This window comes from Mercenaria mercenaria, chromosome 6 (genome assembly GCF_021730395.1).
Source record: "Mercenaria mercenaria strain notata chromosome 6, MADL_Memer_1, whole genome shotgun sequence".
In the NCBI taxonomy this organism is placed as follows: domain Eukaryota; kingdom Metazoa; phylum Mollusca; class Bivalvia; order Venerida; family Veneridae; genus Mercenaria; species Mercenaria mercenaria.
This window is the reverse complement of record NC_069366.1, coordinates 64,567,702-64,711,880: the sequence shown is the minus strand read 5'-3', so window position 1 is coordinate 64,711,880 and position 144,179 is coordinate 64,567,702. Positions and strand designations below refer to the sequence as shown.

General features: G+C 35.8%; 3 protein-coding genes across 5 annotated transcripts; 1 reads left to right on the top strand and 2 right to left on the bottom strand.

Moving 5' to 3' along the window:
- Window positions 1-26,626: 26,626 nt before the first annotated feature.
- On the bottom strand, window positions 26,627-93,945 carry LOC123550396 (zinc finger protein 341-like). 3 transcript variants are annotated; one of them, XM_053546161.1, is made up of 14 exons: window positions 93,843-93,935; window positions 90,527-90,550; window positions 87,872-87,955; window positions 85,965-86,167; window positions 82,593-82,742; window positions 47,987-48,260; window positions 47,169-47,310; window positions 41,226-41,319; window positions 38,563-38,691; window positions 33,702-33,884; window positions 32,489-32,685; window positions 31,577-31,737; window positions 30,884-31,084; window positions 26,627-28,012 (listed from the first exon to the last, which is right to left on the bottom strand). In XM_053546161.1, exons 1-14 carry the CDS (start codon window positions 93,871-93,873, stop codon window positions 26,886-26,888), a joined length of 3,000 nt encoding a protein of 999 aa, XP_053402136.1. In that variant the 5' UTR covers window positions 93,874-93,935; the 3' UTR covers window positions 26,627-26,885. The 3 variants fall into 3 exon arrangements, with proteins under 3 accessions (XP_053402136.1, XP_053402137.1, XP_053402138.1); XM_053546162.1 differs by lacking the exon at window positions 90,527-90,550 and having other exon boundaries at window positions 93,843-93,945; XM_053546163.1 differs by lacking the exons at window positions 90,527-90,550; window positions 93,843-93,935 and adding an exon at window positions 93,629-93,663.
- On the top strand, window positions 68,182-79,726 carry LOC128557805 (uncharacterized). Its single transcript, XM_053546164.1, has 2 exons — window positions 68,182-68,268; window positions 77,875-79,726. The coding sequence occupies exon 2, from the start codon at window positions 77,876-77,878 to the stop codon at window positions 79,349-79,351; it is 1,476 nt and encodes a 491-aa protein (XP_053402139.1). The 5' UTR covers window positions 68,182-68,268; window position 77,875; the 3' UTR covers window positions 79,352-79,726.
- A 5,438-nt stretch (window positions 93,946-99,383) lies between the features above and the next one.
- On the bottom strand, window positions 99,384-135,664 carry LOC123548572 (serine/threonine-protein kinase Nek11-like). The gene is made up of 14 exons (XM_053546156.1): window positions 134,757-135,664; window positions 132,615-132,780; window positions 130,122-130,270; window positions 125,479-125,640; window positions 123,327-123,476; window positions 119,088-119,166; window positions 118,665-118,750; window positions 117,952-118,080; window positions 114,513-114,588; window positions 113,980-114,094; window positions 113,365-113,568; window positions 109,376-109,624; window positions 108,569-108,653; window positions 99,384-106,649 (listed from the first exon to the last, which is right to left on the bottom strand). Exons 1-14 carry the CDS (start codon window positions 134,903-134,905, stop codon window positions 106,448-106,450), a joined length of 2,001 nt encoding a protein of 666 aa, XP_053402131.1. The 5' UTR covers window positions 134,906-135,664; the 3' UTR covers window positions 99,384-106,447.
- Window positions 135,665-144,179: the final 8,515 nt, after the last annotated feature.

The window sequence follows — 144,179 nt, the reverse complement described above, 5'->3', positions numbered from 1 at the left end:
GTTGGTAATAAACTGACATCACTGTTGCGGGATGACAAGTCGGGCGAATAGTTTGTGGTCGAAACATCATGTATGTTTGTTACATAGAAAGTGCACGCTGCAACCAAAAAGCAGAAGCACACTGCGCCAAGCGTGGAGCGGTTTCTGAAAAAGAATTATAAATGATGAACTTGATTGATTTTCTAAACAAAGTAAGACATAGAATATTCAAAATATTTCCAGCAAAACAAAACATCAAAAGAGTTCAAGATTTGTCTGGAACGGTAAAGCATGCCCAATATCGGGTAGACTTGAAGGTTTCATTATCTCTTATCAGTGAATAGTCTCAGTCACAAGCTAGATATGGTTGCGCTCTGTAGTTCCATTTTATTTATATGTTTTAACCGATTAAATAATTTAAAAAGTTCCTTGTGTTAGCTGGCTAGGTTCAACCCAGCGCAGCTTTGCACAAATTGTAATACCAATTTAACACAATTTAATATAACACACTTTACAGTTTGCCAGCAGTACGGGTGCATTACACAGAGTAACACACGAGGGTCTGTGTACAAAATCCCGCGTTGACACTTAACAAAAATTAAATGAACTTTTACCCTGTTAAATATCTAAAATAGACTGGCTACCCAATCAATTTGAACAGTGCAACTTCTTATTCAAAGGTGTATTCACTGAAAATTTACTGACTGAATAGTGAACAGTGCAGACTATGATCAGCCTGGCATGAGCAAGGCCAGCAGGCTAAAGGTTAATTTGTTTCGAGTCGACGTTTCTTTTAGCTGTACAAACATGCTGTTTGGTTACATTTTACTAAAATCTGAAGAAAATTGTTACAAATGCCATTTTCAAGCCGTTCATAACGCTGTAAGAATTTTTAAAATCGGACTAATATTGAAAAAGAAGTTTTTAGATTTAGGAAAAAAATATTAGTGTATTTATGACGAAATTTACATTCTTTATTTAGCAAATAATCTTTTCATGTTTTATGAGCGTAAGATGCAAAACAAAGTAATTTGTTTCTTTACAGATGGAAAAAGTAGAGAATTGTTTTACAGAAATAAGTACATACAGATCAAAAATTTGATGAACCCGCCATTTTTGGTTTGGGTTGCCATGGAAGCAAAATGGCCGCCATATTGATAAAATATTGAAATGCACATAACTTTCTCATTTTAGAGCCGAATTTGAAAATTCTTTCACTTCTTTAAATAATTTAAGTTATCATATGCCTAAATTAATTCTATCATAAATAAAGCTTGCATTTCACAAGGAAATACGGACAGGCTTTTAATTAATGACAAGATCAGGAATCTCATACCAGAATACTGAAAGTTATCAAAACGAAAGTTTTATACCATCCATTAAAAAAAGGCATGCCAAAATTACCAATTTGCACTGTTTGAGCAGTCTGAAATTTTGTTTGTTTGTTTTGGGTTTAACGCCGTTTTTCAACTGTATTTCAGTTATGTAACGGCGGGCAGTAAGCCTAACCAGTGTTCCTGGATTCTGTACCAGTACAAACCTGTTCTCCGCAAATAACTGCCAACTTCCCCACATGAATCAGAGGTGGGGGACTAATGATTTCAGACACAATGTCGTCTATCAAATAGTCACGGAGAACATACGCCCCATCCGATGATCGAACTCACGACCGCGCGATCCGTAGACCGACGCTCTACCGAACAGTCTGAAATGGTCCCGCTGCAGGAACAATGTCCAATTTTATTGCATTTTTCAATTTAATAGCCCCTACTGAACCACAGGATATAAACGAAATGGGGGCCCATCCAGCTCGTTTTTTTTCTTTTCTTTTTCATAAGATAGCAAAAATGTTCCTGAGTATCAATCAACAAGCATGGACCCCGTCTGTGATTTGAATTTCCCGCGCCAAGGTGACTCATCGATTCATACAAAGCTAGCAGCAGTTAGTTTTACAACTGACATCAGAATTTTACATGTATCGGCTGCTTAAATTTTCTAAAGAATTAACAATCATTATCTCTCACTTTAATTTACAGACATCCAAAATCACGAAGTTCTAACTATTAAAAATATTGAAGGAGCGTAAATTCGAAGTGACCCTGCTACCTGAATGTAAATGTGCATGCAAATTGTCTGGATGCATTTTCATAGAGCAAAATGTTTGTCCAAATTAAGAAAAACTGATGAAAACAGAAATAACATGAGAAATGAAAGTAAGGAGTATAAAAAACACTTAAACAGGATTTTGTGATTTTCAAAAATAAGAATATTGATTAACTGAGAAAAATAAAAAGAGCTGATCCCAAACAATACTGGATAGTTCTGAACGGAAAAAAAGAAAACTAATGTAAGTGCTAATTTAAATGATTTGTATAACTATTTTAAAAACTTAAATTGTGATGACAATATTGATGACATATATTATGATACAAACACTCAGGTTGAAAAAATAGATGAAGAACTAAGCAAAGATATAACTATACAGGAATTAGAAAATCCTGTAAAATCACTGAATAATGGGAAAGCCAGTGGTTCAGACGATATTCTAAATGAAAATATAAAAAAAATTCGTTCCATATCATGAAAGATTCATTTGTGAAACTCTTTAAGATTATCTTCAAACATGGTATTATCCCAAAAACTTGGACAATAGGAGTTATTAACCCGATACATAAAAATAAAGGAGACGTTATAGACCCATCAAATTAAAGACCTATTATACTGTTAAGTTGTTTGCGCGAATTATTTACTGCACTATTTAACATACGTTTACAGAAATATACACTTGACTTGGATATTATAAATATGTACCAATCTGGATTTAAAAAAGGTTATTCAACTATTGATAATATGAATATTTTAAACACTTTAATCGATCTGTTAAGTAGTCGAAAAAAGAATTTTTTCTATGCCTTTGTGGATCTGAACTGTGCCTTTGACACAGTATCGAGAGCAGGTCTCTGGAGAAAAATGTTAGCCTGTAATATTAATGGAAAATTTTTAAAAGTGGTGAAAAACATATATGCCAATGCAAAGTCCTGTATTGGGAAAAAATCCAGTTTTTACTCTTACTCAGTCGGAGTTCATCAAAGCGAAAATTTGTCGCCTAATCTCTTTTCTTTGTATTTGAATGATTTGCATGATTTTTTGTAAGTAGTGGTAAAGTTGAAGGTATTGAATGTATGTCAAACCAACTTTATGATAATGTATTGGACTTTTTAGAACTTTCTGTATTCTTTATGCAGATGATACTGTAATTGTCTCATAATCAGAAAGGGATTTACAAAATGCTTTAAACACATACGCAGATTATTGCAACGAATTGAAACTAAAACGAGAAAGTTATGTCCGGTGTAGAGTGAGATTCGTCAGTCCCGTAATAGCGAGCGTAGCTCGCGAGCAATTGCGCGAAGCGCAATTGCGAGCGCGTAGCTCGCCTTACGGCAATGTGTAGGCGAATATAACAAAGGTGTGCCGAATGGGGCAAAGTGATGTAGCTGAAAAATTTTCCTCTCGTCTGGGCGCCGCCATTTTGGGTGCCGCCATTTTGTTCTACTTCCGTCAAAGTCGGGAAAATTGTTTGTTTTTTTTTTAAATTTTATATTTGAGTTACAATCTCTATGTTCATTAGGTGTCTTTATTTTTTAAAAAGTTATGTTATGGAAATAATTTCAATTTTGCTTTTATTTTACAAAGTGCGTGTCCCTAGACGACAGGGGCTCACAGGAAATGCTTTGTTGGCAGTGAATACAGAACTTCATTTGATTGCTGAATATTATCCATCACTCAAAAATAATGCAAGAAAGATTTCCAGTTGGTAGAAAAAAATATGATTTTCTTTTAAAAGATCAAGCATTGGCCAGAAAATGGGATAGAATATCATAAAAAAGCATAAAGCAATAAGAACGCCACAAACAGGTAATGACGTCACCGTGACACCGGCTTTCCATAAATTTTGCAACGTATGATATTCGCTGTTACAGGTATAATGACACTAAATTTTTGTTTCTTTTCAAGTGAATAGGTTCTCGGAATTGTTTTAAGCAGTGAATAGTTTCTTTGCCGTTTAAGCTACGCTCGCTCAGAGGCTTTGCCTTTTTCATATTAGCGAGCTCGAAGGGCCTGCTCGAGAATCGAGCTTTACGGTAACGCAAGTATACTTCCACACTTGGTGATGGATTTGAAAAGTTTCGTCGGAAGTTCTTAAAAAGCGCACCCTAACGGATAGGTGCTCACAGGAAGTACTTCTTTCCGGAGTGAATACAGAACTTCATTCAATTGCTAAAAAATATTCATCACTTAACAATAATGAAAGAATGCTTTCCAGTTGTTTGAAAAAAAATATAATTTTCATTTAAAAGATCAAGCATCGGCCAGAAAATGGTAAAAATGTCATTAATAAGCAGAAAGAAACGGGAACGCGGTAATGACGTCACCGTGATACCGGCTTCCCATAATTTTTGCAACGTATGATATTCACTGTTATAGGTATGGTGACACTAAATGTAGACTTTTTCAAGTGAATGGGTTCTCCTGAATTCTTTTGAGTAGGGAATAGTTTCTGTGTGACAAATAAATGATGCATGTTATTTTTAGCTAAATCCGATTTCTTTGAGCTCGCTTTGAGGCTTTGCCTTATTTCATATTAGCGAGCTCGAGAATCGAGCTTTACGGTAACGCAAGTATACTTCCACACTTGGTGATGGATTTGAAAAGTTTCGTCGAAAGTTCTTAAAAAGCGCACCCTAACGGATAGGTGCTCACAGGAAGTACTTCTTTCCGGAGTGAATACAGAACTTCATTCAATTGCTAAAAAATATTCATCACTTAACAATAATGAAAGAATGTTTTCCAGTTGTTTGAAAAAAAATATTATTTTCATTTAAAAGATCAAGCATCGGCCAGAAAATGGAAAAAATGTCATTAATAAGCAGAAAGAAAACGGGAACGCGGTAATGACGTCACCGTGACACCGGCTTCCCATAATTTTTGCAACGTATGATATTCACTGTTACAGGTATGGTGACACTAAATGTAGACTTTTTCAAGTGAATGGGTTCTCCTGAATTCTTGTGAGTAGGGGATAGTTTCTTTGTGACAAATAAATGATGCATGTTATTTTTAGCTAAATCCGATTTCTTTGAGCTCGCTTTGAGGCTTTGCCTTATTTCATATTAGCGAGCTCGAAGAGCAGGCCCAAAGGGCCTGCTCGAAAATCGAGCTTTACGGTAACGCAAGTATACTTCCACACTTGGTGATGGATTTGAAAAGTTTCGTCGGAAGTTCTTAAAAAGCGCACCCTAACGGATAGGTGCTCACAGGAAGTACTTCTTTCCGGAGTGAATACAGAACTTCATTCAATTGCTAAAAAATATTCATCACTTAACAATAATGAAAGAATGTTTTCCAGTTGTTTGAAAAAAAAAATATTATTTTCATTTAAAAGATCAAGCATCGGCCAGAAAATGGTAAAAATGTCATTAATAAGCAGAAAGAAACGGGAACGAGGTAATGACGTCACCGTGACACCGGCTTCCCATAATTTTTGCAACGTATGATATTCACTGTTACAGGTATCGTGACACTAAATGTAGACTTTTTCAAGTGCATAGGTTCTCCTGAATTCTTGTGAGTAGGAAATAGTCTTTGTGACAAATAAATGATGCATAATATTTTAGCTAAATCCGATTTCTTTCAGCTCGCTTTGAGGCTTTGCCTTATTTCATATTATCCGTCAGTGCACATGCGCACAATATTGTTTACTTCCGGTGTGAAAAGTGTAAGACAGGGCTCTAAAATTTGGGGTCTTCTCAGCGAATTAGGTAACTTGAAAGTGTGCTGTAAAGAAATAGTATCAGCGTTTCAGAGGCGAATCGATTACTGGCCGATTAAATGTTTGTTTTCACTGCCGACATGAAAAAACAATATTACGTATTTCTTTAAAAGAGCACCTCAGTAACGCGCAGTTTACGTTTGTATTTGAGATGACAAGCAGACTCTATACTACAGGGCCAGATTTATTCATTTGATAATTTTTTTTTGCCTGATATTTACTCGCCCAACCTCGGTAACTCGTGGTGAATAAACTGATCGGTTACCCTCGGAATTAAGTTGCATGTCTACCTTACATATACTTTTAAAAGTATTATACAACCCGTCTTATGTGACCTTTTCTCGTTAATCTCCTGAATTTTAATCTCAAACTGTCTATACTTCCTTATGGGCGTTTGTAAAACACGTCCCAGGGTCATGTGAACGACGCATCAAATAGTTATGGTGAACAGTTGGGTTACGGTCCTTCAATATCTCTCGATGTATGATAAAGTTAAGGTTGTATGTGTGTTCTAATGGTCCTGCTTGACTAAATCTAGGGTCGTTAAGGTCAAAAGGTCAAGATCGGATGAGCGACTAAGTTCCATCATGACGCTCTTTGAAATGATATTGTCCATTCGTCATAAAATATTCTTTTTGTAAATCATGAGATTATTATAAATACCGTTTTGCGTTGGATGTGTACATATCCATCGCATTTTGGTACTACATTTTTGTAAACTACCAAAATGCGTTGAGAGTAACGCATTTTGGTAGTGACTACAAAAATGCGTTGCTATTACTTTGACTTGCAACAGCGGGCCAATACGTAAGATATCAGAGAACTGATTTCGCTCTTTCGACTTTAGCTTGGTACTCGAACAAAAAAAAAACATCAGTTTGAAACTTTTGACTTGATCCAGAATGGATATAAGTTAAATGTAACTAATAGAAAAAAATAAAAAAGGTGGTACTGTTACGACCACTTGTAGAAACACGATCAGTATGCGAAGGGTAACTCACGGTACTGTTCGAAGCTTTGAATATGGTATTTGGAAACTCGTTTTCAGAAATTTGACCACACACGTAGTGGATGTATATAGACCCCAGGCTCTATTGACTGGTACCCAGTTCGTTGTTGAATTCTTTGATTTCACCGAAAACATTTCACAACATTATGACAACTTACTTATAATGGGTGATTTCAATTTGCATATTAATGATGATAACAGTTCTATTACAAACTTCAATGACTCCCTAGTAGCAAGGGCCTGGAACAACATCTTGATTTCAGTACCCATACAGGAGGAAATAGCTTGGATCTAGTCATAACGGTGTCACTTTAATGGTGTTCAAGTAGAAAAATGTGAGCCTGGACCATTTTTATCCGATCTCTGCGTTGTTAAGGTGTCCTTAGATGTATCAGTAAGAAGCTTCAAAAATTTGAATGAATCAGAATTTTCCAGCGACTTAATTGCAATAAACGTTGATTTACAGAATATCAGCGTGTTTCTGATTGGGTTTGAATCGGAAATAGAGGATGTCCTGAGTAAGCACGCTCCCATAAAAGAGAAAACTTAAATTCAGAGAGCACCCAAACCATAGTTCAATAAAACTTTGCAACATCTAATACAATGCAATACAATGCAATGAAATATTTGTTTATTTGTAATACAAAGATTCCGGCCCAAAATACAATCAATATGGCATTACTTATTGTACAACGTATTGACATTATAGTTAAACTGTATTCTTTAACATTGTAGATATACTATTTTGAATATACCAACACAGATTTTAGAGTATGGAATGAATTTACCAGTTTTATCATATTACGAATGTAAAATCAAAAATTCAAAGACTATTCTTTGTAGACTGTTAACATATCTTAAGGATTATGACAAAAATGTGTTGAATGTCTGAGTAAGACCTTTAACAGTTGATATATATGTATACTAAGTACATCTAGAAACGCAAAATTTGGTCTACAGTCAATATTTTTTTAAACTGATAATTAACAAGAAAACTGCACCTTCTTGATTTCTTTTTCGGTTTTGGTATTTGGCTGATGCTCAGGTTTCTACACGATTTAGTTTCATTCTTGTTTCATCGCAATAGTCACTGACGGCATTAATCTGATGCTGAAGTTTTAAAACTGTCTCTGCAACCGTGGACATGTCTTATACGCCGAATATGCTACCGAATATGCAGACAATGGTTCATAATCAAGTCCCTCAACAATCAAAACATGTAACAAATGAAGAATTAATGGAATTCATGAAGTCCAGTTTTGACGCTGTAAACTCTAGGTTGAATAAATTGGAACTTGTGGAAAGGAAAGTGTCGGAATTAGATTCGAAAATAAATAAACTTTGGTCTGAACTCGATGAGCGCGTCGTTAGAAACAGGGAAAAGATAGACATGTTAGAGGCAACTGTTGATGACCATGATTTCAACTTAGAAAAAAGGCAACAGGAATTGAGAAATTTACAGAAAGATAATAAGGAACTTAAGGACATGGTATCAAATATGCAAGCAAGATCAATGAGACATAATTTGATAATTGGCGGGATAAAAGAGGATCAAGACGAGACCAATGAACAAACACTTATGAAAGTTGTTAAGTGTCTGAAAGAAGATTACAAAATACCTGATGAAGATATCAAATCACTTAACATTGAGAGAGCCCATCGCATTGGTTATAGCACCAGAGGCAATCCCAAGAAAATAATTGTGGCATTTGAAAAATTCACCATGAAGCAGCTCGTGAAATCGTTTAAGAACAATGTTGATAGCGCAGCTACTGGTCTATTCATGCATGATCAGTATCCGGCGGATGTGGTGGCACAAAGAAATAGGTTGGTCCCGATAATGAAGAAAGCTAGGCAAGATAAGAAAACCGCGTACATCAGATATGATAAATTAATCATCGACGGTAAGGTGTATACGGACGGTGAATACGGCAATGCCGAGTAGCACATTCCCGGGAGTGACATAAAAATCGCCGTATGGAATGTTAATGGCTTTACTTCGCAGAAAAAGCAAGATGATGACTTTTGTCGGTTAATTTCAAAGTACGATGTTATTTGTCTTTTAGAATCTTGGTGTAATAAAGATAGTGAAATAGAATTTGAGGGTTACGAAGCATATAACTTTTACAGAAAATTTCAAAATAGAAATGCGCGTAGATGCAGTGGGGGCATAATTATATATATAAAAAGAAACATTTCACAAGGAATAACAATTATTGAAAATTGCTATGACACTATCTTGTGGTTAAAGTTAGATAGTGACTTTTTCAATACCGAAAATGATTTTTACGTATGTTTTACGTATATTTGGGGCAGTGAGTCTCCAGCATATAATGTTGCAAACGTAAATCTTTTCGAAATTTTAGAAAATGATATAAGTATGTATCAGGAGAAAGGCGTAGTCTTGGTCGCGGGTGATATGAACAGTAGGGTTGGTTTAAAACCTGACTATATATGTCTGATAGACTGAATTCAGTTATAGACGGTAGCGATTACATTCCTGACATCCCACTGGAGCGTTCTTCTTTGGACACTAATCATAATGCCCACGGAATTCAACTGCTTGATCTATGTAAAGCAATTAATTTGACTATTTGTAACGGGCGTTTTATAAACACTCATTCATTCACATACTGCAGCTATAACAGTAACTCCGTTATAGATTACCTATTATGTAAACAGACCGATTATAGATTTATAAGATCTTTTGAAATATCAGATTTTAACATATTTTCTGATCATGCATTGTTGACCTTCAGTATACCAGTGTTTGATCGGCGCGCGCGCTCAGGTGCAAGAATGTACTATAGAAACTATCAGGTGGGATCCTTAGAAAGTGTTAGAATATAGAAGGGGTTTAATTTCAAAATTGCCAGATTTCAATGGTTTATTTGTAAGTCATGCTATTCTTGATAATGTGGCAGTGAATGATTTAGTTTCGAATTTTGTGCAAATAATTAATGATGTTGCCAAGCCAATTTTCCGAAAAGAACTGAATGTAGGAAATCGTATGCCACAATTTACTGCAAGGAGCCCCTGGAAAAGTTCGGAATGGTTTGATGCGTCATGCCATGAAGCTAAACGTTTATATATTGAAGCTTTGCGAATTTTCAATGTAAATAAAAGTCACGTAAACAGGATAAATTTATTTACAAAAAAGCGAGACTATAAGAAACTAATAAACAGTAAACGTAAAAAGTACAAAATTAGAAAAATGAAAGAGATAGAAAGTTTAAAATCAAAAAAGCCTTGTGACTTTTGGAAATATTTTTCAAAAAGAAAACAACGTTAAGGAGACGCTGTGTCTTTAAATGATTTTTACGATTATTTCAAGAATTTATCGGAAGAAATAAATATTACATATGACAATGAAAGTGAAGACTTTTGTCGAGAACAGTTGTTGTCTGATGATCCAATATTCGATGAATTAGATGTTGTTATCACTGTGGATGAGGTGCGACAAGCAATTAAATCGTTGAAGCGTAGAAAGGCTGGCTCTACGGATGAACTTATAAATGAATACTTTTTAGAGGCTGGAGATATTCTAGCTTCACATCTTGTCGATCTATTTAACATTATATTTTCAAGCGGCCACTTTCCAAAATCATGGATGGAGGGAATAATAGTCCCAGTGTTTAAGAAAGTTGACGAATCTGATAAGAATAACTATAGAGGGATAACGTTAGTGAGCGTGATCGCAAAAGTGTTCACATCCATATTAAATACTAGAATGTCAAAATGGTGCTCTAAATATAACATAATATCTGATTCGCAATTTGGTTTTAAAAAGGGATATTCAACAACTGATGCCATCTTTAGCCTGTTCGGTTTAATTCAAAATTCCTTAAGTAATGGCAAACGTTTGTACGCAACCTTTATAGATATGAAAAAGTGTTTTGACAGTGTCTACCGAAATGCATTATGGTTTAAAATGTACAAACTAGGAATTAGTGGGAAAATGTTGCAAATAGTTAGATCTATGTATGAACATGTCCGTTGTCGAGTAAGACATTGTAATAAATACTCAGATTTTATGGAAACAATTGTAGGCTTAAAGCAGGGCGAGATTTGTTCACCGTTACTATGGTCTATGTTTATAGAAGACTTGGAACTATATATTGGGTCTAGACCCGGAAGTGGTTTAAATTTTGATGATGTTACTCTTATAATGTTTCTTTACGCAGATGATATGGTTCTTTTCTCAAATGATGTTGATGATTTACAACAAAGCCTTAATGACTTGTGTATATATTGTAACCGTTGGGGTTTACAAGTGAATACGGATAAAACAAAAGTGATGGTTTTCAGACGTCGTGGAAGAGTTCGTAATAATGAAGTGTGGTCATATGATGGTAAAAACTCGAAATAGTTGACAGTTTTAATTATTTAGGTGTGGTATTTGATTCTTATGGTAATTTTAACTCAAATATGCAGATGCTTGTTGGGAAATCGTTGAAAGCTATGAACACTTTATTCTGTAATACTAGAGAATTTAATTTTACACCTAAGACGATGTGTAGCCTATTTGATTCTTTTGTAACATCTATTTTAAATTATTCCTCAGAAGTGTGGGGATATACTAAATGTAAAGACATCGAAAGAATACATTTAAAATTTTGCAAAAAGTTGTTGAATGTAAAAATCTCTACAAGTAATGTTGGAATTTATGGGGAACTAGGTCGCTTTCCATTGTATATAAATAGATTTGTTCGTATAGTTAAATATTGGTTTAAACTTATCAATACTGACAACATTGTTTTACAAAATGTGTATTTTATGTTAAAAAATGATCTGCTTAGTGGCAAGATAAACTGGTTATCTAATGTTAAAGATATGCTTACTACAAACGGTTTTGGTTATGTATGGGATAATCCATATAATGTTACCGTAAATGTATTTATTTCTGACTTTAAACAGCGTCTTGTTGATAGTTTTATACAGAACTGGAAACATGGGGTGAATCAAAATAGTGTTCTATTTGTGTATAAATATGTTAAAGAAAATTTTGGTTATGAGGAATACTTAAGTGTTGTGCAAAATTGACTATATAGACAATTATTAACAAAGTTTAGGCTTTGTGCTCATAGACTTCGTATTGAGACAGGTAGATATGGTCGGTATAGAATTGACAGATCTGAAAGAACTTGTGAAGTATGTGGAAGTAATGACATAGAAGACGAATATCATTTTATAATTGTGTGTCCGAAATATAAAGCAATCAGAAAGCGTTATATTGCTAAATATTATTTTCAGCACCATAGTATGCAAAAATTTATACATCTGATCTCATCAACTAACGCATAAGTGCTAAATAAACTGGCATGTTATATACATTGTGCCTTGAAAATTAGAGACAATTTCTTAAATGATAGAACATGGAATATTTATTAATGCTTTGAAGCTTTGTAATTTATGAACTGTTACTCTCGTTTTGAATGTTTATTTTTTGAATGTGTAGATACTTATTTGTTGTATAGTTTGACCTTATATATTTGATATATTGTATGTTTAGATGAGGAGCTTTCAGCTCAAGTCTTGAATAAAATCTTCTTCTTCTTCTTCTTCTTCTTATTACAAAGAAACTCTCGTGCGAAAGTACTTCTGAAGTCACTCTGTTTTGAACTTAAGAAAACATTGTAACTGGTATAACTCTCTTTTCTATTGTCAAAGGATTAAGTTTCTAATACCCATATCTTAAACGACAAAGTGAAATGTTTTTATCACGTTCTATTTAGATTAAAATTTCAACAAATATGTATGCTATTATTGTCCGTAAGTATTGACCTGGCACTCATTAATCTTCGCCAACATTTTCGGGTGTTTTCGTTAATTAACACAATATTTGTATCCTGATATATTCTATATAACTAAAGTAACATATATAGAGTTAACCAGTGACACGGTGGCGTAGAGGTAAGCTGTCTGACTTCCACGCACGTTACCAGGGGTACGAAATCACTTATATCATTTCTTAAGAAATTTAATGTATTGTAATGTTTTAGATACCAGCTTTATTTTTACATTATTTTATGTGTCATATTTCATGAATTTTAATTGTTTTGTCTGGTAGTATTTTTTTCTGGAATGCTGGTGACAGGTAATTTGTCTTTTATCTCAGATTGAACAATTTTATTCCACTTTTTTACAATGGGTAAATATGATTACTGTTAATAAATGAACCATAAATATCACGATACCGTTGCTCAAATAAGTAGTAAGTCTGCTTATAAAATTTGGGGACAAAAAAAAGATATGGTCAGACGTAGGACTCGAACCCACAACCCTGATATTGGCAGATAAACGCTTTGTCCACACAGCTACCTGCACATGCGACAATATATCAATTAAGAATTGTATATGTAATAGTTATATCGCTATTTATGTTCGGAAACCGAAAATTAATTTACAGAAACATACGGTATTTTCATGAGTGCCAGGTCAATACTTACGGACAATAGCAGAAATTTTAAACATGAATCTTTTAAGAAAAAATGTCCGTGGCTGTATGCCGTTCAATCTATTTTAATTAAGTGCGGTTTTAATAATATATGGGATCAACAAACATTCACAAATAGCAGATGGCTTAAAATGGCAGTTAAATACAAACTAAAGGATTTATTTATAAATGCATGGTACTCGTTAATTGAAAATTCTAACAATAGCACATTCTATAGATAATTCAAAATTTCGTTTGGTCTAGAAAAATATTTATCCAGCACCCCAGTCTTTACTGCATTCTATCATAAAATTTCGCACGAGAAGCCATAGGTTACCTGTAGAAACAGGAAATTGGACAATATTACCATTAAACCAAAGAACATGCAACAACTGTGAAAATAAGTTAGGAGACGAGTTTCATTATCTTTTCGAGTGTAACCTGTTTTCCAATGAACGAAAAAAAATTATCAAACCATATTTCTTCAGAAATCCGAATGTATTTAAATTGGAACAAGTTATAAATACTGGAAACAAAAAAGAGTTTTTAAAACTGTGCAAATTTATTAAAATAATATTGTCACAGATAAGATAAATGATATTTTGTTTTTTCATCTACGTACTTATACATTTTGTGACTCTCCAATGCCCGAATGGGGGCGTCATTTAATTATTATATTGTACTGGCATATTTAATCTAGATATGAATTAGTTTATTGTCATTATTTGGTATTATTTATTATATTACTGCGTGCATGTATGATTTTATTTGTATATAACGATGAACTGTAAATGTTCAAGTTAGATATAATAAAATGTCTGTTCTGTTCTGTTCTATGAAAGGCGTTTGTGTGAAAATTCATCTTATTTTGTTAGAATTGAACTGTATTATTATTTTCTTATGAGCCTCCAACATATTGTTAAAATCTCACCTCATTTATTCATGTTTTCATGAAATGAGTGAAATAAAAGGTTTTTGACTTGACTTTACTTGATATTCCACAACCGATTGTTCATACCCATAATATATATTGTTTTTCTATAAAGCTTATTTGCTCACATTTTATTGCAGAATACTATAATGTAAAAATAAGCACAGCCTCTGATGAAGAAAAAAACTATCAAAATATGTTCCATTCCGTGATCCTTAACACATCATACCCGGCCGAATTTTGTACTGCTTGCATTTCTTAGGGGATATCGAATTTTAAAAATCACACTATATTGTATGGGAATTACTTTACTTTTACCACTTCTGTGTGTTTTCTTTTTTATAGGCTATATTGCGTAAGTGTATAATCCTATATGCCGCAAGGTCTAGTTTTCCTAATCCGCGATTGTTCGATACTGTAGATCAAATATTTGTAGATCCACTATCCAATAATTGATCTCTAGTGTTGGTATACTGTACAGGTGAACGACAGGTAATGTCTGATGTAAATTTATGAAGAAAATTATCAGGACTTTCACTGGATGCAAGTGACTCAATCACTAAAGACACAGCAACATAAAAGCACACGCAGATGCAAAGAACTGTCATATCCATTATATCCATTTTTTAAGCACAATCTTATCACAAATAACAGCACTGGCAGTGAAAACCGCCGTGCAGTCTTACCGTCATTTGCACGCAGAAGAATAAGGTGCAGATGATATCCTTTGTGGTAATATTCCCAATTGAGTGAATATAATGAGATGCAGTTATTTAACTGCAATCTTCCCATTTCTGGCAGAAAAACAAGATTCATTTACATCAAAAGGAGGTAAAACAGTACTTTTTACAAGGAAAATATAGAAGAAGATGAAATTTAGGCAATACCCAGTATGCTAATAATTTACTATATATTTATGATTTTGGTAGATGTTGAAAACTGCATCCTACAAATCATCGTTTCAGTTGGTTTAAAATGTGAAAAGTGGAGGAGATTTTGTACCAGGAATAAAAAAGTAATACGAAATTCGTGAAAAATAACACATGGGTAATTTAAATCATCATCACTTTTTCTTTTATTTAAGACACATTTTGCCAAGTTTGACAGCTGTAATGTAGTTAGTAAGTTTACACAACCAGTGCAAAAACTTATTATGTCATACGACTTATTCTTAAATCAAGGCGCATGCTGAAACAAAATAATCCGATTCTGGTGCCCCACTGATTCAGGTTACTTTACGGTACCAAAATGGCGAAAATCAAAACGAATTTGTGATGAAGCTGGGAAATTGTCTAGGACAATAATTGAGCCGTGTCATGAGAAAACGAACATACTGGCTTTGCGACCAGCATGGATCCAGACCAGCCTGCGAATCCGCGCAGTCTGGTCAGGATCCATGCTGTTCGCTAACGGCTTCTCTAATTGCTATAGGCTTTGAAAGCGAACAGATGCGCAGGCTGGTCTGGATCCATGCTGGTCGCAAAACCACTATGTTGGTTTTCTCATGGCACGGCTTAATTTTATTGTATATCACACGCCGGAGTTGTTGATTGCTAAGGAGACCATTCTTACTGCGAAGGCAAATGCAAGTCAATGAGACCTGGTAAAATGATAAAAGAAATTGGACACTGGTCAGAAGTCTGAAATATTATATACCTGTACTACTATTGCAGGGGACCGTCAGTGTGCATCTAATTTATCTTTTAGCTAAACAATAGATCTATCGATAAAACTTTCTGTTTTCATACTGATGTACCCGCCCAGTGACAGTCAGAAATCGACGGTTGGGTGAAAGATCTAGACGAAGGTATTGGACCCCTTATAGTAATGTTTAAAAAATGGCATTTGCTTGGTATCTTCTTAAAGTTGGCCGTGTTTCGCACTATGTTGCAATTTTTAACAACTTTTACCGTGCCGTTTTTTTTCCATAAGTTTTGTATAACTTATGGTATTTCCGCAAGCACAAGTAGGGACAAATTTCAGAGATGGCCACTGTCCAAAACGTTTGCAGAGAATTCATTATACCATTAATTCTGATAAAAGAAACATCAACCTATTGGTAAACAATTATAAAACACAAAATGAAACTGTCAATATCCTTTTTTTTCCAGGGTGCCTCATGTAAACAGATTTAATGAGACAGAATTCTAACTCCAAAATCGAAAAATTAAGGTCGAATCCTGCGGTTCTGTTTTGAAGTTTGCTCACTTCATTTAAAACTAACCTTGGGGCAGAAGTAAAACCTAACTACATTTCTTCCACAATATGTAATCTAAAGAATGAAGGCAAAATAGAGAACTTTTACCGCATGTAACTCGGTATTTTAAAAGATGTCTAACTCTATCCCTTCTGTTTCAGATGTAAATTCACTTTGAACAGCGAAAAAGCGCCTATCAAATGAAAATTTTTCACTTTGTACAATAAATCAATAATAAGTCTTAAAAGAAGTAAAAACTTACTAGAAAAGTAGGTTTATTGTAGGAATTGAATACTCTTCAAAAAGGAAGTACTCCATTACGGGTCTAATACCTTAACAAATAAACAAACGTTATTTACGAAAGGGCAGAACTCTCTCGACATCACTTTACTTTAACAAGAAATCACATAAATGCAACTTATGCAGATAATTTTAATAAGTATATTAAGTTCATGAACTGCCAGAATTCCAAGAAGACCGGATCCTGCGTGTTAGAAAATGACGAAACAGACGCTTGAGGAGCTAGCTGGAAGTCCGGAACAAATGTTACTAAGGGCAAATACTGTGAGACCGCTAAAATACAAATAAATCAAAGAACATTTTGCGTCCGTGCCTTCATTGTCCGTACTCTTTATAATTGAAACCTCTCCAGAACGCACGTATTGTCAGATATTTCCGAAGATGACCATCATAAAATTTTGAAAATACTTGAGAAACTTGAATTGTTGAAAGATATGTTCAGAATCATAATGATCCTGTCATTTGATCTACGAAAACACTGTACATATAAAAATCATGTTGTTTAAAAAATATTTGTACTTGCTGACATACATGATGTGCATTATGATACTTAGGAACAATTTATAAACTTATAAGCTCGGAAAATATTTTAGTGTAAAAATATGAAAAATCAGAAATGAAATAAAAAAGATTTGTTTTCTTCAAATTCTTGTCGTTTATATAAAACAACAGTAACATGATTTTAAGAACATGTAAACGCTCAGTTTATTTCAAAGCGTCAAATGTAAAAAAGAAAACGGTGTTTTTCTGTCGTTACGCTAACAAGGGGCAGGACGTGAAGTGGATGCACACCTGGTTCAAGCGAGCGAAACGGTCGCAAACTTACAAAATTGCGGATATTTTCTGAAATCATCGCGTGTTCGCTTGCTTTTTTGTCAGGTAAGTGGGTTTCTACGGTACTTTGAACTCTATGAATATGTGCATGCATCAGTTCTATGTCTACGTCACACTCGGTTTTGCGTTTCAGGGTTGTAGATTTTAAATTCTCGAAGTTATTGAAGTTATAAAATGGTCATGTCTATGTTTTGAAATTTGAATTGTGTCGTTTCTTGCCGTTTTTAACACTCTAATGATTAAATTAGCCTGTTTTTGGACCCTTAAACGAGACAAAACAACTAATTGTGAAGAATTCTGTAAACGTTTGGCTCTGCATGTTTTTGGGATAGTGCTATACCCAAATAAATCTTGTTCAAGCTCTTTTTTGTTGCAAACTTGTACTTCAAGCAATTTCTGTTGCAAACTTTTTCTGAAAAAGTAGTGTCCAACTACATTTGTATCAGAGAATGTTTGTTGTGCAACTCGTGTACATTTCTTTTCTGTTTAGGGTCGTACATTTTTATAGCATCAAATAGCCCTTTGATGTTTTAATATAACTGTTGATAAAAAAAAACCTTATCATGTTTTCATGAAACCTGGTAGGATTAGGGTTAGTGTTCATACATAATTTTAACATCTTCCCTGTTTATAGATTCAGCTGTCTAGATTGCAAGCAGAAAACAAACTTTCGGAGACTATTGTGTATAGAAGCATTTTGTCTTTTGGATCTTGTCCATCTATACACACTATACAGGTGACGACTTTAACCTGCAGTTGTTTTCTTTCAGATTTTTTCAGGTCTAAATGCTATGATCAACAGACGCTATTATGACCCGAGAGCATGAACATGAATCTTCATTAGTTGAACAAACTACGCTAACACGTATATCAGAAATGACCGTTAGGTAAGTGTTACTGGTATCAAAGACAATTTATGAAATTTCGTAAGCCTATTCTTATTTTCTATTCCTTTTCTGAACCAACAATTTTAGCAACCTGAAGTCAGATACATTTTTGCGTAATATTATAGTATACACAAGCAATGTTGGTTACCAACCAGTAATGAAAAGTAAATTAATTGCAGTGCCATAATACAGAAGACATATAAGTATTGCTACAGAAATGAATGACAAGGACCAACATAAATGCCGTTTACTTGCAAAATTTATCTTGTTAGAAACAAAACAAAAGCGTCAAGTGAAACAGTGTATAATGTTGAATTTTCCATTCTTTATATTGTATATTGTTAATTTTGCACTTACATTGCAATATATTACACAAATTACCAGTGATACTTTTTATTGCAGAGATCACGAGTTTAACCGAGGGAAAGAAAGCATACCTAAGTATAGAACATTAAGAAAATTGAATGATATACCAAGGGGTGTTCGGCCAGTTAAGTCACTTTACAGAGTTGATGAGTCCACTAAGACTATATTTTGAGCGAACTCATAAATTAAAATACAGCGCAACAGTTACGCTGTATACAGTGGATTGAAATTGATAAACTATAACAAGAAAATGTTCGGCTGCGATTAAATCCGTCTTCTCTGAAAATAAACAAACATAATTATGATGTTTTCTGTTGATTGCCACCACAAATTTAAATGCCAAATCTACTGTTTTCAATTTTGCCTTAATAAAATTGCTTGTGTCCAAGATTACATCTTTTTGGATACCGTGCAACTTGGATTTTGACTTTTCCGAAGTTGTTTGTAGTATGTCTTTCTGTTTAAAACCATTCAATTTTCCAACCAGAAACTTTAAACGACAAAATTAAGCACGTGACAAAATGATTAGAATTACATTCATGTTTCAGCAGATGTTACACTGTAACATAGATGAGTTAAACATTTTATTTCAGTTTTACTCTCATTGTACATCGTCCATGTGTTTTAGTGTTAGTATTGAATTATTTATTGTTTTGATACACAGTAGTATGACTTATAAGATATTCAAAGACGACTATTTATGTTTCAGAAACAAAATATGAACTATGCCGCATGTCCGTAAAGGGGTATTTTACATGTATCTTATCACCAATATTGTTTCGTATTATGATCATGTTATATCGACACAAGATTGTGCAGGTGGATAAACAACTATTATAACTTCTAATGAGCTCAAAACATTTTGCATCATAATCATATCTTAAGACTGGGATATATTTTTGTACAATTTATCTAGAAATGTAGATCTAACATAAAGCGTACATTTATGTCATTATGTTATTATATCACTGTTGTATATAAATGTGTTGTGTTTTTTTTCTATCAAAACTACCTGTACTAATATTTTACGAAAAACAGTTTTTATGAACAAATCATATATCCTGGTAGTTTGTTGTTTCATGTGACGACAAATGCGTTGAATCAAAGACCGTGAACGGGGTTTCTTTTCGCAAATACCACATTCCAGAGGAGAATTCCCATCGCTGTCGCAGTCTTGCGTTTTTACCTGAAAAATAAATTGAACAAGGAAATACAATACTGTAGATTTCAGATCGATTGAAATTAAAAATAAGTTTGCTATATATTAGTTCGATTATAATATTTCTTTTATGTAAAATATCTTTAACAAATTTTCAGTCAATTATAAATACAGGTCAATGGAGATGGGAACTTAGAATTTGGACTAAAAATTCAGACGAGAACTTGTCAGATTATCCGGTTTGCATTAAGTAATTTCTTTGGCAAGTGCACACCATAGCAAAACCGGCTACATCGTATTATTTTACTGATCTTCCAAAATCACAAAAAGCTATAAATAAGTCTCTGTTTTGTGCCCAAAAGTCGTTATACGTGATCAGAAATAGAAATCTGATATTTCGCGCTATCTGTTGCAACTTAGAGGAAATTTATGATTTGCCTCTTCAACCAGTTGCACAATAAACATTCACTGAGAGATGACATTTTTTTAGAAAAAGTTTGCAACAGAAATTGCTTGAAGTACAAGTTTGCAACAAAAAAAGAGCTTGAACAAGATTTATTTGGGTATAGCACTATCCCGAAAACATGCAGAGCCAAACGTTTACAGAATTCTTCACAATTAGTTGTTTTGTCTCGTTTAAGGGTCCAAAAACAGGCTAGTTTAAACATTAGAGTGTTAATAACGGCAAGAAACGACACAATTCAAATTTCAAAACATGGACATGACCATTTTATAACTTCAATAACTTCGACAATTTAAAATCTACAACCCTGAAACGCAAAACCGAGTGTGACGTAGACATAGAACTGATGAATGCACATATTCATAGAGTTCAAAGTACCGTTGAAACCCACTTACCTGATAAAAAAGCAAGCGAACACGCGATGACTTCAGAAAATATCCGCCATTTTGTAAGTTTGCGACCGTTTCGCTCGCTTGAACCAAGTGTTCAACCACTTCACGTCCTGCCCCTTGGCTAAAAAATGTACAAATGTAACTCCAATTTAGGACGTCGCGTCTATATCATTGATGCACTATTCTTTTCTGTCGTGGATGTCTTACATGTACGAATGCTTCAAAATAAAATATATGAAAATACTCACACCAATATGTTTAGCTTCCACATATCATTGAATCGTTTTCATCCACGGAACAGTTGTTGTTAGTTTAGTTAGTTTATGGTTTAAAATTAATCTAAATTGTTAACAGATTTCATCTGTGTGTCGTTCTGTTACTATCAAACTAGGACTGGGATGATTACTGACTTTTTTTCAATAATCGGATCCGATCCGATTACCAAGTGAAACCAGTTTCAATTTAGCAAACTGCTAATCGCTCTCAAACAATAATAATCCCAATAAAATGTATGTTATTGCATGTATAAAACTATATCTTATGTTATATACATGAAGTAGAATAAGTTAACCGAATGTTGACATACATTTGTATATTATGGTATTGTACAATTTATTTGACCAGTCAAAACATGGACCCGTCTTTCATTATATTCTGTTCGAGCCGGGAACTTCTTCTTCTTCTTCTTCTTCTTCTTTGTCTTTATCCTCCCGTATGGAAGAACCGTGAATTCACGTGTCAATATCAATAATAATAATAAACTGTCCACAAAGTTCCCTGATTTTGGTTAAACCAACACCCAAGAATAAGCACATCCACCAAAATTGTACATGTATATTATTGCTTGTTAACATGTTTTGACAGGTCAATTAAATAGTACAATAACTATTGGATTAAGCGTTTGTTTGTTTGATATTACATATTTATGTAAAGCTATTGCTGAGTAGTCAACCATGGAAAAATGTTATAAAGATAATTAGACCACGATAATCCGTAAATAGCCAATCGCAAAGCAGACTTGTACCCGTCTATATTTCATATACAACAGTAGCGTTGTATATATATCGGGGTAAACTTGGGCAAAAAATGCGTGAATTTCCTGTCAGTTTACCATCTAACAATACAGGCTAACGCCGGAGTTAAATGACCTTGCAATATTCTCACCAGTTATCAATGGGATAAAAAATAAGACTGACTTGGAGGTAAATTCAGTTGACAACGTCTAAATATTAATATTGTAAAAATGACCCCATGTTATAAGATATTAATAAAAATGAATTACAATAAACTACATATTTGTAGTGTAGAACGTAATTTACACATTCACTGAAACGTTTCCAACAGTTGTAACTTTTTATGTTCACTTGTTATAAAAAAAGACATGTCAGCACAATCCTTACATTTGCAATCAACTGGATCCAGTTGTTCGAAACTTTAACAGGCGATTGAGTTAACGGTCGGTTGACTTTATCAGTAGATTTCGACAGTTTAGAAAACTTAGAAAATCAAATGCACTTGTTAAGGATTATAAACACTAAACCATCTTTACAGTAAAATTAAAACATCATACTAGTGTTTCCCGCCCACCAAGACTAGTATCATAAATAGAAATTTTACAGGCGGCTAGTTTAACAGCTTAATGAAGTGATCGTGGGTTCGAGCATCATTGGGGTCTCGACCATGACTTTTCATATGACCCAGTACTAGTTTTCATAGGAAACGGACTCGAGAGTGGTTACAATAAGCTTAAACAGTTAAAGCTTTCATCAAAATCGAGCTAAAACAAATTAGTATAAACTAAACTAAACTAAATTACAGTCCGTTAAAGTTTCGAACAACTTGGCCCAGTTAGAAATTAAAACAACTACATCATTCTTACAAGAAGGGCGCGATATAGTAAAAGGTATTCGTAGTCCTACGAGCATCTACGCACTAACTATATCCTGATAAACAAAGTAAAGAAATAAAAAAAGAACTAACTAACTAAATAAATAAATAAATAACCTGGCTATCTTCTTGAATCAACGAATCAACGTATCTGTCATCGTGTTTCGCCAACATGCAAACTCCTCACAAAAACTAATTGTTCAGCATGCAGTCCAATTTTGAGTATTTTTGAGAAATCCATATTTAACTGTTTAGCATTAATTTTGTGATTGCAAATGACTCAAAGTGTTAATGAACGTTAAATCTTAGTAAATCGAGTATTTGAATAAAACTGAATTTATACAAATAACCTGCATTCTTTCATATGCCCTACTGACAATTAAGCGCTAACGGTACAAAGATGATATTACTCTTATAAAAACACGTTAATCCTAATTTCTATAGAACGCGTGGGAGAGTTTTCAATAATTGCAGTTTTTATGTCACGTGGTCTAAGTCGGATAGACAACTCGTGCCGTTGTCTACGGGATATATACAACTCGCTTTGCTCGTTGTATATATCCCGTAGACAACGGCACTCGTTGTCTATCCTATACTAATAACCACCAATACTTGGACTATACATCATGTCATCCCAAACCATGTAAGAACGGTATAGCCCTATAAAATCAGATGATGACAAGTTCAAACATTCATTATCACAGCTTCGTGAATTCTTCGTTGACAGAGGTTACCCACATGATGTGTTAGACCGTGCCTTCCAAAAAGTAGTCAGTATATCTCAGCAAGAAGCTTTATGTGTACAGACTCAAGTTGGGGACAAAAATAGTGTAATTCCTTTTACTATTGTGTATGATCCAGCACTTCCACATATTGGTAACACTATTAATAAATACTGGAATATTTTGAATCTATCAAAAAGCTTTACAACTAAATCCGTTTATGAGAATTGTAAACCTGTTGTTGCCTATAAACGTCCTAAAAATTTACAAGACTATTTGATAAGTTCAGAGTTCAATAAGCAAAGTGATAAACTTTATCTCTCACAGAGATGTATAGTGGACGCAACTTGACCCCGATGGTTGACCTTTGCATTATAATACATAATGAGGCACAACCTATTATTGAAAAGGAGTGTACGTAAAACACGAGCTGCACGAGAAAGAGGAAATATAAATTTGTGTGAATATGATAAGTGTATTGGAAGGTTTTAAGTGATCAAATGTTAGTATATATACTTTGATACTGTATTGTATACAAACTCATTCCATATAAATATACACGGCTACCCTAAGCACCCTTGATTTCTATAATAAAATAATCGATATGAATAATCAGCCTAAGGTCAACCATCGCGGTCAAGTTGCGACTATTATATACCCCAGTCACACATACGGCGCGGATAGATACGTCTAGCTACGGATAGAAACGTAGTAATCCGTATCGATTCGTAACTGAGCCGTACCGTAACGTAGTAACCCGTATCAATCCGTACGGCTCAGGTACGGATTACTACGTTTCAGTCCGTAGCTCAACGTAGCTATCCGCGCCGTATGTGTGACTGTGGTATTAATGGTAGTCGATGTTCTCATTGTACCAATATCGAAACAGGTTCAGAATTTACCAGTCAAATGACTGGTCAAGCATGCAGTTTACATCATAACGTAAACTGTAAAAGTAAATGTGTAATATATTGGGTTATATAACATTACCTTAATAATAATAAACGCCTTTATGTAATAGTTATAGTATGTGTGAGAGTGTGTTACCAGGATATATCAGAGCTAGGGGTACATCGAGGGTATTTTTCTCTGCACATATCGTCGAGGCCGGTAGGCTGAGACAGATATGTGAAGAGAAAAATAACGAGATGTACCCCTAGCTCTGATATATCCTGGTAACACACGAGCACTACATATTTTAACTGTTTTATCGCATAGTTTATCATTAAAATTTATATATCATTTTCATTTAAATTTGTTTATTATTATTTTTACTATTTTGATTCACTTTCTGCGCCTCGCTGACTGAAACACTAAAACTTCTGTTTTAGAAAATGTGTTCCCCAGATAAAAGTACCCAACAAATTTCTGCACTGGTTTTAAATCTTTGCATTTCATTGGCCAGACATATTGTAAAACTTTGTTGTTTTGTTTGTAAAAAAATTACAAAGAAAAAGAAACATTTGAGAAATCTCAGAATTTCATGTATTTCTGAATTTGGCAATAACTATCAATTTTTTGAAATATTCTAGTTTATTTATTCTTTTACTTTATAAATGTAGGTGTTTGTGACAATTCTCTTCTCTGTGAACTGTAAATTGGAGCTAAAATCATCTTTTCTTTGAAAGGAAAAAATTATACTCCCTTGATAGGACCTCAATAGAGAAAAAGTGTTCCGATATATATCGGAACAGTTTTACTGTGCTGATATATATCGGAACACTTTTTTTTCTTATGAAACTCCATAGAGATTTCCGTGTTGATATATATCGCAACAGTTTTGTAAGATATCAGCACAGTTTTGTAGTAATAATGTGTGGTACTATGTATAACATGCTGCAAAGATCAAAGGAAAATTGCCGCACTATGCGATAAGTAGGATTTATTGATCTAAAATCTTGTTTTGATAGCATCTGTAGAAATTCATTATGGCTGAAAATGTATAAGAGTGGCATACAAGGAAAACGTTTGCCTATTATAAAGGATATGCATGATAAAGTAAAATCATGTGTAAGATGCTGTAATTCATATTCTGATTTTTTTTCCAGTAGGCATACAGACACTAAATAGAATCAAAGCCTTGAAATGTCTGATGGTTGCGGGTTTTTGGTAGATTTATTTTCTGTTTAAATGCCAGTCTATGAATATACATGAATGAGAAACAAATACAAATTTAATGTGTCTCATATCTAAGATGAACTCTGCATGACCCAGCTTGTGATGTAACTATGGGCTGGAATACCTTGTCATTGATAGATTTTAATAATCTAAGTGGTCAGTGTGAGTGGATACAGGTTGAATGAGAACTGCTTGTTAATTGATAATTCTTCCGCACTGTTCATGAATGGGACTATTTTGTGTAGCACATGATCATCCTTTGGATGTGATTCGGAATAAAATAAAGATGCTATGATTGTCAGAAATACACTTTAACTTTGGTAGCGGGATAAACCCGCAACCAAAAATGGCGCGAAAAAAAATGGCATAATGGCGGATACAAATAGTTCTCAGCTTTTTTGCTCTGTAGAGCTATTTTCCTTATTTTCTTTGCAATGTTTTTGCGAAAATCACATGACAGAAATATGCTTGACATGTAGGTAGCATTTTCATAATGAAATAACAACATTACAAAATTTTTCATGGAAACGTAGATCATACACCACCAGTATAATTTGGGGTCTCATTTTTTAGCTGATTTTGCAGTTTGTGTGTTTGACTGAAATTATTTTTCTTGCATCAAACATGACCCCACTTTTCTTTTGATTTTTAGTTAGCACTGACAATATTTTTCAAGAAAATGTAGGTTACAGAAATTTAAAATGGGTCCTGATGTGTGCTGCGGTCATTGGAATTAGGTCAATTTTATATAGAATAAAGAACAACAACTATTTATTGTGTTATAACCAGTATGCAATAGGCTTACTTCAAGGGGAGGTAATTTCGCCCATACTCTTTTCTTTCTTTGTAGAAGACCTTGAATTGTATTTGCAAGGCAATTTTAATTCGGGTTTATTGATTGATGACATTGTATTAATTCTATTACTTTTTGCCGATGATATGGCAATTATGGGTAAAACTCCGGAAGATTTGCAGAATAGCCTTGATTAATTACACACATACTGTATACAATCGGGATTAGAAGTTAATGTTATGAAAACTAAAATTGTTGTATTTAGGAAAAGGGGGCCTATTTTTGGTAGAGAAAGATGGTTTTACAATGACCAACCAACAGAAGTTGTAGATTGTTTTAATTATCTTGGTACATTGTTCAACTACACAGGGAGTTTTGTTTTAAACCAAAGAAGTATAAAAAACCAAGAACATTTGATTGGTAAAGCATTAAAAGCTTTAAATGTTTTATTATATAACTGTAAAGATTTTGATTTTAAACCAAAGTTATTATGTCCGCTGTTTGATTCTTTTCTAAGATGAAATGATTTTGTCATACTCTTCTATAGAGGATACAATAGATTTTAAGTTTATGACAATTTTACATATTTTCAGGTCCTAAAATTTCAACAGAAGAGTTAATAAGATGGTCTGGAGCATAGTTGACTAGTGTGCCATAAGTTTGTTCTGATGCATCACCATCATTGGTCACTTCCTGAGTGCATAGCATAGCTTCATCATTCGATACTGTCACAATATCTACAGGAATATCTATTACATTTGATTCTCCTACCCCTATATCTCCCAAATGGTCACCTTGGGATACAGTCAAGGTCATTGGTTGACCTTCAATGATTTGAATAGGATGAAAGGTTGTTGCCGATGACGATGGTGAAATTTGTAGACCTGGAACTGGAGTAGCAAACTGTATCTGACCCCCAATTTCTGAGGCAGGAATAAGTTGTGTCTGAATTTCCCCGCCATCTCCTCCATTTGTTGTCGTTAACTGCACGGTAACATAACGTTCAACCATTGACACTGGCACTAGAGTTGGAGATATTTTTACATAACATTCAGGTTTTGGTTTCTTCGAAACATTCATATTTTCAGATTCTTCAACAGCAACAGTATCTGAACCATCTGTAGTTCTATTTTCATCTTCATTTTCTTGTTCCTTTTCCACATTAGCAACATTCTCTTGTGTCTCTTCCAAAGTTTCTATGGGCTCTTCACTCGCATTATTTGAGTTTTCACCATTATCATTTTCTGTCTCAATTTCTGATTGTGAAACTGTTTCTTTATCACTTAATTCTTGTTTTTCTTTGTCTTTTGGTACAATCTCCAGCTTCTCTATCAAGAACGTTCCCTTACCATGTTCTAAATATATACTTTTAGACCCTTTATTATCACGATTGTCTGTTTTCATAACTTTCCGAGGTCTTCCAGGTTTTCTTTTAACTCTTCGAGGCTGGAATAATCTTTTCTTTTTCAACTGACCATTTGCGTCCTCACATTTATGTTCTTTAAACAGTTTTGGCCTGAAGAATCCTCGCTTGCACTTTTCACAGTTGTAGGGATAATCGTTTCTATGTCCCCTCATATGCTCGTTGTAATGAGGTTTGCGAGCAAAATCTTTACCACATATATCACAGGAGTACGGTTTCACAGAACTATGTGTTATCAAGTGCGCCTTTAATTTATCTGGTCTGCAAAATTCCTTTGTACAGCCTGAAATACAGACATATTTTCTTCTGTGAAACAAACACCCTTCTGTAAAGACATCAATTTTATTTCAAATAGGTTTTATTCATTATAAATTTAAAATTGATCTATTCAGGGAAACATCCTCTCTTCAAACACTATCAGAGGGCACAAACGTACAAGTAACTTTACTTTGTTAGAAGATTAAACAGAGTTATGAAACCTGTACAGTGCATGTAAGATCACAACAGTAAACATGTGACTGCATGAAGTTTCAATCAATACCAAGTTGTGGGTACCGAAACATCAGCTTACATGCATAATCTTATCCAAACTTTGTTGAACAAGGGGAGTAACTTAAAGAATATGCAAAACAGAGTTATGGAACTTGTGCATTGCATGTCAGATCACCAGTTAACAAACATGTGAAGTAGCTAACATATGAAAATTTAACCAAAAATTGTTCATTAAAAACTAGAAGACGCTTTTGTAAACAAGTGGGTCATGATGACCCTGGATCGCTCACCTGAGTAATATGAGCCACATGTTTCAAATTGCAAACTGATGCTAAAATATTAAGAAGGTAGATCAGTAGGTCACATTCATGGTTACTGAAAGTCAGTTTTAAGATCAGTAAGCAAAACTGTACATGTCATCCAAGTTTCAAGGCTGTATCTTAAAAAACAAGAAAGGTAAGTAGGTCAAGGTCAAAGTCATGCAATCCCTAATTACTTGGGGTCATCAGGTAATTATAATTAAACAGTCTAGGAAATATGATCTGACAATTTTTGAAGTATTTTTTCCTATATAACTTATAATTATAACAAGTGACCCCCAGGGCAGGGCCTCTTTTCACCCCAGGGGCATAATTTGAACAAACTTGTTAGAGATCCACCAGGCAATGAAACATACCAAATATCTAAGGCCTAGGCCTTGTACTTTCAAACAAGAAGATGTTTATTATTTTCTTCCTATATAAGTCTCTGTTTAACTTGGGACCCCCGGGGCGGGGCCATATTTGACCCTAGGGGGATAATTTGAACAATCTTGGTAGAGGACCACTAGATGATGCTACATACCAAATATCAAAGCCCTAGGCCGGCCATGTGGTTTTGTACAAGAAGATTTTCAAAGTTTTCCTTATATAAGTCTATATAAACTATGTGACCCCCAGGACGGGGCCATATTTGACCCTAGAGGGATAATTTGAATAATCTTGGTAGAGGACCACTAGATAATGCTACATACCAAATATCAAAGCCCTAGGCCATGTGGTTTTGTACAAGAAGATTTTCAAAGTTTTCCCTATATAAGTCTATATAAACCATGTGACCCCCGGGGCGGGGCCATATTTGACCCTAGGGGGATAATTTGAATATTTTTGGTAGAGGACCACTAGATGATGCTACACACCAGATATCAAATCCCTAGGCCCTGTGGTTTTGGACAAGAAGATTTTTAAAGTTTTTCCTTTCTGTTGCCATGGCAACCAGAGTTCTGCATGGAATTCAATTCTTTGAGTAATTTTGAAAGGGGGCCACCCAAGGATCATTCCTGTGAAGTTTGGTGTAATTCTGCCCTGTGGTTTTCAAGAAGAAGATTTTTTTAGAAATTGTTGACAGACGACGCACTACGCACGCCGGACATCAAGCGGTCACAATAGCTCACCTTGTCACTTTGTGACAGGTGAGCTAAAAAGCGCATGTCTCCCCCAGTGCATAGTCGTATAGGCAAGAAGTCTATAGGGGACAGGAGCGAAAGTCAAAGGGACACTGATGGTTGGCTGCAATAGGGATCATCTACTTGGCATGTCCAATTATACCACTAAGTTCCAACATTTTAGGCCCGGTGGTTCTCAAGTTATGAAATGGAAACAGTTTTCCATGTTCAGGCCCCTCTGACCTTGACCTTTAAAGAGAGGCCCATTAAAACAATAGGGGTCATCTACTCTGCATGTCCAATCATCCTATGAAGTTTAAACATTCTGGGTAAAGTGGTTCTCAAGTTATTGATCAGAAATGACTTTTCATGTTGAAGTCCCTGTGACCTTGACCTTTAACACAGTGACCCCAAAATCAATAGGGGTCATCTACTCTGCATGTCCAATCATCCTATTAAGTTTCAACATTCTGGGTCAAGTGGTTCTCATCTTATTGATTGGAAAGAGTTTTCTATGTTCAGCCCCCTGTGCCCTTGACCTGTGATGGAATGTCCCCAAAAACATTAGGGGTCATATACTCTGTAAGTCCTATCACCCTATGAAGTTTGAAGGTTCTAGGTCAAATGGTTTTCAAATTATATTGATGGAAAATGATTTCCATGTTCTCTCTGCTGTGACCTTGACCTTTTATAGAGTGGCCTTAAACCAGTAAGGGTCATCTACTCTGCTTGTCCAATCCTCCTACAAAGTTTCAACATTCTGGGTCAAGTGGTTTTCCATGTTCTGGCCTTTGTGACCTTGACCTTTAACAAAGTGACCCCAAAAACAATAGGGGTCATCTACTCTGCATGACCAATCATCCTATAGCCCCTGTGACCTTGACCTTTGATGGAGTGACCCCAAAAACAATAGGGGCCGTCTACTCCATAAGGCCTACCACCCTATGAAGTTTGACGGTTCTAGGTCAAATGGTTCTCCAGTTATTGACCGGAAATGAAGTGTGATGTACGTACGGATGGACGGACAGGGCAAAAACACCCAGTGGAGAGGGGCATACATGAATATATGTAAGTTTGTAAAAAGGCAAACCAGAGGTTTTGAACCCGTGGATAGCATGTCAGATCACAGTGAACAAGTGAAATATCAATTCATTCCCATAAGTGGTTACTCAGATATCAGCTTACATACATAACTGCAGAAATGGACAAACCACTGAGTGCAATAGCTGACTGACTTACCACAAACTGCTTTAAATGGACACTTGTACTTCACTTTAGCATCATGTATAAGATTATGTCTTTTCAGTTTATCTTTACGATTAAATGCAGCACCACAGGTCTCACACTCGTACGGTTTCTCTCCCGTGTGGATCAACATATGATTCTTGAGGTAGTGTTCTGTCTTTAAATTTTTCTGGCATACGCTACATTCATACTGGTCTGAAATAAAATATTTATTTTTTACTAGATTGAAGTGCTACATTCATGCTGGTCTGAAATATAAAATATTCATTTTTCATACTTGGGGAGCTATATTCATACCGGTCTGAAGTAAGAACTGTCCAGGCATATACTACATTCCTATTTGTCTGCAATATGAAGTGTTACGTTATTTGTATTTAAATTTTCTGAAAAAAGCTACATTCATATTGGTCTAAAATATGACCAGTTACATATTTTTCTGACAAACACAACATCCATTTTCTGATGCATGCTACAAGCATTCTGGTTAACTACTAAATAGGGAACATTGCCACTGGCCTGAAATATGTTGTTTTTTGAATTTTCTAACTTTTGTTGCATTCAAAATTTTTATTGGCGAGGCTTAAATGCCCAGTTATAAAAGGCAAGGGACCATAAGAGGCCATTGAGGCTCCCTTTTTACCAAAGACTGAAAGATTACTCATGTAAACAAAGAGACATGTATCTTACTTTCCGTTCCATGTGATGCAAGATGCTTCCTGAGGAATCGTTCACATGTAAAGTTTTTCTGACAATGAGGGCACGGGTATTCATGACTAGTTGTACTCATATGATGTTGTAGAGCCTCAGGCGTGGCATACTTGCTCATACACATTGTACACTGAAAATGCCTGAAAAACAAAGATTAGGCTACTAAAACCCTAGTAGCATTGTAACAAAGATATCCAGCATTGAACTGAACATTTATATGATACTTAACCATCAGGGAATGCATCTGGTATTGAAAGCGAATGGTAACTAAGTCACCACAGAAATGTGTCCAGTATTAAACTGAAAATTCAGACAATAATTAAATCACTGTAACATCAGAAAATTTTTTCAGGCATTTATTTTTGCAACATTTGTGAAAATGAATAATCAAACTATATGTGTGTCCATAGGACACAGGTGCCCCACCCCCACTCCTGCCACTGTACATGTTTTTATGACTCAAGACTGCCTCCCCGACCTCTTAAATTTTGGGGGCACAAAAAGTGCAATAACTTGCACAAACAGCGTTACATGTTTCACAAGATTGCCATATATCATGAATATTTTACCTCACAAATCAGCTCCAATTTAAAAAACTGCAAAAATTTAGCCTCATGAAAATATCTGATTTTACAATCAGTATAGATATTCATTATTTTTTTTTTCATTAATAAAAATGAATGCTTTTGAAAATAAATCTAGTAAATACAATCTCAGAATATCTTCATATTCTAAATGGCAAAAAGGTTCAAAATATTCATACCTGCAAACTTACCATGACAAAAAGATTTGCTACAATGAAAAAAGGCATTTTATGCCTTGAATGGGGACTTATTATATGAAAATGTCAAGTTATTGAATAATAAAAAGCCATTGCATACAGTTACTAACCATGGTCCTGACTTGCCAGGATTCTGGTACAGACTGTGAGAGTACTGGTGTATCCCTAGCTCGTACAACGTGGAGAATACTTTAGAACACTGATGACATCTGTATGTTATATCCTCGTTGTGTGTGGAAGTATGGTCTAAAAATGTCTCCATGTCCTGAAATGTCTGACCACACTCTGTGACCACACACTTATATACCTGAGAAGATTGATGAAAAACATGTCTAATATTAAATATTTGCTAACACATCCATTTATAGTCCAAATGGTTTCATTTGCTGAAACTATATACAGCCGTTGCATTCTAATTCGAATGAAATTTACTGACCCAAACAAATGAAATATTACCATTATGTTCATAATCCTTGAAATCTACTGACCCAAACAAATGTAACGTTACCATTGTGTTCATAATCCATGGAAAGCTTGCAGGTCAGAGACCACCAATTCAAAAAAGTACAGGGAACCTACTGGGAATGAGGTAAGTGTATACCTGGGAATAAGGTAATGTCTGTGCGTTCTGATTGGTCAGTCATGTAAACAAACCCAGGAAGTGATTATTTTTTCAAAATTGATAATTTTTCACTGCATTTACAGTATTTCATTATACATTTTGACAAAATTTGCTACATTTTATGTGTATTGAAAAAAAGTTTTATCGAACGAATTTCTCCCGCCATGTCAATGATGCAAACTGGGGGTCATCTCATTCACACGAAAATTACTTAAATAAAGTATCACTATTCATATGTTTTTCGTCCGATATTTTGGTAGAACTAAGATAGTTCTTGAAAAACTTGTAATTAGATATACATGTTTCGATGTATGGAAGGCCGTACATGCCATAATGTTACAATGTAAGTCTATGGGAAAACAATTGGTGGTCTCTAACCTGCGCTGTGAGAAGATGAGACATTACGCTGTTGCTATTCAAATAACTGCCCTTCATTATTTCTTTTCCTGGGAAGTTTACTTTAAAGTAATTTTCTATGCATTAGCTGAACTTAAATAAGAAGAATATGAGCTACAGAGCAACCTCTCCTATGCAAACAACAACTAGAAAGAATCATCTGTGTTATGATTTAAAGTTGTTGCTCTGTAGAGATCATTTTAATAAGAATTTGCTTTCATCAGAGAATTGTAAGTAAATATTATCATTGTAGAGGTGTTTATGGTTCAGATGTCACCAATAGAGATTTTACAATCAATATTTACCTGGAAGCTTTTATGTTTGACCATGTGTGACTTGAGTTGATAGTAAGACTTGAATTTCTCTGGACAGTATTGACACATGTAGGAATTATCTATGACGACTTTAAGTTTGTACTGCTCTTTCTTCAGTAGCTTTTTCTCCTTGTCAGCTTGTCGACCTTCCGGGCTCTCTGGTTCAACATCATTCTGCAATTTAATGAAAAAAATGCAAAAAAAAAACCTCTCTGGGGAAGATAGAAATGTGGTTGTTGCTCTGGAAAGTTTAACTTACTGAGAATTTCACCAAACCAAACAACAGAATATATGTGGTTGTAAGGAGGTTATGTTCCAAGAGGTGTTAACAGAAAGATTTTAAAGGTAATCAAGTGAATGAAATATTGTCATACAATACAAAGTCCCCTACTAGAAGGTACCTAATTTTCTCTAACATAATGATCTGATATCTGTCAATGATGTATAAACAATATTGTTCTGTATAAACAATCACTTGGATTAAAATTTGCATATACAAAAATCTACATTTATTGGAAAAAATGAAGGAAATCATCATATTAAAGGGAAGTAACTCTGAAGAAAATACACAATCTTTTTTTATTTGGTTCCATATGACACACAAGCTTATATAAAAATAATTTACCAGCTGAACAGAAAAACATAAATGTTAACTTTTGACCTTCAGGTGTGACCTTCACCTTTGCACTAGGGTCTGGGTATTGCACATGGAACATTGTCTCATTATGATGAACATTTGCCTCAATTAATACTAAAATCCCTTAATTGATGACAGACTTATGGACCTGATAGGAAAAAACAACATCCCATTGACCTTTGACCTCCGAGAGTGAGCTTGACCTTTGCGTTAGGGGTCTAAAATCTGTGCATAACACATCGTCTTATAATGGGGTACATTTTTGCCAAGTAATATTAAAATCCCTTCATAGATGGCAGAGTTATGGACTGGAAAGGAAACAAGGAGCTGCGTTCAATAAACGCTTGATGCCCCCGGTGGCATCCTTGTCGATACAAAGCAACCTAAGTCCAAAACGAGGTCAAGGTCAAACTGAGGTCAGGTAATGTTTGAAGATGAGGAATGGTCACAGGTTACATCTGTATTAGTATCAATTCATTCTTGTAAGCCGTATTGATGCTAGGCGAAACGGTCCCATTTGGTTAACCAAGAGATGGCCCATATAAAGCAACCTAAGTCCAAAATGAGTCGTCAAGGTCAAACTGAGGTCAGGTGATGTTTGAAGATGAGGAATGGTCACAGGTTACATCTGTGTTAGTATCAATCCATTCTTGTAAGCGGTATTGATGCTAGACGAAACGGGCCCATTTGGTTAACCAAGAGATGGCCCATATAAAGCAACCTAAGTCCAAAATTAGTCAAGGTCAAGGTCAAACTGAGGTCAGGTGATGTTTGAAGTTGAGGAATGGTCTCAGGTTACATCTGTATTAGTATCAATCCATTCTTGTAAGCCGTATTGATGCTAGACGAAAAGGGCAATTTGGTTAACCAAGAGATGGCCCATATAAAGCAACCTAAGTCCAAAATGAGGTCAAAGTCAAGGTCAAACTGAGGTCAGGTGATGTCTGAAGATGAGGAATGGTCACAGGTCACATCTGCATTAGTATCAAGTCATTCTAGTAAGGGGTATTGATGCTAGACGAAACGGTCCCATTTGGTTAACCTCGTACGGACGGACAGACAGGACGATCACTATATGCCTCCCGCATCAGTAGATGCCGGGGGCATAAAAAGACATGTTGACCTTTGACCTCATATCTGTGACCTTGACCTTTAAGTTAGGGATCTGGATTTGCGCATGACAAGTTGTCTTATCCTGAAGAACATTTGTGCCAAGTAATATTAAAATCCCTTGATGTATAACAGAGTTACGACCGAACACGAAATTGTTGACGGACAGACAGAAAAGGGCAATCCTATAGTCGCCCAAACTAGTTATCAACCAGTAGACGACTATTAACCTGCATTACTTAAATGCATTTTTGTTGAGACAATGTAGTTTAACACATATTAACACAATTTGACAATGTGGAAGCTGATGTCAATTCAGCTAAAAGCAAGAGCTGTCAATATTGGTGACAATGCCCCTGAAGTAGACCCAAGAATGCCACAGTTGTATTCGTAACATATCACATATCATTTTCTGACCTTGACCTAAGAGGCCTCGGTCATAAGTGTGACACATCTTCTCAATATGGTTAACATTTGTGTCAAATTATTTTCAAATCCCTTGGTAAATGGCAGAGTTATGGACCAGACAAGAAACACCTTTGACTTCTAAGTGTGACCTTGACCTTGGAGCTAGGGGTCTGGGTCTTGCACATGACACCTCATCTCATTATAGGGAACATTTATGCCAAGTAATTTCCAAATCCCTTCATCAATGGCAGAGTTATGGACTGGACAAGAAACAGACCATGTTAACCTTTGACCTCTAAGTGTGACCTTGACCTTGGAGCTTGGGGTCTGGGTCTTGTTCATCACAAGTTGTCTCATTATGGTGAACATTTATGCCAAGTAATTTCAAAATCCCTTAATGAATGGCAGAGTTATGGACCGGACACGAAACATTTCCTGTTAACCTTTGACTTGTAAGTGTGACCTTGACCTTGGAGCTAGGGGTCTGGGTATTGCACATGACACCTCATCTCATTATAGGGAACATTTATGCCAAGTAATTTCAAAATCCCTTCATCAATGACAGAGTTATGGACCAGACAAGAAACAGACCATGTAAACCTTTGACCTTAAACCCCCAACTAGGATATAAAAGCAGGAAGATGGCACTGGGGCAGGTTTCTACATAAAATATGCATGGTAAACATCAGAGAACCCTTTTTTGAAATCCTGAAAGAACTCCTGAATGAAATTAAAACATGCACATTTATACTTTGATATGTATCATTTGTATTGGTGCATTTAATTTTTTCAAAAAATGTCAAGAAAGTATAGTTTTAGATTTTTTTAAAATCTCAACTGTCAAAAATCTGAATTTCCCCGGAGGGGCTTAGAGGTTATAACCTCAGAGAGCAGAGAAATGTAAACAGAATAAGCATGTGGCTTTGTTTATCAACAAAAATACTGCAGCAGAAGATTATTCACAACATTCACAGTCACCTCTGTTTACCTGCTTTTTATCACCTTTGTGTTCATCTCAGAAAATGATTTACACTTATTATGTGCATGAAGTGAATAAATACTTATTATATAACTAGTACATGTAGTACATAAGTGTTTATTTACTGAAAATAAGTTGTAATTTCTGACTATTCTGTTTCCACAGTAACTATTTTCCATTTTCCCCACTCAATCCATTATTTTCAATTGAATTTGGGAATAATCTGGTATGAAAGTCCAGTTGCAAAGTGCCACAAACTTATCAGTAAATTTGATGCCATGAATGTGTATTGTTTTGACAGTCCTCCCTAATTGCCTATTATCTTGACTTTCTTGATAATACATTGACTGAAACAGGCCTCCAAAAATTCCGCCAAATTTTCATTTCATGTCTTGACACTGTGTTTCACAGTCCTAGTGTTACATTCATCTTGATTAATTTGGATTTAATTTAATAATTTGTCAAACGAAACAACATATCAACTGAGAATAAATTTTGCTTTGTTGACTGGAATGATAACACTGATAGGGAATCTACTTCCTATAGAACAATGTCTTATAAAAGAAATCCCACAAAACTTATCAAGTACCTGTGAAGAAAAGGAAATCTAGTGATTTTAAAGAAAATATTTACAAAAATTGGATTAATAACTTTTACAACTGAAAACAGCAAGTAAGTTGCATGCTCTTCTGTATTTTGAAAGATCGTCTGCTACAAGCTACCTGTGTTTACAATGGTTATTTTTAGCTACTGCTTCTGAGTAACAAAATGTAGCTCTTCCCACTATTTTCTGTCTGCCCCGGTAGGAAATGTTGGGGGTTTAAGTGTGACCTTGACCTTGGAGCTAGGGGTCTGGGTCTTGCTCATGACACGTTGTCTCATTATGGTGAACATTTAAGCCAATTAATTTCAAAATCCCTTAATGAATGGCAGAGTTATGGACCAGACATGAAACATACCCTGTTAACCTTTGACTTGTAAGTGTGACCTTGACCTTGGAGCTAGGGGCCTGGGTCTTGCGCATGACACGTCGTCTCATTATGGTAAACATTTATGCCAAGTTCTTTCAAAATCCCTTCATGGGTGGCAAAGTTATGGACCGGACATGAAACATACCCTGTTAACATTTGACCTCTATGACCTTGACCTTGGAGCTAGGGGTCTGGGTCTTGCGCATGATACTTCGTCTCATTATGGTGAACATTTATGCCAAGTTATTTCAAAATCCCTTCATGGATGGAAGAGTTACAGCCCGGACAAGAATTTACCGGAACCACGGATGCACGCACGGACGGACAGACAGTGCGATTTTAATATGCCCACCTTCGGGATATAAAAAGTTGCGAAAAAGTTTTGTCTTTGTTGAGTTTAAACTCACACAAACAATTTATGTCATAAGGCAAATTTTTCAGCTTCTGATGGTAGGGGAAGACCCCAGCTGCCTAGCTAAGCATTACTTAATCACGGGTGAAAACCTTGGTAGAACCACCTACTTCCAGTAAGCAAACCAGATGGTTTCGTCACATGAAAAATTCTACACCACAAGCAAGGTTTTAAACCCACATCAGTGAAGGGCAAGTGATCTGAATCCAGCTATCTTAACAACTCAGCCATGGAGGCCCCCCTTTGAATAAAGAGTTTCAAAACTGTAAGTAATTATTTCAACATTTTATAGTGTTTTATCAGAAATAATCATGCACACAGACTTTGCACCCAACCTCTGTTTGTTGCTCTGGTGTGTCACTTGTTTCTGCTGGGGAGGATTTCTCTGTTTCGTCTTCTACAGGAACTAACATAGCTGGAGGCTGCACCGGCAATGTGCTACCAGAAGGTCCTGATGGCCACACCTGTAACATATATGATATGTCAAATTTATAAACCTGAGTTATGTGATCTGTCTAAAAGCTCCATCACACCTCTAATTATAGTTACATTTTGCTTGCCAAATAAGCACAATAGGGAGAGCTTAAGAATTTCACACTACAGGTCAGAGGTTTGATCCACATGCAAGACAAATGTTTTTCTTGAAAATTTTACAGGAAAGTCTTCCCAAGTCATCCATCTTCAATCTCTTATTCAAGTGGAGAAGTTGCCAGTTACACTAAATCGAAAAGTTAGTACATGTCTTCCTTATAATTGGGAAAATATTCTAAACAAGAGCTGTTGGAGGACAGCAACGCTCGACTATTCAACAGCCTTGTCGACTGAATGAATACTAAAGTCGAAAAAGGGGCATAATTTAAAAAAAGCAAAATAGGGTTATAGAACCTACATAGTGCTTATCAGCTCATGACAGTGGACAAGTGTGTGAAGTTTCAATCCAATTTCCCATTAGAGGGGTACTGAGATAACCAGCTTACATATTAAGAATTTAACCCAAAAGTCCTAAGTTTTAAAAGGTGCATAATTTTGTAAAATGCAAAGTTGAGTTATTGACCCTTTGCACTGCATGTCACATCATGACAGTGAACAAGTGTGTGAAGTTTCAATCCTTTCCCGTTAGTGGATACTGAGATACCAGCTTACATACAAAACCTTAACCAAAAAATTCTAAGTCGAAAAAGGGGCATAATTTTGTAAAAAAGCAAAATAGAGTTATGGAACCTGCTTTGTGCATGTCAGATCATGACAGTGAACAAGTGTGTGAAGTTTCAATCCATTCCAATTAGTGAGTACTGAGATACCAGCTTACATACAAAACCTTAACCAAAAAATTCTAAGTCGAAAAAGGGGCATAATTTTGTAAAAAAGCAAAATAGAGTTATGGGACCTGTGCAATGTAAGTCAGTTTATCACAGTGAATAAGTGTGTGAAGTTTCAATCCATTCCCACAAGTGGTTACTGAGATACCAGCTTACATACAAAACCTTATCCAAAAATTTCTAAGTCGAAAAAGGGGCATAATTTTGTAAAAAAGCAAAATAGAGTTATGGGACCTGTGCAATGTAAGTCAGTTTATCACAGTGAATAAGTGCGTGAAGTTTCAATCCATTCCCACATGTGGTTGCTGAGATACCAGCTTACATACAAAACTTAACCAAATCGGGACGCGGACGTCGACGCATGGGCGAGTCCAATAGCTCTACTATTCTATAAATAGTCGAGCTAAAAATACAGTAAAATCACTTAATTTTAGGGGAACAAACTTTTGCTTTTTGTCAAAATTATTTCAAGGAGATATGAATTCTTGGACTTCCACTTTAACATTAAATGACTGGGATTTCCACTTGGTTCTCGGGATTGACTCAACCATGATGAAAGTAAGTTCCACACGAATATTAATGATTTTACAGCATTTAACATCATTCATTGAAAATGGAAAATATTTTGTGGTAAATCAAAGAAAAACAATTTCTTAATTAGTTAATAATTACAGTCAAATACCGTTACCTCGATATTCAAGGGACTGTAAAAATTGCATCGACGTATCCGAAGTTCGACGTAACAATATCGACTATCTGGGACTACTTTGTACTTGTATCGGACGTCTATATTGTCATTATACCCGATGTTTTTTGAAAAGTTTTGAAAAGGGAAAGAAATAATATAAAACGTAAATACTATTTTAATTTTACTGACAAATAAATTATCTTTATCAAACACATACATATAATTTTTTAATTTTTTAAAATATACATTTAAACATGAGCATTTTTATTCCTTCCCAAAACAAGTCTGAATGCAGCGGTAATGTTCCTAGTTGAGTAGTCATTTTGACTGTGCTTCGATAACGAAATCTGCCAGTTAAATACGCATATTGTTACTCAATCCTAAATGGCAGATTTTTACACCGTCAAACAGAAAATATTTCATCCAAATTAGTTGTTATATTGGAAAACAGCTTTCCTGCTTGCACGTTGTTTTATAAGACTAATTATTGGGAATTAAATGCAAACTTCCTGACATTTAAATTGGATTAAAGATTAAATAACAAACAAAACAAACACACAAACTAACTTGAATATGATTAATCCATCACCGGACAACAATAGGTTGATTTTCACACCTTACAAATAGCTGTGATATTGAAGAAACCTGGTGTAAAACAGTACAGGTAAGTCAACGGGACTGATAAATCTCATTGAGCTAAACAAAATATCGAGCTAATCATATCGAGGTAATGATAAATAATTACATTAAGATAAATAGGGAAAAATCGGGACCAACTCAAACACATCGTGCTAACCGGAGTATCGAGCTAACCGATATCGAGGTAATGATATTCAACTGTAGTATATTATCTATCAAATTTTGCTAAAACCAAAATAAACCCAAATGATTATTGCTAATCTAGTTACACAAGTGTGACTGTAAATAATAATCTTTTATACATATAACTGAAATAATGCTGAACCCAACCCACAAACACAACACAACTCACCTTATGTGTGGACATGTGTTTCTTCACATTGGATTTCTGTGCAAATGCTCGTCCACAAACAACACATTGAAATGGCTTTTCACCAGTGTGTGACCTGAAATAAACAAAATACTTTCTCAGTGCTCTACAAGCACTTTTTTCATGTTTCAAGCAAAAAAAATACTGAACCTAAAAATATGTCCACTGGACATGGGTGCATCCTCTTACATTCCAAAGAAGAGGTTGCACTGTATAATGTATATGCCAAAAACTCACACAGAAATACAGGCTAAAACATCTTTACATCACAGATGAAGCCTATGAGAAAGAATAACATTTATTTTGCCAGACAAAGAAAATGGAGTTTGAAACACAAAATATTTGGGATATAACTGAAGTATGATCAAAGACAACACCAGAACAAATATTGGCTGAGCACAAATAAAACATCTGGTTCAAGTCCGGTTTACCGAATGGTACTGTAGGTCAACTACCCTTAAAACTGTTTACAGCTGACACATGGTATGAAATGATAAAACTGGGGTAATTGGATGTTGATAGGGGAGCAGCCCCTACACCCCCACTTTTAGATATAAGCGCTATACATCAGCAACTAACAAAATATGTTCATCATTAACTTTTCATTATATGTAGGCTAATTATAAACATTGTACTAGAGATCAATCAATTACCAAAATAATAATCCTACTTTGAATTTACATTTACACCTGTATGACGAAAATTAAAAGGCAGAATGCAGTAACTGTATGGTTAACAAGAGGGCCATGGAGGCCCTGTATCGCTCACCTGACCTATTGACCTAAAGATAAACAAGATTAACATTCCGACCAAGTTTCAATTAGATATGGTCATAAATGTGGCCTCTAGCGTGTTAACTAGTTTTTCCTTTAATCTGACCTAGTGACCTAGTTTTTGACCCCACAAAAACCAGATTTAAACTTGGCCTAAAGATCATCAAGATTAACAGTCTGACCAAGTTTCAAAAAGATACAGTCATAACTGTGGCTTCTACAGTGTTAACAAGTTTTACTTTTTATTTGACCTGATGACCTAGTTTTTGACCCCACTTGACCCAGATTTAAAGTGGACCTAACGATCATCATGATTAACATTCTGACCAAGTTTTATGTCATCAAGATTAACATTCTCACCAAGTTTTATGAAGGTACAGTCATAAACGTGGCCTCTAGAGTGATAACAAGCTTTTCTTATGATTTGACCTGGTGACCTAGTTTTTGACCTTACCTGATACAGATTTAAACTTGACCTAAAGATCATCAAGATTAACATTCTGACCAAATTTCATTAAGATATAGTCATAAATGTGGCTTATAGAGTGTTAACTAGCTTTTAATTTGATTTGACCTGGTCACCTAGTTTTTTACCCCACATAGCCCTGATTCAAACTTGGCCTAAAGATCAACAAGATTAACATTCCGACTAAGTTTCATTAAGATATGGTCATAAATGTGACCTCTAAAGTGTTAAATAGCTTTACCTTTGATTTGACCTGGTGACCTAGTTTTTGACCCCACCTGCCCCAAATGTAAATTTGACCTAAAAATCATCAAGATCAACATTCTGTCCAAGTTTTATGAAGATACAGTCATAAATGTGGCCTCTAACAAGCTTTTCCTTTGATTTGAGCTGGTGACCTAGTTTTGTCCCCACCCAACCCAGATTCATAACTGACATAAAGATCATCAAGATTGACATTCTGACAAACTTTCATTAAGATACGTTCATAAATGTGGCTTATATAGTGTTAATCAGCTTTTCCTTTGATTTGACCTTGTGACCTAGTTTTGAACTTGACCTTAAGATCATCAAGGTAAACATTCTGACCAAGTTGCATGAAGATATAGTTATAAATGTGGCCTCTACAGTGTTAACAAGCTTTTCCTTTGATTTGACCTGGTGACCTAGTTTTTGACCCTATATAACCCAATATTGCACTTGTCCAAGATTTTATTGAGGGTAACATTCTAACCAAGTTTCATTAAGATTGGGCTAAAATTGTGACCTCTAGAGTGTCAACAAGCTTTTCCTTTGATTTGACCTGGTGACCTAGTTTTTGATCCCAGATGACCCAATATCAAACTCGTCCAAGATTTTATTGAGGGTAACATTCTGACCAAGGTTTATTAAGATTGGGCTAAAATTGTGACTTCTAGAGTGTTAACAGTCAAATTGTTGACACCGCCGGACGACTGACGCAGGATGCCGCCGGATGCAGGGCAATCACAAAAGCTCACCTTGAGCACTTCGTACTCAGGTTAGCTAAAAATTTAATGATAAGTCATTTCATTTAAATGCATTTTCATGGTAAATACTGAAGTTTTTTCTTGTTTTTTATATATGATGAGTGATATTGTATAAACAAGAGCCATGTTAGACATGGCCAATCCCCCCGCCGGGCATATTATAATTGAAGGCTAAAGTTCCTGGCAAGTTAGTGTCTGAAAGTATTCATTTTGGGAAAAGCTTTGAAAAACTGTTTAGTTGTGGTCCACATCAGGGGTTTTAAAGATGTGGAAGAAAGAATTATTCAGTGGTGAGGTGGTTTACTGCTAAATTTTATTAATTTTCATGAACAGTATAGCTGTATGATGTTTTTCTATATGGCTACTGTAAAAAGAAGGAATGGAAAGCTAACAGGGAACAAGAGTGCCAGACTGTCACAATATATGCCCGTCACAGCAAATTTCTTTACTCTAGCAGCTGTATTTGCAAATGGAATTTTAATTTTGTAGTAATCATTGTAAGTCTTTTGTTTTTCTAAGTCCACAAAAAAACTCCTTACTTGGTCTTGTTTTTTCCCTGTGGTCAATTATAACAAGAGGACCATGATGGTCCTGAATCGCTCACCTCTTCCCACATGACCCAGTTTTGAGTATGACTCCCTTTTTTCTATTATTTGACATAGTGACCTAGTTTTTGAGCTCATGTGACCCAGTTTTGAACTTGACCTAGATATTATCAAGATAAAAATTCTGACCAATTTTCATGAAGATCCATTGAAAAATATGGTCTCTAGAGAGGTCACAAGGTTTTTCTATTATTTGACCTATTGACCTAGTTTTTTAAGGCTCGTGACCCAGTTTCAAACCTGACCTAGATATCATCAAGGTGAACATTCTGACCAATTTTCATGCAGATCCATTCAAGGTATGGCCTCTAGAGAGGTCACAAGGTTTTTCTATTTCAAGACCTACTGACCTAGTTTTTGATCGCAGTTGACCCAGTTTCAAACTTGACCTAGATATCATCAAGATAAACATTCAGACCAATTTTCATACAGATCCATGAAAAATATGGCCTCTAGAGAGGTCACAACATTTTTCATTATTTGACCTACTGACCTACTTTTTGATGGCACGTGACCCACTTTCGAACTTGACCTAGATATCATCAAGATTAACATTCAGACCAATTTTCATACAGTTCCCATGAAAAATATGGCCTCTAGAGAGGTCACAAGGTTTTTCTATTATTTGACCTACTGACCTAGTTTTTGATGGCACGTGACCCACTTTCAAACTTGACCTAGATATCATCAAGATGAACATTCTGACCAATTTTCATGAAGGTCTCATGAAATATATGGCCTCTAGAGAGGTCACAAGGTTTTTCTATTTTTAGACCTACTGACCTAGTTTTTGATCGCACGTGACCCAGTTTCGAATCTGAACTAGATATCATCAAGATGAACATTCAGACCAACTTTCATACAGATCCCATGAAAAATACGGCCTTTAGAGAGGTCACAAGGTTTTTCTATTATTTGACCTACTGACCTAGTTTTTGAAGGCACATGACCCAGTTTCGAACTTGACCTAGATATCATCAAGGTGAACGTTCTGACCAATTTTCATGAAGATCTTGTGAAATATATGGCCTCTAGAGAGGTCACAAGATTTTTCTATTTTTAGACCTACTGACCTAGTTTTTGACCGCACGTGACCCAGTTTCAAACTTGACCTAGATATCATCAAGGTGAACATTCTGACCAATTTTCATGAAGATCTTGTGAAATATATGGCCTCTAGAGAGGTCACAAGGTTTTTCTATTTTTAGACCTACTGACCTAGTTTTTGATGGCACATGACCCAGTTTCGAACTTGACCTAGATATCATCAAGATGAACATTCTGACCAACTTTCATAAAGATCCCATGAAAAATGTGACCTCTAGAGTGGTCACAAGCAAAAGTTTACGGACGGACGGACGCACGGACGACGGACACCGCACGATCACAAAAGCTCACCTTGTCACTTTGTGACAGGTGAGCTAAAAATGTTACAACATAAGTTATTTATAGTAACAACTAATGGAAGTTAATCTTTAAAAAAAAAAAAAAAATTGTAAGTCCACACAAAAATCTTTACTAGGTAGAGATTGGTCAAAATACACCTCAAAATTGGATGTAGCATGCATGTTGTACTTCTGAAAAGTGGTCTCGATTTTTCCCTACGACTAGTAATGAAAAAGTTACAATAAAAGCTATTTAAAGTAACAACAAAGGGAAGTAATTCTAAAGAAGGGAACTGCGCATGACACTTCGTCTCATGATGGTGTATAACTGTGCCAAGTTACATCAAAATCCCTCCATGCATGAAGAAGAAATGCTTCAGACAAAGTCGTTCTTGTATCTGACCTTTGGCCTCTAAGTGTGACCTTGACCTTAGACCTAGGGACCTGGATCTTGTGCATGACACTCTGTCTTGTGGTGGTGAAAATTTGTGCCAATTTATATCAAAATCCCTCTATGCATGAAGAAGAAGTGCTCCGGACAAGGTTTTCATTCTTGTATCCTTTGACCTCTAAGTGTGACCTTGACCTTAGAACTAGGGACCTGGTTCCTGCGCATGACACTCCACCTCGTGGTGGTGAACATTTGTGCCAAGATATATCAAAATCCCTCCATGCATGAAAAAGATATGCTGCAGACAATTTTTTTTAAGAAAATATGATAAAGGGGAACAACTCAAAAGTAGGCAAGGTAGAGTTATTGTTCTTGCACACTGCATTTCCTCCCAATGTGTTCTATCAGTGTATGAAGTTTGAAGAAAATCCCTCCAGTACTTTTGGAGTTATGCTCCGGACAAAATTTTTAAAGAAAATATGATAAAGGGGAATAACTCAAAAAATAGGCAAGATAGAGTTATTGTTCTTGCACACTGCACTTCCTCCCAATGTGTTCTATCAGTGTATGAAGTTTGAAGAAAATCCCTCCAGTACTTTTGGAGTTATGCTCCGGACAAATGTTTTTAAGAAAATATGATAAAGGAGAATAACTCAAAAAATAGGCAAGGTAGAGTTATTGTTCTTGCACACTGCACTTCCTCCCAATGTGTTCTATCAGTGTATAAAGTTTGAAGAAAATCCCTCTAGTACTTTTGGAGTTATGCTCCGGACAAAGATCGTTGCGGACGCACGCACGCACGGAGAGCATTTCTAATATCCCCTTCGCCTTTAGCGGGGGGATAAATAACATTATATCTAAATTTCAGCTTAAATAGTAGAACTGAATTTATTTTATCAGTCTTAAAACATTTTGTGATATCATATAATACGCATATATTTGACAATTCTTTTGCATTGACATAAGTTTTTTCTGCAATAATCCAGTTATAATTGGGGATTAAATATTAATCAATGTAGAATACATAGAAATCAAATAAAAAGTTAATAACATGCTTGAAAATGATCAGATCAAGACTGGAGTATTTTATTCGGTCTTAAATTATATATATAAGCAATCAACGTTAATTTTTTAATTGTTTTTCATAATATGAAATATTAGGTACTATCTCTACTAATTAAGAGTTTTAACTTTCCAAACAAATGAAAAGGTTTGATGTGTTTCCAAGCTCACAATTGAATATATCTATAGGATTTGTTGACATGTACTGTATAATATTATTGGATTAGGAGACAAACCTAATATGCTGCTGTAGATCAAAATTCTTCATGAACACCTTTCCACAGTATGTACATACAAGTTTCTTCTTACCGTCGTCGGTATATCCCGAGTGGTCTGTCTCACCACCATTTAATGCTGAGGCCTGGGCAGACTTTCTGGCTGTAAACAAATCACACATATATATACAGCATTTCATAAAAGTTTTTTCTTTCCATAGGTCACTAAACAAAACATGACCTCCCCTTCATTCAATGCCTAAGACTTCCTAGCTGCTGTTAACAGACATCTGTATACTATAGTAAGGTCCATACTTATCTTATTCTTGTCATTTGCTTGGTCCATACAGTCATGCTAACATTCAATGTCAGAAGTTTTGAGTAATAACCATCTTTTCGATATCAAATTTTATTATTCATTTCGAATCTGAATAGGATATAAACTTTTTGGCCCAATCTTACCATCTGAATCTCTTTTCAAGTTTTCCAGCTTCAGAATGCAGCATTTTGTGCTTGTATATGATTTGATACTGATACCCAAATATACTGACAGGCCTGAATCTTAAAGTGCCCAAAATAAGATGTCATTAATGATTGTGCTTCATAATGAACTGTGTAAATATTGTGAACACATGGACTTTTTTTCAGGTAGACAGGATTAAAGGTATGGACCTGTAATGACAATTAGAAAAATTTTGTGCGATTATACATAAACTTGTATGCTACTGTTATAACTATGTTCTTTTTGGGTTTTTATAACAACAACCACAGAATGCCGGTATGGAGAATTCATAATCGTCATTGCAGATCAAATACCTTTAAACAACATACTAAGTTACCTGCTTTAGTAGGGCTAGGTTTGATGATGTGCATATTTTGAGGTTTCTCAGGCAATGCTGTGATTGAGAATACTGGTTGTAGTTGTTGTTGAGGTACTAGGGGTTGAAGGTTGTTCACCGAGGCAGTACTGGTGAAGGCAGACCCATTGGACGCTGACAGAGAGGTGGTGGGTTGTATGGCACTCAGGATGGTGACATTATTTGTTGCTCGTGGCGCCAGCTGTGTCACAGGTGACAGAAAGGAGCCATTGGTCTGTACTGTGTTCCCAGGTCCCTTGAAGAAAAAGGAAAAAATGTTCTCAATATATACAAGTATACTGGAAACAAGAGGGTCATGATAACCCTGGATCACTCACCTGAGTAATATGAGCTCAGTAGGTCACATTCATGGTCAATGAAAGTCAGTTTTAAGATCAGTGTCTTGTGTGCAGAACTATATACTACGTAATCCAAATTTCAAGGCTGTATCTTAAAAACATGAAAGTACGTCAGTAGGTCAAGGTCACAGTCAAGTGACCCCTAATTACTTGGGGGTCATCAGGTAATTATAACTAAACAATCTAGGAAATATGATCAGATTTTTTCCTATGTAACTCATAAAAACTAAGTGACCCAGGGGTGGGGCTTTATATGGAACCTGGGTCAAGATTTGAACAATCTTAGTAAAGAACCACTAGACAATGCCACATGTGAACTATCAAAGCTCTGTGCCCCTCAATTTCAGAGAAGAACATTTTCTTATTTTATTTTTTTTCCTATAGGACTCTAAGTTAATTCAAAGGACCATAGGGCGGGACAAATATTGACCCTGGGATCATAACAAAAATCTTTGTAAAAGTCCACTAGAAAATGCCACATAGTTATTGACGGCACGTGACCCAGTTTCAAACTTGACCTAGATATCATCAAGATGAACATTCTGACCAACTTTCATGAAGATCTTTTGAAAAATATGGCCTCTAGAGAGGTCACAAGGTTTTTCTATTTTTAGACCTACTGACCTAGTTTTTGACCGCACGTGGCCCAGTTTCGAACTTGACCTAGATATCATCAAGATGAACATTCTGACCAACTTTCATAAAGGTCCCATGAAAAATGTGACCTCTAGAGAGGTCACAAGCAAAAGTTTACGCACGGACGCACGGACGGACGACGGACGCTGCGCGATCACAAAAGCTCACACTGTCACTTTGTGACATGTGAGCTAAAAAAAGTTGGAAACTTTCATCGTTCTATGCCACCAAAATGCTTCAGAAACACCTTAAAATTGCTTATTAAGAAATCTGCTGTTTGATAATTTTATATATATATTTCTAAGTCATTTGCTCAAACACTGAAAGAGTATTTTGTACCAACCTGAGTTGTATAAATGCCCGCCACACCCTACCTCGTTGTAATTTGATTTAAGCGAAATCTAATATGGTGACCTATCAATTTTCTTTTTGTTTTAGATTAGGTAGACATAACCAAAGGTATGTGCAGAGTTTGACTAAATTCTATTATGTGAAACACGATAAAATAGCATAAGTACCAACTTAAAACTGACAAAAATATGCAAAAATAGCCTTTGGGTCTGCTGAACAAGTATTCCTTTCTTTACAAAATCATGTTCTTTTGATTTCTCTGAGCATGTTTCAAATAGATATATTGCTTTCCGTTATAAAAATGCTTAGATAATCAAATTTATGCTGATTATTGTACTTTACTGAAAGATATTTTAGGATTACAGAAATTTTGAAAAATGTTTAAAATAGCACCATATCTAGGGGCAATTAAATTGAAACAAAGCTGGTGACCTAGTATTTTTATTTCATTTTTCAATACATCATAACATGATCTTTTAATACAAAACATTTCATCAAAATCTATTATTGAGAAAAAAATTATGAAACTGTAGCGAGCGTCCTTAAGCCTCTGGTTCAGGTGAGCTAACAAATATATGAAGACCTGAAACTCCTGAAAGTATTAATATTCCTTTATCTACTTTAATATCTACAAATCATGATTGACCATTTGTGAAACTGTAAACCAAACAACAAATATTATTAAATAAATACAAACAAGAGCTGTCACTATTGGTGACAAATGCCCCTAAAGTAGGCCCAAGAATGCCACAGTTGTAAGCAAAAAAAAATCACATATCATTTTGTGACCTTGACCTTGACCTAAGAGGCCTGGGTTATAAGTGTGACACATCTTCTCAATATGGTTAACATTTCTGTCAAACTATTTTCAAATCCCTTGATAAATGGCAGAGTTATGGACCAAACAAGAAACACCTTTGACTTCTAAGTGTGACCTTGACTTGGATCTAGGGGTCTGGGTCTTGCGAATGACATCTCATCTCATTATAGGGAACATTTATGCCAAGTAATTTCAAAATCCCTTCATCAATGGCAGAGTTATGGACTGGACAAGAAACAGACCATGTTAACCTTTGACCTCTAAGTGTGACCTTGACCTTGGAGCTAGGGGTCTAGGTCTTGCTCATGACACGTCGTCTCATTATGAGGAACATTCAATCCCTTACTGAATGGCAAAATATATGGACTGGACACAAAACAAACCCTGTTAACATTGGACTTCTAAGTGTGACCTTGACCTTGGAGCTAGGGGTCTGGGTCTTGAGCATGACATATCGTCCCATTATGGTGAACATTTATGCCAAGTTGTCATAAAATCTCTTCATCAATGGCAGAGTTATGGACCGGACACGAAACAGACCATGTTAACCCTTGACCGTTAAGTGTAACCTTGACCTTGGAGCTAGGGGTCTGGGTCTTGCGCATGACAAGTCTTCTCAATATGGTGAACATTTATGCCAAGTTATTTCAAAATCCCTTTATGAATGGAAGAGTTACAGCCCGGACAAGAATTTACCGACACACACAGGGATGGACGGACAGATGGACAGTGTGATTTTAATATGCCCACCTCCGGGGCATAAAAAGCTCACTAACAAGAGTACAAACATGGAGATGATTATTAGGAAGTACCAGAGATAAAGTAATGGTTCTTAAGCTCTTTGCAATCTATAACTATAACATGTTTCTAACATTCTGATCAGTACTTGCAGAGTTACTGTCTGAACAAAAATGAAATAAAACTAGTGTTTTGTCTCCTTCCCCCTTAATTGTGTAAAGCATGCAAGAACAAGAGCTGTCACAGGAGATTGCGCGCTCGACTATTTCAATGCTGGATAGTGAGACAGGGCACATCTGTGGAAGCTGGAGCTGTCACTGGTGTGTTTAATGACTCTAATGGTGGATGTACATATTGCATAATAGCTCGAGTCTGTGTAAAAAATATTACGTTACAAGAGAGATGAAGATAAAGTTATCAAAACACTAAATAAGTATAATTCTTAGCAACAAGAGGACCATGATGATCCTGAATCGCTCACCTGTCTCCACATGACCCAATTTTCATGAAGATCCATTGAAAAATATGGCTTCCAGAGAGGTCACAAGGTTTTTCTATTATTATTACTTAGTTTTTGAAGGCACATAACCCAGTTTTGAACTTGACCTAGGTATTATCAAGGTGAACATTCTCACCAATTTTCATGAAGATCTCATGAAGAGTATGGCCTCTAGAGAGGTCACAAGGTTTTCTTATTTTTATACCTACTGACCTAGTTTTGACCACACGTGACCCAGTTTCAAATTTTATCTAGATATCATCAAGGTGAACATTCAGATCAATTTTCATGAAGATCCATTGAAAAATATGACCTCTAGAGTGGTCAAAAGGTTTTTCTATTTTTAGATCTACTGACCTAGTTTTTGACTGCAGTTGACCCAGTTTCGAACTTGACCTATCATCAAGATGAATATTCAGACCAACTTTCATACAGATCCCATGAAAAATATGGCCTTTAGAGAGGTCACAAGGTTTTTTTATTATTTGACCTACTGACCTAGTTTTTGACGGCACGTGACCCAGTTTCGAACTTGACCTAGATATCATCAAGGTGAACATTCTGACCAATTTTCATGACGATCCATTGAAAAGTATGGCCTCTAGAGGGGTCACAAGGTTTTTCTATTTTTAGACCTACTGACCTAGTTTTTGACGCAGTTGACCCAGTTTCGAACTTGACCTAGATATCATCAAAATGAACATTCAGACCAACTTTCATACAGATTCCATCAAAAATATGGCCTCTAGAGAGGTCAAAAGGTTTTTCTATTATTTGACCTACTGATCTAGTTTTTGACGGCACGTGACCCAGTTTCAAACATGACCTAGATATCATCAAGGTAAACATTCTTACCAATTTTCATGAAGATCCATTGAAAAGTATGGCCTCTAGAGAGGTCACAAGGTTTTTCTATTTTTAGCCCTACTGACCAAGTTTTCGATGGCACGTGACCCAGTTTCGAACCTGACCTAGATATCATCAAGATGAACATTCTGACCAACTTTCATAAAGATCCCATGAAAAATGTGACCTCTAGAGTGGTCACAAGCAAAAGTTTACGGACACCACGCACGGACGACGGACGCCACGCGATCACAAAAGCTCACATTGTCACTTTGTGACAGGTGAGCTAAAAAGGGGACATAATTCATAAAATATTGGTGCAAGAGTTATGCACCTTGTGTCATAAGATGTGGGGGATAATGTGGTACAACTACTTCAAGTTGGAATCAATCCATTTAGTAATTTTAACTAAGATATAGTGAAAATGCATCAAATTTAACCTTCTATTCTAAGTGAAAGGGGTCATAATTCATGAAAATTGGTGTGAGAGTTATAAATAACTGGATCTGAATTTATTTTATCAGTCATAAATCATTTTGTGATATCATACAATATGCATGTATCTGACAATTCTTTTGCACTGACATAAGTTTTTTTGGCAATAATCCAGTTATAATATTTTTCAATGGCTGGATAGGTAAGACTATCTGCAAGAGAGAGAACACAGATATTAAGTTAGAAGTTTCAGTAAATCATCAATAACATGCTTGAAAATGATCAGATCAAGACTTGAGTATTTTATTCGGTCTTAAATTAAATACATGTATATAAGCAATCAACGTTAATTTTTTAAATGTTTTTCATAATTTGAAATTTTAGGTACTATGTCTAAGTTATGCACCTTGTGTCATATGATGTGGGTGATAAGATTGAACAACTATTTTAAGTTTAAATCAAATCAATTTAGTAACTAGAAAATGCTTTTGTAAAAAAGCGCATGTCTCCCCCAATGCAAAGTCCTATAGGCAAGAAATCAATAGGGGTCAGGAGCGAAAGTCAAAGAGACACTGATGGTTGGCTGCAATAGGGATCATCTACTTGGCATGTCCAGTCATCCCGCTAAATTTCAACACTCGTGGCCTAGTGGTTCTCAAGTCACTGTTCAGGCTCCTGTGACCCTGACCTTTGATCAAGTGACCTCAAAATAAATAGGGGTCATGTACTCTGCATGTCCAATCATCCTATTAAGTTTCAACATTGTAGGTCAAGTGGTTCTCAAGTTATTTCCAAAAAATGATTTTACATGAACAGGCCACTGTGACCTTGACCTTTAATAGACTGACCCCAAAATCAATAGGGGTCATCTACTCTGCATGTTCAATCATCATATGAAGTTTCAACATTCTGGGTCAAGTGGTTCTCAAGTTATTGATCGGAACTGGTTATCAATGTTCAGGCCCCTGTGACCTTGACCTTTAACGGAGTGACCCCAAAAACAATAGGGGTCATTTACTCTGCATGAACAATCATCCTATGAAGTTTCAACATTCTGGGTTGAGAGGTTCTCAAGTTATTGATTGGAATTGTTTTCCATGTTCAGGCCCTGTGGCCTTGACCTTTAACAGAGTGACCCTAAAATCGTTAGGGTTCATCTACTCTGCATGACCAATCATCCTAAAAGTTTCATCATTCTGGGTCAAGTGGTTCTCAAGTTACTGACCGGAAATGGTTTTCAATGTGCGGGCCCCTGTGACCTTGACCTTTCACAGAGTGACCCCAAAATCGTTAGGGGTCATCTACTCTTTATGACCAATCATCCTATTAAGTTTCAACATTCTGGTCAAGTGGTTCTCTAGTTATTGACCAGAAATGGTTTTCAATGTTCAGGCCCCTGTGACCCTTGACCTTTGACGGAGTGATCCATAATCAATAAGGGTCATCTACTCTTTATAGACCAATTATCCTATCAAGTTTCAACATTCTGGGTCAGGTGGTTCTCTAGTTATTGATCGGAAATGTGTTTCAATGTTCAGGCCCCTGTGACCTTGACTTTGATGGAGTGACCCCAAAACAATAGGGGACATCTACTCTTCATGATCAATCATCCTATTAAGTTTCAACATTCTGGGTCAAGTGGTTCTCTAGTTATTGATCGGAAATGGTTTTCAATGTTCAGGCCCCTGTGACCTTGACCTTTGACAGAGTGACCCCAAAATCAATAGGGGTCATCTACTCTTCATGACCAATCATCCTATGAAGTTTCAACATTCTGGGTCAAGTGGTTCTCTAGTTATTGATCGGAAATGGTTTTCAATGTTCAGGCCCCTGTGACCTTGATCTTTGATGGAGTGACCCCAAAAACAATAGGGGTCGTCTACTCCAGCAGCCCTACAACCCTATGAAGTTTGAAGGTTCTAGGTCAAATGGTTCTCCAGTTATTGCTCGGAAATGAAGTGTGACGTACGGACGGACAGACGGACGGACGGAGGGACAGGGCAAAAACAATATGTCTCCTGGGGAGACATAATAACTAAGATAGAGTGATAGTGCACTAAACTGAAATTCTAATTAACAAGAGCTGTCCGTAAGACAGCACGCTTGACTTTTCTCAGTAATTGACTCAAAATTAGACTTAATTCGAGCTTTGCCAGTAAAAACTTTATAAAACTTTAAACAAACATTCTAAGTTAACAATAGAATGTCACAATATACGCCCGTCACAGCAAATTTCTTTACTCTAGCACCTGTATTTGCAAATGGAATTTTAATTTTGTGGTTGTTTAGTAATAACTAAGTGTTTTGTTTTCTAAGTCCACAAAAAATCTCCTTACCAGGTAGAAATACCTTAAAATACACCTAAAATTGGAAAGTAACATCTATGTTGTACCACAGAATAGTGGTCTTGGTTTTTCCCTACAGTCAATTATAAAAAAGTTACAATATAAGTTATTTATAGTAACAACTAAGGGAAGTTAATCTTAAAAAAAAAAAAAAAAAAAAAAAAAAATTGTAAGTCCTCACAAAAATCTTTACCAGGTAGAGACTGGTCAAAATACACCTCAGAATTGGATGTAGCATGCATGTTGTACTACAGAAAAGTGGTCTCGATTTTTCCCTATGACTAGTAATGAAAAGGTTACAATATAAGCTATTTATAGTAACAACAAAGGGAAGTAATTCTAAAGAAGGGAACTGCGCATAACACTTCGTCTCATGATGGTGTATAATTGTGTCAAGTTACATCAAAATCCCTCCATGCATGAAGAAGAAATGCTTCAGACAAAGTCATTCTTGTATCTGACCTTTGGCCTCTAAGTGTGACCTTGACCTTAGACCTAGGGACCTGGTTCTTGCGCATGACACTACGTCTCGTGGTGGTATACATTTGTGCCAAGTTATATCAAAATCCCTCTATGCATGAAGAAATGCTCCGGACAAGGTTTTCATTCTTGTATCCTTTGACCTCTTAGTGTGACCTTGACCTTAGACCTAGAGACCTGGTTCTTGCGCATGACACTCCGCCTCATGGTGGTGAACATTTGTGCCAAGTTATATCAAAATCCCTCTATGCATGAAGAAGAAATGCTCCGGACAAAGTTTTCATTCTTGTATCCTTTGACCTCTAAGTGTGACCTTGACCTTAGACCTAGGGACCTGATTCTTGCGCATGACACTCCTTCTCATGATGATGAACAATTGTGCCAACTTTCATCAAAATCCCTCTATGCATGAAGAAGATATGCTCCGGACAAAGTCATTCTTGAATTTGACCTTTGACCTCTAAGTGTGACCTTGACCTTAGACCTAGGGACCTGGTTCTTGCGCATGACACTCCATCTCATGATGGTGAACAACTGTGCCAAGTTTCATCAAAATCCCTTCATGCATGTAGAAGATATGCTCCGGACAAGGTCTGTGGACGCCGCCTGCCCACCCGCCAGGGGCGTTCCCATAATACGTCCCGTTTTTCAAACGGGCGTATAAAAAGGGGCATAACTCCATCCAAATTCAAATCAGAGTTATGGGGATTGTTTCTCCTGGTGTAGACTTTGATATAACTATTTTAAGTTTCAAGTCAATAGCTTTGATAGTAACAGAGATATTTGACTTATTCAAAAAACTTTAACCGAAAATTCTAAGTTAAAAGGGGCATAACTCATTCAAAATTCAAACCAGAGTTATGGAGATTGTTTTGTTTCTTCTAGTGTAGACTTTGATAATAAATAATTATTTTAAGTTTCAAATCAATAGCTTTGATAGTAACAGAGATATTGACTTTAACTTTAACCAAAAATTCTAAGTTAAAAAGCGGCATAACTCTGTTAAAAATAAAATGAGCGTTATAGAAATAGTTTCTCCTGGTGTAATCTTTAATAGTAAAAAAACTATTTTAAGTTTCAATTTGACTTCATCAAAAATTTTAACCAACGGCAATGCCGCGCTGACACCGACACCGAGGTGAGTGTAATAGCTCTATTTTTTCTTGGAAAAAAAAGCTAAAAAGGGGAGATAATTCATGAAATACTGGTGCAAGAGTTATGACCCTTGTGTAATATGATGTGAGTGATGATGTTGAACAACTATTTGAATCAAATCCATATAGTAATAACTAAGATATAGCGAAAATGCATCAAAATTAACCTTAAATTCTAAGTAAAAGGGAGCATAATTTATGAGAAATTGTGTCATATGATGTAGGTGATAAGGTGGAACAACTATTTTAAGTCTAAATCAAATCCATTTTGTATTAACTGAGAAAGAGTGATAGTGCAACAAAACCTTAACCTTAAATTCTAAGTAAAAGTGGGGGATAATTTATTAATATTGGTACCAGAGTTATGGACCTTTTGTCATATGATGTGGAACAACTGCTTTCAGTTTGAATCAAATCCATTTAGTAATAATTAAGATAGAAAGAAAGTGCTTCAAAACTTTAACCTGAAATTTAAAGTAAAAAGGGGGGATAATTCATGAAATATTGGTGTGAGAGATACATCCCTTGTACCATATGATGTGGGTGATGATGAGGAATAACTATGTTATGTTTGAAACAATTCCATCACATAATTATAGAGAGAGAAGAAGAAAAAAGAGAAAGTATAAAAAACTTTAACCAAGGTGGGGGCGCGGAAGGACACCAACGTGGGGTTGAGTAGGCTAGCTCTCCATATACTTTGTACAGTCGTGTTAAAATGAAGTGAAAACAAGACAGGCAGTAGAAATTGGATCCTGGAAAGATTTATCCATGTTGGAGACTAAAAAAGGCAGTTAATAAAGTTCAAAAGACAAGGGATGTTTTGATTTTAGAGAAAGTTGTTGATTTGCATGGACAGAATCAGAGATGGGTACAGGATTTGGTGTGTGTGTGTGTGTTGGGGAGGTTGAAAATGTTTGTAGTAGAGCAACTAGGGGGGGGGGGGGGGGGGGGGTAGGTGGGCATGCTCCCTCAGGATATTTTGAAAGAAATCGCTCCATCTGGTGCATTCTGGGCGTGCTGAGGTACTTTATTTGCTACTGAAAAAGATTAGGTTTTGTGACAAAATCAACCCATATAAAAGGGTATTTAACATAGAAATGGTAAAGAGTGTTATAGGAGCTTGTGCAGACTTTGTTGGAAATATATTGTGCTTTAGTGAGCGATAAGAAGTGCTTATTTTCTTTTTCCACCTTGAACAAAAGACAAATTAAGTATGCGAGGAAGAAAAAAATGCATTTTTACCCTGAACAAAAGACAAATTACCTATGTGAGCGTAGCAAGCAAGAAAAAATGCATATTTTATATTAAATTTTGTTCACCCAGAACTATAGACAAATTACCTATGTGAGCGTAGCAAGCAAGAACAAGAGCTGTCTGCATAGGATGACACATGCCCCCGAAGGCACTTTGAATGAATAGTTATGGCTGATGTTAGAGTTTAGGACCTTTGACCTACGGAGCTGGGTCTTGCGCGCGACACGTCATCTTACTGTGTCACACATTCATGCATAGTTATTTTAAAATCCATGCATGAATGACAAAGATATGGACCTGACATGCCCATCAATGCACTATCATGAAAAATGACCTTTAATGTCTAAGTTTGACCTTGACCTTTGAGCTACGGACCTGGGTCTTGCGTGTGACATGTCGTCTTACTGTGGTACACATTCATGCCAAGTTATTTGAAAATCCATCCATCAATGACAAAGATATGGACCGGACACGCCCATCAATGCACTATCCTTTAACGTCTAAGTGTGACCTTGACCTTTGAGCTACGAACCTGGGTCTTGCGCACGACACGTTGTCTTACTGTGGTACACATTCATGCCAAGTTATTTGAAAATCCATCCATCGATGACAAAGATATGGGCCGGACACGCCCATCAATGCACTATCCTTTAACGTCTAAGTGTGACCTTGACCTTTGAGCTACGGACCTGGGTCTTGCAAGCGACACGTCGTCTTACTGTGGTACACATTTATGCCACATTATTTGAAAATCCATCCATCGATGACAAAGATATGGGCCGGACACGCCCATCAATGCACTATCCTTTAACGTCTAAGTGTGACCTTGACCTTTGAGCTACGAACCTGGGTCTTGCGCGCGACACGTCGTCTTACTGTGGTACACATTTATGCCAAGTTATTTGAAAATCCATCCATCGATGACAAAGATATGGTCCAGACACGCCCATCAATGCACTATCCTTTAATGTCTATGTGTGACCTTGACCTTTGAGCTACGGACCTGGGTCTTGCGCATGACACGTCGTCTTACTGTGGTACACATTCATGCCAACTTATTTGAAAATCCATCCATCGATGACAAAGATATGGACCGGACATGAAAATTGCGGACAGACTGACAGACAGCTCAAAAACTATATGCCTCCCTTCGGGGGCATAAAAAATGCATATTTTATATTAAATTGTGTTCACCCAGAACTAAAGATTACTGATACGAGCATAGCGAGTGAGAAAAAAATGCATATATTATATTTTTATATATATATATATATATATATATATTATATTTTCCACCTTGAACAGAAGATAAACTAGAAAAGCTCATGTCTCCCCCAATGCAAAGTCCTACAGGCAAGAAGTCAATAGGGGTCAGGAGCGAAAGTCAAAGAGGCACTGATGGTTGGCTGCAATAGGGATCATCTACTTGGCATGTCCAGTCATCCCGCTAAATTTCAACACTCTTGGCCTAGTGGTTCTCAAGTCACTGTTCAGGCTCCTGTGACCCTGACCTTTGATCAAGTGACCTCAAAATAAACAGGGGTCATCTACTTTGCATGTCCAATCATCCTATTAAGTTTCAACATTGTAGGTCAAGTGGTTCTCAAGTTATTGCCAAAAAATGATTTTACATGAACAGGCAACTGTGACCTTGACCTTTAATAGACTGACCCAAAATCAATTGGGGTCATCTACTCTGCATGTTCAATCATCATATGAAGTTTCAACATTCTGGGTCAAGTGGTTCTCAAGTTATTCATCGGAACTGGTTATCAATGTTCAGGCCGGGACCTTGCCTTTTAAATGGAGTGCCCCCAAAAAACAATGGGATCATTTACTCTGCAGAACAATCATCCTATGAAGTTTAAAAATTTCTGGGTCGAGAGGTTCTCAATTTTTTGGGGGGGAAATTTGGTTTTCCTGTTCGGGGCCCTGGGGCCCTTGACCTTTAACAAAAGGGGACCCTAAAAACGTTAGGGGTAAATTAAAACTTTGCATGCCCAATCATCCTTGAATTTTCATCATTCTGGGTAAAAGGGGTTTCTAAAAAATAAACGGAAATGGTTTTCAATTTTCAGGCCCTTTGGGTGCCCTTTGGCCCTTTTAATGGAGTGACCCAAAATCGTAGGTGTAAATCTACTTCGCATGTAAATCCCCTAGGGGAATTTTAAATTTTTCGGGTTTTTGAGGGGGTTCTTAAGTTATTGATTGGAAATTTTTTTTCCTTTGTTCGGGCCCCCTGGGGCCCCTTGCCCTTTTTAACAGAGTGCCCCTAAAATTCGTTGGGGGTCTTCTACTTTGCATGACCAATCATCCTATAAAGTTTCATCATTCTGGGTAAAAGGGGTTCTCAGTTACTAAAGGAAAGGGTTTTTTCAATGTTCAGGCCCCTGTGCCGGGGCCTTTAATGGGTGCCCCCCAAAATAATAGGTTTCATTATTTGCAGGGACAACCCTTTAGGGAAGTTTCATCTTTCTGGGTCAAGTGGTTTTAGTTTTTTGTCGGAAATGGTTTTTTCAATGTTCGGCCCCTTTTGCCCTTTGGGAACCTTTGCGGGGGGCCCCAAAATCAAAAGGGGTCATTACTTCATGACCATCCCCTATGAAGTTTAAATTTTTTGGGGGTCAAGGGGTTTCTAGTTATTGTTCGGAAATGGTTTTAATTGCCAGGCCCCTGGACTTGCCCTTTGAGGGTGCCCAAAAAATAAAATAGGGGTCATCTTTTCATGATCAATCATTCTATGAAGTTTAAAACATTGGGGGAAAAAGTGGTTCTCTATTTATTGATCGGAAAGGGTTTTTTAAATTTTTTGGGCCCCCGTGACCTTGCCTTTTGACGGAGTGCCCCCCAAAAACAATGGGGGTCTTTTACTCTTCTGCCCAATTCCAATAAAATTTTCCCAACATTCGGGGCAAGTGGTTCTCTGGTTATTGATGGAAAGGGTTTTTAAAATGTTCGGGCCCCCTGGGGACCTGACCTTTGTTCCCCCTGGGGACCTTGATTTTTGCCCGGAGTGCCCCCAAAAATCAATGGGGTATCTACTTTTCATGACCAATCATCCTATGAAGTTTCAACTTTCGGGGTTTTCAAGTGGTTCTTGTTTTTGATGGGAAAGGGTTTTCAAGGTTAGGCCCTGTGCCCTTTTCCCTTTTGGGCCAGAGTGCCCCAAAATAAATAGGGGTATCTACTTTTCGGGCCCCAACCCATCCTATGAATTTTCCCAACATTCTGGGTCAAGTGGTTTCTTGGTTTTGTTTGGGAAAAAGGGTTTTAAATTTTTCCCGGGCCCCCTTGTGACCTTGACCTTTGGGGAGTAAACCCCAAAAACAATGGGGGGGCATCTACTTTTTTTTTGACCAATCCCTATAAATTTTTCAACATTCTGGGTCAAGTGGTTCTCTAGTTATTGTTTCGGAAAGGGTTTTTCCCAATGTTAAGGCCCCTGTGCCTTTACCTTTAAAGGGGAGTGCCCCCAAAAAAACAATGGGGGTTTGGGTCTACTCCAGAGCCCTAAAAACCCTATGAAGTTTAAAGGGTTTAGGTTAAAAGGGTTCTATTTATTGCCCCCGGAATTGAAGTGGGGATGTACGGACGGACGGAGGGGGAAGGCGGACGGGGGAAAAAAAACAATATTTTCTCCTGGGGAGAAATTTCTATGGGGTGTGTAGCTAGTGAAAAAAATGCATACTTTATATTTGTTAAACCAGGGCCTGTATTCATAAAGAATCTTAGAATCACCCAAAGTATTTCTTATTTTTAATTTTTTGGGTTTAGTTAAGGGGATATTTTTTAAGTTTTTGGTTCTTAAAACGACTTAGAAAAACTTTTGCGAAAAAAATTAAGAATAAATTTTTTTTTTAGTTTTTAATTTTTATGTCTATATTTATTTTGAAATTAGGAAAGCCTGTCAAAAAGGTAATTTAAACTTTTTTATTTTAATAAGTCTATACAGTAAATATGCAATTCAGAAAACTGTTAAAATGCGGTCATTTGGCCCTCCATTCTTTTTTTTACTTTTCTAAAATAATTTTAAAATTAAGATAAATGGCCACCTGTCTTAAATTTTAAAAGAAAATACCTACTTAAAAAATTTCTAAAACCAAATTTTGTTCTTATACAGTTCTTAGGCAAAAATGTTTCTAAGACACCCTTTTAAGCCCAAAAATGAGGAAAAAATTAAAAAAAAAATGTTAACTTCAAAATATATTTTTATCAAGATTCTTTATGAATTTAAAGGGGCCAAAAACAAAAAAAAAGGGTCCCCAAACAGGGCAAATATGCCCGAAGGGTTACATCGGGTGGAAGCAAAATTTAAAAAAACTTGATGTTGAAGCCCAAAGGACGGAAAAAACAAAGGAGGAAAATTTAAAAAAAAAAATTTTTAAGTCCACAAAAAATCCCTTAAACCCGGTACCCTTCTGTAAAATGCCACAAAAAGTTCCCTCATTTTCATTAATTTTTTATGGATGGGATTTAATTTAGTGGGCATTTAGATGGCAAAAAAAGATGGCAATCCCGGCATTTGATGGGGAAAATGTTTGGGGGTTTTTTTTCCCTTTTAAAAAATTTCCACTTTTTTTTTAACCAAAAAAAAAAAAAAAGGAAAAAAAAAAAAGGTTTTTTTTTTCCACCAAATGCCCCCCCCCCAGAAACTGTAGTGGAAATTTAGTGGAAAATTTACTTTGCCATTTTTATGAGTGTTTTAAACAGTGGAAAAAAAATTAGAATTTTTTCTTACTTCTGAGACTGGAAATTTCTGTGTTGAATTTATTTGTGTTTGGATAAAGTGAAAAATTAAATTTTAATGGGAAAGGACCCTTTTATTTGGTTCCCCTTGCAAATTTAAATTTTTTAATCTTTAAACGGGAAAAAAAATTGGGTTTTTTTCCAGTATTTCCCCACCTTTCCCCAAATTTTTTGGCCCGACTCTAAAAATTTTTTGGCCCTTTTTTTTTCCTTTTTGGGCAAAAAATTGCAAATATGCCTTTTCACCCTTTAAAATGGTCAGTGAGGGTTTGAAATCAACTTTTCGGGGGTTCTAAAGGGATAACCCCCCAAATTTTCATTATTTATTTTCCGAAAAGGGCTCCTTAAATTAAAAAAAAAAATTCCCACCTTCCACCCTTTTTTTCCCTTTTTACCGGAAACAAAATTCCTTTTTGGCCCAATCATGTTTTTGTTATAATTTTTTAATGGAAATTTAACTGTTTTTTTGGTCACTTTAAGCCCTACATGTTTTGTTTATTGTTTTTAAAATTTTCGTTTCTATGTTTAACAATCCCCAATTGAAATTTAAAAATCAAAAATTACAGATAGATAATAATTTTTTCTCATTGTATCTTTTTAAAATTTCTGAGAATCTATTTGTTGGGCGGGGACTATTATTATAGGGGCTATTCTTCACAGTATGACCTTGATACCTGTACATGGTATACAAATACAGGGGTATACACACTGCAGAGATAAGGGTTAATTTTGGAATGTGCTGTGTTATAAATGAACTCTCAACCAATGAAAATAAAGATATGTACGTGGAGCCAAAAAACACACAAAGTAATCCCAAACAGTCCGTTTTATTTCAAAGGCCTTTTAAAATATTTAAAAATAGACAATGAAAGTATTCTCTTTTTAGTAGATTTAAGTTTTTTTTTAAACATTCTAGTGGAGATTCCTTCAAAAACACATAGCAAATTAGAAAGCGCCAAGAATATCAAAGTTTAAAAGTAAACAGGAACTTCTTTGTTGGAGATTTTCCTTACACATGCAGCGGGAATTTAAAACAGTTTATGTTGCTAAAATAATTTTTTAAATGGACACTGGTAAGTACATCTATTTATTTTATTTTCTATTTAAACATGTTTTTAACATTCAGGAAGCTTCAGAGTAAACTTGAAAAAATTAAATGCTGACTCAATCTTTTCAAATGATTCATTTATTCTTCAGTGGTTCTTTCTCTTGTCAGTTTCTACACAAACTAAATCAATAGTAAATTATAAACAGGTTTAAATTCTTTTATCAAAATTTTCTTTTCAGATAAAGTATGGGTGTGTATATGCAGTACCTGACATATGCCAAAACACACATGGATAAAATTATGAGGCCTGAGACATTTTTGGCTTCAGTGATTTACACTTTGTAGAGTGAATGGTGCTCACCAGAGAAACCCTATTGATGTGTAAATTTTTGTAAGTATGTCTACAAGTACTTTACTCCAAGCACAAAACTCATTGAACAGTGTTTATTGTAAGGAATGTTCGGGTTAATATCTTTTAATTTAACGTTCTAGTAAACTTCGTCTTTAAAACAAAAGAAGTTTCTTTCATCTAAGCAATTTTTTTTATTAACTTAAGAATTTTTAAGTCTAATGTTGAATTAAGTGCTTAATGATATCATGAAAATTTGATGTGAATTAACTGACAGTTTAAAAAGGAAAAATTACATAAGCTGCTCTAATGATTACATGTATATTCCTTTCTTTATATTTTTATATCATGTTTCAAACACTGCATGATGGTTTACACCTCTTTACTTGTGGCAAATAGTGGAAACAGTGGCTTTCTCCTGCTGGTTAGTGGAGAATGGTGGAGAAATATCCATGGCAAATAGTGGCATTTAGAGAGAAACAGTGGCATATTTTACACTGATTGCCACAACAGTTATGGTGGCAAATAGTGGAAAATTTTAGTGGCAAATGGTGAAATCGTTCCAATACTCCACTGATAGTGGCATTCAATGGAACAAAGGCAGTTTTTACATCGATATGTGACAGTGGCAAACAGTGAAAAACTTAAATGGCAAATAGTGAAAAACGTTCCAATACTCCACTGATACTGGCATTTAATGTAAAATGGTGGAAATTTTGACTGGCCTTTCCAACCTCTATTTTTTCAATGTTTTTTCCATCAGTTTCCACTCAAAGAGGCTTGTTCCAATACTCCAGTGTTTTCCAATGATTTTTCAGTGGAAAATGTTGGCAAATTTACAGAAGGGTAAGTAGAAATACACCTAAAAATTGGAGGTACCATCCATGTTGTACCACAGAAAAAAGGTCTCGGTTTTTCCCTACCGCCAATAACAAAAGAGTTTCAAAATAAGCTATTAAAGTAACATAAAAGGGAAGCAATTCAATTTTTTTTTATTGTAAGTGAATAAACAAGAGGGCCATGAGATGACATTGGTAAAAAATGAAATCTGGCCAGATGATGGTGGGAATGGGCTAGTTTGATTAGAATTTGATAGAAAATGACAAATTAATTGCAATTTTGTTGAAAATGAGGATAAAACCCAAAAATATCACATTTTCACTGTTTTGAGTGTATTTTTTTTCAAAAACTGCATATTTATAGGCTACTGATTGCTATTTTCTAGCCATCAGAGGTAAAAGTGAACATATATAACAGTTTAAATGTGTAATTTGCATGCAGATCAGAGTAGAAAATGTCAAAACAGGGCAAAACAAGGCTGAATTTAGGGTAACTGCTTCAAAATCATGACAAAATCTGACGCTTTGTCTTATGGTACTGAAAATGCCATAAAAACTTGGAAACTGTTGATATCAAACTAAAACCTTGTATTTTTTCATGCATTTGGGTTTCTTGTACATTTCAAATAAAACTGGCACACTGTCAGAGAAAAAAGTTTTTCTTATAGGCATACAGACACTAAATAGAAAAATGGCGCGAAAAAAAATGGTAGTCGCATAATGGCGGACACAAATAGTCCTCAGTTTTTTTGCTCTGTAGAGCTATTTTCCTTATTTTCTTTGCAATTTTTTTGCTAAAATCACATGACAGATCTATGCTTGACATGTAGGTAGCATTTTCATAATGAAATAACAACATGACAAAATTTTTCATAGAAACTTAGATCTGAGGACTATTTGTGTCTGCCATTATGCGACTACCATTTTTTTTCACGCCATTTTTCTATTTAGTGTCTGTATGCCATGAAGGCCCTGTATCGCTCACCTGACCTATTGCCCTAAAGGTCATAAAGATTAACATTCTGACCAAGTTTCATTAAGATATGGTCATAAATGTGGCCTCTAAAGTGTTAACTAGCTTTTCCTTTGTTTTGGCCCAGTGACCTAGTTTTTGACACCACATGACCCAGTTTCAAACTTGACCTTAAGATCATCAAGATTAACGTTCTGACTAAGTTTCATGAAGATATATTATAAATGTGGCCTCTAGAGTGTTAACAAGCTTTTCCTTTGATTTGACCTAGTGACCCAGTTTTTCAACCCACCTGACCCAGATTTTGATCTGACCTAAAAATCATCAAGATTAACATTCTGACCAAGTTTCATTAAGATATGGTCATAAATGTGGCCTCTGGAGTGTTAAATAGCTTTTCCTTTGATTTGACCTGGTGACCTAGTTTTTGACCCCACATGACCCAGATTCCAACTGGACCTTAAGATCATTAAGATTAACATTCTGACGAAGTTTCATGAAGATAGGGTCATAAATGTGGCCTCTAGAGTGTGAACAAGCTTTTCCTTTGATTTGACCTAGTGACCTAGTATTTCAACGCACCAGACCCAGATTTAAATTTGACTTATAGATCATCAAGATTAACATTCTGACCAAGTTTCATTAAGATATGGTCATAAATGTGGCCTCTGGAGTGTTAATTAGCTTTTCCTTTTATTTGACCTAGTGACCTAATTTTTGATCCTACATGACCCAGATTCTAACTGGACCTTAAGATCATCAAGATTAACATTCTGACCAAGTTTCATGAAGATACAGTCATAAATGTGGCCTCTAGAGTGTTAACTAGCTTTTCCTTTGATTTGACCTGGTGACCTAGTTTTTGATCCTACATGACCCAGATTCAAACTGGACCTCTAGATCATCAAGATTAACATTCTGACCAAGTTTCATGAAGATACAGTCATAAATGCGGCCTATACAGTGTTAATAAGCTTTTCCTGGTGACCTTGATTTTGACCCCAGATGACCCAATATAGAATTTTATTGAGGGTAACATTCTGACCAAGTTTCATTAAGATTGGGTCAAAATTGTGACCTCTAGAGTGTTAACAAGCTTTTCCTTTGATTTGACCTGGTGACCTAGTTTTTTGATCCCAGATGACCCAATATCGAACTCGTCCAAGATTTTATTGAGAGTAACATTCTGACCAAGTTTTATTAAGATTGGGCCAAAATTGTGACCTCTAGAGTGTTAACAGTCAAATTGTTGACGACGACGACGGACACAGGGCGATCACAAAAGCTCACCTTTGAGCACTTTGTGCTCAGGTGAGCTAAAAAGGGATCTGCCAAATAAAAACAAGAGCACTGCAATGAAGAGCAATTACACAAAACATATATGACCTTTGACCCCTAAGTGTGACCTTGACCTTGAAGTGAGTCAGCTGAAACATGCGCTCTGCACGTCATCACGGTGTGGTGAACATTTGTGCCAAGTTTCTTTGAAATCCTTTAAGCAGTTCAAGAGTAACAGAGCAGACAAAACAGATATGACCTTTGACGCCTAAGTGTGATCTTGACCTTAAAGCGAGACATCCAAAACATGCGCTCTGCACATTGTCTCGGTGTGGTGAACATTTGTGACTAGTTTCTTTGAAATCCTTCAAGGGGTTCAAGAGTTACAGAGCGGACACGAAATTGCTAACGGATGGACGGACAGACGGACACCGGGGGTATAACATAATACGTCCCTTCGGGCGTATAAAAATCATATTACGTATGTGAGCATAGAAAGCAAGAAACAAGGAGCATTGTTCAATAAACGCTTGATGCCCACGTTGGCATCCTTGTCGATAGATTTTGCACCTAAGTCAAAAATGTCAAGGTCAAACTGAGGTCAGGTGATGTCTGAAGAAGAGGAATGGTCACAGGTTACAGCTGCATTAGTATCAAGTCATTCTAGTAAGGGGTATTGATTCTAGACTAAACATCTCATTTGGTTAACCTCGTACTGACAGGACAATCACTATATGCCTCCCGCATCAGTAGATGCCAGGGGCATAAAAATGCATATTTTGCACATTTTCACCCAGAACAAAAGACAAATTACCTATACAACAATTTTTTTTTAGGGGGGAGTCCCCCCCCCCCCCCCCCCCCCCCATTTGAGCTGCCCTTGAGAATATTATTAATGGGGAAAACTTTAAATATAAATCACGACACCTAGAATATAGCATCATTAATGCAAGGGACTGAATGCAAATGGACAACATTTACCTTGATATCAGAGTTACTTCCCCTGACAAGTAAGTTTTTAGAACTAAAAGAGGAAGTTATATTGTTTGGAAAAAAATGTAATCACCAACTATGAAGATATTTAAATTTGAGTTTTTTGTAAACTTATCAGGTCAGTTATTCCATTTTCTTATCATATATTAATAGTATTACTTATTTTTAATATTAAAAACTGATCACATAATAAAAAGTAAAAAATATCATGACATTGTATACAATTTACAAATCTAGTATATAAACAAGAGCTGTCCATAAGATAGCCAGTGCTAACCTATTCGAATCATTATCACAGAAGCAAGAATATTAATGTTAAAATATCACTAGATTTTCAATCAAAACTTTAACCAGGAGTTTTCTAAGTCCAAAAGGGAGCATAATTTGCCCAAAATACAAGTAAGTAAGTCAGTTATGATACTTGGTGCAATCAACTAGTTTTATAACCCAGAAGATACAGGTGAAGTTTCAATTAATATCTTCAATTGTTTTGCAGACGCAAAATTTTAACCAGAAAGTCCAAATGGGGGCATAATTTGCCCAAAACACAATGTCAGAGTTATGGGACTTGACCAAGTGAGGTTGGTAATTGAAAAAGAAAAAAAGAAACTTCAAATCTATATGCCTTTAAGTAATAGCTATATGTACAACTTTTAACCAGGATTTTCTAAGTCTAATATGCAGGGCTTCGGAAATTTGCCGGTTTATCGGTTTTGGACCGATTTTTCACTTTTCGGACCGATTTAAATATTGAAAAAATGAAAAAAATCGGTCTGACATAACTGCAGAAAAAGTATCAATATCAGTCCGAAATCTCAATACACGACCAACTGCTAAGCAGGAAATTGTTGTTCGCGCCCTCTGAAGATCAATAAACGTGTCAAACATCCGACTGTCAGTTATGTAATCGGTCCGTAATCAACACGTGTCGATACACTGTTCGCGCTCTATTGTCATTTAATGTATGCAGCTAGCCGACTTTAGTGTTTAATCTCCTATGATTGCGACCGATTGCTTTTTACCTGAACTGAGTTCTTAACAATGACCGCTTGCCGACTTTTGAGTAATTAATGCTTTCATACTTTTGACCCGGACCGATTGTTTTACGCGATAGCAGTTTTGTTTGACGATAATTAATAGACATTAATTGAAGCTTATTAAAAGAGTTGTTTCAATCCAAAAGACATAGTTTGAACATGCGTAAAAATCAAGAAAATGATTATTGTATTTAATAAAAATCGCACAGGGACCGACATAATTAAGTTTTATAATTATATGATTAGTAAAGAAAATACAAATTTTAAATAGATCACACACGATGCCGGCCAAAAGTTGTTAATAGGTCGTGCCAGGAAGGGTATATATAGATCATTTTCTACATTCAGGTCGCCTTTTCAAATGTTGAAATGGCACAGCGCAATATTCTTGCGATGTTCAAAATCAAAAAAGTAAACAGCCGGCTTGGCAACCCGGCTGAAACTAGTACAGAAAATCGGCTTGGCAACCCGACTGTACAAAAAAATCAGGCTGGCGACCCGAATGATAAAGAAAACCGGAGTGAGTAACCGGTCAGTTTATCAAAAAATCAGTGTGAAAAAATGACCACCAATGGCATTCAGGCTGGCAACCTGCATGCAAAAGAAATCCTGAGTGGCGACCCAGTTTCAACAAATCGGTCTGAAAAAATGACTGTTAATGACATTCAGGCTGGCAACCTGCATGTAAAAGAAAACCGGAGTGGTGACCAGGTTTCAGTATCAGTAAATCGGTCTGAAAATCAGATCGGTAATAGTATCCATACTGTCAACACGGATAAAAACCGGAGTGGCGACCCGGTTCAGAATGCATTTTCTGTACTGAAAAAAAGCTCAGATGTTGAAAAAGTGAATACAAAGAAAAGAAAACTTAGCTGTGGAACTTCATCTGAGCAGACAGAAAAAAAAGCAACACAGTGCAAAAATGATGATAAGTCTTTCCAAGACTCCTGGCTTGATACGTACAAGTGGCTCAAGTTCGAAAATGGTGCAATGTATTGTTCTCTTTGTAAATTGCACAAAAATAAATCAAAGTTCGCACAGAATGGTTCGACTAACTTTCGCATATCTACTTTACAAGAACATGAAATTAGTATCGGACATAAAAAATCTCTAAGAATGGACACAGATACTCAGTCAAAACAACTGCCAGTATCAGACTGCATAACTAAGGGTTCTGATAAAATCGAGGCAGCTGTATGTCGTCTCATTCGTACAGCATACACTGTTGCCCAGACACACTTGCCTATAGCAAAGTATGAACAGCTCTGTGAACTCCAATTAGTCAACGACACAAAACTGACAAAAAAACTGTACCAAGACGATACAGCATGTTGTGAATTTATTCAGATTATATCAAGCTTTCTTGACGCTGGACTCTTAGAAAAACTCAGAAGAAGCCCTGCGCTTGGTATAATGATTGATGAAAGTACTGACCTTGGTACAGAAAAACATTTTATTGTCTATATAAATTATATGCAAGATGGAATTGTGCAGACAAGCTACTTGACATTGATTAAACTTGTGGCTGCAGATTCCAGTGTCGTTTATAACGCACTTGTTAGCTATCTCAGAGCCTGTGAAACAGATGTGGCAAAAATTATGAGCTTCAGTTCCGACGGTGCTGCCGTGATGGTTGGCAAACAAAATGGTGTTGCATATAGACTGAAATCTGATAGTCCATATATGTTATATATGCACTGCATAGCGCACAGATTAGCACTCTCTAGTCTTGATGCCGCAAAGTCCGTGAAAGAAGTGCGATACTTTGAAAGCATGTTACATACACTGCATACTTATTTCAGCAGATCTAGTAAAAGGCTTGAGCACTTGCGCGCTTGGTAGGATGTTTTGGAAGACCCAAAGGTTAAGGTGTTGCCAGTTCATCAAGTGAGATGGCTTAGTTTTGCAAACTGTGTTACAAATGTTCGAAGAACACTACCGTCACTCCTAAAATCTCTGGAAAGTGACATAGACGATGACGTCATGGCATCGTCATTATTTAGTGCAATGTCAGCATACAAATTTCTGTTTTTGACGCACTTTTTCAGTGACATCATGGCAGATATTGCTATTGCTGTTTCAAGGCAATTTCAAAAGCGTGATATAAGTTACTGAGACTTGAAACAATCACTGTCCGCCATTTGCGATTCTATAGAGCAGCAGTATTTGGTCAAAAATACAAATTATGGTATGCATTTACGTGAATTCCTAGATACTTACAAAAATGCAGAGGAGTTCACGGAACTGAGATAAAACGATCTCATAGAGATGTTAGGTTACTCGTTGCAGTGTCTGAATTTGCAGATATTCTCAGAAATAGTCTGATTGCAAGGTTTCCAAGGCTTGATATATGGGAGGCGATGTCGATTTTTTGCCCAGACAGGTTTCCAAAGTCAGTAAAAGAGAAGGCTAATTTTGGTTTGAAAAAGTTGACAGTACTGACTGATCATTTTGGCAGGCAAAGGGGAAGTTGTGCACTCCCTATAAACGCAAACGAAGCAAAGAGGGAGTGGCCTCTTTTTAAAAACCACTTGTTTGCACTATCAGAGGGCAATGAAAATGCAGAGGATATCCTAACAGGTGCCTCTCTCGCCGAGAAAATGATCAGGTCAGGCAGGATCAGAGAATAGTTTCCACAAATGATCAAGCTCATGACTATCTGTAGAGTACTGCCAGTAAGTTCTGTGGAATGTGCGAGTTTTTCAGTACAAAACCTCATCAAGACACGGACGAGATGTAGCCTTAACATCGAATTATTAGATGAATTAATGCGTATCTCAATCAATGGACCAAAACTGCAGGCATTCAACCCACTGCCTATATATCGCATGTGGCGTGACAAAAAACAAAGACACATTTTTGTAAACACACAAAAGCAGGACAAACTGGTGGAAAAAATATAGCAGTGGTTAACTTAGTTTGCTATATCCTGCTACATGGCCACGTGGAACACTTAGACTGGCTTGTAAATATTGTATAAATATATTGATTTCAATACTGATGCAATTGATCTGAATAAATTATATAATAAAAAAAAAAAAAAAAAAAAAAAATTACCCGTCTAAGTCGGATGTGCTGGACCTCTACGTGACAACACTATTCACTCTTATTTTTTTTTAAATGCACTACTTTATGAAAATTGGAGAAATGTAGTGGCTAGCTGCAGCACAATGCAAAACGCATAAGACCGCCCGATGCTGTTATATCCCACAACGATATTTTTTTTTATAAGATTCGTTTCTGATGTAATACGGTGCTAAACTACCTCGGCAAAATTGTCCTTTTTAGAATTTTGGAGAAAATAAGAAAATTCCAACAAAGTAACCATCTGATACAACACATATTCACTTTTATCATTGTAGATTAGCTTCTGAGAACGGTATATCTTTTATTATGCATGACACCGTTATCTCTTTGAACTATCGCATTAACAAGAGCTGTCCGTAAGACAGCCAAGCTCGACTATTCGAAATATTGTCACAGAAGCAGGAAATTATTACCCAAAATGTAAAATATCAAAAGAGTTTTAAGTTCGAAAGGGGACATAATTTGACCAAAATGCATATCAGAGTTATGGGACTTGATGCTATCAACTAGTTTTATAACCCCGAACAAACATGTTAAGTTTCAATTCCATATCTGCATTAGTTTTGGAGATAGTAACTTGCATGTAAAACTTTAACCAGAATTTTCTAAGTCCAAAAGGGGGCATAATTTGCCCAAAATACAGGTCAGAGTTATGGGACTTGATTCTGTCAACTAGTTTTATAACCCCGAAGACACATGTGAAGTTTCAATTCAATATCTGCATTAGTTTTGGAGATAGTAACTTGCATGTAAAACTTTAACCAGAATTTTCTAAGTCCAAAAGGGGGCATAATTTGCCCAAAATACAGGTCAGAGTTATGGGACTTGATTCTGTCAACTAGTTTTATAACCCCGAAGACACATGTGAAGTTTCAATTCAATATCTGCATTAGTTTTGGAGATAGTAACTTGCATGTAAAACTTTAACCAGAATTTTCTAAGTCCAAAAGGGGGCATAATTTGCCCAAAATACATGTCAGAGTTATGGGACTTGATTCTGTCAACTAGTTTTATAACCCCGAAGACACATGTGAAGTTTCAATTCAATATCAGCATTAGTTTTGGAGATAGTAACTTGCATGTAAAACTTTAACCAGAATTTTCTAAATCCAAAAGGGGGCATAATTTGCCCAAAATACATGTCAGAGTTATGGGACTTGACCCAGTGAGGTAGGTAATTGATCTAGAAAAAGAAAAAATAAGTTTTAAATCCATATGCCTTTTAGTAATAGCTGTATGTACTTGCACGCAAAACTTTAACCAGAATTTTCTAAGTCCAAAAGGGGGCATAATTTGGCCAAAATACATGTCAGAGTTATTGGACTTGACCTAGTGATGTAGGTAATTGATCTAGAAAAAGAAAAAATAACTTTCAAATCTATATGCCTTTTGGTAATAGCTATATGTACTTGTACGCAAAACTTTAACCAGAATTTTCTAAGTCCAAAAGGGGGCATAATTTGGCCAAAATGAAGGTCAGAGTTATGGGACTTGCTGCTATCAACTAGTTTTATAACCCCGAAGACACATGTGAAGTTTCAATTCAATATCTACATTAGTTTTGGAGATAGTAGCTTGCATGTAAAACTTTAACCAGAATTTTCTAAGTCCAAAAGGGGGCATAATTTGCTCAAAATACATGTTAGAGTTATGGAACTTGACCAAGTGAGGTTGGTAATTGACCTAGAAAAAGAATAAATAAGTTTCAAAGCTATATGCCTTTAAATGATAGCTGTATGTACTTGCATGCAAAAACTTAACCAAGGTGTGACGCCGACGCCGACGCCAGGGTGAGTAGAATAGCTACGACGTCGACGCCAGGGTGAGTAGAATAGCTAGACTATTCTTTGAATAGTCGAGCTAAAAATGAAAGACTACATGTATCACTATGGTGGGTGGGGTAATCATAGTTGACGTGACGTAGTCTTGGGCTGATTAGATTTCAAAATTTCCGGAGCCCTGCTAATATGGATTAAATTTGGCCAAAATTCAAGTCAGAGTTATTGGACTTGATGCTATCAACTAGTTTTATAACCCCAAAGACACATGTGAAGTTTCATTTCAATATCTGCATTCCTTATGGCGATAGTGACTTGCATGCAAAACTTAAACCAGAATCTTTTAAGTCCAAAAGGGGACACAATTTGGCCGAATTATAGAACTTGATGCTTTCACCTAGTTTCATAACCCCGAAGACATTTGTGAAGTTTAAATTCAATGTCTGCATCAGTTTTAGAGATAGGAACTTGTAAGAAGAACTTTAACCAGAATTTTATAAGTGAAAAGGGGGCATAATTTGCCTAAAATACACGTAAGGGTTATGGGGATTGGTCCAGTGAGGCTGGTAATTGACCTAGAAAAAGAAAAGAATAAGTTTCAAAGCTATATGCTATTAAATGATAGCCATATGTACAAGCACGTAAAACTTTAACCAGGATTTTGTAAGTCCAAAAGGGGGGATAATTTTGCCAAATTACAGGTCAGAGTTATGGGACTTGACGCTATCACCTAGTTTCATAACCCTTAAGACATATGTGAAATTTCAAAACAATATCTGCATCTGTTTTTGAGATAGGAACTTGCATGTAAAACTTTTACCAGAATTTTCTAACAAGAGGGCCATGATGGCCCTATATATCGCTCACCAGAGTTGATCTGGCCTATTGACCTAGTTCTTTACCCCACATGAGCCAGTTTCAAATTTAACCTAGAGATCATCAAGACAAACATTCTGACCAAGTTTCATAAAGATTGAGTCACAACTGTAGCCTTTAGAGTGTTCACAAACTGTTCCTTTGATTTGACCATGTGACCTTGTTTTGATCCTAAATGACCCAGATTCAAACTTGACCTAGAGATCATCAAAACAAACATTCTGACCAAGTTTCATTAAGATTGGGTCACAAATGCGATTTCTAGAGTATTCACAAGCTTTTCTTTTGATCTGGCCTACTGACCTAGTTTTTAACCCACATGACCCAGTTTCGAACTTGACCTAAAGATCATCAAGACAAACATTCTGACCAAATTTCATAAAGATTGGGTCACAAATGTGGCATCTAGAGTGTTCACAAGCTTTTCCTTTGATCTGGCCTACTGATCTAGTTTTTGACCCCACATGTCCCAGTTTCGAACTCGACCTAGAAATCATCAAGACAAATATTCTGACCAAGTTTCATAAAGATTGGGTCACAAATACGGCCTCTAGGGTGTCCACAAGCTTTTCCTTTGATCTGGCCTACTGACCTAGTTTCTGACCCCACATGTCCCAGTTTCAAACTTGTCCTAGAAATCATTAAGACAAACATTCTGACCAAATTTCATAAAGATTGGGTCACAAATGTGGCCTCTAGTGTTCTCAAGCTTTTCCTCTGATCTGGCCTACTGACCTTGTTTTTAACCCAACATGACCCAGTTTCAAACTTGACCTAGAAATCATCAAGACAAAGATTCTGACCAAGTTTCATAAAAATGGGGTCACAAATGTGGCCTCTAGAGTGTTCACAAGCTTTTTCTTTGATCTAGCCTACTGATCTAGTCTTTGACCCCGTATGACCCAGTTTCGAAATTAACCTAGAGATCATCAAGACAAACATTTTGACCAAGTTTCATTTTAAGACTGGGTCACAAATGTGGCCTCTAGAGTGTTCACAAGCTTTTTCTTTGATCTGGCCTACTGACCTAGTTTTTGACCCCACATGACCCAGTTTCAAACTTGACCTAGAGATCATCAAGACAAACATTCTGACCAAGTTTCATAACAAGAGGACCATGATGGTCCTGAATCGCTCACCTATCACCACATGACCCAGTGTTGAACTGAATATGACGTCGTTATTTCTATTATTTGACACAGTGACCTAGTTTTTGAGCACATGTGACCTAGATATCATCAAAATAAAAAATTCTGACCAATTTTCATGAAGATCCATTGAAAAGTATGACCTCTAGCGAGGTCACAAGGTTTTTCTATTATCTGACCTAATGATCTAGTTTTTGAAGGCATGTGACCCACTTTTTAACTTGACCTAGATATCATCAAGGTGAACGTTCTCACCAAATTTCATGAAAAATATGGCCTCTAGAGAGGTCACAAGGTTTTTCTATTTTTTGACCTACTGACCTAGTTTTTGACCGCACATGACCCAGTTCGAACTTGACCTAGATATCATCAAGCTGAACACTGTCACCAATTTTCATGGAGATCCATTGAGAAATATGGCCTCTAGAGAGGTCACAAGGTTTTTCTATTTTTAGACCTACTGACCTAGTTTATGAAGGCATGTGACCCACTTTTGAACTTGACCTAGATATCATCAAGGTGAACATTCTCACCAATTTTCATGAAAATCTCATAAAAAATATGACCTCTAGAGAGGTCACAAGGTTTTTCTATTTTTAGACCTACTGACCTAGTTTTTGACCGCACATGACCCAGTTATGAACTTGACCTAGATATCATCAAGCTGAACACTCTCACCAATTTTCATGAAGATCCATTGAGAAATATGGCCTCTAGAGAGGTCACAAGGTTTTTCTTTTTTTAGACCTACTGACCTAGTTTTTGACCGCACATGACCCAGTTATGAACTTGACCTAGATATCATCAAGCTGAACACTCTCACCAATTTTCATGAAGATCCATTGAGAAATATGGCCTCTAGAGAGGTCACGAGGTTTTTCTATTTTTAGACCTACTGACCTAGTTTTTGACCGCACGAGACCCAGTTTCGAACTTGATCTAGATATCATCAAGATGAACATTCTGATCAATTTTCATGAAGATCTCTTGAAAAATATGGCCTCTAGAGAGGTCAGAAGGTTTTTCTATTTTTAGACCTACTGACATAGTTTTTGACCGCACGTGACCCAGATTCAAACTTGGCCTAGATATCATCAAGGTGAACACTCTGACCAACTTTCATGAAGTTCCATTGAAAATTATGGCCTCTAGAGTGGTCACAAGGTTTTTCTATTTTTAGACCTACTGACCTACTTTTTGGCCGCACGTAACCCAGTTTCGAACTTGACCTAGAATTTACCAAGATGAACATTCTGACCCATTTTCATAAAGATCCCATGAAAACTGTGACCTCTAGAGATGTCACAAGGAAAAGTTTACGCAAGGACGCACGGACGACGGACGCTGCGCGATCACAAAAGCTCACCTTGTCACTTCGTGACAGGTGAGCTCAAAATTAGGCCACAAATGTGGCCTCTAGAGTGTTCACAAGGCAAATGTTGACACACCATGGACGATGGCCGCCGGACAATGACCGGTCACAATAGCTCACCTTGAGCACTTTGTGCTCTGGTGAGCTAAAAAGTGGCATAATCTGGCCAAAATACATGTCAGGGTTATGGGACTTGATCCAGTAAAGTTGGTAACTGACCTAGAAAAAGAAAAAAATAAGTTTCAAAGCTATATGCCTTTAAATGATAGCCATATGTTCTTGCATGCAAAACATTAACCAAGGTTAGACGCCGACGCCAGGGTGAGTACTGAGTAGATTAGCAATAGTCGAGCTAAAAATGAAACTCATGTAACTCAATCATGAAAATGTTTTATGAAGTCTGTCATTTTTAAAATTATATTTCAGGATGTTTCATACACCATATTACTATCACAATATATCTATGAGACTTTCTGAGGTCCTGGACGATATTGGAGTTGATGAATATATTGTGATGAAGAGGAGAAGGGCAAATTTACTGAATGAAACCATGCAGACGATTCATTTCAGAGGAAGTTTCACACATAGTCAAAAAACTGTTTATCAGTTAGGCAGTCAATCAGAAGGCACCACAACAATGGGACTGCAATCAGATACTGACATACTTATCTGTCTAGATGATAATATTGTGATACAGGACTGGTCTGAATGGACTCCAAGTAAAAAGGCCTTCCTGATGATCCAGAATGAAACAACTCCACCTGGTTATTGTCTTCTACAGGTACTTAGACCTGACACTCCACTTCCTGTTACACATGAAACAGGCAATGTCTTTGTCAAGGATACAAGTGGATGGATATTGTGCAAGAATACAATAGTTGATGTTGCAATGCCAGAAGAACATCAACGACAAGGACCATCAGCAGCATTAGCAGCAAAACCAGGTTTTTTTGCTATGGACTTAGTTCTAGCATTTCCTTGTCAATCATGGCCCCAATCATCAAGAGTATGGCTGGACCAGCAAGATACAAACACATGGCCAACAGCAGAAATGAAAAGATATGTAAAATCTACAAAGTGTTTTGTTGTTGGTGTTGGCAGCAGAGCAAGTGAAAATGCAGACTTTGAATGGAGACTTTCGACCTCATTAGCTGAACGCTCCCTGATGTTCAATTTAAATATTACTCAGATAAGATGTTATATCTTAATGAAAATGATTCTTAAAACATACATTAATGCTGACAATGAAAGTTCCATTTCAAGTTATATGTGTAAAACTGTTTTGTTTCACTGTATAGCAAGTAAACCTTCAAATATATGGAAGAAGTGTAATATATTTAACTGTTTAAATTTCTGTCTATTCGCACTGAACAACTGTATATTGAATGAACACTGTCCCCATTTCATTGTTCATGAAAACAATATAATGCAAGGAAAATTTTCTGCTGAAGTCAAACATCAGTTACTTGGAAGACTGTCAAATCTAATACCATGTGATGGAATTTCACTTTTTGGAATTCAGATTGATGACCTTGGTGAAAGACTTCAGATTAAGCTTAATATGATAAATGAAGTACATCAGGATATGCTACAGCCAGAGGAATATACTATGGCCATAACAACTGGTTTATTACGAGACACAGCTAAATGGATTTCAAATATACATCAGACAAAAGATGAAAGTTTAGAAACACTATTCCAGAAAGTGCTATGTTTTACAAGGTACTACAGAGATGGTAACATGTTAGAAAAGACAGCGTGCAGACTTCTAGCACCTAAATATTGTACCTCAACAGGATCTCTGATAGCCTCACAGAACATTAAATTAACAGAACAGTTTCTCCTCAAGCACTTGCCTGGCTTAATGCAGGACAGGACTCAGATGTTGCTTCAAGCAGACTAAAACTTGCATCTATACTGTACTGTGTAGGCAATACAGAAATAGCTGCTTTGATTCTTTCTCATATAGAACAACAATATAAAATAGAAGTTACTGAGCCTGTATGTTGCTGCAACAACTTCAATCCACCTTACATTAAGAGAAGATTTGGTCGACTTTCTAGTCAATATGGTGCAGAGGCTTTAAAATATATTGTTGCATTTTGTGTAAAATTTTTCACTTGGGAAATAAACTGTGTACCACATGAACTACAGTATGAAATGTTTAGATCAACACAAGAGGACCTTCAACATAGAGGTAGCGGTGATGACTGGATGGACTGTGCTGTGGTGGATTCACTTCCATACCTTTATTTTCTACAATACAAGACCTATAGCAGCCTACGAGACGAGGACACAACAAGACTGACACACTGTGTGGGTATGAAAAGGGCAAAACCTTCAACAGAGACCAGCTCGAATTTGCTAGACAGTGCATGGAACAGGAGAACATTACTGGTGCTCTAATTTACATGTAGATCCTTGCTCAGGAAAAATAATGCTGCTAAATTCATATCTGCAGGTGTTTGCTATACAATCTTAAACTACACCTGAACTGCTGCAATTTGATTTCATGGCACATGACAGAAATTCAAAGGTCCTTTTTACTTGTCATAAACCAGTATATAATAATATTCATGTACAGAATTTTCATGACAGTGATATCAGTAAAAATTTGTCACTTATTTTACCTAACCTACAGAAAAGGTTATCATATTTGCAAAAGGCACATCAAATTCAGAAATACTGTGTACAGAGTTTTCCCTCGGAAATATTGATAGGTCATTATGACCGGTTATTTTCAATTTCAAGGGGTCATTTTTATAAATTTTAAAAAATAAAATGGAAATCTATATAAATCAAGAGCTGTCGGAGGACAGCAACGCTCGACTATTTAACAGCCTTGTCGCTTGAATGAATAAGAAAGTCGAAAAAGGGGCATAATTTAGTAAAAAAGTAAAATAGGGTTATGGAACCTGCATAGTGCTTATCAGCTCATGACAGTGGACAAGTGTATGAAGTTTCAATCCATTCCCATTAGTGGGTACTGAGATACCAGCTTACATATAAGAATTTAACCCAAAAACTCCTAAGTTCAAAAAGGGGCATAATTTTGTAAAATGCAAAGTTGAGTTATTGACCCTTTGCACTGCATGTCATATCATGACAGTGAACTAATGTGTGAAGTTTCAATCCTTTCCCATTAGTGGATACTGAGATACCAGCTTACATACAAAAACTTAACCAAAAATTTCTATGCTGAAAAAGGGGCATAATTTTGTAAAAAAGCAAAATAAAGTTATGGGACCTGCTTTGTGCATGTCAGATCATGACATTGAACAAGTGTGTGAAGTTTCAATCCATTCCCATTAGTGAGTACTGAGATACCAGCTTACATACAAAACCTTAACCAAAAAATTCTAAGTAGAAAAAGGGGCATAATTTTGTAAAAAAGCAAAATAGAGTTATGGAACCTGTGCAATGTAAGTCAGTTTATCACAGTAAATAAGTGTGTGAAGTTTCAATCCATTCCCACAAGTGGTTACTGAGATACCAGCTTACATACAAAACCTTAACCAAAAATTTTTAAGTCAAAAAAGGGGCATAATTTTGTAAAAAAGCAAAACAGAGTTATGGAACCTGTGCAATGTAAGTCAGTTTATCACAGTGAATAAGTGTGTGAAGTTTCAATCCATTCCTACAAGTGGTTGCTGAGATACCAGCTTACATACAAAAACTTAACCAAATCAGGACGCGGACGCCGATGCGGACGCCGACGCATGGGCGAGTCCAATAGCTCTACTATTCTATGAATAGTCGAGCTAAAAATCCAATAGAAAATAGTGTTTTTATTATAAGTTAACTTGCAACGTACTGTAAAGATCAAAAAGAAAGACATGTACATCTACAAATTAATTTTTTACACTTTTTTGAAATCAGACAGTAACTGCAACATTTTGAGTGCATCTGCGTGACTGAGGGAATTTTCGTGACGAGTAAATCACTAAGTGTAGTGTTGGCAAACATTTTCGCAGCCTGATACAAAAGGATTCTTTTGATACATGGTCGGCATTTCATTTCGGTGCGCAGACTTACATAAAAGTTATTAACGGTCGAGGATGAGGCAGTTTCAACAGGGTTTTCATTGCGTGCAGATGACAAGAAAAACATCATCTTTTGATGCGCCATTTTTGTTGAATGGTTTTACCGTATAAAGAAACGTCGATATCGACCGGATAATTAAACCTATAACGCAGTCTACCTTTACTACTTCGTACCTACGTAATTTCGGCCGGTAGTTGAGTTGCGCCACCAATGTAGCGTTCAGAATTATTTTGAGGGTCATTTTGAAAATCAGTGTGCTAAAACGCACAAAAATGTGCGTCAAGGAAAACCCTGTATGTACATAGTTACCTACTTTGAGATTAAAATAATCATACTTAGTAATTTTCACCATCACTGTAAATGGGTAGCTTAAAATGTACTGTTTTTAATTTCACTTTTACACATTGTGCATGGACAGCTTCAAATGAACTCATTTCACTTTTGCGCTCAAAGAATATACTGACTTGAATTTCACTTATGTACAATAAGAATGTATGTGACTGCTACAGAGTCTATACACCTTACATCAAAATTCTTCACTGTACTAAAAACTGCAACTGTATTCTGTTAAAAAACAAAGTTCACCGCCTCGATAGCCAGTGGTAGAGCGACCACTTCGAGTGCGGGAAGTTGTGGGTTCAATCCCTGGCCGCGTCATACCAAAAGCTGTGGAAAATGGTACCAGCCCCCTTGCTTGGTGCTCAACATTAAAAGGGAAACTAGCCTCTTCTCTCATACACTCGTGGCGATGGACTCTCATCAGGAATGAGGTGTCGAGAGTGATTCAGTGATTAATATAAGTTGTAGAACTTCCTTCATAATCGACCAAAAATAAATTATGTATAAACTAAGAATGTACTAACTTGAATTTCACTTTTTCACACTATGAATCAGGGGTGTAAAATTCTTTTCCCATAACTCATCTTTCATGACTAGTAGCCAGTAAAATCTACTTGCCCTAAGTAAACAGTCACTCATCCTGATAAAAACACAATTATCTTAATGACTTCTTTTCAATACTGTCACTTTCTTGAAGAAGTAATTCAAGTATTATGAACAACAAATAGTTCTTTTACTGTAACAGTATTTCGTGTATTTACCAAATGTAGTGTAGAACCTTGGATGATACCATTCTGTACTGTCTGGGTTATATCACTAAAAGTTAACATCTGGTCATCTGTCAGTACCATACTGTTGGTCAGCTGGTTCAATGGTGTCTGGTTCACTGTACTGAAACCTGCTGCTGAATTCTGTAATATACAATGTTCACTGTACTAAAACCTGCACTGAAAAATGTTAATGAACTGCACTCACAGTCTGTTTTGAAATTTGCACCTAATATATGTTCAATGTACATAAAATTGTATTCACTGTACTGAAACCTGCATCTGAATTCTGTAATAAATAATTTGTTCACTGGACTAAAACCTGTCACAAAATTCTTCAATGTGCTAAAACCTGTACCTGAATTCTGTTAAAAACAATGTACACTGGACTGATATTGCACATGAATTCTGCATTAATTGGTCACTGTACTGAAACATGCAATTAAAATTATTTAATTTACAATTTTCACTGTACTGAAATCTGCATCTGAATTCTGTTATAAGTAAAGTAACAAATAAACTGTATATTCAAAATCAGAAAATTTATCCAGAAGGCTACGTAATATCAAACATTATGAGTAGCACATTTCATGTAAGAAATAATTTATAGTAAAACGGTGCTTTAACGCTATTTATACACGACGATATATAGTTATACACCGGGCATAATAAATTTCATGAAGGCACAGCCTCCAAATATAAACAAGATTGGTCCATGCATTTCAAAGTTATGGTCCGGACAAAATCGGACGGACACACAGACGCACGCACATACACCGAAAGTGACGACTATATCGAGCTCACTGCAAGCGGGCACAATAAGAAACTATCACAAGATTCTATGTTAAACAGTGTATATTTTTAACCAAATAAAAACTCAGGTTCTGTAACATACCCTTTAAGGTCACCCGATTATTCCTAATACATGTGTTAAGTTTAAAAGTGTTTGGTTTAGTGAAATCTACTTACATGCAAAACTTTAACAAAATTTCAAAATTAAAAAGGGGTATAATTTTTTCAAAACAAAAGCTAGAGAATTGTAACTTGTCCTGTGAGGTCATCTGATGATTCCAAATACATGTGTGAAGTTTATAAATGTTAGGCATAGGAAATCAAACTTACAATCCCTGAGGAATTGGCATTAAAGGGTTGCCAAAATTGTCTGGGTGGTCCAAATGTCAAGTGTTCCTTTTTCATATCAAAATTTTGTTAACCAGCCCATAAAATCAAGAACAAACAGTCATGCAAACTTTCATAACCATTTTGAAAAAAAGAAATACAACCTGCTGCAAAAAATTATGAGTCTACATGAATAACTGCTTTTGCCAAATCTGACCAATTTAAATTTAACAAATATGCATGTTGGGGTCTGTAGAGGAAACCTAATGCTTAGAAAAGTCTGAACTACAGACTGTATTTAAATTAATACTGAGGTCTTTATTTTCTACAATGTAATCAAGTATCTAAATGTTATTAAAGTAGAGCGATGTTTTGTTTACTTATTGATAAGGTCAGGACAAATTGACTCCAGGTCATGACACTACTTTTTATACGCCTGTCTGATACGACTGTCAAGCTTTTTTGGTGCATAAAGACCCCAGCTTCCCCTTCATACATTATTTCATACATGAAAAGACACCAGAGCAGAACCACCAACCTTCTGTAAGCCAGCAGGATAACTTCATAACATGAAAGAATTCTACACCCACACTGTCAGGGGCAAGTGATTCAAGCTTGTGCCCTTATCCAATCCAACATGGAGCACCCCATATTTTGGGTGTTCTTGTCCATTAAAACAAGCTATTTCAAAAGTTAATGCCTATCCCTCCCATCCACTAAAAGGAAGTCTAAATATATCCTAATTTAAGCTAATTACAATGCTTTTTATAATTTCCAAATTCATTGAGGATACAGCTAAGTTACAACAAAGCTTTCAGACAACAGACACAACTACTGTATTTACTGATCTTTTGGGAAAATCATTTGTAAGATGTATCCCAACTTTGGCTCAAAAGACTAATGGTTTCTTTCAATATTTATCTATCAATCTTATTGAATCTTCACACAATGTTTATCTCCCTTTTCTTGCATTATTAACAGATGTGCAGTGCAAGACAAAGGTCTTTACAAAAGTATTGACAATCAGAAATCGAAGTGGGAAAAAGTAAGCAGACAGGTTAAAAACGCATTCTACTGAAACTACATGTAATTGTACTGGTTTCTGCATACTGCCTGCTTGAAAGTTTTCTGTTTTTGTTGGGTTTCACATCACACTGACATATATTTAGTTCAGTTTATTTTAACAAGCATAATGGCCACTGACAAATACACACAGTGTTACATTTATAAAGTAGGCAATATGATACAGTATATGCATGTGCTACACCCTGCTGACATTTTGGGAATATGGGGACTTTTCCCAGCTTTTTATTGCAAGCAGTTGTGGGCATCTGAGTAGAATCAAGATGGCTTCCTCACATGAAAGAATTCTACACCCCCAATCAAAAAGATTTGAAGTCAGCAGCCACCGAAGCCCCTTGCCTACCTGGAAGATTCCAGAGTGTGCACTATGCAGGAGACCAATCTCAGATTCATGATCATCCTCCTCAACTGTAACACAATATATGCCGTAACTAAATAGTCTGTTTTTAAGACTAGTAATAAATTACCCAACTATTTCATGGAAACAAGAGCTCATAGAACATGAAATGCCCCCCTTGGTGCATTCAGTAACTGCACAAGGAACAGATTGAAATTATTTGGTCTCTGGCACACTGGACATTTGACACACTGACAACAAATCAATAATTATGGGTCATTTACCAGTCATACATGACCTCTGTATCAAATGTGACCTTAAACCAAAGCATTCACTGTTCTGCATCACTGCAATCTTGACCTTTGACCTACTCACCTCGAAATCAAAAGAAGTCATCTGCTGGTCATGATCAGCCTCCCTGTAAAGTTCCGTGATCCTAGACCCAAGCGTTCCCAAATTATCGTCCAAAATGGTTTAACTGTTCCGGGTCACTGTGACCTTGACCTTTGACCTACTGACCTTGAAATTAATAGGGGTCATCTGCTGAACATGATCAACCTCCCTATCAACTTTCATGATACTAGACCCAAGTGTTCTTGAGTTATCATCCTGAAACAGTTTGGTCTACATACTGACTGACATCTGTAAAACACTATACCCCTCCTTCTTCAAAGGGAGGCATAAAAAGGTATATAACAATACACACTAAAAACAACCAGAAAAAGTGATACCATGCAGACAGAGTATCAACGTATCAGGATGATAAATGCCTAAACAACTAAATGCTAAAAATATGCAATATAATACCATTCTGTATGTGTGTGTACCTGTGGTAGTTGTGTCCTGATGCCATGTTGAGGTGCTGTGGCTGTGAAAGCACTGTTGCCGAGACCCTGTATAACTGCTGTATTCTGTAAGGTAGGTCGGGGAGCTATTGGTGTACATCTTGTCTGCTTGTGGCCCACAAATAAACTGAGATTGGAGAACTGTTTCTTGCATTTCCCACATTGAAAAACATCTTCATCTTCAACTACGATACAATGCAAGTATGAAAACACTTCAAATATTTGTAATCTTAACATAACTTTTATCATAATACTGGTATCATCAAGTGATGAATTTAACCCTTAGCCTGCTGCAGGCGAATTTAACAGCCTTTGCAAACAGCTTGGAACCAGATCAGACGCCGATTAAATCGGCGTCTGATCAGGTTCCAAGCTGTTTGCTACTCTGACAATATTTCTTCCAATTTTGGAGCAAATTGAATGAACTTTACAATTTAAGCAGACGACATTCCCAGCAGACGACAGTTTATCTAGCATGCTAAAGGTTAAACAATAATGAATAAATCTACAGTTTCTGATTGAACAAGGCAGTCTGAAAAGACAGCTATATCAATCCAAGCCACTGTTATGGACAGTGATAGGGTTGATGGTATTGGGTGGAACCATTATACATCCGATTTGTGACCTTAACCTTCAACTGACAGGGATGAATTTTTTTATTCTGAACATTGTCTTGATAAGGGGAATATTACAACCAAGTCATATTAAAATCTTTTAAGGGGTTTAGAAGATACAAAGCAGACATATGAAATGGAAGGCTCAAACTTTTGAGCTTGAGTTGTGATTTTGACCTTGAGCCAACATGGCCGACTCATGAGTTCAGACATAATTGTCTTGATGAGGTGATCATTTGACCAAAGTTTCATGATTATCCTTCAAGGGGTTTAGGGTATACAGAGCAATCACAAAATGGAAGGCTGAAACCTTTGATCTTTGAGTTGTGATCTTGACCTTGAGCCGACATGGCTGGTTCATAGGTACTGCACATTGTCATTTAACCCAAGTTTCATGAAAATCCTTCAAGGGGTTTAGGAGATACAGAGCAGACACGAAATGTTACAGACGGACATAAGGACAGAGACTATTCCTATAACCACCACCACTGGTGACGGGGGATTAAAAGTACTATGGATTTTATCTAACTGCATCTTATAGCTTCTAAGATGGAGAAAATGATTTTCAACTTTTGAAACTTTTTTTTGGAATAAAATGTGATAAACTTCCAAGTATAAGCAAATTTCTTTGATCATAACTATGGAACACAAATTTCTTGCCACACTTAAATTGTTACTCACAATAATAAAAAAAAAAACAATTATCATATTGGGCCAAAGATTTATTTCTGTGTTATGTTTGCAACACCAGGCTATAGGATTCACCAGTTTAGTACTGGTCACAAAAAGAACTGACTAGTTTAGTAACTCACAGGAATGACTGGTATGCAACTTATAGGACTGACTGGTTTAGTTACTTATAGGACTAACTGGTTAAGTAATTCACATGATTGACTGGTTTAGTAACTCATAGGCCTGACCAGTGTAGTAACTTGCATGAATAATAGGTTTTAGTAACTTATATGACTCACTCATTTAGTAACTCACAGGAAAGACTGGTTTAATAACTCATTCGCCTGACAAGTTTAGTAACTAATACAGGACTGTGATTGATTTAGTAACATATAGGACAGACTGATTTAGTAACTTGTAGGACTGACTGGTTTAGTAACTTAATGGACTGACTAGTTTAGTAACTTAATGGACTGACTGGTTTAGTAACTTATAGGACTGATAGGTTTTGTAACTTACAGGACTGAAAGGTATAGTAACTTGAAGGACTGGCTGGATAAGTAACTTTTAGGACTGACTGGTTTTGTGACTTAAGTAACTTACCCTGTGCTGTGTTTGTTTCTGTGACATTGTGTGTGTCCAGTATTGACTGAATGGCTGATTGATTCTCAATATTTGACATATTCCCTAAAATGTAAAGAATTTGACATATAATAAAGGTTGTGTGACCTTTATGCTTCAGTCACTTCTTCCAATTACATTCAGAACTACTTTTTGATGAAATGTCTTAATAAAAATTAGCAGAACAATTCTCTCTGATCTCTTAAATGTACCTAGACCAGAATAGTATGTGTTGGCAAGGTTCAGAGGCAAGCTCCTCTAGGAAATTTATTGTGTACTATATATTATATGCTTGTCACAGTGCTGGGTATGCTTTCCTGCGCAGACTTACCTGGAGCTACTTTAGTAAAGTGAGAGCAGTGAATTTTAGTATTTCTAATCAATTAACTTGTTAAAGAGAATTTATTTAGTTTCTATGTTATACTATTATCATTTTAGTAAACAATATATTTTGGTACCATTTTAATGAAAATTTTCATCTCATCTTAACCACTCTCAAGTCCTCTTTTTACAAAATTTTCATATATTCAAGAAGACCATGGCCATAACACCAGCAGGACTTGAACCTTTAAGCTATTTATTTCCACATAGTGTCCACATATATATATAGGATATATCAATAAACCATAGAGTAATCTGAACAAGCTTTACTGGAAGCTGTTACTTCAAAAACAGGTGAGCACACTGTCCTGTACATCAAGGCAGCAGCAGTATAAATGAAAGACTGGTATTAGGGGTGTCCCTTCCCTGTAGCTGAGAACTTTTTTGAAAGTAGTAAAATAAATAGGACTGTTTCTGACTTTGAATCCTAAATATTCTGCAGAATACCATGGAATACCAATACTGTAAAGTGTTTTAAAGATTTAACATGTTTGCTGTTGCTCAATCTGTAAAATAGGTTTGTTTTTTTTTAATCAGGTCTTTGTTAATAAAGGAAAAATGATATTGGGTTTCAATTTTAAACAGAACAACAAATAAAATCAATTAGACAAACAATCAACTTTAACAAAACAAGAGCTGTCACAGGAGACAGTGTGCTCTACTATTTTGATGGTGGATACTATAGTGAAATTGGGCACATCTGAGGAAGCTGGAGCTGTTGCTACAGTTTTTAATAACTCCAATGTGGATGCAGATCATTGGAAAGTAGCTTAAGTCTGTGACAAATGTATTTAGTAAGACCAGAAATAGAGATACAGTGTATCAGAATATTAAATAAGTATAAAAGGGACATAATTCATGGAAAATTTCTGCAGGAGTAATGCACCATGCGTCATATCATGCAGAAGAACTATTTTAAGTCTGAATCAAATCTATTCACATGTAGTAATTCCTAATTAGATCAAAACTTGAACCTGAATGCCAGTGTTATGGACCTTGTGTCACATGATGTGGGTGATGAAATGGAAAAAACATTTTAAGTTTGAATCAAATTCATTTAGTAACAAAGACATGGTGAAAAAGCATCAAAATTAAACTAAAACGCTATTAAAGTAAAAAGGGGATAGTTCATGAAAATTAATATTTTGTGCCAGTGTTGAGGATCTTGTGTCATATGATGAAGACAATGATGTGGAAGAACTAACTGTTTTAAATTTGAATCAAATTCATTAGGTATATAACTAGAGCTGCTTTTGAGAAAAGCGCATGTCTCCCACAACTGCCTAATCATCTGAATAGTAAGTCTGCTTTTCTATATTTAGTGAGTCTAGATGGACTTGTATGAACAGTGCAGTAATTTTTGGTCATGTGAGTCTAGATGGACTTGTATGAATGGCTCCGTAATTTTTGGTCAAGGGCCATTATTCCGAAGTGCCTGGGCCAATTTGGCTAGTTATCGAATTTGACCAAGGAGTTATTGGCAAGCACATTTTGTTCAAGTTCGGTGAAGATCGGATGTTCGACTTAGAGTGTGGACAAGCTTTGTGACAGACAGACACACAGACAGACCGAGTAAATCAATATGTCTCCCACACCAGTGTGGTGGGAGACATAATAACAAATCTATAGTGAAAGTGCACCAAAATTAACATGAAATTCTAAGTAAAAAGGAGGCATGATTCATGAAATACTGTCAGATGCATCTGCATGAGTTATGGATGTGGAACATTTATTTTTAGTGTGAATCAAATCCGTTCTGCAATAACAGAGATATAGTGAATTAACCTGAAACTCCCGAGCAAAAAGGGATACAATTTGTGAATAATTTGTGCCAGAGTTATGGACCTTGTGTCATATGATGTGGGTGATGATCTGGAATAACTGTTCTAAGTTTGAATCAATTCCATTTAGTAAAAATTGGGACAGATCTAAAGTGAACCAAAACTTTAACCTGAAATTCTAAGTAAAAGAGGGGGCCTAATTCATGAAATATTGGTGTGAGAGTTATGTCCCTTGTGTCATATGATATGATGATATGGGTGATGATGAGGAATCCTATTAGAAGTTTGAAGCAAACCTATCAAGTAATTATAGAGATAAAGAGACGGTGCATCAAACTGTAACCAAGGTTTGGACATGGAAGGACACTAACACCCACGACAGGTCAAGTAGGATAGCTCTCTTTATACTTCCTATGGTCAAGCTAATATGACAAATAGGAACTAAAGTATAAACAACATGAAACCTGTAACATACAAAGCACTATGCAATATCCCGGCTCTGGAAATAAAACAAAAATCAAATAAATCTGAAAGAAAATATTGACTGAAACAGGTTTATATGGTGGTATCTTAAATTTAGTACACACACTTATATTTTTTAAATTAAATGACCTTGAGTGCTCGACATAATGTTGTGCGTATGAAAAAAGATGTCCTGCATTCTCTGATAAGACGTAATGTGTTCAAGATATTATTAAGATGTTGTGGCCGCTGGAGATGATATGTCAAGCACACAAGATAATTCTCTAGACACAATAGGGTTTCACTGCTTAAGTCTTATACTTAGGTGTCATGACAGTCTGTGTCAATTAGGTACTGTGAAATCATTAATATTCGTGTCAGGGACTAATTTTTTTTAATTCTGTGGTTGAGTTACAGAGCATATTAACAAAATTAAATCCCAACAATCTAGTAAATCAGTTTTAAAAAAATCCATGAATTTATATCCTCATGTTTAATGGCCCAAACCACAAAATTTTGTGCCTACAAAAATAAATTAATTTACAGTATAGAACTGCCCAACGTAATGCAACACGAGTACCAAGATGGCCCCAAGTCACTCACCTGTGTAACACACCATAACACTGTAAACATGATTTCATTGAGACAATATTCTGACCAATTTTCATTAAGATTGGATCACAAAACGTGGCCTCTTGAGTGTAAACAAGCATTTTCTTTGATTTGACCTAGACCTAGTTCTTTAACCCCACATGACCTAGATTAGAACTTGTCCAAAATTTCATCAAAACAAACATTCTGACAAAGTTTCAGGAAGATTGGAGCAAAAAAGTGGCCTCAAGAGAGTATACAAGCTTTTCCTATGAGCTGACCTAGTGACCTAGTTTTTGACCCCACGTGACCTAGATTTGAAATCGTCCAAGACTTCATGATAACAAACACTCTCACCAAAATTTACGAATTTAAGATAGAATAAAAAATGTGTCCCCTAGGGTGTAAACAACCTTATTCTTTTATTTGACCTTGTGACCTAGTTTTTGCCCCACATGACCCAGATAAAAATTCATTCGATATTTCATGCAGACAAACATTCTGACCAAGTTTCATGCACATCAAACGAACAAGATTGTAAAATTAACAAGCTTTTCCTTTGATTTGACTGGGTGACCTAGTTTTTGACCCCATATGACCAGTTTCAAATTTGGCCTACAAATCATCAAGATAAACATTCTGACCAAGTTTCATGAAGACCTTGAGGGTCATAAATGTGGCCTCTAGGTTATTAAAAAGCTTTTCCTTTGATTTGGCCCGATGACCTAGTTTTTGACCCGACATGACCCAGTTTCGATCCAGGCCTAGAGATCATCAAGATAATCATTCTGTGCAAGTTTGTATCAAACAAAGCATAAACGAAACCTCTATATGACTGAAAGGGCCAAAAAAGAAAAGTTTGCCCCTTTTAGGGGCAGTAACTCTAGAACCCATGATGGGATCTAGCCGGTTTTCACAAGGAACCGAGATCTTATTGTGACTTAAGTTGTGTGTAAGTGTGGTTAAAATCAAACATAAAATGTCACTTCTATCGTGTTCACAAGGTAAAGATTACCAAACTTTGGCTCTTTTAAGGGTCAATCAGAAGCCATAACTCCGGAACTTACATGTATGATTGTATCTGACAGATTCATCATAAAATCCAAGATTTATTGTTGTTAAAGATATTTTGCAAGTTTGTATCAAATCAAACCATAAATGAAGTCTCTATATGGCTGCAAAAGCCAAAATAGCAAATTTTGGCCCTTTAAGGGGCCATACCTCTGCAACCCATGACGGGATCTGGCCAGTTTTCGAAAGGAACTGCCAATACAAATTGTGTGCAAGTTTGATTACAGTATACTGCAAAATGTTGTTTCTATCGTGTTCACAAGCCAAAAGTAGCAAAGTTTGGTCCTTTAAGGGGTCATAACTCTGCAACCCATTTTCGGATCTGGCCAGTTTTCAAAAAGAACTGCAATATTATGCCAATACAAGTTGTGTGCAAGTTTGCTTAAAGTTGAATGCAAAATGTGGTCTCTATTGTGTTGACAAGCCAAACATAGCAAATTTTGGCTCTTTAAGGGGCTATAACTCTGGAACCCATGGTTGGATCTGGCCAGTTTTCAAAAGGAACGGAGATATTATGCCCATACAAGTTGTGTGCAGGTTTGATAAAATCAAATTAAAAATGTGGTCTCTATCGTGTTCACAAGGAAATTGTGTACAGACGGACGATCACAAAAGCTCACCCTGTCACTATGCGACAGGTCCGCCATTATTCTACAGTATAAATTTAAATTGAGACAATCACACAAATGTATTAATTACTTTGTACTAATTTTAGGTTCATTGTGAAACAAGTTCTACAATGTTATGCTAATATCTCTCAACATTTTATTCTTGATGGAATCCATCGCCACAGGAAGAGAAATCAGTTTTCCTATTAATGCCGATCGAATGCCAAGCAAGGAGGCTGGAACGACTCGTATCACTCTTCTTGTCTTTGGTATGACACCAACAAGGCATGATGCCACACCAGCACTCAAAGCAGGCGTACTACCAAGTGTTACAAGGCAGTTATCACACATACTGCACCTATGTTAGCATTAGCTGCTCCAATTTGCATTAAAAAATTCCACTTGAACATTAGAATCTGTAATCGGTTGTTTACCATTTGGTTAAGGGTTTCCCCGTGCCAAAAAATTGTCCCCCATCGTAATTCAGAATACTTATTTGGCCAAACTAAATAATAAAAAAATCCAAGGGCAATAACTCCTCTAAATAATCATAAGTTTGAACAGTGGAAAATTTTGTTTCAAGAATGAAAATAAGTGAACTTTAAGGATCAGCTTTTAGCAAACATACAGTATATCAACATTTAAAATCCCACGAGAAGTTCAAGAATGAATAATAAACACATTAATTTTTGGTGCTTCAAGTACTTTGATTCATTGTCATTTGTTATGGATATTCCAACAAACGGGTGTGCCCTACACCAAAACAAAGGTCACTCTTGACCACAACTCAAAAATGGCTGACTACCATGTAATAGTTTTTATTATACACTAAAACATTATTTTACCACACTGTTTTTATTGTAGTTGTACAATATAAAGTCTAAAGCAGCAAGAAAACGACCAAGATAAAAGATTATTTCGGATGGGCTGGACAAAATGGCGGATTCTCCCCGGCAATTTTTCGAGATGTTCCAACAGCCAGTCGTCCAGATAATATCTGAGCTGAAAATGGTAAACATGCACTTCTTAAGACAGAATTATAGCTAACGATAGATCTACCTGAAAGCGAATCAAAAAGTGAGTGTGCCATTTCCACGTAAAGTGCAACGCCGTGATGATTTTCGTGCGCCGCCTCGTACCAAAGGGAGGTAAGAGAACAGCGTACTGGCAGACGGTACTTTCCGTGAATGCTCGGATTTTTCCGCATCGATTTTCCCGCCATCTTTCAATATTGAAATTGTACAGAAGAAATGCTGCGTTGCGCACTATTGAATTTGTATTTGGCATTTATAATAAAACTGTTACAGTAATTGATAACTTTGCTAACTCTTATTTCCCTAGAACCATCCGTCTCTCGAACTCCCTCCCCACATTAATCAAAGCTAGTCCCAGCCTCAGTATCTTTACAGAGAGGCTGGCGGTGGTCACTATGTAATTCTTCCATTCTGTCCTATTTTAACTGTAGCATACTGTCCTTTTATCTTTTACTTTTAATACTGTAATATACTAGATTTCTTTAACAACGGTTTCTCTGACAGCGCTGACCAGTCATAATCGGAAATCGATTGTTGGTTGTACTGATGTAGATGTAGATAAAATCAGCACAGCAAGTTGTCTTCTTTGATTTGATATAGATCTAGGTCTGAGAAATAAGTAGATCTAGTCTCATGCGCGGTCCAAGGGAAAATCCTAAAAAAAAAGAAGAAGGAAAGAAAATGGTTTTTGAAAAGGCAACATTAGGACCGCATTCAAAGTGTATGTGGCTGCTGCTATACGATCCCAACGTAATTCATATAGATCTATGTTAACTTAATATCTGAAAAACACAAAGAATTTTACCTTTTATATAACAATACTTAATTTTATTATTTTCCCCAAATTTTACAGCTCATAGAATGTGAAAACAAGGGGAATATTGTATATAAAATCGCAGTGGAAAATGCTCCAGAATGCAGTCCTGAAATGAAGCGCTGAATTCTAAAATTTTCCGGGGAAGGGGTGGGAAAGCATGCCCCCGGACACCCTTAAATAATTACTGGTCGGCTACTATTGACAACCATGTATTTGTAAACAGCTAGCATCCACAAAAAACACACATCAAATTATTTAGAGTATAAAGACACGTTTGTCATAGTAAGCCCCCCCCCCCCCCCCCCCCCCCCCCGCACACACACACTCCTCGAGAAAATTGGTTGGATCCGCGCATTTGTCTTGTCAAGTTTTCGCATACCTAGTAAATAAAAATTTAGTCTTAAGATTTGGAAGCATAGAACGCAATCAAACAAAATAATAGCAAACATAATTGATTGAGTCTATTCGTGACAGGGTGAATGAAATGTGCATCGACACCCACTGAATAATGAAATACAAGCAGCTCATCTTTAATGCAATTTGGGATCGGATAAAGTCAAAAGTGTATACATTTTTTCATCTATTCTTACCAGTTTCTACCATGAGCTATTTAAACAGAATCTGTACACTTTAATTGAATCCAATAAAGGTTTTACGTGTGTGCCAAGCTGCATCTTTCGAGAGTCGGATTTCATCTTGATCTGGTTCCGAATCTATACAGCATCATACATACACTATTACAATGATTCCTCTTTGTTATTAATTTATTTCCATGTGTTGGTTTTAGTCAGTCGCTCTGTGAGAGGACAGTATTTGAATCGACGAGAAGCTTTCAAAATTCTGACTATTCCTGTTCCAGGCAGTTTATGCTTGTCGTGTCTACACGTAAAATTAAATGTTTTCGACTCCTATATTCTTTATAGAAAGTAGCTCTCACCAGTCTCGGTCAAATCGACTGTCTTAGATAATTAGGACAAATTTGTTTAAACCCAGTTTGACTTTTCAGGACCCGCTATGTTATTGTACATGCAAATCAGTTTTTACCGACCTGCACACCTGACTTATCTTCGAAATTCTTACAGGTTATAATTTTTCAAGTTAAAAGTTTATGCCAATTAAATCTCAGCATTTTCAAACACACGAACCAGAATTTTCTATGAGTTTAGCTGGAGGGTACTGCAAGATACAGACAATGCTCCAATTCCAGAATTTTCATGTTTCTCTAGCGAGTTTAGTTTGGAGGGTACTGCTATAGATATTTAAAAAAATTCAATGCAGAGAAATTTATAGATGATTTATCAAATCAACCTTGGTCATTGATTGATGTGTTTAATGATCCAGATGATGTCCTTGACACATTTTATACATTATTTTTACAAGTACTAGATTCTCATGCCCCTTACAAACAAAAACGAGTAAAACATAGAAATCAAAATGATTGGTTCACGGATGAAATAGCAAATGCTATACATAACAGGGATTATGCTAAGAAGAAAAATAATACTGAAGAATTCAAATACTGGAAATCACAAGTAAAGTTACTGTCTCATGAAGCAAAAACAAACTTCTTTAACCAGGAGATAAACTCAAACAGTAAGAATCCTAAAAAACTATGGAAAAATTTGAAAAATTTATCTGGAAATACAGAAAACTACCAGACAAACTATATAAATGATGAAAATGGCAAACCAGTTTCTGATCCAAAAGTTACAGCTGAAATTTTCAGTAGGTTTTTCTCCAATATCTTTAAAAATGCAGACAGTATCTCAGCCTTGAGCAGTGAGAATAAATTGATTCTAAAAGAACAGTTGCAGTCCAAAATTGACAAAGAAACACCAAAATTTGAAATTCCTTTCATAGAACTGAGCCATGTTAAAAAACAATTGGACATGCTTGATGTTACAAAAGCCACTGGACTTTACTGCATTAGTGCTAAATTTCTTAAAACAGCATCATCTGTAATTTGTAAACCATTGTGTACTATAATCAACATGAGCATACAAAGTAGACAGTTTCCATCAAAATTAAAACAGTCAAAAATCACACCAATCTACAAAAAAAGGACAAAAATCTGAAAAAAAATAATTACTGGCCAATATCAGTACTGCCGCTTATATCTAAATTGTTTGAAAAGCATGTATCTGATCATTTAAAACTATTTCTAGAATCTCAAAAGTTAATATTTAACACTCAGTCTGGCTTTAGATCCAAATATTCATGTGACACTGCATTAACAAACATAGTAGACAACTGGATTAATGCAATAAATGATGGTAAACTTGTTGGAACAGTTCTTCTTGACTTGTCAAAGGCTTTTGACCTAGTCAACCACAAATTGCTTGTTGAAAAACTACAAAATTACCATCTGTCTTCAAGGACAATTCAATGGATCACATCCTATCTCTCAAACAGATTACAGACAGTCAATGTATCAGGAGTCTTCTCAGAACCTGCAGAAGTTATATCTGGGGTACCTCAGGGACCTGTCCTAGGCCCTCTCCTATTCATAATTTACATAAATGACCTACCCTCACATGTCAAAAGTTCTGCCACTGACATGTTTGCAGACGACACAACTTTAACAAGTTCGGGATACTCTATGCAGGAAGTTCATTCAAATCTCCAAACTGACCTTGACAATGTTACCACATGGTGCACACAAAATGCAATGATATTAAATGCCACAAAAACTAAAGCAATGTATGTATCATCAAAAAACACAAAATCTCACAACTCATCACTACCAAAACTAATGCTAAAAAGCCAGGAAATAGAATATTCTGAAAATGAAAAATTGCTAGGTGTTAATGTAGACAAAAATCTAAAATGGACAACCCAAGTAGAAAAGACACTAAAGAAATGCAACTCACAGTTATATTTGCTCCTAAGAATCAAACAATATCTTGATTTGCACTCACGGAAATTATTCTTTAATGCCTACATTTTGCCACATTTAGACTATTGTTGCACAATTTGGGGAAACTGTAGCAATGAGCTGAACACAGAATTGATTAAATTTCAAAAAAGAGCTGCCAGAATCATTCTAGATAAAAGCTATGATAGTCCATCTGCTGCTCTATTTAATGAATTAAACTGGATGAAATTTGATGAACGAGTGAGATACAAAAAAGCAGTACTCATGTTCAAGTCTATAAATGAACAGTCATTCCCAGCTTACATGAAAGAAAAATTTCAAAGTACAAATCAAAGACACAACCGAAACCTAAGATCTGTTGTTAATTCAGAACTAGTTGGTCCAAAACCAAAAATGGAATTCTTTCGGAAATCTCTGTCTTACTCAGGTCCAAAAATATGGAATGTTTTACCTGCAAATATCCGTAAGTGTGAGACACTAAGGACATTTCAAACATCTTATGTCAAATGGCATTTCTCCTCAGTATCCTAAATCAGTGTATCAAAGTATGTTGTAGCATATTTTCAGTTTGTATGATAGTAGTAATGTATAAAATATTCATATGTTTTTCTATATATGTAATTGTACTATGTAATTGTTCTTTGGTTTTGTTTTTCATAATTTATGTAAATCTTGTGTATCATTGTATTGTTGAATGTTTTATCATCTGTATATTATGTACATATTCTGAGGCCCACATGGAAGATTGGGAAACCAAATGTGTAGCCTCATTAAATAAAGTCTTTACTTACTTACTTACTGCAAGATACAGGCCATGCTCCCATTCCATAATTTTCCTGTTTCTCTAGCGAGTTTAGTTGGAGAGTACTGCAAGATAATGGCCATGCTCCAATTCCAGAATTTTCCTGTTTCTTTAGCGAGTTTAGTTGGAGGATATAGCACAATACTGACCATGCTCCAATTCCAGAATTTTCCTTTTTCTCCAGCGAGTTTAGCTGGAGGGTACTGCAAGATACTGACCATGCTCCAATTCCAGAATTTTCCTTTTTCTCTAGCGAGTTTAGCTGGAGGGTACTGTAAGATACTGACCATGCTCCAATTCCAGAATTTTCCTTTTTCTCCAGCGAGTTTAGCTGGAGGGTACTGCAAGATACTGACCATGCTCCAATTCCAGAATTTTCCTTTTTCTCTAGCGAGTTTAGCTGGAGGGTACTGCAAGATACAGGCCATGCTCCAATTCCAGAATTTTCGTTTCTCTAGCGAGTTTAGTTGGAGGGTACTGCAAGATACAGGCCATGCTCCAATTCCAGAATGTTCGTTTCTCTAGCGAGTTTAGTTGGAGGGTACTGCAAGATACTGACCACTCCCATTCCAGAATGTTCGTTTTTCTAGCGAGTTTAGTTGGAGGGTACTGCAAGATACAGGCCATGCTCCAGTTCTAGAATTTTCCTGTTTCTCTATTGAGTTTAGTTGGAGGTAGACAAGCTTACTGTCGCTGAGTGGCTGCTTTTTAATTTCTGACTTTTGCAGCCACCGCGACGTTACAGTTTGACCGTCACAATATAAAACAAACTGTATACATCCGATTTGTTCGACTAAGTTGGAGGGTACCTACTGCAAGTTACTGACCATGATCCCATTCCAGAATTTTCCAGTTTTTCTAGCGAGTTTAGTTGGAGGGTACTGCAAGATATAGGCCAGTTCCCAATTCCAGAAGCTTTTCTTTTCACTAGTGATTTGCATGTAAAACGTCTATTTACAGACTAACGGATTTAGTGCAGGACTGAACGCACTAGCCCTAGTTCCATTCTATAAATGTTCCAAGTCTTTATAGAGTCAGGCCACGAAGGGCTTCAAAACAAAATTTAAGACAGTTCTCTTTGTTCAGTTTATTGCATGAGGAATACTCAGTTATGACATATCTGGTATTAAAACAGATCAAATGCATTGAAAAAGTGTTATTATGATAAATAAATAGAAAACTGACATTAAACTAAAGAAATGTTTTGTAAATCACACAAAACTGACTGAAATTTTTAGCAATGAGAAAATGTGCTGCAGGAAAAATAATGAGCTATAGAACATTTATGAACGCTAATACTTTCAGGCCCAAGAGGAGGATGAAGATCCCAAAGGCTCTGCTTGTAGCGTATAGTGGCAGGGGAATCTTTAAATATACGTGGCTGGGTCTAATTGATTAGTACTCAAATATCATTAATCTGGACGGAGGAACAGATCAAGGCATTTATGACCACACTGCAAACAGGCTTTGAAACAGCATTTTTTGTAGAAAACCAATGCTATTTATCTCTGTAGGAGGGGTTAAAACCTTCCTTACAGTAGTTGTTAGGGAGTATGCCTGCTGCAGATTTTTTAGAAGTAGAAATGAAATGGTAGCCTTTTGTGTGTTTTTGTATCAAAACTTTATTCAGTATAGGTCACTTCTCAGTTGACCTTATTTACATTTTCGTATGTTTTGAATTATTTTCACTCAATCTGGAGATATTTCCTTTGATACATGCAAGTATGAAATACATTAATACTGAATTTTTGCATTAAATCAATCAAATATCATGCTCGCATACCAGAGGTCTACCATGGTTCCCTGGTTTATCTTGGCAATAGGTCAAACTTCTGATCTATTGTCTGATGGAGGAGAATGATCAAATATTTACGAAACGAAAAATTACATAGTTTTGTAAAAAATAACAACCTTAATAATATTTCAGCTAAAAATGGAATGAAATACAGTACATTTACTTACAAAGTTATTAAACAATACAAAATTAGCTGTATCAAAGATTAAATGGTTTCCCAGAACTGATATACAGTGCATTCGAGATGCTACAAATCGCAATTTAACAAACTACCGGTATACTACGAAAAGGTGCTGTGGTCCCGGCTGCTTTCCATCTTATTTCTAAGTAACAAAGTCGCGGTTTTACGAAAATGCAATTTTACGAAAAATGCGCTCCTACGAATGTATTGTGATCCCCTTCAAGCCTGTTTTCAAATGGTTTTAGTTGCGATTTTACGAATGTATCGTCTAAGTTTTCACACCTTCCATAACGGCGTGAAAATGCTTTAGAGTGGAAAGTGTCACTGTCATTTAGCTGGGTGTAAACAGTGATTAAAGTGTGAAAACTTAGTAATTAAATTCAAAACACATATGCTGTACACTATGACACAAGTTAGTTATTCTCCTATAACTGTCCGATCGGATGGCATACAAGACACACTTGCTTCGATATCTATACGTCTCAAGGAATCACTGCGATTTTTTTTTCTCGTGCAACAATGTACCCTGTAGATGTTTTATGTACAGTGAATTAAAAGTGAAGAAAAAAACAACCCGTTCTACATTCTACATACCATCTAAGTTTAGATTCAAGTAAGATTTGTAGTAAACCCAGATGTACATATAAAATTGGTATACATGTACTCCGATACGAAAATCACATGTAAAAATATCACGAGTTACGACGTGTAGATATTAAGGTGCTGTATAGTGAAATTTCCTATGCTACGCTCGAACGAAAATGCGAATATACGAAAAAATCGGCCGGTCCCTTGGCTTTTCGTAGGATCACGATTGTACTGTATATGAAAACATCTGTTGTTAAAAATAAGTTAGCTCTGACTAAAGCTACATACACACTAAAGAACTGAAAATTAAACATAAAGTAGAGAGGTTGGGATTTCATGACAACTCTGGCTCTTCTACATGTAGGAAACCTGTAAAGATATGCTGAATATTATCCTGGATCTAAGGTTATAGAACAAAGTCTGAAGACCAGTCTCAAAGCTTATGTAAATGTTAACCTGTTTCTGAGTAAATAATTTAAGTTGACCAATGATAACACTGCATTCTTAGACTGGTCTCAAAAAATACCAAGGAGAATATAATTATTACTGAAATATAGAATGAAATCGTACATCTACCTCACCCCTACAAGTATGATATCTCAACCTCTCATGTTTCTAATGAAAGACAACTTATATGAGCAAACAAAAAAAATTATGGCTCAACTCTCAATGTTAAAATATATCTCCGATCACTCTGAAAATTAGCATAGCACATTATACCATATCACAGATAAGAAGCAGCAAGTATTGAAACAAACAACTGTCATCATTCCAACAGAAGGCAATCAGGGTTAATAGTATTACAGGATTGCCAGTTGATAGTTTTTGCTTTATGACTGGGTTATATTCAATACTTGTTTGTTGGGCTATTAAGTAAACACTTGAAATAAAGTAATCTGTGAAAATTTATCATTCATCAGTTCATATAATAAAATACTTATTGAATGGCTTGCAAGTCAATAGTCAAAATTATATGCCATATTTCCTTCTACAAGCCATTCAATAAAAGCCTCGATCTTTATATTGACAAGAACCAATGTGGTCGATATTGACAAATTTTAATAGATTGCCTAAAAGAAATAGCTACTTTAAATAACTTCTTTGTATTGCCATAGTGGGAATATATTTTCTCACACTTTGGTTGGTTTGTCGTTCTCCAATTACCTGCAGTTTGTTAATATGATATGCTGTCATGATTATTCACTGTATGAAAATGATACTTATGTTGCTTACTTAATGTAAACTTAAATTGGAAAATAAAATTTGAAGTGAGAATTTGTGTAAGCAGCCCACATTATTTCCTGAAAATATGTCATGAGATAGTACCTGCCATAAGCATGTGACACTGAAACTTATTTGAACAAAAAATAAAAGGAGCAACTTAGCATTGCAGCATAATCAGCAGTTCCACTGTATAACATAAACAATTTTATGGCATTCTTCTCAAAGACACATGTCATTCATTTTCTTATTTTCAGGAGTATCTAACATTATGTCCATGAAAACTACATGGAATTTTATATTTATTAGCAGTAATACTGCTGAAGTGCATTGCTGAACAACTTTAATTTAAAGAAAAAAAATCATTTTTATATTACAACAGAAAATTTCTGTAGGTACATTTTAAGTACCTAAACTGTTTTATCACAGGTTTTTTTTTTAATAATTAACAACAATTTTGTAAACAAATTAAGTCCCACTTCATAACTGTTAAATGCCTATGAGAAACATTTCTTGATCACACAGTATAAAAAAGTATAAAAGGGAATGTATTATTTCTATTGGAATGCTTAAAAATATACCGTTGAAACAGGAACATCCTGAAGCTGACCTGACTTGGGGTGATTATAAATGTAATTGTAATTAACTACTATTTAATTACATTTTGACTGTAGCTTTATAATTCATAACTGAGGTCATTTTTAACAGACATATAAAGACAGAGGGCAAATTCCTAACAGTGTTACTTCAGCTTAGCTGAGAATGTAATCCATTAAAAAATAAAATATGTCAGTAAATTATGGTAGAAAACAAGATTTTGATGCCTATAGTAACAAATACACTTAAAGCTCCAACAAAAACACATAAATATATCAAAACATAATACTTGTAGTTACAATAACAAATCAGAAACAATATTCACAATAAAATTTTGACATGTCTGTAATACCCATTTTGTACCCTACATTACCTGTTAAACATGCTCATGATACAATTTGCTACTGTACTAAAGCAATGAATATGTTACTAAGTGGGAAAATGAACAAAGCCCCCGACCCTACTACCTTGTTCAATTTGGCCAAGGTGAACAAAATCCCATACTGGACTTCAATTTTGGGAAATATCTATTCTAAGAAGATAAGCATGAAGTATGTATCTTGTTTTAAACAGAAATATTTTTTTCAATAATACAAATGGTAAATTTTCATAAATACAAGTAGTAGGGTTTTAGACAACTAAATCTGCATATTCTAGCCAAATTATTTAATCTCATTAGGTCATACAATGTTTTCAAGACGTAATGCTTGAATCACAATTTCTGTTATTTGGATGATACATCCAAAAAACAAACACATTGTACCATTATATTTTAAAGACTTACAAGTCCCTATTACCGCAAATAGGTTTTTTTTTTATACTTGTGTACAAGTTAAATATTTCATAAAATATTCAAAAGAAAATGTAACCCCCCCCCACACAAAAAAATATGTTACAGAAAAGGCGAATCAAACAGTAAGTAGAATGAAGTTTACCTTTAGCCTGCTGGCAAGTGATTCTGCCTTTGCGGCAAGTGCAGACCAAGATCAGCATGCACATCCGTGCAGGCTGATCATGGTCTGCAATGTTCACAATTTGGTCAGTAAATTTTAAGCAAACACCTCTTTTAACCCTTACTGAGCTAAATTTCTATAATGAACTTGCAATGTCCATCTTTCAATTGAGACAGTGCCATTAACTATTAAAATGAATGCTTACCAAAAAGATACTGACTGAATGGCGAACAGTGTAGATCATGATCAGCCTGCACATCTGTGCAGTCTGAACATGATCTACACTGGTCAAAAGGCAGAATCTATTTATTTGGGTTTTACGGCGCATCAACACAATAAAGGTTATATGGCGCCAAACAGGACTACAAATTTTGGTTTCACATCTCATTTACATCGAAATAAAAACATGAGGTATGGAATCAAAATTTGCATGCCTGCTGGAATCACAGAGTTACAGCAAAACCAAGTGTTAAGACCCTATTAGTCGCCTTTTACGATCATGCAAGGGTAAGGCAGTGGTTCCAATTCTTTTCACACACAGATCGTCCCAGAACTACATGGGGTGAAAGGCAGAATCAAATCAATTGTGTTCAGCATGGGAAAGGTTAACAATAAATGGTGCTGCCCAAATTGAATGACAGACCAGTCCGTTCTAGAAATTTAGCAGGGTAGTGTTTGCCCTAATTAAACTAAATATCACCTATAACTGACTGACTAAAAAACTGATGCTAATTCAGGCACATTTCAATCAGTAACAAGAGTGCCAGAATGTCACAATATACACCCGTCACACCAAATTTCTTTACTCTAGCACCTGTGTTTGCAGATGGAATTTTAATTTTGTGGTTGTTTAGTAATCATTGTAATTCTTTTGTTTTTTTATAAGTCCACAAAAAAAACTCCTTACCAGGTAGAGATACCTTAAATTACACCTAAAATTGGAAAGTAACATCTATGTTGTACCACAGAAAAGTGGTCTTGGCTTTTCCCTACGTTCAATTATAAAAAAGTTACAATATAAGTTATTTATAGTAACAACTAAGGGAAGTTAATCTTTAAAAAAAAAAAAAATCCAAAAAAAAATTGTAAGTCCACAAAAAAACCCTTACCAGGTAGAGATTGGTCAAAATACACCTCAAAATTGGATGTAACATGCATGTTGTACTACAGAAAAGTGGTCTCGATTTTTCCCTACGACTAGTAACAAAAAAGTTACAATATAAGCTATTTATAGTAACAACAAAGGGAAGTAATTCTAAAGAAGGGAACTGCGCATGACACTTCGTCTCATGATGGTATATAATTGTGCCAAGTTACATCAAAATCCCTCCATGCATGAAGAAGAAATGCTTCGGACAAAGTCATTCTTCTATCTGACATTTGATCTCTAAGTGTGACCTTGACCTTAGACCTAGGGACCTGGTTCTTGCGCATGAAATTCGGTCTTGTGGTGGTGAACATTTGTGCCAAGTTATATCAAAATTCCTCTATGCATGAAGAAGAAATGCTCTAGACAAAGTTTTCATTCTTGTATCCTTTGACCTCTAAGTGTGACCTTGACCTTAGACCTAAGGACATGGTTCTTAAGCATGACACTCCGCCTCATAGTGGTGAACATTTGTGCCAAGTTATATCAAAATCTCTCCCTGCATGAAGAAGAAATGCTCCGGACAAAGTTTTCATTCTTGTATCCTTTGACCTCTAAGTGTGACCTTGACCTTAGACCTAGGGACCTGGTTCTTGCGCACGACACTCCACCTCATGATGATGAACAATTGTGCCAACTTTCATCAAAATCCCTCCATGCACGAAGAAGATATGCTCCGGACAAAGTCATTCTTGAATTTGACCTTTGACCTCTAAGTGTGACCTTGACCTTAGACCTAGGGACCTGGTTCTTGCGCATGACACTCCGCCTCATAATGGTGAACAACTGTGCCAAGTTTGATCAAAATCCCTCCATGCATGTAAAAGATATGCTCCGGACAAAGTCTGTGGACGCCGCCCGCACGCCATTCCGCCCCCCAGGGGCGTTCCCATAATACGTCCCGTTTTTCAAACTGGCGTATAAAAAGCTAATTATATAAAATTCAATTTGTATCATGGCATATTAAAACAGGCATGTATAAAATTCATATATCAAACCAATAACAAATTAAATGCCGGACTTTCACTCAACATCTGTAAAAATAAAAAGTAAGACGGCAAGGATCATTTTGCCCATTTTTTTTTTGCTATTAAATTTATCTCATGTAAAACATGCGCATAAAAATATACAAAATACATGGATCAAATAATTTATTTATTTATTTATTTGGGTTTTACGGGGCACCAACACAGTATAGGTTATATGGCGCCAAACAGGACAACAAAAATATCATGTGCAGAAAGAAAGAAATTTCCAGATTTCTCACATTTTTCATTCAATGTTAAACAACAACTGTCCAGCTTTCAAACACTTAAAAAAAGTGGTAAATATAGGGGAAATTACTTAAAACTACGGGATCTGACAAAATAGTTTGAAAAATAGTTTTAAAAAATGAGAAAAATATTTAATGGCAAGCTTCACCAGTGTGGAAGAAAATCCAACATTCAATCTGCTACAGTCAAGAAGTTTCTGCTTAATGGTAGCTACAACAACACTATTTCCAAAATCTCAAACTAAGCAACCTGTTCAGGTAACTAAACTATAAGCCCTGATTTTCAGTACATGCACTTTTATTCTCAGTAATACACACACATTCTGAGTACACATGCACCGATTCTCAGTATAAAGACACTGTTCCAAGTTGAAATGTTCACTACAAGGATGCTGTTCCATGCTGTTCTTCTAAAAATAACAACTGGTCAACTAAGAAACAGTCACTAGGATTTTTCACAAAGTCTCGAAGTCCCTGCATAATGTCTTCCTCAGTCGCCTCATTGGCACGTTCATATCGTGCAGTTTTTAAATAATTATATGCTTTATCAAATCCTTCTGCACCTAACATTTTTTCACATTCACTTGGATCAAGTTAAGGAAATCTGACAAAAATAATATAGCTATTATGCAATGTAACAGTTTTGTTTTTGTTATTTTGAGTAATTACCCAACAATTCCACCTTTTCTTAATTGTGGAGGAACAATTAAAGAGCCCCTGCAAGGAATGTATCAGGCAAAGGTATGGAGGAAGACCACCAGTGTCATTCGGGGCATTCTTGGTTTGTTTTGTTTTTGTTGGGTTAAGGTTATATGGCAACTTTTTAGCTTTGATGGTGGAGGAAGACCTTAGATGCCCCTCCATGCATTATGTCATCACAGGCAGGTACCTGGGTAGAACCAAGCCAGCTGAATGGCTTCCTTACATGAAGAATTCATCGCCTGAAGTGAGGCTCGAACAAGCATCAATGAGAGGCAAGTGATTTTAAATCAGCACCTAACCACTTGGCCCCGGTGTTCTTGCAAAGGTTGATACATGAGTAGAACCACAAACCTTCAGGAAGCCAGCTGGATGGAATTTTTTACTGCAAGCAATGTTATGAACCCACAACAGTGAGGGACAAGTGATTCAAAATCAGTGACCTTATTCACCTAGCCACTGAACCCCTTGTCATTATTTAAGTATGGAAGATATTCTGCTGCATAACATCAGTGCCAGACTGTCACAAAATACGCCCGTCATTTAACTTGGCCTAATTCAAGGGGCATAATCCAAGTAGCCTGGGGCGATTTGGTTGGTTATCGTACTTGTCAGAGATATTATGCCCACAAATATTGTCAGAAAGTTTGGTGAAGATTGGATGAAAACTGTTCGACTTAGAGTGCAGACAATGCTAAATTCCCAGTTTTTTGAGTAATTCAAGGGCCATAATCCAGGAGTGCCTGGGGCGATTTGGCTGGTTGTTGAACTTGGCCGAGATATTATGCCCACAAACATTGTCAGCAAGTTTGGTGAAGATCGGATGAAAACTGTTCTACTTAGAGAGCCGACAACACTAAATTTGCAGTTTTTCGAGTAATCCAAGGGCCATAATCCAAGAATGCCTGTGGCAATTCGACTGGTTATTGAACCTGGCCAAGATAATAAGCCCACCAACATTGTCAGCAAGTTATGTGAAGATCAGATGAAAACTGTTTGACTTAGAGAGGGGACAAGGCAAAATTCGCTGTTTTTTCGAGTAATTCAAGGGCCATAATCCAAGAGCGCCTGGAACAATTTGGCTTGTTATCAACCTTGGCCAAGATATCATGCCCACAAACATTGTCATCACGTTTGGTGAAGATTTGATGAAAACTCTTTTACTTATAGAGCAGAAAAGCATTGGACGGCGCCCGCCCGCTGCCGCCACCACGGGTGTTCATATAATACGCCCCGCTCTTTCAGAGACGGGTGTATAAAAAGCGTTTAACAGATTCATAATGAAATCTTGGAAATAAACCTACAGCATTCTTTACATGTTTGAAGTTCCAAATTTTATACAAATCTTTTTAACAAGTACTGTCTAATGACAGCACACTTCACTATTTGAAGCCCTTCCACCTAATACTAGCTGACATACAAAAGCTTAAGCAAAAATTTTTAATGTGGAAAGTAAATAATTTTGCTCAAATTTAAACTAGAGTCAAAAACATACTTACATGCAAAACTGTTGCAAAATTTTTATGTTAAAAAGGGGACATACTTTCAATAAAATAAAAGCTTGAGTTATGTAACTTGCCACAGGAGGTTAACCCATGATGTTAAAGTCAGATTTGGCCAAGTCATGATGCTGACTACATGTGTGAAGTTTGACAGCTTTAGGCCTAGTAGTATTAGAGAAACCTGCTTACATGCAAAACTTTTGTGATGCAGACAAATGAGTGACAACAATAGCTCTACTATAAGAAAAATGTCAAACAATTTTACGAAAATATTAAAATCCTTTTTCCAAGAAAAGGATACGCCCTGAGGTTTTTTATCTTTGCCTCTCTGGCAACAGGTCCAAACGCACCAGCTTCAACATCATCTGCAAGCGTCAGTGTTCCTTCTGTAATAAATTCATCCATGGTGTAACTAAGGTATAAATTGGTAAATAACACCATTACAGAAATTTGTTTGTACACTTTAAAAAGTTCAAATCCACAATTTCATGACCCACAAAACAGCTGTCTTGGTCAAAACCTTGAAGCATCGAATTAAAAGATTTCACAGTATGTTTAATATAAATGTCATTACAGTAACTGTGAAATCATTAATATTCAAGGCGGACTAATTTTCATGGTTGAGTCAATCCACGAAATTTAATCCCAATGAACAAGTAAAATTCCCATTCAATTTATGTTCAAAAGTTGAAATCCACGAATTCATATCCCCATGAAATTGCCGTTTTGACCAAAACAACAAAATTTCATGCCCACGAGATTAAATGATTTTACAGTATCTATCATTAAAATATATTATTTGTGTAGTAGGGAAGAAATCTTATTGACTAAAGGCTCAAATATAAACTTAAATGATATCTAGGAATTATTTTTTTGCTTCAATGCACAAAGTTAAATTCCAGTGAATAAACTGTTAACATATTTTCTGTAATTCTATCTTTAATACAAAATACATGAATTCATGTCCCCAACAGAACAGTCTATTTTGCTGAATCCCCAAAATTTTATGCCAACAAATTTTAATGACTCTACAATAAACTAACAAAAGGTCCCTTATCTAAAAAAATTCAAGAGGTATAGAACTTGTCTTTCTGACCTTGACACCTACCTGTATCATTGTCTTTGTCTAAAACATACTGTAAATGACTATAAAATTCATCATCATCATCTTTTTTAGTTAATGTTCCAGATCCAAAGAGAATATCATCATCGTCATCAGTGCCACTGCCTGCAACAGCTTTCTTAGGAACGACAGTTACAGCATTTTCATCATCACCATCATCCTCATCAGATGGAGTAAAATCTTCATCAAACTGAGAGTAGTAAGTGTTGGCAAGAGCTGGAGACTCTGGAATACCTGGGAGAATACAATTAGTGATGTAAAATACGGTCACTGTGGTAAGGTATTAGATCACCAGATTTTTCACTGTAATAAGCTGGACCTTTGAATACATGTGTTTACACGAAACATAAGCTTTTGCATATTTTACCTTTATTAATTGATCTTTTATTGTTTATATACAGGTGTAAGTAATGAAAGATCAATCATAGTATTAATCAGCTTTCTATGGACATTTGTAAAGAAAATATGTAGATTTCCATTGCATACTTTAGAATCCAATATTAAAGAAATTTATAAAGATTTAGAAGAGGTTGCTCTATTAAAGCTTACGAGGGTTGACCCAGAAAATCACGATTTTTTTTTCATTATTTCGAAAATAAGCGACGTATCAAATAACTATTTCGACTGATGTTATTTCAATGTATGGCAGGACTACAGAGTTTAAAATTAAATATCTGTCACATTATTTGAGTATTTTTTAAATAATGGACGGCAGTCAGGGCTAGTTGGCGCACGCTCAGTTTTTTCGCCTTCAAAAAGAAGCGGCTTCCATTTAAATTCATGTAACTTACCTGAAATACAACCTACAGGATTAAAATTTATATCGTCATTAATGGCAACGTGTGGGGCGTAATTATGTTGCGTTTCAAGTCTTTGACTTTACTTGCATTAAAATAGTGATGACTTTTGAAAGTAACGATCGCACGCACTTTCAGAAATGGCTGCGTCAGGTAAGTTCGCGGCGTAGGAAGTATTAAAGTACTATGTTGCTCTCTCTTTGAATCACTCGCCCTACCTTCCTTAAAACGTTTATGCCATGAAAAGACAAGTGTCCTGCTAACATCTGCCTGACTTCCAGTATTTTCCATTTTTCATTTTGTTAGTGAAGGAATCACAACGTGATGTACACAATATTTTATTAATACTTCCTGCGCCACGAACTTATCTGACGCCGCCATTTCTGAAAGTGTGTGAGACTGTTACTTTCAAATTTTTGTCACTATTTAAATGTAAGTGACATGATAAGACTTAAAACACAACATAATTACGCCCCACATGCTGACATTAACAACGATATAAATTTTAATTCTGTGGGTGGTATATCGGATAAGTTACATGAATTTAAAAGGAAGCCGCTTCCTTTTGTAGGAGGAAAACAGAGCATGCACCGACTAGCACGGACTGCCGTCCATTATTTAAACAAGAGGACCATGATGGTCCTGAATCGCTCACCTGTCCCCACATGACCAAGTTTTGAACTGAGTATGACGTCGTTTTTTCTATTATTTGACATAGTGACCTAGTTTTTTAGCTCATGTGACCCAGTTTTGAACCTGACCTAGATATCATCAAGATAAAAATTCTGACCAATTTTCATGAAGATCCATTGAAAAATATGGCCTCTAGAGAGGTCACAAGGTTTTTTATTATTTGACCTACTGACCTAGTTATTGACAGCACGTGACCCAGTTTTGAATCTGACCTAGATATCATCAAGGTGAGCATTCTGACAAATTTTCATGAAGATCCATTCAAAAGTATGGCCTCTAGAGAGGTCACAAGGTTTTTCTATTTTAAGACCTACTGACCTAGTTTTTGATCGCAGTTGATCCAGTTTTGAATCTGACCTAGATATCATTAAGATGAACATTCAGACCATTTTTCATACAGATCCCATGAAAAATATGGCCTTTAGAGAGGTCACAAGGTTTTTATATTATTTGACCTACTGACCTAGTTTTTGATGGCACGTAAACCAGTTTTGAACCTGACCTAGATATCATGAAGGTGAACATTCTGACCAATTTTCATGAAGATCCTGGAGAGGTCACAAGGTTTTTTTTATTATTTGACCTACTGACCTAGTTATTGACGGCAGGTGACCCAGTTTCAAACTTGACCTAGATATCATCAAGGTGAACATTCTGACCAATTTTCATGAAGATCCATTCAAACGTATGGCCTCTAGAGAGGTCACAAGGTTTTTCTATTTTTAGACCTACTGACCTAGTTTTTGACCGCAGTTGATCCAGTTTCAAACTTGACCTAGATATCATCAAGATGAACATTCAGACCGCTGGGCTTAGGGCTTTGATATTTGGTATGCAGCATCATTAAATAGTCCTCTACAAGTCCCTTCTGGTTTATTTTTAGCAAATTTATGAAGATTTCCCTATGTACAATCAAGTAACCCCTGGGACTGGGTCAATTTGACCCTGGGGGGTCAAGTTTGAACAAATTTTGTAGAGGTTCACTAGGCAATGCTACATGTCAAATATCTAGCTCTAGGCCTTCTGGTTTATTTTTAGAAAATGTTTGAAGATATTTCTATGTACAATCAAATAACTCCATGGGGCGGGGTCATGATTTGAATAAATTTTGTAGAAGTTTACTAGGCAATGCTATACATCAAATATCTAAGATCTAAGCCTTCTGGTTTATTTCTAGAAATTTTTTGAAGATTTTCCTATGTAAAATCAAGTGACCCCTGGGGTGGGGTCAATTTTGACCTCGGGGGTCATGATTTGAACAAATTTTGTAGAGGTCCACTAGGCAATGCTACATGTTAAATATCTAAGCTCTAGGCCTTCTGGTTTATTTTTAGAATTTTTTTGAAGATTTTCCTATGTAAAATCAAGTGACCCCTGGGGCGAGTCAATTTTGACCCCTGGGGCCTAGGCCTTCTGGTTTATTTTTTAAATTTTTTTGAAGATTTTCCTATAGAAATCTACGTAAAATCAAGTGACCCCTGGGGCGGGGGTCAATTTTGTCCCCGGGGTCATGATTTGAAAAAATTTAGTAGAGGTCCACTAGGCAATGCTACATGTCAAATATCTAAGCTCTAGGGCTTCTGGTTTTTGAGAAGAAGATTTTTTATGACTTTCCTATGTAAATTCATATGACCCCTTGGGCGGGGTCAATTTTAACCCCGGGGTCATGATTTGAACAAATTTGGTAGAGGTCCACTAGGCAATGCTTCACACCAAATATCTAAGCTCTAGGGCTTCTGGTTTTTGAGAAGAAGATTTTTAAAGTTTTTCCTTTTGGTTTCCATGGCAAACAGAGTTCTGCATGGAATTCAATTCTTTGAACAATTTTTGTAGAGCTTCACCCAAGGAACATTCCTGTGAAGTTTGGATGAAATTGGCCTAGCGGTTTATGAGGAAATGTCGTTTAAAGTAAAAGTTTACGGCCGGACGCCGGACGGTGAGTGATCACAATAGCTCACACGAATCAGAGTTGGAGGACAAATGATTTGAGACACAATGTCTTTTATCAAATCGTCACGGAGAACATCCGCCCCCCAACCGGGGACTGAACTCATGACCCCACGATCCGTAGATCTGCTCCCTACTGAGCTAAGTGGGCGGACCACCAACCTTCCACAACCCAGCTGGATGACTTTCTTACATGGAAAGACTGTACACCCAAAGCTAGGTTGAAAACTATTTTCCTTCTGCCAGAATGTAGCTTTTACACTAAGGGATAAGTCTGCTTTACAAAAAACAAAGAATTAATTTTCATGTCTACTTGATTCAATACATATCTGATGCATGCAAGTGTTAGTACAAACATACACAAGTGAAAATTTTGTGCAAAGCATTCCAATTTAGACCTAGAATGAATATTCTCCCTTAATCTTTCCATGACTTCTGCCACATCATGAAAGATATTCTGTTCCTCTGAAAGTCTACTGATTTTCAGAACAACAACCTTACAAAATTATCATGACAACAGTTGTGTAATTAACTCACCATCTTTAAAATCAAGGGAAGAGAAGACTTTCTCATAGACCATTTTATCCTTTAATGGAGTAATAGGTCTATCATCATGATATTTTGCTGAACTCTTCGGTAGATATTCTTCCAATGGGGGACCGCCTGCGGTCTTCATCGGGTTATATTTGATTGTCTCTTGCTGCTCGTCTTCATCAGAACTTTTATCATCATACAATACCACTATATAGAGGGAAAATGTTTTGTCAAGAGGAAGCCTGTACACTGATGTCAAATAGTTAAAATTTGGACTGTGAAAAAAATATATTGTATGTTACAGATTAATAATCGAGACATAGTAAAAAATATGGAGGGAAAAAAAGGATGATAAAAAGTTTTGCTGGATACAAATACTTATCTGTCCTACATTTATTTTGTCAGTCAAATATGAAGTCTTGTTTAGAACTTGGAATGAACAATATCTTGTAATATGTTTTTATGACTGTCTTTTTCTTTTTTTTGACCAGAAAGGGTATCAAATGGTCAAACTATTTCTGAATACTTTAAAAAAATATCATCACACCACATCATAAAGTGCAAATCTCACAGTGAAGTTATTATCACAGAGCACAATCACAACATGCAGTGACTTACTAGGAGCAGATCTTGTGCCAAAGTCTTTGTTGGGTTGTTTGGTACCAACACCTTTCACAGTGAGCGCCGACCGCAGATCCATACCCTCGCCCGAACCACCCTGCCATGCGGGTATCTATGTAACAAGGAACTGATTGTGATTAAGGAAGTTTTCATTTTCAAACAAAAAAAAGCACAGTGTTTCCACTACCATGACAGTCTGTCAGAGGTAACTGGGTATGTAATTTTCAGTCACAGTAAAGTTGTGACTCTGACCTAATGACACTAATATCAGTGATCAACTGACTACAGGTAATTGTTTGACTGATTGCCGTAAGCTCAATTGTACTTCAAAATTGATGAGAAATTACGTTGAGTGACCTTTAATCTACTGACCAATAAAACTACCGGGGTTAAGTACTGATCACATTCTTTGACATTCTGTAGGCCAAAGGTGCAGTTTCACTTTTATTCTGAATATCTCATTTATGAATAAGCTTTCTCAATTTAAATGATAAAAATATAAATAATGAGACGGATTTAAATCAACTTACAGAAGGTTTGTTAATTGTCTGCTGAATTGCAGTTCTCCGCTGCTGATTTTCTATAAGCTGAACACGTGCTACTTCACTGCAAAATAAACATAATCATGCCTTAATTTCTGCATCGCATACTAAAAATAACACAATCTTACATGATATGATTTGTGGGGTTCAAATTCCGAACATAAAATTTTACTTGCTTGCCGGGATTTATTTTCGTGGATTGACTAAACCATGAAATCAAATCCACAAAAATTAGTTTCTAACTTGGCCTAGGAATCATCAAGATAAACATTCTTACCAAGTTTTATGAAGATAGAGTCATAAATGCAGCCCCTAGAGTGTTGACAAGCTTTTCCTTTGATTTGAATAGGTGACCTAGCTTTTTTTACCCAACATGACCCAGTTTCAAACTTGACCTAGGAATCCATAAGATAAACATTCTAGCCAAGTTTTATGAAGATAGGGTAATAAATGTTGCCTCAAGAGTGTTAACAAACTTTTCCTTTGATTTAATCATGTGACCTAGTTTTTGATCCCACATGACCAAGATTCTAACTTGACTGAGAAGTCATCAAGACAAACATTCTGACCAATTCTCTGAGTTTCAAACTTAAAATGTGGTCTCTAGAGTGTTTACAAGATTTTTCTTTGGTCTGGCCTAGCAACCTCATTTCTGACCCCACGTGACAGTTTTGAACTTGGCCTAAATTATATCAAGATAAACATTCTGACAAATTTTCATGAAGATAGGGTCATAAATGTGGCCTCTAGAGTGTTAACACGTTTTTCCTTAGATCTGACTGGGTGACCTAGTTTTTGATCTCACATGAGCCAGATTCAAACTTGACCTAAATGTCATCAAGACAAATATTCTGAGAAATTCTCATGAGTTTCAAACTTAAACTGTGGATTTTAGAGTTTTAACAAGATTTTCCTTTGATCTGGCCTACTGACCTAGTTTTTGACCCCACATGACCCAGTTTCAAACTTGGCCTAGAGATCATCAAGACATACATTCTGACCAACTTTCATAAAGACTGCTACACAACTGTGGTCTCTAGAGTGTTTACAAGGCAAATATTGATGGATGACACTCGATGGACAATGACCAGTCACAATAGCTCACCTTGAGCAAAAATACCATAATCCTTTAGTCTCTTTCTTAACCTTAAGCCTACTGAGGGCATGTGCTTCTGCCTTTACCACAAGTGTAGACCCTTGCTCTGCAATGTTTGCTATTTAGTCAATAAATTTTCAGTGAACATCCCTTTGAATAATAAATTGAATAAATACCAGTCCAATCTAGAAATTTAGCAGGGTAAAGGTTAATGGCAGCATGAAAACAGTTAAAAATAAACATGTTGTATTCTACGATTTTTGCAGTGCATTTATTTTTCAAAACCACAAACAAATTTACTTATGACAGGTAAAACATTTAAGACTAGAACATTAATGTTACATAAAGCTAGCAGCTCCTATTAGTTACATGCATTTTCTCAAATGGTATATCTCATGCAGAAGTTCATCAACATTTAATTTACTGTATTCTATGTGCAAAACTAGCATTAAAAAAAATAGCCATAATTCACACATCAGACAAAGTCAACTTGAAATCAAAAAGCAGAATTTATCAACTGGAAACACACAACATCTTAGTAATGAAACTTCAAAATAAGTTTCTTATAACTCCAGCAAGTAGTTCTTGAGAAAAAGCATGCACAAGATATGCCCATTTCCTCCTGGGAGTGAAGCTTTCTATGAAGTTTCCCTGAATATTAGCCAGGGGTTGCTTAGGAATACTCCTGACTATGATGGCGCTCTAGTTTTCATTTTCTATGAATTTAACCTGAATTCCAGCCAGTGGTTGCTGAGAAATACTCTGGATAAGGATGGCACTACAGTTTACTGATGTTTAATAATCAAAGGGCAAAAACTCAATGAAAAATCATTCGAACAGAACATAAAGATAATAATATGCACATTTCCATTTGGGAGCAAAGCTTCCTATGAAATTTTGCTGAATTCCATCCAGTGGTTGCTGTGAAATAGTCCAGACAAGAATTTTTGGATGGACAAAGCAGCAAAATATATGCTTCCTTTCTGGGAGCATAAAAACCGTACAGTTTGACCAAGGCAGACATTAAAACCCCCATTCCCTGTTTTATAAACATATCCCAATTTTCAGATAACTAAATTTCAAAACAAACAATTATCGCCTTAAAAATATTGTTTTTCGATTTGTTGTTTGTTTAATAGTTTTTATTAAATAAAATCAAAAGGAGGGGAATTTTTTCCCTCTGGTCAAACTGTGAAGGGAAGCATTGACATTGTATAGTATAATTTATAGTCCCCAAACATCTGACCTTGGGCCAACATGGCTGACTCATGACTTCTTCATATCATCTTCATGAGGTGATCATTTAACTCAAGTTTTATGAAAATCTTTCAAGGGGTTTAGGAGATACAGAGTGGACACAAAATGGAAGGCTCACATCTTTGACCTTGAGTTGTGACCTTGACCTTGAGCCGATATGGCTGACTCATAAGTTCTGCACATCGTCTTGATGAGGTGATCAATTGACCAAAGTTTCATGAAAATCCTTCATGGGGTTTAAGTTATATGGAGCAGACACAATTGTTATGGACAGATGTAAGGATGAAGACCATTCTTATAACCCCCACCACTCGTGGCCTGGGATTAACAAAACCTTTTGGCTTTATTACACTGAAAGAGGGATGTCTATTTAAAAACAGCTGAGTAAGGGGAACATCAACCTAATAACTATTTCACAAAGTTGCCCAATGACCATTCAGCAGACAGTAAAATTTCTGCAGAAACCTTCCAACTCCGATTCTTGAAGTAAAGTTGTGAGTTACTTGTGGGTCACATGTTAGTATTGGTAAGAAAATACAGGCACAATAAGATAAAAGACTGCCAGTGCAACACCAAAATAACACTGAGTTAGCATTAAGAGCTGTAACTTAAGTGATTAATACCCCCCAAAACTGCTTTGATATTGGCAGGTAACATCTTGTGACCATGACTTTTAACCTTCAACTAAGACACTGACCTTGAACTAAGTGACTTATGTACTTCACCTGGATATTTGAAATGACTTATGTTACTTTTATCAAAATCCTTCCAGCAGTTTAGAAGATATGGAGTGCATATGACATAAAGCTATTTGACCTTGACCTTATATCTAGTATCATAGATCATGCACATTTTCATCATATAATGAATCAGATGGTGAACAGCTATTATGTAGCTATTAAATGGAAAATCCATTAAATGATTATGGAGATATCCCTCTGGAAAGGAATTATGGAAGGACTTATTGACCAACTTCAATACAGCTCCCAATGTACTCTTAAAAAATTACAAGAGAAAACCAAAATGATGTTCAACAAACAAGGAAAATAGAATTACAATTAAAAAGACATAAACCTTAATCTCTTTGCCTCCCTATCTGCCTCCTTCATTTTCTTTAATCTCATTCTTTCTCTTGGTGGTAGATTCTTGAACTTTATATCATCTTCTGATTTCCTTAAATCATCTAGACGCGATTTCTCTCTTCTGCAGAGAACAAAAACTTGCACTCAAAATTTTATTTTAACAAGACTACATTGTATTCTAAATACAACGTCAAATTAAATTTAGAAGTTCATGTAGAACAATGTAGATAGTGTTATGATTTAATGGCAAGTCAATGATCATATAAAAATCAAATATGCAAGATTAGCCATAAAATTACTGCTTTCAACACAGCAAAAAACTAGTATATAAAGCACTAAAGATGCATGCTAGCGACTGATTTCGTATCTAAAAGTAGGTGTCCAAAAGTTCTAATTTACTTCATGTCTTAGATATAGAATTATATAAGTTATTACAAAGCAATTACTATTATGGTGATCAAATATGACATATTGATTACTTAGAAAACATTGTCCTATGATTTTGTAATGAGAAAATAACTCAGGACCAAAAAGCGGATAATATTTGTGTTTATTAATATTTTTACTAATATTGCTAAACCAAGTATTAATACCAGAATTAAGTCAATTCCGAGATATGCAAACAAGGCTGCTGGATGATAAAATTGCAAAATTAAAGATGACATGAATACTATATGATGTACAGTACATAAGCAAGATACTTACAGAACTTTAGCAATTTCTACGGCATCATTATTGGCATTATTACTGTCATGGCTACTATGCTTTGCTTGATACTCTTCCGACATTTTCTACAAGACCGAGAACAAAAACTGTCAATTCATTTTCTGGTCTCAGCAAAAATAGCTACTTTGCAGAAAAATTGATCTGGGGATGCAATGTAGCAGTGAATTTTAGTTCATTGTTAAGATTTCATTTCATCCACCTACGCCTTGGTGTGCTAAAAACTTTATTACACATACACAGGTCATTGCGATAAAAAATGATATTTTTTTATCTGAAGGCAGCACCTGTTGAACACCAATCAGGTCAATTTGTAAACTTGGAGTGATTCAGTCAGTGACCTCCACCACTACATTATTTAGGCTCCTTAAGCAGAGCAAGTGTACTAGTTTATTGAATACTTACAGCTATATGAGCAGAGATAAGAGGAACTTTTATCAGTTCTGTGGCTGATGGTCGTTTCTCAGGATCTTTGTTCAACATTCTGTATAGGGAAAGTAGAAATAAATAGTTTGCAGTTATTTACATATATGTAAGTATATCAAAATCTTATAATGGGCTGAAAAGTTTTCATCAACATATTGTAGATGTTAACAGGACCTATAGACATACTCTTTAGAAGGCCTTCTAAGCAACTCCTCTATCTATATATATTAGATTTGTTGTATTTTAACTTAAAGAAATAATATAAATAACCATAGCAGAACGATGTTTTAATATATTTAAACATGACAGAAAAGTTCTACACCTGTCGAATAATGTCACTATGCATTCATACTGTTTAAATATATATCAAACAAGAGGGTCATGATGACCCTGGATCGCTCACCTGAGTAATATGAGCTACATGTATCAAATGTCAAACTGATGCTAAAATATTAAGAAAGTAGGTCAGTAGGTCAAATTCATGGTCCCTGAAAGTCAGTTTTAAGATCAGTGTGCAAAACTGTACATACCACCCAAATTTCAAGGCTGTATCTTAAAAAGCAAGAAAGTAGATCAGTAGGTCAAATTCATGGTCACTGAAAGTCTGTTTTAAGATCGGTGTGCAAAACTGTACATGTCATCCAAATTTCAAGGCTGTATCTCAAAAAACAAGAAAGTAGGTCAGTAGGTCAAGGTCACAGTCAAGTGACCCCTAATCACTTGGGATCATCAGATAATTATAATTAAACAGTCTAAGAATTTTTTAAGTATTTTTTCCTACATAACTCATATAACAAGTGACCCCCCAGGGCAGGGCCTCTTTTCACCCCAGGGGCATAATTCGAATAATCTTGTTAGAAACTAAATAGGCAATGATACACACCAAATATCAAAGGCCTAGGCCTTGAACTTTCAGACAAGAAGGTTTTTTCATTTTTTTCCTATATAAGTATATGTAAAACTTGGGACACCCTGGGTGGGGCCTCTTTTCAACTAAGGGGCATAATTTGAATAATCTTGGTAGAGGACCACTAGGAAATGCAACATACCAAATATCAGAAGCCTAGGCCTTCCAGTTTCAGACAAGAAGATTTTTAAAGTTTTTCCTATATAAGTATATGTAAAACTATGGACCCTCAGGGCAGGGCCTCTTTTCACCCCAGGGTAATAATTTGAACAATCTTGGTATAGGACCATAAGGCAATGCTACATACAAAATATCAAAGGCTTAGGTCTTGTGGTTTCAGATAAGAAGATTTTAAAAGTTTTTTCCTATACAAGTCTATATAAACCGGGCCTGGGCGGAGCAATATTTGACCCTTGGGGGAAAATTTGAACAAACTTGGTAGAGGACTATTTGATGATGCTATATATCAAATATCAAAGCCCTAAGCCCAGTGGTTTTGGACAAGAAGATTTTGAAAGTTTTTCCCTATATAAGTCTATATCTTCCGGTGCTGGTGTTGCGCATCAATATATATAAAATCGAGGTAGGTGGGTTTTTGTTTTTGTAAACAATGAGTCATTTACGAGTGTTTTCGAAAAAAGCAAAATGCTATTCGACACTAAAATGAACAAAGATGGTATGTTTGAAATACCAAATTATTGATTTAAGAATCAGCCCTGATATCACGAAAACTCTGCTGGCTGTAACTGTCAAAAAAGTATGGAATCATGAAAAAAGCTAATTTTCTTACTCTTGTGCCTTTTTCCCGGAAATGTGACGCTTCTAATGATCAAACACGTGTAAAACAGTCATGAATATTACATACACTTGAATGAAATGTTGCTTTTGGGGGAAAGACTGGCAAAACACAATTGGGAATGGGGTTGCGCCCCGGGAATGGAGTTGCACGTATACATTATATACATTATTTACTAGCAACTCCATTCCCAGTGTGCAACTCCATTCCCAATGATTTTTGGTCAATTATGTCCCCGTAAGCAGGATTTGAAGCAAATGATTTTGATATACCTGTAACCTCATAATAGTTGAGTTATCAAAAAAAGCATCAAAAAAGGATCATATGTCCTGGATTAAGCATATAAGGTCAGAAACTGTCATTTTTGTTGATTTCATACTTTTTTCACGCTTCGAGTTGCCAGAATTTTTGTGATTATAAAGCCGAATCATAAATTACAAACCAGATATTTTACATATATGATGTTTCATCATATTTGTGTCAAATAGCATTTTCCTTTTTTCAAGAAAAAATATTTTTGTCTCAAACTTAGCAAAATAATAACTTCACATACCTTAATTTCGCCTTTTTTACGCGCAACACCAGCACCGGATGTTGCGCAACCCATTTTAAGCGTATTCCCAGCGGGAATTGGATTCCGCGTTTACCACCCATGCCAGTGGTTTTGAAGAAAATATTTGAAATTTACAATATAGCCATAAAGGGAAAATATGGTGGCCATGTTTTTTTACCCAAACAGAATGCTAGGGCAATTTTGTAGAGCGTCATCTTGAGATCATTCTACAAAATATTTTGAATCATGTAACAGTTTTACGAAGCGCAAGGTTATAGAAATCATACGATGCGTGATACGTTCAATGTGGGAGAATAAGGCTGATCGGGATCGGCTATGTTACTAACGCATCAACGATTCAGATTTGTTTAAAAAGCATGTGTCTTTCTGTAATTTATAAACTTTAAATTATTAACATGTATTGCATTATTCTATACGTATTTTACCTAATACGCATCTTACTGACCCGTGGACTATTTTTTCTTCCTGATGTTACCAAGTTTAAGCCTGCGCAATCAAAATGCACATTTGCTAATGATTCATTCGAGTATTGCCATACAAGCATAAATATGACAGATTTCATGTAATTGTATTCAAAGGAATTCACACATTAACTTCATTTATGCAGTGAAACTTTGAAATTTGGAAATCTAATGATCATCCTTCATCTGTGTTTTTGGTCATTTGACTTAGAGAATCTGGATAGCAAGGACTCGACTACGATTCATCGTTAGCACTCAAAAACGTTTTTTGTTACGTATCATTTCGTCTGTTTGTCCCTTTATGTGAATACAAGTGCCAAACCGTACATAACAAAGATACACCTCACATTTATTTCACAGTACTCTAAGCCATTTCTTAGTGTGAATTCAAGAGCAATAATAAATAATTAAACACAATGAAAGGCTGCATGCCCAAAGAATAATTCAGATGTGCATAAATATCTATTGAATTACTGTAATCGGTTCGATTCTGGAATGTCTTTCAAATCAAATAGTAGATCAAATAAGGTTGCATTCTTCTCAGCATCTGTATGCACATATGTCAAACGTGATGTTATATTGCTGTTATTTTAATGAACTATACATGAATTTTCATAACGAATCAGCCTTAATACTGTGTTACCCAACTGACATGTTAGTAAAGTATTTTTCTCAGAGGGTAATTTATGATATAGGCACAAGCAATTATAAAAAGGTGTTACAATATGCAGAAAACAAAACCGGGCATTTATTGGCTTTTTTTTTTTTTTTATTATGTTGATTGTTCAGACTTAACATATGTCGTATCATTCGAGTGTCTAATGGTAATTTGTGATAACTTTGCTTATTTCATAGTAGGTATAATGTAAGGTAGTTTGCATCTTAGATCATTTCTTTACAAGATAAATCTGACTAAACCGTTGTTTCAACACTTAGAACAGACTTGGAAATTTGGCAATAACATAGAAGGGTCATGTCTTGATTTTGCTAATTGATTGAAAAATTTACTATAAGTGTAACAAAATGATCTATGGAACATCACAATTTTGACAGAAGTTTCACAATAGATTTTAATCAAACTTCACACAGTGGTATTATATGGTTCAAATTGGTGGAATTAAATGTAAGGTGATGTGGCTATTTTGAGATAATCGCCTATATCAAAGATCTGCATTCAGAGTTGTTTTAAAAAATTGGGATATGTGACACTAATATTTTTCATATTTATATTTATCTTTAAAATATATTACATGCCATTTTATAAATATTTACTAAGGACTTGCCATTTATTCATAAAATGATTTTCTTTTCTGTATGCCAAGTCCAGACTTTATTCTATATTATTCGGATAAATTACTTCTGGTTCATCAAATGACTTTTAATGTGAAGAACTAAAATTAATCTAACATATTCATCTGGTCATTCCCTGTATAATATTTTGAAACAAATTGCAGAAATGTGGAAGATAAAGATAACTTACAACTTCAAAACTTTGTTGAGATCTTTTGAATACTTGGACGGTAGGTCTGGAGGCTCCCCTTCAACAATTTTATACATGACCGCCATTAAACTTTTCCCATCAAAAGCATGATCTAGGGAGCACATCTCGTACAGTATACAACCTATAGACCTGAAAATATACAACATGAAACTGAGAATCACTCAAACTGTTTATGGGATGAATGGACTTGACAAACTAGGAATAGTATACTGTGAAATCATTTAATTTTGTGGTTTGGACCAAAACAGCTATTTCCTTAATCATCATATAATTTCATTGATACATACGATGAATGGGGATTTTACTTTTCTATTGCAATTTTGTTTGATTTGCTGGGTTTAATGTCACAATTATAGGTAATATGGCGACTTTTGTTGGGATTTCACATTGAATCAACCATGAAATCCATATAAATAAATCCCTAATGAATATTAATCATTTCACGGCTTAAGCCCAATCATGCTATCAAGTTTGAAGATACTGGGTCAAGTGGTTCTCAAGTTACCGTGCAGATGTAGTTTCCAATGTTCAGGTCCCTGTGACCTTGACTTTTGGCCTATTGACCTTCCAAAAAAATAGGGGGCATCTACTTCATAAGCCAAATCATGCTATCAAGTTTGAAGGGTTCTAAAGTTATTGTGTGGAAAATGATATCAAGGTTCAGCCCAATTACCACGACCTTTGACTATTGAAGGTCATGACCCCAAAATAAAGGGGTCATCTACTTCATAAGCCTAATCATGCTACCAAGTTTGAATTCTCTGAGCCAAGTGGTTCTCAAGTTATTGAGAGGAAACTGTTCACTCTACCGACAGACATACATACCAACAGATGCGGCTGACATGTACAAAGCATTATGCCCCCATTTCTTCAAAGGGGTAATAAATACTGGTTTTTTTTTTAAATAATTGACAGTTACTACATTAAATTATGAATGAAATTCTATATAAACGTTCACTTTATATAGATCTATTTAATTAAATTTAGGACATCTGATGAGGACTTTCAACATTTGAAGTAAATAAAGATAAAATACTTTAGTAAAAGAAGGGCATCCGGTATCTTTAAACAGCTGTACGTATGTTATGTAACCAATTAAGACCACCTGTACACAAGATCAACAGATCTTCACACTTTGGTTCTCCCAAGTATGGTCATTACATACAGATTTGACTGGGTTTTTTTTGGAGGTATACTGACTGACAACATTAATAATTAATAACAACAAGAGCTGTCAGTAAGACAGCCAATGCTCGACTTTTCAAATTATTGTCACAGAAGCAGGAAAATGTTACCCTAAATGTTAAAATACCTTTAGAGTTTCAATCCAGTATCTGCATTAGTTTTGGAGAGTAACTTGCATGCAAAACTTTAACCAAAAGTTTTATGTTCAAAAGGGGACATAATTTGACCAAAATGCAAGTCAGAGTTATGGGACTTGATGCTATCAAATAGTTTTATAACCCTGAAGGCACATGTGAAGTTTCAATTTAATATCTGCATTTATTCTGCAGATAGTAACTTGCACACAAAACTTTAACCAGAATTTTCTAATTCCAAAAGGGGGCATAATTTGCCCAAAATACATGTCAAAGTTATGGAACTTGACCCAGTGAGGTTGGTAATTGATCTAGAAAAAGAAAAAAGAAAGTTTCAAAGCTATATGCCTTTAAGTAATAGCTGTATGTACTTGCACGCAAAACTTTAACCAGGATTTTCTAAGTCCAAAGGGGGCATAATTTGGCCAAAATGCAGGTCAGAGTTATGAGACTTGTGGCTATCAACTAGTTATATAACCCCGAAGACACGTGAAGTTTCAATTCAATATCTGCATTAGTTTTGGAGATAGCAACTTGCATGTAAAACTTTAACCAGGATTTTCTAAGTCCAAAAGGGGGCATAATTTGCCCAAAATACATATCAGAGTTATGGGACTTGACCCAGTGAGGTTGGTATTTGATCTAGGAAAAGAAAAAATAAGTTTCAAAGCTATATGCCTTTAAATGATAGCTGTATGTACTTGCATGCAGAACTTTAACCAAGGTGTGAAGCCGACGGCGACACCAGGGTGAGTAGAATAGCTAGACTATTCTTTGAATAGTTGAGCTAAAAATTTGTAACATTCACTCACCAAACATCCGATTTAGAATTATAGCCTTCATGTTTGAGCACCTCTGGACTCATATAATATGGAGTACCAGTAAATGTAGAAGCTAAGTCTGTCGTTCCCATCAAAATCCTTGATATACCAAAATCTCCAATCTTTACCCTGTTCTTTTTCAAAAATATATTTCTGAAATATAACAAAACAATATTTAAGGCTGTTATTTATAAAGTAATGTAGATATAGTAATAGTCAAAATAGTCAAATACAGATTTTATTTTTGCTTATATCTGATGACACACAGCATCAAAACATTTGAGAATATACAAAACCATTATCCCAACAGTATTAGAGCTAAAACAACAGTTGTCAGAAGAGACAGCATGCTTGGCTATTTTGATGCTTGCTAGTGAAATTGAGGATTATTGAGGAAACTAGAGCTATCACTGGACAGATTAGTATCTCCCACTGTGGATGATGATGTATGATAAACGTTCGAGTCAAACCCGATTAGAAATAACACAAATAAAATGCTTTGAAACATTAACCAGAATTTTTAGGTATAAAAGGGATATAATTCATGAAAAATTTCTTCCAGAGTAAAGCACATTTTGCCATATGTTGTAGATGTGATAGAACTATCTAAAGTCTGAATCAAATTGATCTGTTGAATAAAAGTGCATAACATTTATTTTATCTAAAAATCAAAGTAAAAAGGGGCATAATTCATGAAATATTTGAGCTGGAGTAATGGATCTTGTATCATGTGATCTGGTGATAATATTTGACAACTATTTCAAGTTTAAATCAAATCCATTTAATATCAACAGAGATACAAAGAAAGTGCATAAAAACATTAACCTGAAATTGTATGTAACAAGAACTGACAGCAAATGCTTGACTATTTGAATTGTTGTCCCAGAGGCAGGAATATTACCCTAAATGTTAGAATATCTATAGAGTTTCAATACAGTATCTGCATTAGTTTTGGAGATAGTAACTTGCATGCAAAACTTTAACTAAAAGTTTTAAGTTCACAGTGGACATAACTTGGCCAAAATGCATGTCAGAGTTATGGGACTTGCTGCTATAACCTAGTTTTATAATCTGGAAGACACATGTAAAGTGTAAATTCAATATCTGCATTTGATTTGGAGATAGTAACTTGCATGCAAAACTTTAATCAGGGTTTTCTACGTCCAAAAGGGGGCATAATTTGCCAAAAATACATGTCAGAGTTATGGGACTTGACCCAGTGAAGTTGGTAATCGACCTAGAAAAGAAACAAGAAGCTGCATTCAGTAAACGCTTGATGACCCCGGTGGCATCCTTGTCGATACAAAGCAACCTAAGTCCAAAACGAGGTCAAGGTCAAACTGAGGTCAGGTGATGTTTGAAGATGAGGAATGGTCACGGGTTACATCTGCATTAGTATCAAGTCATTCTAGTAAGGGGTAGTGATGCTAGACGAAACGGTCCCATTTGGTTAACCTCGTACGGACGGACGGAAGGATGAACGGAAGGACCGACAGGACAATCACTATATGCCTCCCGCATCAGTAGATGCCGGGGGCATAAAAGTAAGTTTCAGATCTATACATCTTTAAGATATAGCTATATGTACTTGCATGCAAGTCCATAAGGGGGCATATTTTGCCCAAAATACATGTCAGAGTTATGGGACTTGACCCAGTGAGGTTGGTAATTGACCTAGAAAACAAACAAGAGGGCCAAGATGGCCCTAGGTCGCTCACCTGAGAAACACACCATAACAGTGTAAACATGTTTGACCTAGGGAATTCATGGAAACAAATATTCTGGCCAATTTTGATTAGAACTGGACCAAAAATGTGGTCTCTTGAGTTTAAACAAGTATTTTATTTGATATGACCTAGTTTTTGACACCAGATGACCCATATTCAAATTTGACCTACATTTCATCAAGGCAATCATTCTGACCAAATTTTATGAAGATCAATTGAAAAATACAGCTTCTATCCCATACACAGGGTTTTTCTTTGAGTTGACCTAGTGACCTACTTTTTGACCACAGATGATCCATATTCAAACTTGACCTAGATTTCATCAAGGCAATCATACTGACCAAATTTCATGAAGATCAATTGAAAAATACTGCCTATAATGCATACACAAGGTTTTTCTTTGATTTGACGTAGTGACCTAGTTTTTGACCCATGATGACCCATCATCTAACTTGATCTAGATTTTATCAATGCAATCATTCTGACCAAATTTCATGAAGATCAATTGAAAAATACAGCCTCTATCACATACACAAGGTTTTTCTTTGATTTGACCTAGTTCTTGACCCCAGATGACCCATATTCCAACCTGCCCTAGATTTTATCAAGGCAATCATTCTGACCATAATTCATGAAGGTCAGTTGAAAAATACAGCCTCTATCGCATACACAAGGTTTTTCTTTGATTTGACCTAGTGACCTAGTTTTTGATCCCAGATAACACATTTTCAAATTTGGCCTAGATTTCATCGAGGTAATCATTCTGACCAAATTTTATGAAGATCAGTTGAAAAATACAGCCTCTATCGCATACACAAGGTTTTTCTTTGATTTGACCTAGTGATCTAGTTTTTGACCACAGACAATCCATTTTAAAATTCGGCCTAGATTTCATCAAGGTAATCATTCTGACCAAAATTCATGAAGATCACTTGAAAAATACAGCCTCTATCGCATACACAAGGTTTTTCCTTGATTTGACCTAGTGACCTAGATTTTGACCCCAGATGATCCATTTTCGAACTCAGCCTAGATTTTATCAAGGTAATCATTCTGACAAAAATTGATGAAGATCAATTGAAAAATACAGCCTCTATCGCATACACAAGGTTTTTCCTTGATTTGACCTAGTGACCTAGTTTTTTTACCCCAGATGACCCATTTTCAAACTCGGCCTAGATTTCATCAAGGTAATCATTCTGACAAAAATTCATGAAGATCAATTGAAAAATACAGCCTCTATCACATACACAAGGTTTTTCCTTGATTTGACCTAGTGACCTAGTTTTTTGACCCCAGATGACCCATTTTCAAACTTGGCCTAGATTTCATCAAGGTAATCATTCAGACAAAATTTCATGAAGATCAATTGAAAAATACAGCCTCTATCACATACACAAGGTTTTTCCTTGATTTGACCTAGTGACCTAGTTTTTTGACCCCAGATGACCCATTTTCAAACTTGGCCTAGATTTCATCAAGGTAATCATTCAGACAAAATTTCATGAAGATCAGTTGAAAAATACAGCCTGTATAGCATACACAAGCTAAATGTTGACGGACGACAGACGACAGACAGACGCCGGACATCGAGCGATCAGAAAAACTCACAGGTGAGCTAAAAATAAGTTTCAGATCTATATATCTTTAAGTAATAGCTATATGTACTTGCATGCAAAACTTTAACTGGGGTTTTCTTAGTCAAAAAGGGGGCATAATTTGGCCAAAATGCATGTCAGAGTTATGGGACTTGACCCAGTGAGGTTGGTAATTGACCTAGAAAAGAAAAAGTAAGTTTCAGATCTCTATATCTTTAAGTAATAGCTATATGTACTTGCATGCAAAACTTTAACCAGGATTTTCTAAGTCAAAAAGGGGTCACAATTTGGCCAAAATGCATGTCAGAGTTATGAGACTTGATGCTGTCAAGTAGTTTTATAACCACAAAGATATATGTGAAGTTTCAATTCAATATCTGCATTAGTTTTGGAGATAGTAACTTGCATGTAAAACTTTACATATTCTAAGTCCAAAAGGGGGTATAATTTCGCTAAAACACATGCCAGAGTTATGGAACTTGACCCAGTGAGGTTGGTAATTGACCTAGAAAAAGAAATAATAAGTTTTAAAGCTATATGCTTTTAAATGATAGCCATATGTACTTGCATGCAAAACTTTAACCAAGGTGTGACGCCACGTCAGGGTGAGTAGAAGAGCTAGACTATTCTTTGAATAGTCGAGCTAAAAAGGGGACATAATTCATGAAATAATGTTGCCAGCTACCATACGATGTGGATAGTGAAGTGGATCAATTATTCTAAGTTTGAATAAAATCCATGTAGATATATAGTAAACTTCAGCATGAAATTATAAGGAAAAAGCGGGTTTAATTCATGAAATATTGAAACCAGATGCCTGGCCCTTGTATCATATGATATAGGTGATGAGGAGAAATAACTATTCTAAGTTCTAAGCGAATCCATTAACTGAGATAAAGTGGAAGTGTAACAAAACTTTAACCAAGCTGCAATTGTGGATGCCAGCACAGGATTGAATAGGACAGCTCTCCATATATCTCGTATAGTCGTGCTAAAAATGTTAGCTCTAAAAGATGTAAATTATCGTAATATGACTGCTGTTGTTGTACAGTGACTTGAAAATTATCCATTCACTCTTAATAATTTTACTAATTGTCTTAACATACTGAGTTTCACTTATTATAGCAACTTTCCAGCTTTTGAAGGCTGTGAAGACCCCAGTTGTTTCAGGCATGGCTGGGTACCTGGGTAGAACCCCTGACTTTCCAGCTGGAGGAATTCTACATCCCATGCAATGTTATTAACCCACAGCACTGAGTGAGTGGTTCATGATTGCAGGTCAGTGACCTTAACCACTTGCCCCACATACCTAGTTTTAAGATCCCTGTGTAGTACCCTCCGGCTGTGCATGTAGTGGACGGCTAGCACTAGCTGTACAAACCAATCTAACACAACTTTCTCATCAAACTGCTTCTTTGATTTCTTATATTCTTGAATTTTCATGTCTAAATCTCCACCCTATAAATAGTTAAAAAAATTAATTCAAATTTCTTGTACATATGTCTGGCACTTGCAGTGATTTTATCCATGCCATGAGCAAAACCCAAACTGCAACCACAAATGCCAGATGACTTTCTTGCTGTATACAATATTGAACAAAGTGTCAAACTGCATTTACTTGATTTGTATATATTTTGATTTATCACATGTGGGAATGAAATAAAGCCATTACATAAATTTGATAATACACTTGTGTAATAAAGCTTTGTCGTTGACGTCGTTTAAAGTATTGGAGACGTTGGTCAATACTTGTTGAATTAAACTGATAAAATGCTCGGCAGAGCCTCGCATTTTATTATTTTATTCAACTTGTTTAATAAATTCAATATGAAAAGACACTCATGTAATATCCTCTATGTAAAAATTTATAAAAGACAAGTACTTTAATTGTTGCTCTTTAACCCTTATATTATAATAAGTTCTTGATTCAAAAAGTTGTTCAAATACATAGCATCACACTAAAAATTATTTCTGTTTACAGATGCTAATTTTCCACATTTTGTTTAAATATATTACTTTAAGAAAATGGTGATATCAAGGGAGCAAATGATTTTATTCTATTGTTTGTGGTATATGGTATTTAAGACAGTAAACTGATCTATGAGGGTTGATCCAAAAGTAATGTCACTGTGTCCATGGTGCGCTTATTCATCTGAGTATAATAATAAAAATATATAAAAATGTACATAAATTCAATTCTGATAATATATCAAAATATTTATTTCCGGCGTTTTTCATTTAAAATGCACATGAATTCAAAAAATACCACTGACACTATGTCGCCGCACACAAAATATTATTAGTTCATTAATAAAACTTTCAAATGCAGCCACTGATCTTTATCAGAATAACGCGCTGAATCATATGAAATTCTTACAACGTTACATCACGTATCTCTGCCGTTCCCTGTTGAAATTTCATTGGCGTCATCGCTCGTAGAAAATATCTATGCAGTGTTAATGCTTGTTTATGCTGAGAGCAAATATGTTGATTTCTGACAAAACACCGCAGCGCGCTGTTCTGCGTTTTTGTTTTAAATTAGGAAAATCACTGTTTGAGGCCATGCAGACGATAAAATAACACATATGGAACAAAAACAGTGAACAGGAGACTAGTATACAGGTGGTATAAGCATTTCAGGGACAGCGATGAGTCACTAGAGAATCGCCAGAGAACTAGAAGACCTGTCATTTTAGCGCCGTGTGATTTTGCGCTTTTTCCTCATAGGAAAACTAAACTACAAAGGGTCCATTTCCAGGACCTTGATCAATTGAATTTTTTTGTAAAAATGTATTTTCATCTCTTTCAAAGCTGCTTTCCGTAAATGGGTGAACAGACATGAGCGCTGTATAGAAAATCATGGACAATACTTTGAAAAGGAATGAATATTGATAGCAGCCAGTAAGAAACGATGTCTCGGACGTCAAAAACGTCAGTGACATGCGGCGATCGCTGCAAGTATGCCTTCCGTATATGTTGCTATCGTTAAAACTATGTAACATATCTTATCGATATTTTTAGAGAATATTGCATATAGATAAAGGTACTTCGGTATGCAGTCAGTAAGAAACGATGTCTCGGACATCAATAACGTCAGTGACGTGCAGCGATTGCTGCAAGTATGCCTTCCGTACATGTCGATATCGTTAAATTATGCAACATATCTTATCGATATTTTCAGACAATACTGCAAATAGATAAAGGTACTTCGGTATGCATTTCTGTTTATTTAATTTCATTATACATGATTTTACAGCTACTGTGACATTACTTTTGGATCAACCCTCGTATATTTATATCCAAAATCCTCATTAATTTGGAATAATTGCAGCAAGCTTTGAGAAAATGTTCTTACAAAAAAGAAGCTTCTCTTCATAAAGTTGACATTTATAAAGGCCATTATATAAGATTTGTTTGTTTTAGGTTTAACGCCGTTTTTCAACAGTATTTCAGTTATATAACGGTGGGCAGTTAACCTAACCAGTGTTCCTGGATTCTGTACCAGTACAAACCTGTTCTCCGCAAGTAACTGCCAACTTCCCCACATGAATCAGAGGTGGAGCACTAATGATTTCAGACACAATGACGTTTATCAAATAGTCACGGAGAACATACGCCTTGCCCGAGGATCGAACTCGCGACCCCGCGATCCGTAGACCAACGCTCTTACCTACTGAGCTAAGCGGGCGGGCCCATTATATAAGATGTTGTTTTCAAGATACAGTTATAAATGTAAAGATAGACACTGTAAGTAACTGTCCAAAGAATTTCTTTTTCTTATTTGCTATACTGTGTTGTTTACCTCACAATATTCAGTAACAATACAGAAGAATTCTCCATCAATGAAACTGTCATGAAAGTGTACAATACTAGGATGGTCTAGTTTTGATAAAAGTCGAGCCTCATGCATGGCATCCACTGTCTCATCGGGCTGCAAATCTCCCACTGAAATCTCCTTCATAACTTTCCTGTAAACAGAAATGTCACATCTGCAGAGCAAATACAAAGAACAAAATTTTCTTTCCAAACAAACCTGTTTCTAAACAAATTAACCCAACTTCTACTGAATGAACAAGCTCAGATTATGACAAGCTAATATCAACAGAACCGTAGTGCTTTTGAGCGTAATTTCATCTGGTTAGATCACCAAGCTAGTCTTATATATGGTCATATAATCCGGCACCAGGCACATTTACTTTTCCTGCATTAAGCTTTATTTTCAACACTTTCATGGAGTCTAGGAAACCAGACAGAATAAATAAGATGTTGAACCAGGGCTTTTAAATCAGTAAAATAGTCAGTCTATTGGCCATTTTTTTGGACAATATTATACTTTAAAGGAAAACCCTCAAGAGTAAACCTTCAGGTTTAAATAAAACTTAATATCATTATTTTTAGTATCACCTCCTGGCTGTAGTTATAATCAACCCATTTGAATTGAATTTTCTACATGAATATAAATGTTTAATTTATGGGAGCAAGTAAGTCTGACCAGTATTTTATGACTTTAAGTTTTTGGATTTTTCAATGTCTTTGTTTTCCTAATGGTAAAGTGCAGATACAGGTAAGGTTAAAAGAGATATGAAATAAAAAATTCAGACCATAAACAAGAGTGCCAGACTGTCACAAAATATGCCTGTCTAAATATTCAGTTATGTATCATAAAAAGTTTGGAATAATTCAAGGGCTAAAATCCAAGAGTGCCTTGGGCGATTTGACTGGTTAACCCTGGCCAAAAAATTATGCCCACAAACATTGTCATCAAGTTTGATGAAGATCGAATGAAAGCAGTTCGACTTAGAAGGCGGACAATGCTAAATTTGCAGATTTCTAGTAATTCGAGGGCCATAATCCAAGAGTGCCCGAGCGATTTGGCTGGTTATCGAACTTGGCCAAGATGTTATGCCCACAAACATTGACAGCATGTCTGGTGAAGATCGGATGAAAACTGTTTGACTTAGAGAGCGGACAAGGCTAAATTCACAGTTTTTCAAGTAATTCAAGGGTAATAATCCAAGAGTGCCTGAGGCGAATTGGCTGGTTATCTAACTTGGCCGAGATATTATGCCCACAAACGTTATCAGCAAGGTTGGTGAAGATCTGATGAAAACTATTCGATTTAGACAGCAGACAAGGCTAAATTCACAGATTTCGAGTAATTCAAGGGCCATAATCCAAGAGTGCCTGGGGCAATTTGGCTGGCTATAAAACTTGGCCGAGATATTATGCCCACAAACATTTTAGTGAAGATAGGATTAAAACTGTTCATCTTAGAGAGCAGACATGCTTTTTGGATGCTGCCCACCCGCCACGGGTGTTCACATAATACGCCCCGCTCTTTCAGAGACTGGCGTATAAAAAGGCCATCCCGATAAGCATGTTTTCATGCTTAATCAAGTTTTGGAAACTGTAGGAAAAAGACACTTTCTGACAACATATCTCAAGTATGGTATGACTGATAGTTCTTCTTTAGATGGGATTTTAAATGAATACTTCCATCACAGTCCAGAAGCAGCCCAAGCTAGCTCTTTTGTTTCATATGACCATAATAGTCACTGCACAAAGATGTTTCACTTTAAACCATAAATTGGTTTACATTTTCAAATCTTCTGAAATATGATGTGAGCAGGTGCGAGGAGATATCTACCCTGACACATGTTTCAATACACAGCGGATTGCCGATGACACTAAATTGCAGAAACAAAACACAAAATATACATTAACAAAAAGTCAGCGAGGCAATTATATGTTTCAGAGATGTAATCATTACAAATACATTATACATGTACCAGAAAACATTCCCAACGGATTTCATTGGGGATTTCCTAACAGAAATATGCTAAATAAGATTGGAAGTGACTGGACAGCGACAGTCAAAAGTTATCACGCTGCAGTCCTGAAACATCCTATTATTTGGACTAACACTAACAGAATGAATACTTACAATCCTGCATCTTCATCTTGGGATTTTACATGACGTAAATCTTTACAAAGGTAAGCTGTTCCAAAGTTTCCTTTTCCGAGTTTTCTTACGACCTGGTACCTATTAGCAAGGATGCGCTGCTCCTTTTTCTTGCCAATCTTGGTCGACATGTTTTTAGCTTTCAGACAATACTAAGACTTAAAATAAATAAACAGTATTGTGGATTGTTATAGTACTTCAACATTTCATATCTGTTGCATTATCTCATAGTTGCATGCACTGTCACTCTCAAAGTAGATGCTATTTTAGGTAAAGCAATACAGGTAGGTGGGAGTCGCCATTTGCAAATACGGCGTCCTTTGTTACCAACCGTATTTAAACATACAGCGGTCTACAGCTGAAGAGAGAGACAATCTGTAAGCAACAGCCTTAAGATGTTAAAATAAAAAATCTACGTATTATATGCAAGCAAAGTACATCGCGTAAACAAATGCCTACAGGAATTTACATGACTTTTGACAGTTTGCAGCACCTGGCTAACTACTACGCATGCGTACACAAGCTGAGGTGTATCGTGAGATATTAAAGTTGTGATGTATATAGAAGCAAGGTTTAACGCCTCTAAGGCAGTTTGTAGGCATTCTTTATTTTATATAAACTATTAAATTTTGAGACCTCATTCAATATTTCAGAGCCTTTCAATGAAACGAAAACCGTATACAGCCAGTTAGCATAACATTTCTTTTCACCAAAAAAAAAAAAAAAAAAAAAAAGAAAAAATAAACAAATAAGTAATAAAAAAAAAACAAACAAAAACAAACATTGAGATGTTGTGTTACATATATGCGTTTATAAGAGAAATAATCTACTTAAGAAAACAGCACCCTCAGAAAATGCACCCTTTAGCAATTCCGCGGATAAAGAAAGTTCCTCAATTAATTAAATTTTAAATTAAATCATAGAAATTCACAATGAAAGTTGTTTACATCTATTCTTAAAACAATAAGCAATAAAACAAAGTCAAAAATAAACATACGGATACAAATTTTATTTGAAGTCGGTTTTATATATATAGACAACATTAGCCATGTATAGCTATTGACCGACATAAAATTGTTATATCCTAATATGCCTCACAGTGTCATATTTCATCTACAGCAAAGAACTACATTTTGGACTATACTTCACATGTAACACTGAGAAGTCATTTCATATCCATAATATAATGATCAGGCACTGTTATTGATATTGGGCCATTGTAAAAATGACTCTGTTATATAACCATACCCCAAAATTCAAAGATGACAATTAAAATGTGATTCTTTTAATCAGTAAACATGTCAGACACCAAACATAGTAATATTGTATAGGCATTTGACAGATCCTTTTTTTTACAATTTTTCTTAAAACAAAACTACCTCCTTTGTTGAATGACATAATATTACGAGAGGCAAAATACCCTTTGACACCTACTATTCTAAAAAGATAATCGAAAAATCATGCATTCAGTCAGACACTTGTAAAATATTCCAAATTTCACGGAAAACATGTATTTCTTGATTTTTTTTACACGAAATTTATGATTGTAAAAACAAAACAAGGAAGAATATCCAACAGGGAAAACCACGTTCTAAAAACGCAGCCTCCCCAAACGATCAACACACGCACACACACACACACACACACACACACACACACATGCAAGGACAAAACAAATAAATAAAGGAACCTTTTTATCCAGTCAGCTTATATCTCATTCATTCTTATGGATTTCCTTGCACTTTTTTCAATCAATCCAAAGTCGCGTTTCAGTAATAATGATAATAAAAACCCCATCTGACTTATGCACCTGTCAATATTATGCCCGCCCGGGGGAGCGGCGGGCATACACGGGACTTTAGACAGAAGACCATTCCCGACAGGCGGGAATTTGACAAACATTTGATGTACCAACCAGGCTCTAGGGTGGGATTTAGACAAAAAAGGTCTCTAGGATGGGGATTTAGACAACAAAATTTTTGAAATGTCAAATTCCCCTGGGTCAGCCCGCCACCCCTACGGGCGGGCAAAATATTGACAGGTGCATTAATCTTCTGTGTCTGTGTAATCCAATTACAGTTACACAAACGTGCTTGTATCTTTATACACACCATACATTCTTATTTACCATATTTTAATTATACAACGGCTTAAACTGCATATAACTATTTCAATAATTTATTTTCTTAAAACTCTTAATTCAAATTTTAAGAATATACAAATATTACGCCAAATAACGGTCATTTTAACATACATTTTTATAAACGATAGGACAAATCCTTGCACCCATTTCGACAAGGATGGTCACCATTTTTACCGAATTAGTTTTAGAATGGACGAATTAAAGCTTATTTTGGAATAGTTAAAGGCCTAGATACACTACTATATAAGTGTCCCCCACCAAATCCAATATACGACTCCCATCTTATCTACTGCTTATCATCGATTATGTAACAGTAACTGATCAGAGGGCAATTAGCACAGCAAGGGTCCCAACTAGACCATGAAGATGTGTGCAGTGGAGTTGAAAGAAATTAATTTTCCTTCAGTGAATGTGGAATAATATTAATAATTATTATTATTTTGATACTATAAAGATAATAATAATTATTATTATAATGTTATATTAATAATAATAATAATAATAATAATAATAATAATTATTATTATATAATATTACATATAAGGTAATAAAAGATACAGTTATAATATTGAAAATAATAATTATAATAAAACACAGTTTAGTGAAAACTCAATGAGTTCTTAGTGTTGACAAACAATATTTTCCGATATTATAATTCTTATGAAAAAGGTCATATTGATGAAGGTGATCCTTCCATTATATTTATATAGAATACTTACAAAAAGAATGGGAAAATGATTTTCTCGTATTGTAATCACCATTATTTGAATAAAATATTACTGGGTAAAATCAAATTATTGTGTACTATCTATACTGAATTTTAAATTTCAGTAAGTTGCCAAAAGTATACTTTTTTCATGCTTTACTTTGTAACACTGAAATGCACATTCGGTTTTCAATTTTAGACTAATGTTATTTACAGTGTGCTGCAAGCTTTAGGTGAATGAAAGTCACATTTTTCTGAAATATCACAACTCTCCAAACAGAATTTGAAAAAAAACTTGCTTATTTCCAAAATTAAGTTTCTCATTATTCTATTATGGTGAAAATAAGTTTTTTATTATTTTATTATTGTGATTGATCAACAAATATTTTTGTTTATTGGAACCATACTGTGATAGTCATTAGCCCCCAACTGTGCTGGTGAAGACAGAAATCCCTTGGCCCGCTGCCAAGATCTAGGCCTTTAAAACCCAGAATTCTGAGTCTTCGTGTTTTCGTTTTTCGGTAAAGGCCGAATATGATTTTATCAAATTTTATCAAAGTTTATCAAATTTTACCAAAATATAAAGTTTGTTACTGTATGCAACCATCGATATCATTCTTAATAATCTATATATTGTTTTAATACAATAAAGTGAAGAATAAAAGTTAGGCCAGCTTTAGTGTATATTAGTTAGTATAGGGACTTACGGTGGCATACATATACTAGGGCTTGAGTCCGTTATAAGTAGTTAAAGAAAGCAAGCAAACGAACAGAAGAGAACAGGAGCAGAAAATAAAAACACAGAAATTATGTTAGTATAAGAAGAAACAACGCAAAACGCGAGCGTAACATATATAAAATTCACGCGTATTTCCTTTCAGATTTAATAGTATCGATTTATACTTTCAGCATAGCTTTAGATACACTACAGGCCGAAGCCTGCCCTCAGGAATACTGCCCGCCATCACATAACTGAAATACTGTTGAAAAACGGCGTTAAACCCAAAACAAACAAACAAACAAACATTATAGTTCGAAATGCACATTAGAAATATAAAGTTACCGGTAACATTGGAGATTTCAATATAAACAGAGTTTGCATACAATTACCTATTCTGAAGAAGGCATATTTTGGTACATATATTTGATAGAAACATTATGGGAATAATGAAAGTAGTGTGTTATTATACATTCTAACACTTTCAAGATTTTATTATATATAAACAAGGCAGGAGTTTACCGTGTATTGCCTTGTCGATTAAAACACGTCCCGCAAAATGACCTACTTTTGGCTATTCCACCTAAAAAAGGATTCCAGATTAGTATCCTTCCCTGCTGTAATTCGAGTACACTTGTTAGAATGGAAATAGATTTTGTTTTGCGTGCTTTGTTGGCAAATACATTTCATGATCATTTGTTAGCACGTGTATATCAGTACCAAAAACAACGGATCCATATATGTTTGTGGTGATTTTAATAGCCGATGTGGCAGTGATAATTATTTTAGTGTGTATGATTTACCCCAAAATTAAATCATTGATTTTGCTACAAATAACTATGGAGGGTTATTTATAGATTTTCTAATTAATACTAATATGTGTATGCTAAATGGTAGAAGTGATTGTGAACAGAATTTTACTTCAGTATCAGTGAATGGAGCCTCAGTTGTAGATTATCGTATATATCTCATGAAAATTTATGTAATTTTACTGATTTTACTGTACGTTTGTCTGTAGACATGATAACAGCAACCGGAAATATTGCAAATATTGCTCCTACAAGCTTTCCGGACCCTTCTTTTCTTTTATGGAATATTGTTAGAAATTTTGAAAATATCGATGTAAAGTCTTCTGAAAATAGTGACTCTAGTTATGTTAAATTTGATTTGAAGAATGTTCCAAACACTTTTTTGAGTAACCAGGCTGTTTTAGATGCAATAAATAGTCTTATTGATAAGTTAGAAAGTCATGAGGTAAACAGTAATAATATAGATGATGTATATCGTGATTTGTGTAAAATAGATAAGAGTAATATGTTTTCAAGTATCCCACATAAGATTGTTAATCCCAATATTTCCAGTAACTACAGGAAACATAGACCTCGTAAACAATAGCGGAATGAGTCGCTCACTGACCTGTGGTCAAAGTTATGTATTGCAGAGAAAAAGTGTTAGCTTGTGATAGTAAAATTTTGAAGAACGTTTTTAAGGCAGGATTTGTTAAAATACGTAAGCATTTTGACCGTGAAATGCAGAAGGCTAAGAGGAAGTATTGGTACATATGCAGGTTAAGCTATTAGATGAATGTGAGGTGGATCAAAAAAAGTTTTGGAAGACCATTGGTAAAATTGGGTTAGTCAAACTAAGAAAAAGCTTATCACAAAGCAATTTATTTTAGATAAAGGAACATTGAACACATCTACTAAACTGTGTTGAATAAATGGAGAAATGATTTTAGCCCTCTTTTTATGCCCCCGAAGGGAGGCATATTAGTTTTCAACTGTCCGTCCGTTCGTTCGTTCGTTCGTTAGTCACAACGTTAACATTTTGCATGAAGGCACTTTACTCGCGAACCACTTCACCCAGGACCTTCAAACTTCACGTGCTGATAGTACGCATTGAGTATACCATCCCTACTGACTTTGGGATCACCAGGTCAAAGGTCAAGGTCACAGGGGCCAAAGTTAACTTTTTGCATGAAGGCACTTCACTCGCGAACCATTGCACCCAGGACCTTCAAACTTCACGTGCTGATAGTACTTATTGAGTACACCACCCCTAATGACTTTGGGATCACCAAGTCAAAGGCCAAGGTCACAGGGGCTAACGTTAACTTTTTGCATGAAGGCACTTTACTCGCGAACCACTGCACTCAGGACCTTCAAACTTCACGTGGTGATAGTACTTATTAAGTACATCATCCGTACTGACTTTGGGGCCACCAGATCAAAGGTCAAGTTCATAGGGGCCAACGTTAACTTTTTGCATGAAGGCACTTTACTCGCGAACCACTTCACCCAGGACCTTCAAAATTCACATGCTGATAGTACTTATTGAGTACACCACTCCTGTTGACTTTGGGTTCACCAGGTCAAAGGTCAAGGTCACAGGGGCCAACGTTAACTTTTTGCATGAAGGCACTTTACTCGCGAACCACTTCACCCAGGACCTTCAAACTTCACAAGCTGATAGTACTTGTTGAGTACACCTCTCCTACTGACATTGGGGTCACCAGATCAAAGGTCAAGGTCACAGGGGCCAACATTAACTTTTTGCATGAAGGCACTTTACTTGCGATCCACTTTACCCAGGACCTTCAAAATTCACATGCTGATAGTACTTTACGAGTACACCATTCCTACTGACTTTGGGGTCACCAGGTCAAAGTTCAAGGTCACAGGGGCCAACGTTAACTTTTTGCATGAAGGCACTTTACATGCGAACCACTTCACCCAGGACCTTCAAACTTCACATGCTAATAGTACTTATTGAGTACACCACCCCTAATGACTTTGGGGTCACCAGGTCAAAGGTCACAGGGGCCAACGTTAACTTTTTGCATGAAGGCACTTTACTCGCGAACCACTTCACCCAGGACCTTCAAACTTCACATGCTGATAGTACTTTATGAGTACACCACTTCTACTGACTTTGGGGTCACCAGGTCAAAGGTCAAGGTCACAGGGGCCAACTTTAACTTTTTGCATGAAGGCACTTTACATGCGAACCACTGCACCCAGGACCTTCAAACTTCACGTGCTGATAGTACTTATTGAGTACACCATTCCTACTGACTTTGGGGTCACCAGGTCAAAGTTCAAGATCACAGGGGCCAACATTAACTTTTTGCATGAAGGCACTTTACTCGCGAACCACTTCATCCAGGACCTTCAAACTTTACATGCTGATAGTACTTTATGAGTACACCATCCCCACTGACTTTGGGGTCACCAGGTCAAAGGTCAAGGTGTTGCGGGGGCATTTGTCACCATTAGTGACAGCTCTTGTTGTAAATGGAAATATTAATGAAATGTTTTATTTGGATGATATAAATGCTAACGAAAGTACCCAAAGGTCTTTTAAGGTATGACCCGTGTAATAGTGTACCTCCTTTTTGATGAGTATTCAAATCCTACAATAAATCTACTTTCACTCAAATTGTTCAGGGGGCATAGGTTCAAGCCCCACTGGGACCATTTTTCCCATTATTTTTCTTTTTTTCTATTAAGTTTTTACTTTTTTCAAGACTTATTATTGATTTAGTGTACAAAAGTGAAAACTTTTCATTTGATAAGTGATTTCTTGCTGTTCAAAGTGAATTTACCTCTGAAACAGATGGGAGCAGAGTAGGACATCTTTAAAAATACTGAGTTACATGCGGTAAAAGTGTTCTATTTCGCCTTTACTCTATATTACATATTGTGAAAGAAATGTATGTAGGTTTTACTTATGCCCCAAAGTTATTTTTGAACGAAGTGAGCAAAATTTAAAACAGTCCCACATGGCTCTACTTGATTTTTCAATGTTGGAGTTAGAATTCTGTCTCATTAAATCCTTTTACCTGAGGCACCCTAGAAAAATGATATTCACAGTATTATTTTGTGTTTTATAATTGTTTACCAATAGTTTAAATAGTTTAAAGTTTCTTTCATCAAAATTGATGGTATAATGAATTCTCTGCAAAGCTTTTGGACGGTGACCATCACTTTGAAATTTGTCCCTACTTGAGCTTGAGGAAATATCATGAATTATACAAAATTTATAAAAAAAAGGCGCGGTAAAAGTTGTTTAAATTTTGCATACAAGTTTCTCACTGGATACAGTATATTGTTGTAACATTGTTTTGAACATTTGAAATATTCACCATTAGATGGGTCATACCTTAATGGGTTTATCACTCTTTTTGAAGTTCGGAAGGCTGTATCGAAGGCAGAACGTGGCAAGGCATATGGTGTAGATGAAATTCCAGTAGATGTATTGTATAATGATACTGCTGTATACTTTTTACATGTGTTATTAAATATCAGTTTTAATAATGGTATTGTACCGTCTATATGGAATAAATGTATTATCAACCCTATCCATAAAGTTTCTACATTAGATCCAAGACCTCCATTTCATATCGAGGTATTGCCGTTGCTTAGGCGATCTATAAGGTCTGCTGTAGAGTTTTGAATAAAAGGTTGAATTCTCATGTTGAGAGTAACAAAGTGTTAGTAGAGGAGCAAAAATTCTTTTAGAAAGAAAAGAAGTACTAACGATCATGTGTTATCTTTAGCAAATATTAAAGAAACTCACAAAAAATGCAAGCTGCATACATGTACAGCTTTCATTGACTTTAGAAAAGCGAATGACACTATAAATAGACAGAAGCTGTGGCATAGATTACAAAATGTTGGTATTTGTGGTAAAATGCTACTTGCCATTAAGTCCGTATATAACTCTGTTTCAACTTGTGTCCGAGATAATGCCCATAAAAATGATTAGTTTGATGTAAATTGTGGATTAAGACAAGGCTGTATACTATCACCCATATTATTTATTCTGTTCATAAATGATCTTGCTGTATACTTAAATTCTTTGAATATTGGTGTTCAGATAAATGATGATATTGTATGCATTTTACTTTATGCAGATGGTATTGTGTTAATAGCAGATACTATAGTGAACAGGACCGTCAAAATTTGTTAAACGCCTTAAATGATTGGTCTGACAGAAATGATATGTCGATAAATGTCAGTAAAAGTAATATCGTCCGTACATGATGTAGTACTTTGTTTATATGTGGTGGTTGTATTTTAGAATATGTTAGCAATTAGTCGGGTTTATTAATTAATGAATATCTAGATCTTAATGTTACTGCTCCCCCACCCACCATTGTCAGATTGTAATTTACCTTTCCTATCAGGATAGACAACAAATTTTGCAACGATTGAACGCGCTTTTTCCGGGTGTTCGGTTTCTATCTGCATTTTTAATGTTCTTGTTCATATATGTCTCATATTACTAATGAACGATTTTTTCTATGACTTGTTTCTAAGGTTTTTTTTTTCTGAAGGCTAAGGCAGTTTCTTCAAATTTGGCAATGTGTAATAATGAATTTCTTGAGTTTGAATATACTAAATATATTAACATTTAACATTGCAAAATTGATTTCTTCTTTAACAAAATCCAGAAGAAACTGAAAGGGATTTGTGCCCTTGCCTCTTGGGCTTTCGTTTTTGTCGTGTTGAGCGACCTGTGGAGTTTGCACCTTTTCTATTTTGTTCAATATCGGACAAGAAAAAAGTTATGTTTTCAGATCACAATATCGATGTTTTTTTTCCATTTTGGAAGAATTCAAAATATGCAGCTTTTGGATGCGTTCTTTTCCAACTCGTAGGTTTGTATCCATCTTTGCGTTTGTGATCTTATATTTATGTATGTTTTCAATTAACTAATGCTGGTGTTTAGTTTTTCAGATCGCGATTTAGGTATTTTTCTATCTGGATAGAATAACAATTTTACAACGGTTAGCCGTGCTTTTTACCGGGTGTTCGGTTTCTATCCACATTTGAG

What these genes read in the sequence shown, in the direction of transcription:
- LOC123548572 (XM_053546156.1), bottom strand. Translation starts at nt 134,905, where the DNA reads ATGTCGACCAAGATTGGCAAGAAAAAGGAGCAGCGCATCCTTGCTAAT. An exon ending in AGGGAGGCAAAGAGATTAAG is followed by an intron (nt 114,589 to 117,951) that starts GTTTATGTCTTT and finishes TTTATTTTGCAG; the next exon opens with TGAAGTAGCACGTGTTCAGC. An exon ending in AGACAAAGACAATGATACAG is followed by an intron (nt 108,654 to 109,375) that starts GTAGGTGTCAAG and finishes AATTTATTACAG; the next exon opens with AAGGAACACTGACGCTTGCA.
- LOC128557805 (XM_053546164.1), top strand. Translation starts at nt 77,876, where the DNA reads ATGTTTCATACACCATATTACTATCACAATATATCTATGAGACTTTCT.
- LOC123550396 (XM_053546161.1), bottom strand. Translation starts at nt 93,873, where the DNA reads ATGGCACACTCACTTTTTGATTCGCTTTCAG. An exon ending in AAGGTTCTACACTACATTTG is followed by an intron (nt 48,261 to 82,592) that starts GTAAATACACGA and finishes TTTTTCTTCAAG; the next exon opens with GGACCTGGGAACACAGTACA. An exon ending in CACCAGAGCAACAAACAGAG is followed by an intron (nt 33,885 to 38,562) that starts GTTGGGTGCAAA and finishes ATTAAATTGCAG; the next exon opens with AATGATGTTGAACCAGAGAG.